We start from the raw sequence: 144,179 nt of genomic DNA, 5'->3' as shown, positions 1-144,179 counted from the left end.
GGATGTCTTTCAGAAAGATGCATGGGCAGGCTTTTTGTTGTGGGGGCGACGTTCAGGCAAAATTACCAAATCCAGTGACAGAATGTCTGCTTAGCTCATAAATCTCTAGAGAATTTTCAGGTTTAGCCTGGAGTGATGTTTATATGTATGTCAATGAACTTAAAATCAAAGCCCCTTGCCTGGCCTCCGGGAAAGGAAATGCATCATGAGAATAGGATACCTTCCAACTCTAAGGATTCCTTATAATTTTCAACTGAACACCTCCAGGTTAATACTGTAGCAACAAGACTCTCACAGTGGAATGTATTGAACAGTCCTTTCTTGATTAATGTTGTACTTCTTCAGGAAGGATATAAAGGTCAAGGTTAGAAGGACTAAAGTGATTTACTAGCAGAAATCTGTTAGGTATTTTGAAGGCTGTTATTCAAATGTCTGCTTTATTTCCAAACAAATGACTGGGCTTGGATTGGGAGATTTCGATTCCAAGGCTGCTGGAAAGGCGAGAGCAGCAGATTTGTTACTATTATTAAATAACTGAATAAATAAACTTGTTAGGGGCCTTTCTAGTCTAGATTGCCAATGTCAGGCCCTTATGACTTCCACAGTTGATAAATGCCTTAATGACACATACTATCTACCACTGCCTCTGAGAAGTGTGCCTCTGAGTGCCTCCATGCTATCAAAACAATCAGCATCTGGCTAAGTTTGTTTCTAGTTATGTCTAAGGAAAATTGATTTCCACTCATTATAAAACAATTTACCCCTTAGCTGGGAGCGGATTTCATCAACTCAAAAGTAATGAAATAGTGATGGCAGATTAACAGATTATTTGTAATCTATTCACTTTTAGTTTTCTAAATAAGCAAGTAGGAGAAATGATAAAATTATTAAGTTCTTTTTTAGATGTTTGAAATGCTTTTTAAGAAAGTATTTGGAATTCTGATCTACCTATATGATTGAACATCATTATGAAAGTCAACTTCCACATATTTTTAGTGTAATAAATAATAATAGTGTAATAATAAATAATATTTTAGTCCAATTTATGAAAAAAATTCTCTAATCTGCCTCTACATTGTACTTTTTCAAAACAACATTACATACTTCTTGTATCTATTTGACTTAAGACTTTGGGTGAAAATTTTAACATGTTTGTCTTTCCTTTTTAACTCTGAAGCAAACTTGAGCTGTATCATGTCTAAAATTATTTCAGTTTAAGCAATGCTCTGAATAAGCAAAGACTCTCTGAGTCTTTGAGAATCTTTGGGCACTGACCTCCACAAGAGCAATGGCCCATATCCCACCCACTGCAACTTTACATGTTAGAGATTCTCCACAAGAAACTAGTTAGATGTACTTGTGTAATGCCTTTTGTTTGGATCCTTGGATAGACCCTTGTGGGTTCACGTGTAACAGGATGAAACAGAAGGCACTGTATAGGCCACATTGAAGCATTCAGAGCTACAAGCTGCATCACAGAGTAACATTATTCCTTCAGAAAATTCTATATTAACATATTTCTAGTGCTGCTTCCCTGCAGATCTCTCCCACAAAAGGCCAGAGATAGCTAAAGAAGAGGCCTTAGCTAACTCAGCTGGCACATCAAAATTAAGTTGCTGCTGATGGACATGGCTCCTGCTGGCTTCCCTCATGTCCCCTCAAATATGCCAGACTTAGAAATGGGCCCCATGGTATTTCTATAGCACATCCAGCAAAATTTCACAAAGTCATTTTAGCAGAAGTGTGTCAGATTGTTTCCCTTTGGGTAGTTCTGCATAAAAGGACAATCTAGAAGTTATTATCCCTCTTTCTAAAATGTAAACTGATATTAAACATCTATTTTGTTCCTACAGTCCAGCTTCACGGACTGAAGAAAAGTTATGAGAAAGATATGAAGTTTTTTCATCCTTCTTGTTTCTGGAAGTTAAACACAGAACAGGTAGAGCAGCTTTACTGATTTTTACTGACTGTTGGCATTGAAATTGGTTATATTTTGGTCCATTATCTCAATATTTTGTGTTTTATCATCCTGAATAAGTAGCTGATAGCAATTTAAAAATAGATGTTTGGTATTTGGAAAAAAAATGTCATTAAATGACTGAACGAGACTATAATGTTTCTTAAAATAATTTTAAAAACTCTAAGTCTGCTGAACTGATATGCCTAGCAGCAATGTCATTTCAGTTCTCTCCCTGCTAACTCTTTTATTCATCATCTCTCCTTTTATGCTTAAGAGAAGCACCTTTAAGATCAGAGAATTTAAGTATAAATGGTCTCCGGTCTCATAATTTTGATATTTTCACAGTCAAACCAACTAGTTCATTAATGCCATGGGGGTTTTTAACTGTACTACCATGTGGATCACTTAAAGTTTAATAAAAAAGTGTATCTCTCTTTTACTTAAATGGGAAATTTTAAAGTGAATTTTTGAAAGTAACTTTGAGGAAAATTCATTACATTTTGTCAATAAAAATTAGGATTCAGTAAGTCAAGTCAGGCAGCAGCAATTTTCAAACAGTTCTACATTAATGACCAAGATCCCTGCCAAGCGCTTCATGATGAATCTTTTAGAATTAAAATGCAAAATAGGATGAGATAAAAAGAAGGTCAAAGAGAACTTGGGTGAGACCTTATCAGGTAAGATTTTTCATTACTCTCCTCTTGTGTAATTTTTACTTTGGGTGCAAATGGATTGTAAAAGTTAATGATTTAAGAACAGCAGAATCCCATGATGAAATCTTGCCCATAGTGTTTAAATACAGCTTGAAAGATTAAGAACAGGTGAGTCATACACTATGTGATGAAAAGTAGATTAATCACTAATTTTCTGATACATTTTATAAGAATCTGTGAATAAAAGTGCAGGACTCTATTGGTTCTATAGAAAAAATGAAGTCATATGTAATTTATACCATTATACTGACTTGATCATTACTAATGAAAAGAAAAAAAAAAGGTGGTGTCTCACTAGCTTGTAAAATTTCTCAAATACACACTTCTTCTGAAATCTAGAGCTTGAGAATTGTTAAATAAGAACCTGACTTGAACCATTAATAAGCACCATCTGTTAAACGGTCAAATAAGATTTTCACATTGAGAAAGATTGTTTCAATGTTAAATTTTATGGATAGACTTTTTTAAACCCAATAATATTCTCCCTTTTTTTAAGTGTTGTGACTGGTTGAAATGTGCACATTTTCATACAGAGAACCAGACAATACCATTTTTTAGCAGTGTTTATTTTTGTAAAAAAAAAAAAGAAACCAATGAATTTGAAAGGAAGTCATATCTGTCTTTTGATTGCACACTTTTTAAACAAAAATAACACAAGATGAAGAATGAAAAATACAGTTTTTATGTTGCTATGTCAAAATAACACCTAAGTTTATGAATGTTCAAAATTAAAATATATATACCTAAACGCTAAAATGTCTATTTTACATTATCTACAAAATGTATGTTCTACTCCAGCCCCAAATCATAGGAAAATACTTTGATACATATGAAAAGCTATAAACATAAGGAAATTTTGGAGGGAAATACACATAAAAGCTCATTAAATAATTACAACAACAAATAAATAGTTTGTTCAGCTTTACTTTTTGATTGCTGCCATGCATATTTTAATTTTTGGTATACTGAGATAAGAGAAAGGTGAGCATGCAAAGCACTTTGTTTTTAGAATTAATCTGAAAGCAGATACATGGTGTTGTAGTTTAAGCTGTTGTCAGAAGATCATAAAACATGATATAAAAGGCAATAGATGTGATAAATGTTCTCAGGAAAACACACAACAAAGCATCATTTTACAAAATTGACTTCAGTGAATACTCTTGGCAAATTTTCTTTGCTTCCATGGCTGGAGAAATTGTTAAAGTTTATAGTGTGGTTTTGGAAGGCTTGTATTATTCCCCATCTTGAGCATTTGGAAAATCACCCAAAAAGTCCATATGCTGAGAATGCCCCTTTTGATTTTGGTCAAAGCAATAAGCAAACTGAGAAACACAGCAATGGCAGACTTGTCTTTAAGCAGTCAGAATGGTAAAGCAAATGGTTACAGGTGAGTTCAATTTTGGCACAAGGAATGGGAGATGAGAGAGCAGAAAATATTTGACTTCTAACTTGTACTATGCTTGCTGGATTTACTGGCTCTTTTCCTTTCTTTGTGGTGCTGGATGGGTTTTGCTTGAGAGGTTCCCTCGAAGTTGTGGCTGGACTCATTGTGCTGCCTGGTGTACCTCTTGCACTTGCAGGCTGTGACCACAGTTATTTTGTAGGTTCTTATACTTCCATCCTGGCACTGGAGCTGGATCCTCTGAGTGCGAGTTTTGTCGTTGACACATCTCCACTCCTGCGAGCTCCGCCTGCTCCAGTACTTGGTTCCGTAACCTCCTCCAATCCAGTTGGGCAGCAGTGGCAAAGGGAGGCATTCACCAGCACACACCAGTTCTTTCAGGGGATTAATGCTGGTGCACTGGCCATCTGAGATGTACTTGGTGGATCTCAGTTCTCGACAACCAACTTGAACGCGATCTGCAGAATGCACAGAACAATAAACACTGAGATTCAGAATGGAGCGATTTCCTTAACCAGTCATTTTCACATTAACCAGGTATGTTCTACAGAAGTTAAAGTAGGCTTTAATCTTTACATGACATCTCTTTACTGTTGTGTCCCCCAACACAAGGGCCTCAAGTGCTGATGGTATCTCTGGATAATACCACAGCATAAAAAATTCCTAATGACATGCACTTCAGCAGTTGTGGTAGAAGAGGCAATTTTATTCCCTATGCTTCTTCTCAGGGACATACCTTTTAGAAGAGAAAAAATGCCCCAAGGGAAGAAATGTTTCCTGCTCATTCTCAGTCTAGGGAATCTGCTCTGTGATGTTTACAACAATTATGTTGGATCATTAGCAAGGGGGAAAACACTGCTTTGGAAACAGTTGAAATGCTTTTAAATTAATTTCAAACAGTGTGTTTCTTCTCATTCCATTGTTACAGTGGACTGAACTCTCCCATGAACTCTGTGGCTCCGGGCAGACACTGCAGAAGTGGTAACAGCTGAAGTTACCACAGAATGGGGTTCTGCCTATGAAGTTTGGATGATTAGCAGCAACAATTTCAGAGGGGTCCTTTTGCCCTCAAGAGAACACCCTCTTTGTAACTGTAGTAGTCTGTATATTGTGTGTAACATAGAGGATCCTGCAAATTCTCTCAGGCAGCTGACAGAGCCAACATGCAGAGCTTCTCATACAGGCATGTTTGTACCCGTCTCTATGTGCGGCTCTGCACCCTGCAATAAACACAACTGTTTATTTCAGTAATTATACTTTGAAATAAACGCCCACAGTGTGCTTAATTTTAATAAGCAATCTTTACTGTCTGTGCTCTCCCTCTTTCCGAAGGACAATTACGGCACAGATTCTACACACAATGCAATTAACTAACGCTTTTAAAATAGAAGTAATTACTAGAAACATTTCAGAATGAATCATAAAAGGCTTTGAAGGTACATCTACATATCACAGCTACAGACTGCTTCTGTTTCTACTTGGATTTTTGGAAGCAAGTTCTGAACTGAGGCACTGCGTTAAGATTGCTTCACTCTGTCCTCTGTGTCTCAGGGTGGGCAGGAAGAGGGGACTGTAAATCTGCAGGCTGATCCCAGGGAATATTGACAGGGCTGCTCTACTGCCTGCTTTGCAGAAAAGATTCAGGCTTGCCTTCCTGCAGCTGCACTCAGGAATGTACCTGGAAGCATCTGGTCACAGATCTGAGTTTGTCTTTCCTTCTGTTTTTCTGTCTTCCCCGGCTCAGCTTTTCACCAGTGACAGCTCAGTGACAATGAATACCTACTGGGCTGTCCCAGTAATCTCATAATGATGAGATGTTTCCTGTGCATTAAAACCCTTTAGCATTCATAAAAGCTGACACACCTGGCTTAGCTGAAAGGTATCGGTGTCACTTGTTGCCTTCACTTTCCAGGGATGACTCTATTTTTATCAAGTTGCTGTGGGTGGGTTGGTGTGTGTGAATGTTTCCTCTATCTGGATTTCTTTCATTTTAAGGAGGTGTGCAGGGGATGGAACAGATAAAGTCAGTAGGTTTCCAGATCCCCACGTATCTGACTTATGTGTATAAAACTCAGAAGGAAAGGACTGGATATAAAAAAGGCAAGTTAGAGCAGAGATCATAGGTAAATTACGACCTGATTTGTTTACTTTTGCTGGAGGTGTTAAGCGGGTAAGTGCTACGGCAGGAAGTAAAACTAAACAGCGGGAACAAAATTCAGAGTTTTTTATTGCACTTGAAAAGTAGCCCAGACACCTCCCCTGCCCGCAGTGGGAGGTGAGTCAAAAAAGCGAGCGCTCTGGAAATGCCTCTCTGTCCTTTTTCTTTATCTGGCTTCCCTGCCGGATAGATGCCATAGAACCCGGCATTCCTGGATGAACCTCCCTCAGGAAGTAACCTGCCCGAGAGAGCCGGTCCTACAGGACTTCCCAGCACGGGGGTGGGAGGGCGGCTGGCTCGGAGGCCGCCCGGCGAGGCAGATCCCGGCCCGGAACCAGCAGCATCTCCCCGTGTCCCGGCTTCCCCCAGGCGCGCGTTCCCCGGAGCGCCGCGCTCGGGCTGGGGGGCCGGGGCGCTGCCCCGGGATGCGCGGCTCCGGCCGGGGCTCCGCTCCCGCTCCCGGCGCCGGGCCAGGCGGGGCTGCCGCCCACGGCCGCGGTGGAAGTGCCGCCGGTGGGATACTCACTGTTACGGTCGGATCCAGTGCTGGTGTAGTGCCTGCCTCCGTTTCTAGCTTGATTCAACGTGCTGTTGCTACTTGGGCTCGCCGCAGCGGGTTTAACAACGTGAGAATAAAGTATCTCTGTGGCATCGTTCTTGAAAGCCAAGTAGCTTCTCGTGAAGATGCAAGCCAGCAGAAAGCCGTAGAAGTGAATGGCAGGGAGAAGCATGGCTGGTTCAGGCTGTCTGACAAAGCTGGATGAAATCTTTTCCTTCTGCTTCTTCTGTGTAACTGAAATTGCTCTTGCAGGTTTCCTTTATATATTCAGAGAGGTTTGGCATTCATTCAGGTGTAAAGTTGTGGATAGCTTCAGAATGAAAACCCACAAAAGGGGTGGGGTCCCTCCATGAGCTGCGAAGACCTTTCACCAATAGGAGAGAAGACTGCAGTAAAGGAGGAGTTAGATGCACTAATTGCAGGATTCCTATTTGGGGCTTTTGAGGGTATCAGAAAACTCTTAGGAACCAGCACACAGCAGCATTCAGGCTGAGACCTAGAGACTGCCGGCTCTGCCCTGCCATTCCCTATGGTCCTGCATGCCTGGCACTGTGGCTGATGTGATTAACACGGTGACAGAATGAGCCTGTCCTGCCCAACTTATGCAAAGTTGCATACCCTCTTCTCAAACTGAAATGAGCTCTATAAGGATGAAAAATTTATAGAACTTACAGAAGACTGCTGGTTACACAAATACTATCTGCAATATACCAAAATTATTTTTAAAAAAATATTGTGAATAATTTAAAGCTGCCTCTAGATGCTTTAAATTATGCAGCTTTGATCAACAGGGAGTACTGCAAGGGAAATTACTTGGTTTAGGGGAATATTCTCTCCCTGGTGTGCAGAGTTATAAGTCTGTATTTCTGTATCACCACACATAAAAAGTGTCTCCTCTAGGCTCCTTAGTACAAACGTATCCATATTCATAGCCTCTCACCATGCTCATTCACCAAACTAGTCTTTTTTAGTTTTGTACATTGCCTAGAGCATTTTCATATTTTAATGTATTATTTCAAGTGATAAAGGAAACAAAGAGAAAACATGCAAATCGTTGGGGTTTTTTTAATTTTGGAAGAATTATCCTTACTTTGGCATACTTTTTTTTTGTTGTGGCATGCACTTACTTGATTTTACATAAAATTGCACAGGCCAGATACAAATGCCAGTGTAAACTGAGATATTGCCAGTAGGCCAATGCTTGTCTACATCATGGTGAATCTTCTATAGATTTTCAAAATAAAACAACAGTGTACAACCATGAAAACTCTAGTGTTCTAACTAGAAAGGAAACCCTTTTCTTGGGAAAAAGTACAGCCTTGCAGAAGGCCATATTATGTAAAGATTAGACTGTAATCTCACTAACACTCTCTGTAATTGAGTTGGTATCTAAAGTCACACTGGACTTTATTGCTGCAATAAAATCATAAGTGGAACACAGGTTAGTTACATCTATTGCCAGGATCAAAATCTGTCATTCAGAGAAGACAACTTTGTTTCACCCTAGTCACAAGCAGACACTTGTCTATATCAGCAACACTTTCCTCTTGCATCACTAAGAAAGTTATCCTGGATTTCAGCAGGAGTAAGGACACATCCACTGTGAGTGCCAAACTGATAGCTTTTGCTTAAAGGACACAGGAAAAACAGGAGTGTTGCAAGGTGAAGTGAGTTTTACTGGCAGAGCTGTGTGTGGGGAAGTTGAGTTGATTGCCTGCATCTATTATGACTAGCCCAACCCAGTTCTGGAATAACAAGAATGTTGCAAGGCAGAGTGAGATCTTTCAGCAGGGTAATGTATGGAGGAGTGGGATCACTGCTAACCCCTTAAAAAATGCCACGTTCCACTCTCATGGAGAATCTAATCTAACCCCAAAAGCAAAGATGTACATTTTACCTTCCCTTAAAAAAACAAACAAACAAACAAACAAACAAAAAAAACCAAAAAAAAAAAAAAAAAAAAAAAAAACAAAAAAAAAACCAAAAAACCCCAAAAACAAAAACAAATCAGTCTTAAGCAAATAATCAAAAAAGATATGTACATTGCAGATTATTAATATTTGAGCTTGGTTTTTTTTTCAGCAGCAGTGAACCTTGTAGATGTTGAAGTCCTACTTAATTTTTTTTTTTTTTTTTAATATTCACAGATCATACAGATCTTTACACATCTCACCTACCCTGCAGGATAGTCTCTGTGCTGAACTGAGCCACTGTAATTAAAGCATGGAAACGCTTTTCCAGTTATCCACAGTACCTGTGTATACCAGTCAGGAGACCTCTTCCTAGTAGAGAGATTTTCCCACATTAGACAAGGTTACCTTGAGGTAACCTTGAGAGGTTACCTTGAGAGCTGTTTTCTCTGAAATAAGGCATATAATCTTCTCACAGGCAAAATGAATGGGACTTTGGAGTCGTTATAGGGCTGGGTCTACAAGGAGCCTGCTAGGCCTCAACCTTTCGATGAAAACTAATGATCATCCTCTCAAATTTAGTCTAGATTAAATCGTTAGGTTTGTCACGTACATCTCTTGGTCTTGTCACTCAGAGAAGGAAGACCTCACGAAAAGCTTCTTACAGCCTTTGTAAAGTAAAAGTTTGGCCCTGAATTTGCCACAGGAAAGATAATATAGATTACCTCATTTGTTTGTGCACTAGACAGAGTAGACTTTGTTCTAATTTTATTTGTGTTTTCCACTTGTTACAAATATTATACAAAAATATTGTGATTTCAGCTTCTTGGTTAGTAGTGTCAGCCTCCCTGATTTGAAAGGTAAGCAGGCTTCTGAGGAGTTTGTCAGTTAGTTTAGTTCATATTTTCTTTATCAAACCTAGAGCTTGCAATACTTTTTCTGAGTCTCCCTGAGAGAGATTAGAAGTTGCTTGAAGGAATACTGATCAGATAAATTTGGTTATTCTTCCTCAGTGAACTTCAGAATAAAAAGGTGTTTCTTGTTGCTTAATTCAGAATGAGTTTCCAGACTTAAAATATATTTTGCTATCATTAGTTAAATGTTGTGATAAGTTCTCAAAGGTGGAGGCTCTAAGTTATCCTCATAGCCTCCAAAATGAGTGTGTTCTCATTCTAGTCAGATTTGATGGCTTGTGTTGAACATTGCTCTGCTTAATCTGTATTGGCCATAAGGAATATATTACACAAGGTCTTTGAAGTCTGTACTGGCTTCCTTTTTGCCCCTGGGCATAACTCAGGATGTTCTTATTGATCTATAAAACTCTATGAGCTTTGAGTCCTAGGCAGTAAATTCTCTCTCCTTTATCTTCCATTATGATGCTTAAGATTAGCTGGGGCATACTGACTATACCTGAGTGTCTGGAGAGGTTGAGTGCTCAGTGTGAAGGTTCCAGGAGTCTTGATTTTACTGCTCCCAGGGATACAAGAAAGCTTCATTCTGCTGCTTGGCATCATGCAAAGGCCCTTGTTTATTCAGATACTTGAAAAGTGACTGTGGGGAAGACACAGGGCAGAAACCCATTAGCCAGATTAATTTAAATGTTTGTACATACTTGTGTCGAACATTGCTCTGCTTAATCTGTAATATTGGCCATAAGGAATATATTACACAAGGTCTTTGAAGTCTGTACTGGCTTCCTTTTTGCCCCTGGGCATAACTCAGGATGTTCTTATTGATCTATAAAACTCTATGAGCTTTGAGTCCTAGGCAGTAAATTCTCTCTCCTTTATCTTCCATTATGATGCTTAAGATTAGCTGGGGCATACTGACTATACCTGAGTGTCTGGAGAGGTTGAGTGCTTAGTGTGAAGGTTCCAGGAGTCTTGATTTCACTGCTCCCAGAGATACAAGAAAGCTTCATTCTGCTGCTTGGCATCATGCAAAGGCCCTTGTTTATTCAGATACTTGAAAAGTGACTGTGGGGAAGACACAGGGCAGAAACCCATTAGCCAGATTAATTTAAATGTTTGTACATATACCCAGGAATAAAGTGCTACATTTAACTATATGCTTTTTTCAACTTAACTGCTCCTCATATATTAACAGCCTTGCTTCTGAGTGAACCTAAAAAGAGTGGTAAAGCCATCCATCACTCTTCAGAGAGAATGGTATCCAGAGTTATCTGCAGCTTAAATCTTGCTTTTTGCATTTTCTGTGGTGGAAAAACCATGCTCTCTCAATGGATGTGGAATAATATAAGGCATACGTTCCATAAAGATCCCAAAAGAGAATTCCCTTCTTCATGGTCATTTATAAGTCTGTCAGGATCCCATTCTCCATGTTTCTTAGACACTCTAATGATGTCCAAAGGGCAAAGTTTTGTGCAGAGTGCACACACCTGTCTAGCAGCACAAAACAGCCACAGGGAATAGAAGAGTATGCACTGACAAGTACAAATGACCGCCAGAGAGCCTTGCAAACCACATGATCACTGAACGTGCACAAAAAAAAAAAAGAAAAAAAAGCAATCCTCAATTTTTCATAAAAATTAGGCCTGCCCAGTTTTAATAATGACAGAAAAGGGCCAGAATTAGAATGATGGCGTCATGGAAAGAAAGGTTCAAATTTTGTGTTTATATTTTTATTGTTACTTCCAAGAAGAAGACCACTGCACTTTTGACTTGTTTCGAAGCCAGATACTTTGAGAGTAAGCACAGGCTTAGATAAATGATTGCAAAAAATAAGCTGACATTTATTACTTTGCACCTTAAAACAGAAAGGATTGTCAGGATATTTTCTGTTAAGCAATAAGTATATTAGTAATGTACTTCAAAGCTGCCTAAAATGTGATTTGGAGCTTGATAAGAGAAGTTGTCTGAAAGTGAGGTAAAATTGTAATAAACGCAACTGTTGAGAACTTGTATGCTGTTGTGCAACAAGTTAGCATAGTTTTAAAGCTCGTACAGAAAATACGTTAGAGAACCAAGATACCCTCCCATGCTGCAAATTCTAAAACCAAAGACTTTTTGAATACTCAGTTTTTTCTATACTGACACTTTTTAATTTTCTCAGTAAATTACATTTGAGAGATTCAATGGAAAACATAACATATATTCTCATTAATAAGAATTACTAATTAGTTCTGATTTATGTCTTCTTCATCTCCCTAAATGCCATATTACAATTTTATTTTTTTTCTGCTTATTCTTATACATAATGTAGACAAAATAATTTAGGTCAGGCTGCAGCTTCAAAGGAGGTAAATTATACTTTTATCAAAAAAGACATTAAATAGACTGAAAAGGGGGGATTTTTTATTTTTTTTTTTTTAATTCTAGGAACTGAACAAGTAGAGTGAAGAACCCTTCTTGAATATTTGCAGAAAGATTTTAAGACAAGCTTGAAGACAATGTGGCTTATCATCCAAAACATATTTTATGATTTCTGCATGTGTCGAAGAAGAAAAAGTATCAAAACATTTCACAAATGAAAAAAAAGAATGAGAATAACAATCTGTCCACTGGTGATAAAATTTTCGGAAACTCTTAGATGACACTGAAATGTAACACTTTTCTTTTAAAGAAATTTAGAACAGGAAAGGTGGATTTTTTTTTTATTATTTTTTTACTACACATAGACACTGAAGTGAACTGGACTGTGGTATCTACATATTTTGTAAAGTGTTGCCCTAAGGAGTGAAAGTCCTATTGATTTTCAGTGAGCCAGTCACTTAAATGCTTTTGAAAATTTTACCCTCAGGTTAAAATTCTGAAACTCCTACTCAATGTTAGACAGACAAAGTCCCATCAGCATGCCCCAGTTGCAAATAAAACAGAAACTGAGTAAAGGTTTTGAAGTCTGACTTGTTTCTTTATGTGTAATTAACTGAACTCTTAATATATCACTATGTTTCAGTAAACTGCTTTGTGTTTCTAATTATGTGGTCTGAAATGATTACAGTGTATTTAAAAAATGCACACTCTACTACAAACCAGCAAGAAAAATCTGGCACAGTGTCAGGATTTCCAAGGCAAGCACTTGCCAAACCTGTTGTTAGATCCAAAGTCATAATTTAAAAACAAGCCTACAAGGTATCTGGAAGAAGATCCCTCTTTCCTTCCTTCTGCTCCATCTCCCACTCCCTTTACAAGGAAATCACTTTACCTTATCAAAACAGAACACTTACTGACATTTGTCTCCTGATAGGAAACTTGTCCCTGCTAAGTTCAGATTTTAGTTTGGACTAGTGCACATTCTTGTTAAAGAAAAAAGTTACCTTCACCAAGAATGATAGTGTCCAAATTCTTCAATCAGATAAACATGCACAACTCCCTGCTGAAATTAAGGAAGTTCCCGAGGGCAAAACCTGGCCCCAAATTAGAATTTTAATAATTGTAATACTGTATAATCCTTTCCCTGCCAAGAGACAAAAATGGCCCATCCTGCACAAAAAATTCACAGGTTTACCACACACTCAGTATCACGGTTTCACTCATGAACCTCAATATACTTGATCAAAGTCTAGAGAGCTTATTTTATTAAAATTAATCCATCTGATCTGATGGTGCATTTGTGCAGTACTGAGAATTTCTTATTTGCAGATGTGGGATCTGCTATAACCCAGAAAATGTTTTCACATTATCACCCTGGACACAGTTTTAAATACTGGGAAGGAACCTTAATTAAAATGGAAATCTGTCTCTTTCTTAAAGGATCTGTCTTGATGTGTTGGTTTTTAATCTTGGCTACTTGGAAATACAGAGAGTATTTCCTTCCTATCAGAAATTTCTTTTACCTAATTTGTTTTTAGTTTCACCTATTTTTTTTTAGTCCCAAAGCATTTCATGCAATAAATGAATGAATCAGTCTGAATGAAATTAAGACGCAGGACTAAGTATCATCTGACTATACAGACACTACTGCTCATTCTAGACTTATTTACCAGCAATTTTCATTACCTTGAATTCACATGTAAAAAGGAAACATAACAGGAAGAGCTGATTGAGATCTCAGTGGAATGGTCTAGAATCTCTTTTAAAATTACATTTTACTGAACTAAAGCTTAATAAACCTTATTTTGACTACAAAACCTTAACTAATAGAGTGTCAAAATGCACAGTGAGAGTTAAGTTTCCAAAATTCTAGGCCTAAATGCCTAATAGTTTTTAGAGGTTTTTACAGTGAAAGCATTTCGTTGTTGCAGTTGAGTCATGCCACTCACAAATATAACACATAGAAACACATGCGCAGTCTGTTTGGTGAAGAGTGTGAAAAATGTTATTGACATGAAGTTGAGAGGTGGGAATGAATATTCAGTACATTCCACCCATTCTCCAGGTTCTATGTAAAATTTAATATCAAAACACTTCAGAGAAGAACAAGAATGACAATTCTTTGCAGCCATAAATGTCAAGATTTCAAAATCTTTTCTTCAATCCAAGTCAGAAAAAAAATCTTCACATTCTGAGTCTCCTTACAGAAGAAAACTCAGAGAAAGAAGAAAATCTATCCAGATGTTACCATTTTTATTTTTTCTTTGATTAATCTTGACTTTTAATAGTGGCAGTTCACCAGCAATAGGATAATCCTTGCCTTGGGTTTTAAAGGGTTATTTATTGCATCTTATCTAAGCTTAGAAGTCACTTAGTATACCTTCATGGTAAAAAATAATTATTAGCAGTACTTGCTTCACAGAGTTTTAAGCAAAACAATCCCCTAGCCTGAAGTGCAGTGGGATTTCAGTTTTCATCTAATGCTCTATATATCTATATCATCACAACAGATCAGCACTTTGAATTAAAATGTAGTTAAACTTATATGGTTACAAAACAACTTAACAATGAAACTGCTGTCAGCAGAGATACAGCAATTATTATTTTAAAATTACTAGTTCTTCAAAGATTCAACTTTGTCCATACTGCTCAAAACTGGCCATAACAGTAGCTGCTATCACTGTTGCACCTCACATCACTGTCCAGGAACTAAACAGGCTCAACATACAAACACATCTTACACAATATTCAAAACCTTGACTCTATTTATGCCTGTAACCTTCAGGCAACGAAGATGTTCTTTTTCCAATGCAAAGCATCATTGTTGTGACCAACATTTATTTTGGGACTTCAGTACTTAGTCTTTGGAATGGCAAACTGGTTTAGATGACTTATAAACAGTATTCAAGAAAGGAAATGTCAGAACATTCTGTTTGTTCACTTTGCCTTTCTGCAAATCTTCGGAGCTTTTCAAAGGGTTGCTTTTCTAAAATGTATCCTAGCATGGAAATGTTAGACAAATAAAGCTTTCATAACTGTCAACATCTGAGTTTGTTTTTCAGGAGGAATATCTCCAATAAATTTTCCCTCTGAAGAAAACCAGAGTAGTGTTCTTCCTTCTTGGAATTTTCATCTAAAATGCTCTCATCTCATATTCATGCCTGCTTGATTAGAACAACAAAACACTTTTTACTGTAAATGAAAAATCCTGCAGGTGAAAATTCCTGGTCTGATTCTTCCCTGATGGTAACCAGACTGGCCTCCTGTAAGTCTTGGAGATGCCTATTTACTTTGTAGGGCTGGATGTATCAAGCCACCTTGGTGTAAACAGTCAATAAGAACTTTGTTTAATTTCTGGTTTTTCTCATTACCTATTTCTTAGGAGGGTAGGATCATGAAATCTTGTCTTCCAGCCTCCCTGGAGTTTTGCCTCACAGATGCTCATTTCCATCCACCTCTTGCGCGGCTGAATGGAATTAGCGCCCCATGCCGACTCCCTCCTTTTATTTTTCCATTGCAAACTCTGGCAAGCTGTTGGAGCATGAGAGGTGTGATAACAACTGCCTGGCATTCCTGTGTCTGTCCACCTGGTTCCTCTGAGCAGGAAGCATATTGAGCAACCAAAAGAGGAGACAGATATGCTCTGGGAGCGTTTCTCTCCAGAGATTTTTTTGCTCAATTGAATTTTCACAGAAGGAAAAGCATTTGAAGTACCTATAAAAGCTCCACACTTGCACAATGTCAGAAAGAGCCAGTAGATCAGGTGGGTCCAGGAGGTAATCTGGGGACATATTTTATAAATTTGGTATTCTGAGAAGATTTTACAAGTTGCTATTATTCTATGAAAGCAACTTGCTGTAGAGCTCCTTACATATTTATGACGGCTTTCTTACTTTATGAAAATCACATAAAGGAAAACTAGTTAAAAATTACCTCTATATGTGAAACAAGTTATAGCATTGGTTTTGTATTTTGTAGATGTAGAGGATGCCAGTAAATGTTATAGCTCAAATGTCTACCTGAACTTTGAAGTTTTGCCTTCCTAGCTGATATAAAGTTTCACAATTGCTTCTTACTTGAATTTTACTACATTTACATATGTAGCCTCTTATAAACTGTGCATAGAATAGATGTCTTTTGCTCTTTCTAACAAATAATATAGAGTACCAAAAAGAGGATCTCTTACACAGAATAAACTCTTTTGTTGTGGTCAACCCAATCCGTAATTCTTGTAGACATAGATCAGTATAAGGTCTGTTAAGAAAAGAACTAAAACTGAAGTGCTGGAGTGAATTTATCTATTAATGACTTTCTCTCTTATAAAGTGAGGAAAGTTGTTATTTTATTACAATTAATTCAATCAACAAGTATAAACAAAACTAAAATTATATGATGGTTACTAAGGACAGAGGAATGTATGGCCATAAAATGCATTTTATTGTACATTCTAGAAAACACTTTCAAAAAAACTGTTTAAGTTAGATAATTTGTTTTCTAAACTGTCACAATGAAGAGCCATCCATGCTTTTTCCTTCAGCATTAAGGATCCTTGCTGAAGTGAATGGAAATCCTTCAATAATATCACAGGTAATTTTGTTTAGTGCCTCCATGCAGTAAAACACTCACCAAGGGAGAAGCTGGCCAAGTTCTGAGGTTCTGGGTGTGCATTTTAAAATAACCCAAACCATCTTTCCAATAGATGGCACATGAGATTTCATAGTCTAAAATGTAAATGCAGCAATGATATGTCACTACCAGCCCAGAAAGCTCTTAGGTAACAAGTTTGGACTTAAAGGTTAATATGAACTTTAACTGTCTATATGCAGCCATCAGAATGGTCTTTTTACTAGCTTTGGCTCAATTAGCATTAGATTCACATTTTGCTGTTAAAAAGAAAGATTCATCATATTTATGAATAGCATGGTTATAAAAATTTTGATTTATTCAGCTTGTTTAAATTGTTTACATCTTTTCATTGTTTCCATTACTTTATGTTTATTACTAGTGTCAGCACACTTGTGCTAATTATGTGATGGCAGTCCTTCCCAAGAACTCATTCCAAACATCTGAAGCAGGACTTTATCCATTCTTCCTGTTAGAAGTGTAGTCTTTTTTCAGGCCATCAGTGAATGTATCGTATCCTTCCCCCCCAATATGCATTGCTTCCTATGGATATTCAACGCTGAGGCTCCAATTTCAACCTCATGCCACATGCAATAATGCCACTATAAAAAAAAAAAAATCTGGGACTGTCCTTGAAAGAGAAGTTTGGGAATCCTCCCATTCCCATTTGGTCCTTTTTGTATCACTAACATTTCATTATTTTGATACAATATGTAATATAGCAGTGACTTAACACCACGTCACCACATAAGACTTATCACACTTTGTGAAGCTACAATACCTGAAAGAACTTGAAAATATCTTAATTATCCCACACAGAAAGATTAAAGGAAGGAAGAAAGTCGCAGGAATACAGAGGGTGCTCAATGTAATCATACTTCAGGATTACTCTTGGCTAGGGGTGTTGCAGAGGATTGAAGTCAGTCATTGTTTGCCTTATTACCCTATTACCATGTGAGGAGCAGAAACACTGAGTGTGCTTCCCAAATCTAGCCTTCAGCTTTGTGGCACACATAATCTTTGCATGGTAAAAGTTCAGACTGTATCCTGAACCTTAATTGGTTTGGGCTCCAGCATCAAAAGATGGCGGTGTACTTGAAAATATCTCATTAATCTAATCTCACGATTTTGGGACCATTACAATGCATTTTATGTCTAGGATTTGCCTCTCTACTGTCAGGCATGTGTGGATCTCAGAATATTCTCAGGACATAACTCTCCCATAATTCACACCACAAACCCTTAAAGTAATACCGAGGCGTTATTTAGATGAGTGCCAGGAGGTGGAAAAACTCTCACTACTCTCAGAAACGTTGATTATACTCAGTGGCTTTGTGTGGGCCAAGCTTTTGTTCAGGCAGCCTGCCTGGCCTGCACCCAGGCAAAATCAATCATAGTAATGGTTCATCAGCTAGTACTGGGAGGTTGGTTTTCTTTGTAACACTGTAAATTATTTAAAACCAAGCTGTGAGTGGGCTACGTATGAAAGTAGAGATGGAAAAATTGTGGGACATGTGGCTTAGGGTGCCCATATGTGCAGTCAAACCCACTTTTCAGTTTGTAGTCTAGACATGGCCTTATGGCTTGGATTTGGCAATACTGAACATCACAGAGATGAAAGTAGGGTTTAATACCCTAAGGCAGATAGATTGGAATGTGGAGAAAACCTAATAATGCAGGTTACTTTAATGTCTACAGTATGACTGTGGTCAATCCCTCCCTTTTAAATGGGGAGGGGGAATTTCATGTCATCAAAATTTGGCAGGTACAATTCAAGACAAATAGTTTGAATCTCTAGTGAGTGTGGTTTGGAAACAAAATTAAAGTTTCTAATAAATTTCTGTAAATTTTCTTTCTGAATGTTCAGCTAAACACAGCTTCTCTCTTGGAGGCAGCTGTAATAATAAAATATTTTACATTTATAAAGTGCTTTTCATCCTGAAAAGTCCCAACAAACTTTGAAAACTGTGTTCAATCGAAATCGCCTAAATATGACTAAACTGCATGGGGAGCAACAACCAGACATGGAGACACAACACATACCTTGGGCTACTGAAGTTTGGCCATGAACACTAGACTAAAACTCTACCAATACTAGAGTTTTTATTTACATGAAATGGCCAGGACCCTGGATTTTTCAAAATACTCAGCTGATTGTAAATTTTACTGGCCCACTAAGTACCTGGAAAGGCAGAAGCAGTGAAATTATTTGGTTGGGATTGGAACAGTAGTAGTCTGTGTATCTTAAAGCTAATGCTTAGAGTGTTAGGCTTTGCTTGACAGATATATCTGGATACTAGTTCCTGTGCTTTGCATGCTGCTGAGACAGTTGTCAGGTACAAATCCTTAGTGAGGCTGCAGACAAGCAAAAGTCCTTTCCTACAGGAGAGTGGACTGAATGTTACCAACATTCATTTTGCCTGATTGGTATGCTTTGCTAAAAATAAAAAATACTAAACATAGCAGTAACTTTGAAAGAAAATAAGTACTTCATACAAGCAGCTAATGCAAGTAATAATATTGGGTGAAAGTATATATTAAAATCACAGGCTTTTTCATGAAAGTGGAATTAAAATGGAGGATGTAGTGAGTGCTCTTTCTGTTTGCTTGCAGAACTGTCATGTAGCATTGTATTTTGGCATCAAGTATGTTGGAAGATCCAAAAATGCTCGACACAAGTCGAGACTGAAATGTGTGCTTCTTTAGAAGCAGGAACTCTCACACATTTCAACTGCAATTGTGCATAAGTAAGGCAGGATCTAGCTTGCTGAAGAGTAGCTTGAAAAGCTGAAATGCTATTAGTTGAGACTGGAAAAGTAAAGGATTTACTACATGGCATTAGAAATACTAAATCAACTTGAAATTGCACTTTTGTGTATTGAGGCAAAAATCCCAAGAAACTAAGAATGTATTTCACCCAAAAAACCAGATTTTTGGTTTATGTACTCCATGCTAGTTTACTCCTGCCAAAGGACCCATCCTCATCCAAGCATTTTGTGTAAATTTCCAGTAGAACACTTAGGGACAAAACACAACTCATATGGTACAGATAATAAACATGTATATAAAACATTTTAAAATATACATTTTCTTCTTCTCTTTCAAAAAGTAAACTATAATCTACATGCTATCTTTTTTCTTTTTTTTTAAATGAGTTTTTGGAAGAATTCTCTTAAAATTGGACCAACTTCATTTTAAAAGAAAGTAATGATTGCAATTGATGTTGTTTTTTGGGACCTATTATTCATGAAAACATTTTTTAGCTTTCCACACATGGTCTACTGGCCAAGTTGTGTATGTTCTGTATGTTTTGTGTCACAAACTGTAAATTCTTTAACAGTATAGCATTGTTTCAGGGATAACTGTTAAGAAAAACAGAAGAGAAGTACTCTTTTTGTAAGTATATGAAATGCAAATTTTAATTGTTTCTGATTTTGTGTTTGTAGGAGAAACACAAAAAATGGAAAATTGATTTTGGATGAAGTCTTTAAAAAAGATTAAGAAAATCAGCTATCCACTTTAGTTGGTTCACAAGGATGGTTTATTTTCTATCACCAGGACATTTATCTGAAAAAGACAGTCATTAAAGCAAAGCGCTGTTTTTCATTATAGCCCAAGAATCTGAGACTATGAAAGCCACAAAAATATATGTAAATTATTTATTCTAAAGGCTACAGATATGGCAAAATACTTGATGAATACACAGGAAAAATATTCAAATATTATTTCTTAAATGGAAGAGTAAACAGAACATAGATCAAATTTTATTTCATTTCTCAAGGTTTAAGATTGAAGGGCGAGGGGATATTGCCAGTTGATACAACCAGTATATACAGTACATCCAGGTTCTTTTGTACTGAAATTCATTACCTGTATTGACTAACGCATGTGTTTCAGAAAGACACTGAAATGTGAAGGAAAATTTCTTCAGAGATGTGGAATCTATCCCTTCTGCTAATCTGGACCTTCTCCCTTGTTATTAAGAATATATATCTAATCTGCAGTCTGAAAGTTTGGGATTTCATTTTTTGACCACAAAAACATTTCAGCTATAATACTACCTAGAACTTTCCCCTATAAAGGCACAGGCACACCAGGTCTCAGAGATCTCTAAGTCTTCTTTTATTTCTCTCATTTATCACTGTTCAGTCTCTCAGACAATGCCAAGCTACTCAGCTGAACACAAAGGAGTTATTTTTGTCTCTAAGAATATGGTATGAGGCATGCTATACACAGAGTACAAAACATCAAGGCATTAATGACAAAAACCTAATATAAGAACAATGCTGTCAAATTCTGAGCAGTGTAAGAGTGAAGAATACCTTAATAAAAATAGTTATATCGGTCTCCACCTTTTACAAGCTTTGCTTCATCATGCAGATAGGTACTTCTAGAAAATGAATTTGTTGAGGTGGACCCTTCCTTGCCTCTGTTTTTGGGGTTTTTATAAAAGATCATATAACAAAAGCTGGGCCTGTTTCAGGCTGGTTGCTAATTTTTCACTATATGCTGGTAAATTGTACTTCTGCACAGACGAATTTTGCTTTCTCTCTAGAATCACCTTGCAGTATAAATTCCAGATTCATTAGACTGATCTCACTGAACTGTACTGGTTTATGAATAAGTTACACAGACTTTGTCTTAGATTCTAAAGCTCTACACAAATTGGAAAGTTGGTGCTTTCATGGACATGAAACAAATGCCTCCCTAGAACTTGTGGGATGAAGGTTGGTGTCATTTGATGTGAACTGGGAGCAAAGTTACATGTTCAGGCGAGCACTGTGGTTTCAGACCAAAATTTCCATCCCCTAGGGTATATTTCTATATTTCTTCTGTATTTCATCAGGCAAACACATGAATCTGCAGAAGGCCTTAGCAATTATACTGATGCCTCACATACCAGCAGAGTATGACAGTCCAGGAGCATACCAAGGAATAAAGGCAGGGAATGGTGAATTTTAAACCACATAAGGGTACATGTAATTGCTCCTCATGCTTCATAAGTGCTATAGAAAACACTGGGAAGTTAAAACCTCAGAAATTCTACTAAGAAACAAGGATTTAACACAAAGATTGGAAACTAATTAGAAAATCTGAGACAGAATATAGTGAATAAAAGGATGGAGCATACTGTTAAATAGGGTGCCAAGTAACTCTACCTCAACCATTTGATAGAAATCTTATTACCTAAGCCAAAAGAAGCCTGAGTTCTTGGGATTTTCCTTTTTTTCTTCCCCCTTGTGTTTTTGGGTTTTTTTGGGTTTTTTCGTTCTTGGGATTTTCCTTTTTTCTTCCCCCTTGTGTTTTTGGGGTTTTTTGGGTTTTTTCATTTTTTGGTTGTTTTTTTTCCTTTTTGTGTACTGTTATTTACTAGTCCTCCTGGGCCAGTTCTCTACTTTTTTGGTTTTTTTTTTCCTTTTTGTGTACTGTTATTTACTAGTCCTCCTGGGCCAGTTCTCTACATAGGAGGTCACTCCCCATGAATCATGTTGCTTGAGAAGTGGCTAAAAGATGGATGAGGACAAGGCATAGAGCTGTGCTGGGGGAATGTCCCTTGGGAGGACTGCACAGAGCAGGGCCAGAGGGAGGCCATGAAATGGTGAATCCACCTCCTGAACCATGACAGCTCCAGAACCTACCTCCTCACCCAAAGCAGATGCTGGAGCGTACACCAGGAAAAGAAATGTTGACGTTGGTCAAAGTTAATTAAATCAATCACAACTGTGAGTGTGGGATCTACATGGTATGGAGTCAACGTTTTTTTACCCATGACTTATGCATCTACTTGTCCAACAAAGAAATTGCCATTGGCAACAGTTTAGTTTAGCTGACATATACATAATGAAGGACACACTACAGGAACCATAGATTCTGTTTTTATTTTCTACTTGGTTTTCCCTGACTTACTGATTTGCTAGAAGAAAATTTTAAATGGTACAGTATTCTTTCATAAACACAACCAGATCCCACTCAAATACATACCTACAGCTCCATTCAGTAAAAAACCTTCAATTCTCATCTTGTGGTTTTCTGTGAAATTTTTTCAGTCTGTCACATTTCCTTTCTCTATTGTTACTACAGACTCCATGGGGTACCATAAGTGAAGATTCAAGAGAATGCTGTATTGTAAGATCTTCCTTTTGTGCTGGCTTTTGTCCTGGCAGGAGATAAACCATCTTCACTCTGTCTGGGACACAGATGGGTATGGGCAACATTCTTCCACTACTGAGTCATTATTTAAAAGGATTTATTTTTCCACTTTTTAGTGGCCTCCCTTTTTTAAAATGTTGTCACTGAGTAGACTGTTGAGTATTTTATATTTATATAAGCTTGGTCTTTTCCTAAACCAGCCTGAATTGATTAATTTGGTGTCAATATTCTCTAAACCATGCAGAATTTCTTTGGTTGTAATAAAATATGGACACTTTAGATCTTCCAGACTCCATTGCTTGTTGGCTGATGAAAATGAGCAAAATATAATGCAGCAATAAAGAGCACTGTTTATCATGTTTTGGTTTTGGGTTTTTTGGGGGTTTTTTGGGTTTTTTTTGGTTTTTTTTTTGTTGTTGTTGGGGTTTTTTTGTTTGGTTTTTTTTTGTTTTTTTTTTTTTTTTTGTTGTTGTTTTTTGTTTTTTGTTTTTTTTTCCAGATATGGCAGTTTAATAAACTGTAAAATTTGTCCTTGAACATTCAAGTGTCAAAAAATGTTTGTAAATTTCAAGAATCTGTTGTTGGTATTTGTGAAATATGCACACAACTGTTTTTTCCTTCAGGTGGGTCCCAAGGCCTATGTTGTGGGCCATCCATAAGGCAGATAAATGCACTTAAAACAAATGTTTATATTTTCAAATACATATTTTTGTACTATAAAATTTGATTTTGCTCAGATATCCTACAGTTTCGTAGACATATTCAGTCTCATGCTAATGGTAAGAAGCAGTATTCTGATGAAAATCTTCACAAGCATGGCCCCTAAGTAACTCAGACTATCAGACCTTTGTGTTTAAACACTGATTGTAGCAAAGTTCAAATACTGATGATACCACGGGAGCATTTAATCACTGAAATTTTAGCTTGTGCTTCTGCAGTATTTATCATGCTTTTATTCACATCACAAAGCAATCTCAAAGCATAGAAACCAGGTAGCTTCTAGATAAGATTTAGAAGATATGCTCCAAAAGAACACCTAGTGTTCTCCAGCCACCGATCCAGGCTATGTATGCATGTACGTATGTACGTATGTATGTATGTATGTATGTATGTATCTATCTATCTATCTATCTATCTATCTATCTATCCCAGAAATCCTGAAATGTGTTATGTCGCTGTTAAGCTCTCAGCACTAACTCATGCCAAAAGTGCTTTCCCATTAGCCTGCACTGCTCACTAAAGCAGACATCATTCATGTGTCTCACCTCAACCTACCTGCAGAACAGAGATTATCAAAATGGGCTTTGCCAGTCTGATGGAAATTTCAGCCCATCCAGCCAAGTGAACTACAAAATGGAAACACAACTGGGCCAGGCTCTTCCATGCTCGAGGATTCACTGCATGTACCTAAGGAATGTAATGTATTAGCTAGGTAAAAAGCCCTGGATCAAAACTTTTCTCTTTAGTCAGAGTCCAGAACAATTAATTTCTAGAATATGCTTTTTTTTCCCCCTTGGTGTCATAGGACAAATGTTTTGAGAGATGTCCTTAGAAACAGAGTATTCTACTGAATTTTCTATCAGCAAAAAAAGAATTTTGAAGAATTTTGAAGACAGCATTATTGACAATGTGTGTTATGCATTTGCCTGAAAAATGCATTTTGTCTGCTATGTTTATATTTCTCATGAAGCATGCAAAGAGAGAGATAGAGTGTCCTTTAATACCAAAAAAAAAAAATTGAGACAGAATTGCATCTGTGTATAATTATAGCTGATGTGCTGAAAATTTGCAGATCTATTGTGAGCTCATCCTCAGCAAAACCTCACACAATCACCCCTTTTTGTGCCAACAAATGAGTTAAATAGCCTGAATTTTTCCACATTGCAGTAGTGCTGGGAAATATTATCAACACCACTGTATTCCTAAGGAGGTATCATACTCTTTTTGTATGCTGGTTTCTAAGTTAAATTTGGTTGTAAATTTGTAAGCACATGCAACCATGTAGTGCTTTCCCATTATATGATACATTAAAGAATCTTAAAATACACAGGTTGCATATGTAAAAGAAAGTAACCACAAATTCTTACTATTCAGAAAGCAGCAGTATTCCTGTAAAGGGAGGACATAATTTGCTGAAATTACTTTTATTAGGCAAGCCCAATTTTGACTTTTATGAGGCCAAGATAAGTAACATGGATTTCTTAGGTTATTTTAACAACAGGCTGAACTATTCAAGCTTTATATTCACTTCTAGGATAAATAATGCTTAACAGATTGATCCTTGCATTTACCTAAAGCTCTACATTCAATTTTAACAATGTAAGAAAGGTTTTTCTGGGTCAGACCAATGGTCTATCCAGCCAAGTTTTCTGTCTTCAGCAGTGGCAATAGGAAAAATTATTCAGAGATTAACAAACCCATCTGTTCTCAGAGGTCCATTCCTCTTTCTCCTTCCATGACGCACCACTGTTACATCAGGGCTGTCAGAGGTACACCCTCACCCTATTGTAATATTGTCCATCCATTTGTTTAATTCCTTTTGGACCCTCTTGATGTCCTGAAATCCCATGTGATAGCAAGTGCCAGAAGTCCACTACTTTGTGTTTAATTAAATGATTTTAAAATTTGCTTTAGGCTGATATTCTATTATTTCCAAGTTTTCATATTATAATATAGAATGAACAGCAATTTTACTTCTACCTTATCCAGAATTTACATGACATTGTCTCTTCTCTTCCCCACCTTTTCCTTTCGGTATTGAAGACTCCCAATCTTTTTAGTTTCTTCACATAAATAGCTGCTGAATTCCATATTATTTTAAGTTCCCCTTAGAGCTACATGTTTTATACAGAATGCCAAGACATACTGTAATTTTTGAGAGCTTCTCATCAACTCTGTGATTCAACTGCTATACTGGCAAAAAGAAAACTGGAGCTTTTCATATTATTATCAATCTGATAGTTGCTTTTCTAGCAAGACAGGTAACTTTTCCCTATTGTTTATGCACAGAGGTCCAAAAATTACTTCTGGAGAATACAGTTTGACTTTTCTCCTTCCTAATTTCCAACAACTATTTTATGTGTAATGCTATCCATTAACTTAAAATTTAATATTTAAACAGTACCTCATTTTTGCTATAGCAGGCTTTTATTTAGCTGTGCTTCAGTAATACTTACACTTTGCTCCGGTGTGCTATTTGCTTATTCCTTTAGTGCATTTATCTATATCTACTGCACTTTTAATTATGTTAGGCTCTCCTGGAATGTCTTTAAAGTGTTGCTCAAAGACTCTGAATCATGTATATTCGTTGCCTTCTCTGACACTCAGTATTTCTTCTGCTCTAGCAACTTTGACGGAATACTTTTCACCTTCATTTGAGGGATGTTTTTTCCACCTCATCTGCTACAGAGTTAATTTTGCATTAGTAACAGGTATTATGTACAAGCACAGAAGCTTATGGCCACAGGTAGCTATCTTTTTCTTCCTCCCAGGAGAAAAATACAAGCATTGTGCTGACTGTTAGAGATTTATAGAACACAAAGGCCTCATTCATTCTCGTTTCAGGGTCATCGCTGTGTGATCTTCTTTGAACAACTTGCAGATAAGCATCAAGAAGTCCTCATGAATAACAATGACTAAACTGTCATGGCAGTAATAGTATGATTGAAGAGAGCATCTTTTAAATGCAACACATAGTAAGGAATGTGGAGAAAACTTCCATGCCTTGCAGTTGTGATAAAATACCAAGCGCCATTTTAATATAACGGGGAACTGGAATATTGATTGGAAACAAGTCTTGAACAAATGGCTTATTTGACCAAGAGGTGGGGGCTTGTGCTTTTAATAAAGCAGAGTGATGTGCGGAAAGCTTGGAGAATACAGTATCTTTCTCTGGCTCCTTTATTCCTCTGTGGGAGGCCACTTTATGGCATTCAAGGAAATGCCCTGATGGTGCTGCTGAGTTTCATATGAGCACATTGACAGGATGCACAGTTTGGCACAATTGCTTATTTCTAATCTGAATTACAAATAGCAGTGGTGGCAAAGATCCAAACTGATCTATATTGGTGGAATAATTCAAGTAATTATTCAGGAAACTGTAATGCAAACACATTTAGTTGTTTATTTTCCTGTGGGGTTCAAAATGCTGGAAGAATTTCATGGTATGCTACACAATTGTGAGTTCCATGCTGCATACTTAGATTAATAATATGGTGAGGTATCTCATGAGACTGAGACAAGAAGATACACACAACAAGGTTCTAAGGAGTGATAAACTGGGTTTCTTTAATTCCTGGATAAGTTTCATAGAAGTGGGACACATGTGAAAATTGGATGGTAAAGATTCCCATGCCCAGATCAACTAGGAATGTCATGTATACTAATTAAGCAAACAGAAACAAGAAAATAACTTCTATGTATTTTTGTGGTGCATACAATTCACAATAAGACAGGTTTCCAGTCTCAGTGCCAGATAAGCCTAGTCAAAAAAGATAATTGATTGGTTTTATGCACCATTGCACAGTGTCTAAAGGCTTTCATAATCTATGGTTGATTGCATTTTGAATATTGCCAAAATGAATACAATCCCCTCACTGTTGGACAAGATCACAATATTTATATTGACAATTAAGAACTTTGAATAATACATGGTCACATCATCTTCTCTATAAAATTAAGACTCTTTTATGTCTGAAATCAAAACCAGTCCAAATAGTTAGGATTTTGACAGCATTTTTTAATTACAATTGCTTATTTGTATAAGTTATGCCTTGGTCATACAAATATGAAAATACATTCTCACAGTATGGACTTGGATTCAATTAAATTTCCAGTTTTTCTTAAATTATCTTATAGTAAGCTGTCTGCCCTTACAAAATGAGATATAAAGGAAGTTCTTAGTTTGCGAAACTGAGAGAAAAAAACAATGTTCCCATTTAAAAATTCTGTCTCAAAAGCTAGTGGTAAATACAGAGATATCCTTCAAGAAGAGTGATCACATTCACTTTGCCATAGCACAGGCTGAGGGAAGAGTATGTTCTCTCTCTGAAAAATGTCCTGCTTCACAGCCAAAATTTGGGATAAAAAGCTATTTAAACATTTTTGAGGGATCATGGGAACCAACACTATAGCCTGTGAATGTCCTAGTCAAGCAAGAATGCTGAATCATTTATACCATACCAATTGTCAGGCACTTCAAAGAATTAGTCTCAGGCTCAACTTCACTATACGCATTCAAGTATTTTAAAAGCTTTTAAAAACTATTTTATTAAGATATCTTTCAATCCACTTCCTTTTTTCTCCCTTCTAATTGCAGAGAACTCTACTATTTCGGCATCAAGATGAGAGTCAGTAGATATTAATTTTGTTTCCATCATTACTATTTTGTGCTTTGAATTTCTCACTGATTAAAAAAAATATTTATTAAGGTTCAGGATTTATTGACGGAAATACCTATTCAATGAGACTAATTTAGGTTGCTGGCTCCCAAGAAAAGCTCTAAGTTATCTGGAAATACCTATTCACAGAAACCAATGAGACTAATTTAGGTTGCTGGCTCCCAAGAAAAGCTCTAAGTTATCTAGATATCCTAGAACAAATTTGAGACCTGAAACCAAACCAAAGCCTTAAGTGGAATAGGTTCACCATTGCAGTATATCCAGTGAACAAGCAGCTACATTTTGCTCGTGGAAGCCTTGAACTGAAATTCCTGCCACAAATCTGACAGAGGAGCAATGTGGGATCCTCTATACTCACTGGACTTGGGGCATAAATTATCTTCTCAGAGGAAAGTACACACAGAAGAACTGATGGAACTGACATGGGCTGATGCTGGAGAGCCTCTGAGACACGGGGAAACCCATTGGGAACTGGTGCCACTGCCCAAAAATTGCCTATGAATGTTCTCATTCTGTACAGGCAGAGGAAGAGGGTGCTGGGGTTCTTTGGGCACCTAGCAGATGTCAGAACTGCAAATTGCATTTTCTGTTGGTTAGCTCAGTGTACAATCTGCACTGCATACTGATTTCAATTAACTCCCTTCTGGACAGCTAATTTTTCCAGCATGGCAAGTTCACTCAAAATTATGAATTTCTGTAAGTGAGAGGGTTTCCATGAATCAGGCAATACTAAGTTTTATAACTCTTGTACTTCCCTTCTATAAGAGTCTTCTGCTTGTTGGTATTGAACAAAATTTTCACACAATTACATTTCATAATGGGATTATTAAGCCAGGGACACTTATTATGGCAGGGTTGATCTTACCTTTTATCTCTAGTACTTTTTTTTTCTTTCTTTTTGTCTACTATTTCTCCAATATCCTTGTAGTACAAAATGGCATGGGCTATACAACATAAATGATAATGGATTGCTGATGAAAATGCATTGCCGAGAGTCAGGGCATAATGAGAACCTGCACAATTAAGAACTTTAAAGCCCAACAGTGAAGTTCTGAAGGCCATCAGAGCATTGAAGATAGAGATGTCACACCATGGTGTTAACGGGAAGGCTGCAAAGGCACTTGTCCATGCTGGCTGTTCTGTGAGGGCCATGAGGTCAGACTGCCTTGATGAGGATGATGAGGATGCTCTGAGGTTACGGAACACCCATTTATTTTATCATGGGAAGTCTCAAGTGCCACTTCCAAATATTAATTTGAATCACTTCTGAAATTCTGTGAGAATTCTGCAGAACTGCTTTCTACCTTTGTTGACACTGTTTCAAAACATTAATGGGGACTCCTTTGGTTCCTTTAGGCAGTATGGGAAAACATCACAGAAAATTGTTCAGGACGTACTGTTTAATTTTAGCACACACATTGTATGCCAGAGTTGTTTATATATGTGGTTAGCACAGCAACAGAGGGGAAAAAAACCAAAAACCCCAACAAAAACCCCAAACCAGAAATTCATTTACAATGAACAGCAGTTCAGCTTGTTCTTATTCGTGGTGGATTTTTTTGCTGGCAATTATTTTAGAAAAAATCCAGTCTTTAACTACAATCCCATCTATTCTGGAGTTAAATATTCAGCACTGCTTACTAGTGACCTAACATTAGCACTAAAAAGCATAAGCATTACTGGCAGTTAATAATGTTCTAATAGTATATGGTTTAGCCTGTTCTGAGAGTTAAGATGATATTCTGTAAAAAGCTTGCAGATATATATCCAACTCAAGCAAAATCCCAGAAACACACTGGCAGACACAGGAAATCTTGTAGAAAACTATCAGAGTACAGACTAGGCAGTATTTTGTTCCTGCCCTTGTAGAACAAAGTATTTTAAACATGTGAAATGCATTTTTTTCAAAGAAGTGTTTTTGAAGGAGTGTTTTCATTCTGAAGTAACATGTTTCCTGGATCTCTAGAACTTTCTAAAAATGTTCCGTTTTCACAAACCAATATATTTGGGTATCATTTTTTAGGTAAAAATCATATCACCTTGAATGAGCTAAAATAACAAAAGCCAATGCTCTCTGTGTGTGTGTGTGTGTGTGTGACACTAGAATTCTTTTTATTGCATGAGACATATACTTTTTAATGGAAAAATATTTATAATCCTCAATCCACACAAAACAAGGAGCTCCCTTGTAGCCTTTAACTAACATCAAATCTTCTGTTCCCTCAAGGCAAACAATCAGGTAGCTCTGACACCTGCAGCTACTGTTTCACCTAAGAAAGGAATCAAACCAGCGGGAGCCTGGGGAAATATAAATACAGTAAATGCATTAAAAATACTTTAGCTGGTGCTTGGAGATTGTGCCATCATGAAGTGCTACTTTTTTCCAACAAAACAAACCCCTATAACTCAGGGGTTTAAAAGTTAGCCTACTGTGGGGTTGAAGCAATTATCAGATACACTTCGGAGAGGAGGTGTACTATGGATTAAAGCCATGTTCATACACCAAACTATTTGAAGGTAGAACAAATGTCTAGGATGACAATTCCTTTTAAGATCTGCTGGCATACTTACAGAACACATCTAGCACATTTTTAAAAAAAAACATAGATTTTTTTTTAGAAGTGAAAATGGGATCTATTGATATGTGATTTTGTAATTTGTGCTGGTCTTTTTAAAAAGAAATCATAAATTCATGCTGACAGAAAAAAAAGTAAAATTCTCAAAGGTACCAGTGTACTTAGAATTCCAATTGTCTAAATGTTCTTTATAATTGATGTTTTTTAAGCAATTTCTCTGCGTTTTACAGATTTCCAAAGGGTTCATATTGAATTCAAACTGTGTTCTGCTACACAGACTATTACTTCTTCAAGTAACAGAATTACTCTCAATATTTTTCTCCCCAGTATAGTTTTGTGAACTTGAACATGTATCTTTGTTAGTCATGGGCCTAAATAATGCCAATACATACAAATATACATACCATACCCCTAAATATCATTGCACAAAATCACTGTGAAACATTAGAATATGGGCAAAAGAACATTTTAATCTGAATTTATTAATCTGTTCCTCTGTGACAGGGAAATCATCATTCCTACCACCTGGAGAAAAACCTCCGAAATCAGTAACAATTATGTAGTTTGTGAAAATCTTGAAGTTCATGAAGCTGCTCATCAAGTATCTCCTCCAGCTTTTCACCATTCAATGTTACCTGCTCCCTTCTTCTCTAGCATGAATGCAAGAAAGAAGAAACAAAATCAGAAACAGTTGTGAAACATAGTTATGGCATTTTCATTCTGCTGCTAACTGACAAAAATATGACAAATTTATGAATGTTATTACATGAACCTAAGAGGAAAACAGTGGACTTGATCCTGAAGATCTGTTCCAAGTCTGGATCCTATTTTCTGTGCAGAACAGTGCTGCAATGGTGGCTTTTTCCATGTACAAAAATTTAAGAGACAACTGAGTATTAATCCAGTACTTGCCTTTGATGTACTGCAATGATGTCCAGAAATCATTTGACCCTAACTCTTTTACTAAGTTTAGCTACTTATTCGAAGCTTTAGCCTAGTTACAGTACTGAGTATATGGCAAGAATTGTAGAATAAGAACAGTAGTAGTAACATAGTGTGTAAGTAATTGATTCACACAGTTCAGGTCACTAGAGCTTTGATAGACTAAACAGTTACAGCATAACAAAATCTCAAGTCAGTGAGACAGACAAGGCAGAATTTCTTCCAAGGCAGAACACATGAAGAACCAATTTCAGTGCCAGGTAGCCAAGAGACACAATGTATCCCACATTGGGATTAGGATGTATGATCAGTATTATATAAATAAAGACTTTTTTATAATTCAGATTATAGTTTTAAGAGTCCTAGTATTAAGATTGCACTCCTTTTCCCTTGAATGAATGTACATGCAAGTTCTTACATGTATAAATTCAAACTCTTCTTCAGACTTTAGTTTTATTTTGTATTGCATATAATAATTTGTATCGATTTAATTTTACAGTATGAATTCAGCACAGGACATGTATTATCTTTATGGCATTAACTAACCAATTAAGCTATTACACTTTTTATTGGGAATGTTTATACTCTCCGAGCATTTTCTCTAAACTCACCTGGCTCCACAGAGAGTGTTTAGGGGTCAACAATTCATACAGACCCTACAACACCCAAGGAAACTGATTCAGAACTGCTTTTTTGCATCTCTGTGTGTTTCAGTCATGCACCATATAAGCACAGTCTCATTGTCAACATATAAAAAAGACAGAATACTGGAAGTTTACATCTGATAATTACATTGGCAAATATACTATTAAATATTATTTGAAAATGAAAAGTTAAGAGGTTTTTTCAGTATCTGGAAGTTACAAAACAGCTCACTGATAGAGAATTCTCTGAATTAACAGAGACACTGGATCAGTCATTAGTAAGAACAGTATTGACTTCAACTTGTAGAGAGCTCTGCAGACATTCGTCTAGAAAACAGTTATTATTTAGAGGTTAAGGTAGTCAACTTTGTTAGGAACCAATATTAAAATTTTTAAACATGCACAATATGTTTTTTATGAAAAATACCATCAATATTAGTATATATATTTATATGTTATATTAGTATATATATTTACATATATAAATATATAAATATATTTTCTATATATTAAAATAGCTATAAACCATAACCATTATGGAAGTGCCCATTCAACATTTTGAAAGATTAGCATGCAAATTTATGAGACTAGAGTAATAGGATCATTTGCCATAAGAATGTTGTTTGCAGAATGTTTACATACCCATAAAAGAGCTGCACCAGACAATGATTTCTTTTCTCAGTTTTGATCAGACTTGGAAGCCAAACTGCGGGACCACTCCAGCATGCAGAATGGCCAGGGAACAAAGTTAAGAGTTGGATATATTGAAATGAAAGATATGTCCAAATTGTGCTGATAGAAAAATAAGAGTATTTATAAAGCTGTTGGGCCTCCTCTCCAGAAGGCTTGTCACATTAGTGGTGGTGGTCTTTATTCTCCAGGGTAGTATTCAGTTGTCAAGTCAGAGTGAAGCTGGATACAAACAAGGTGGTTCATCCATATGATGCAGTCTACTGCGATAATTTTGCCATAGGTTGCATCTGGACTGTGTTATCTTCTTTCTGTATACCCACCATCCTGTATCATATATTAATTTATATCACACATAATACAAGAAAAAATAAATAATGTTTGCCAGGCAGCAGCCTAACCACTGCAGTTAATCATTACCTTCAAACTGAAAATAGTCTGAACTGTTTAGATATAGGACCCCCCAATTTGTATTATTTATTGGGGGAAAAAAAACCACCTCCCAAAATTCTGCTCCTGAACATGCTAAAGGGTCACTGGGATGTTATCAGTGCCATCAGCAAGATTAATAGCATGAGTGAGAGAAGTGATTCAAATTCCTGAATGCTTTAGACAGTGCTGAGTATTTGAAACATCTGCACAGGGCTTGCAGCTACTGGACCTACCTGAGAACTGTACTCTTCTGGAGCAATAGCTGGAATGCAGGTGGGATATCCTACTGATCTTTCCTCAGGCTTCTGGCTTTCACCTGATAAACACTGATAACATATTTCCGGTTACAAGAAGAAAAAAAGGAAAACAGCATTTATCTGCAATATTTTGCATTTCACTTTCCAGGTGAAATGTATTTAATAACCTCAAAAACAAGTTAATTGTACTAATTTTTATCAGTATAACATAGGCAATTTTAAATTCATCCCAGATAGTGCTTTTATTCTTTGATGGATGTTCTGGTATAAGTACCAGAAATGCACAACCATGTGAGATGGAAAGTAATTCTTTAGTTGAATCTACTTTCTTTGGGAGGTTGGACTAGATGACCTCCAGAAATCCCTTCTAGTGTAAATTAAGTGAGCCTATAAAATGTAGATGCAGTTTTTAAAAATACCCATGTGGAAGAGCCATACAGCACAGTACCTTTTCTAATATCACAAAGAATAACTGAATTCTGAGAATTATAAACTTTGGTAATTAAAAATATCACATATTAGGCGTTGGTTTTAGTATATTTCATCTTTCACAGACATTGAACAACAGGTTAACTTACAAAGAGCTGTTGTGCTATTGGTTTTTCAATAAAGTACTATCAAAATCATTAGGAAGTTAAAAAATGGCGGAATGATTTAGCATATCAAATCATTATTGCCCAAGTGTCAGTTGCTAGACTGACAGAAGAGCTCCACAGAAGAGTTTTCCCCAGAGATGGTGAAGCATGTGGGCGGAACAAGACAGCATCCAACGTTACATTTTAAATCAGGTTTAATCTCAATTTTATTATTCCTAGCAAATCCATGTTTCTATAACGTGTTTTTTAAAGCAATACAATGACAATCTCCTATATCCGTGGTGTTTGGTCAAAGCATGGACATACCAGGAGGTCTCCGAAGTAGCAAACAAAAAGTGTCACTTCCCAAGGCACCTGTAGCCTGATGATTTACAAAATCAGTAACCTCCTGTTCTGCCCTATCACCTTTGTCAGTAAAAGCAAATCTGTCTGTGCTTTCCCCTATTTCTGTGTTCCCTATTTCTATGTTATCACATACTATAAAGTCATGTTGTCTTGTTGCAACTGCTTATCCATGCATAAGCACATTAAATATTTTTACTACATAAGTATGAGAAGTTTTTTTGAAAAATATGTATAACAAATCAGTCATTATTCTGAGTAATCCAAAGGAAAAATGGTTGTTCACTTATGGACATCAATTTAATTCAGGAATAGTAATAAATAGGCTACATATTTTGGAAAAAAAACCAAAAACAAACCAATACCAAGCCACTATAAAATATGGTCACAGTTCAGTCTGAATAAAAAAAAAAATAATTTTCTGCCCAAATTCCTTTAAACTCATTGGGAATTTTAATATTCAATTTGCAAATGCAGAAAGAAATAGATATTAACTTTACTGAATTTGAGACAGTCGCTATTTAATCATCCAGATTAAGTCTGTAACCACCATTTGCTAATAGAGACAAGCACCTCAAAACCCCAAAGCATATCAAATGCTCACCTCATATACCTCACACCTCTGTGGACGAATATAATAAAATACCTTACAGAGGCTCCCTCTCTCTCTCTTTTCCCATATTTAATTACTGAAATTTCTTGTCCTATCATGTTAATTGGACTAATTGATAAGTCAATTTCATTATTAAACATGACTTTAATAGCTACCTTGCCTTTCACAGTTCTAAACTGGTAGCTCTATCTTGTTGATTGAAAACACTGAACTTGAATGTAGAATGAAAAAAATACAGAACTCTTGTACCAGTTTCTTCTTCTCCATTACAGTCCCTCTTTTCATGATTTTAAATACCCTAGAGATATTTTCACAAGCTAAAATAAGGGATTAAAGCAATTCCTCTTGTCAGTTTTATACCTTTAGCATGTCTAGTTTTCTTATTTGAGGTTTCTATTTGTTTAAAGCTACCTATCTGAAATGGAAGCCACCCACAGAATTTTTTCCACGAAAATTAGATATTTGCAATATAATACTTGTACTGTAGTTCCATTCCTCCATCATACACACTACATCTAGCTTCATTGGTCTGAACAAGCAGAGGCATGCACATAATTAATTCCATGAGGGACAGCTTATTCATATATTTGCACACACAACTCTTGCTCTTTGTATATCAGTTACACATAATTTACAATGACTATTTCTGCTAACTTGAGTACTCGGCGTAAATTAAATTCTAAATAAAGCTCCAAGTTTTCAGACATATTTTTGTTGTAGCTTGATCAAACATTTTCTTTTGTCCTACTTGCACATGAGTGCGTGCACACACACACACTGGAAATGGCTTTTTCTATTCTTCAGCTTGTGCTATGCAGTAAAATGGTTATAAAAATAGCAACATGGCAGCAGTTGCTTGCACATGTGGATGTCATAAACATTTTGTGTTCCTTTACAGCCAAACTCAATCCAAAGCACTGTCGCAGCAGTGGGCCCACTCCAGGAGCCAGCATGGGAGAAGGGCTCTCAGGCACCAAGGTGATTTGCAAGTTGCAAGGGAGTAATACATACGGTGTGAATTAGCTGTAAATTAAACACACAAGTGTTTTCTTTATAAGTGACATGTATTCCGGAGGAATTTCTTCACAGAAAGGGTGATTAGACATTGGAATGGTCTGCTGAGGGAGATGGTGGGGTCTCACTCCCTGAAGGTTTTCAAGGAAAGACAAGATGTGGCACTTAGTGCCATGGTCTAGTGGGCATGGTGGGTTTTGGTCATAGTTGGACACAGTGATCTCAGAGATCTCCTCCAACCTAATTATTTCTGTGATTCTGATATACATACATAGACATAGGATCTGTGCCTAAAAATAAAGAATCCACAGGAATATAGTTAAAAAAAAAAAAAAAAAGGATATACATACATAGACATAGGATCTGTGCCTAAAAATAAAGAAACCACAGGAATATAGTTAGAAAAAAAATAAAAGCAAGGCAATATGGGTTATGAGCAAATACGATCCAGGAGACAGCCCAGAGGTATCAGAGGTCTCTCCCAGCTCCCCCTACCCACTGCCCACCAGGGTCTCTCGCTGGCCCCCCAGGACCCCTCCCCGAGTCCTGGCTCGCGGTGTGGGTACCCTCACTCGCCATCGAGCTCCTTCCCCAGCACAAAGTCCTGTTGTTATAAATAAAAAAATTCCGTTGGTTTCTTTCTCGAGACAAAGCCTCGTCCGGGAGTAGAATGATCCATTTCCCTGGCTCCCGGAATCTGGCATTCAGATCCGAGGCGTTGATGGTTCTATGCACCGATAGGCATCTTGTCTGGGCCATCAGCACCAGGCGTCTTCTGTCGTTGGTGCTGATGGCTGCTCCTCTCTTCGGATGCAAATGCAGTGATGTCCATCTGCCGCTGTTTCGAGGCCTCGTGATTTTGTCATCCTGTTGGATTTCTCAACCTGAAGGAAACAAAGGGATTTCTCCCCCCCACCTTCTCTCCCCGTTTTACTCTGTTCACATATATATTTATACGCTGTTTATCTTCACGAATTACTACCTATATTTCTAGCAGCTGTCTTGATTCACGCCCAGGCTGGGGCTCCCATTTCAGTGTTGCACCATTTCTACTGCGTCCAGCCCTGGGACCGTCAGCTCAGGGAGGACATTGAGGTGATGGAGCATGTCCAGAGAAGGGCAGGTGAGATGGGCAGGAGCCTGGAGCACAAGTCTTATGAGAAGTGACTGAGGGAGCTGGGGTTGTTTAGCCTGGAGGAAAGGAGGCTCAGGGGAGACTTTATTGCTCTGTACAATTCCCTGAAAGGAGGCTGTAGCCAGGTGGGAGTTGGTCTCTTCTCCCAGGCAACCAGCGATGGGACCAGAGGCCAGTGTCGAGCTGTGCCAGAGGAAGAAATAATTTCTTCACAAAAAGGGCGATTACAGACATTGGAATGAGCTGCACGGGGAGGTGGTGGAGTCACCGTCCCTTGAGATGTTTAAGGAAAGACTACATGTGGCATTCAGTGACACTGTCTAGTTGAGGCGGTGGTGATCAGCCATAGGTTGGACTTGATGATCTCACAGGTACTTTCTTAAACCAATCCCGCGAATCTAGGTGCGTGCTGGGGGTCCTGGCTCCGAAAGCCCACTGCAGCCTGGCCTGCCCGCCCGGCCCAGCGCAGCTCAGCCGCGGCTCGCGATCCGCCCTGCAGCGGCCCACAGCAGGCTCCAAGATGGCGGCGGCCGCCGCGGCCGGCGGGCAGGTGAGCGGGCGCGGCCCCTCTCTCCCCTCGGCCAGCCCCGCCCGCACCGCGGCTGCCCCGGCCCGGCCCGGCCCGGCCCCAGCGGCCTGGGCCTCGGCCGCTCGCTCTGCTCGGCACCGAGCGAGGCCAGGCGCGCTCCCTCCGCCCCCGCCCGGCCCCGGGGCGGCAGCGAGCGGCCCGGATCCTCCGGGAGAGCCGGGGCAGCCCTTCCCGTCCTTCCTAGGCAGCGAGTGAGCGTGCCTGAGCCGGGGCTGACAGGAACGGGGCTCCAGGGTGGGGAGAGGATGAGATGTCGCATAACGGAATATGCGAAATATGAATCTTTGAGCACAGCCTTCCTGGCTGTGGAACGCAAGCCCCGGGTTGGTGCTCCCTGCCGTAGGTGTGCCTGCCCCATTGTCACTTCGGCACTCCCGTCGGTGTGTCCCGTACTGCCGGGGCTGACTTGGGGTGTGCCACAGCCGCTGTGGGGAACGAGCGGCCTGCGGGTGCCCGGCTGCCTCTGGCCAGAGAGTGCCACACGTCCCGCACCTTAGCAATTTACTTTGTGAAGGTTTAGCACACCCAGAACACGCTGGAGTTGTTCTGCAGCTAATACAGGCCACTCTCGACATGCCTGTCAGTGCTTCCAAGCCATTTTATGCTTGTGAAGTTGTATCAATTTTGTGTTTTAACAATAATGGTCATAATGACGTTGGGCACAATAGCTCATGCATTACACCAATTTTTTCTGATATGCAGTTTAGTTTTTATCAACCACTATTAAGAGAGATCCATAATTCTCATGTTAATGGGTTTTATTGCTTTTGCAAGTCATAACGCATCAGGAATATATTCTGAAAATAAAAATTATGTCTGCATTTTTCAATGTTAAATGTACAAGCAGAGTTTTCTAGATGCATAGTTTTAAAAGGTCATATGCATAGTTTTAAAGTAAAGCTGCATAAAATAAAGTTGCAACTGTAATGCAAAGTAAGCAGTTTCCTTGTTCATCACAAGTACTGGGTTAGCTGACCTGAGTGAGAAGCCCATTCTCTAGTTAACATACGTTAATTTCTCACTTCATGTCTACCAACTATGATTCTCCACAGGAAAAAAAGTTAGTGTAAGTGTAGCCTGATCACCAGACTATTGTTATCAATTTAAAATAGAGACTGGGAATTTAATATCTCCTCATCTCTCTTAGACTATGTTACAGTTTACTGTAATAAGGTGCTGTGATACATGTATTAATTTTGGTTACTTTAAACGCTGAGTTCACATATGTTACAATGTAATGAATTCATAGTGGTGCAGCACATTATACTGACAAATGTACTGTATACTGTCAGGCAATAGAAAAGCAGCTGAAGATTTGTGGCTATAAGAGCAGTGTGGATGTCGTAGCACTGTATCTGGCTAGACAGTAAGTAACATGTTTCTTGTTTTGACTTTTACTAAAAGTAGAGCACACAGTAAATGCAAATCTTTCACAGTGCTTTCTGTATCAGGAACTCTCTGAACACCATTTATATGTGAAATACCAGTAAATCATATTCTTACATTGTCCAAATGGAGACATGGTAGAGGTACATGGACACAGCAGCACTGCACTCACAGCTAACAACCTCATCCCCAGATACGAAATCATGTTCTTACATAGTCCATACGTGTTGTGAATGGAGACGTGGTAGAGGTACACGGACACAGCAGCACTGCACTCACAGCTAACAGCCTCATCCCCAGATACACAATCTGTCTGCAGCAAGCCAGAGTTGCTTGAGGGTCTGTGAGCTCACAGAGTTGTACATGAATTTCTGCCATGGGGAGCAGAGGAGTGAGAGTCGATGGGCTGATCTCTGCCTGTCCTAACAGGCGCGTAAGGCTGGGTGGAAGGAGTAGCAAGAAGGCGAATGAAAGAACGTGGGACCTGCCCAGTCTAGGAACTGCCAAATTTCTGACCTCCCTGAAGAAGTGTGTTACTGCAATGGCAAAACTCAGTGGTACCACCCTTGAAATTACCTGCATCTGTGCTGCTAAGAACTGAAGGGAGGGCAGGGCAAGATAAAGTGAATACAAGCACAAGAATACTTCTTTTGGGCAGGCAGTACTGATGGGAGAGCTGATCTCCTCTGAGAGCTAAATGAAACAGCTTGAGATGTAGGGCAGATGAGGAGAAGAAGACGTGCTAAGTGAAGGAAGGCAGACTTCCATGAACCTGTGGGTGATCTAGGTTGATAGAGGTGTATGTTGTAGTATGAACACGCTGAGAGGCTGCCATAGAGGGATGGATACATGACAGGACATACTTCAAAGTTTTGGGAGAGCGTGCTTGGAATTTCTGGCCAGGGCACAATTCCAAGTGTTGCATACCTGTCTGCAGCCTCACAACTTCATCCACTGCTCACATGGTTGATAACATATAGGAAAAACAACTTAGTTTAATAATTCAGGGAAAAGGTTTTCAAGGTCTCTTGGTCCAATGAGTGAAAAAAAGTCCTAAGGAATTAAGGGATTTCAGTGTTGTCTAGTCTGTTTTTAGTGGAAATTAGATGGTCTTGAAAATCTATGTGCTCACTAATATGTTTAAATTCCTTATCACATCTCCTGATTTACATCAAGAAAGTATTTGATGCTTTGTGAGGTAAAACATACAGTTACTGTCAATTTTCTTAAAATTTGCATTTTAGAAAGAAGAAAAAAGATAAAATTTAAGGGAGAAGTTTCAATAATGAGAAAATTACAAGGGGCATATATGCATGCTTTCTAAACAATACAATTATTATACCACACATGTAAAGAATTAAGACTGTATATACAGTCTTAATTGGTGTACTTTCTGGTTTTAAATGCTTAAATGTGTGCCCTCTCTGGCTTTCAAGTATTTTTTTTGGTATAGAATAAAAAGAACTGCTCACATGGCAGATACATAGGTGATCTGTCTTCCCATTAAACCATTCTGGTAAAGATGATGCAGGATTAGATAGAAGTGAACTCCTTTTATTCTCTATCATTTTATATAAACTTGAATCCCAGCCAAGCTCAGTATCAGATCATGCCTCCTTTAGTGTTGGTTTGACATATTTTTTTGCTAGCTGAAAGAAGAAAATGGGAAAAAAAATTAAAGTAAATCAAATAAGAGGGAATGAGTTTATATTTTTAAACACTGCTATTAAAGAGACATGAAACAATGTATTTTGGACACTAAAAGCTGTCATCCCAGGAAAACTGATTAACTTAGCAGTAGGTAGAAAAAGAGTGCTGCAGGCCAAAAAGGATCAGTTTATAAAAGACATACAAAGTCTGGAAGGCATGTAGAAAAGGACAGGCTCTTTTAAAATGTTAGAGGAATTAAGCTCTACCTGGGGCAAATTAAATGCCTTAATATGAAAAAAAAAAAAGCAAAGCAGCAAACAAAACCAAAAAACCAACAGATTGAGGCTTGGAGATAGTAAAGATGAGGCAGTCACTAGACAGGGAATAAAACAAATTAAATGTAAAGCTGTAATCTAGTTGTAGAGTGGCAGCGACCAAGAATATAAGAAATTTTGGCTTTGCTACCTGAAATGTAGTTCAGGGATGCAGAGGATAATTAGATACGAGCTCTGTAGGAGCTCTGTATGTCCTGTCAACAGCCATCTGCTTGCCCCTGCTACTTGCAGTAATGTCTTTTTCTGTTACTTGTGACAGTAGACACATGAGGGAGGCAATTGCTGGGTTAGTTTTTATGGTTTATCTGAGGAAGCCAAAGAAACAGTTAAAAGTAACAACATGAGAGGATAATCTGATTTTCAGTTAATACAAGGCACTAAAAGTATAGTCAGCCTCAGCTTTGTAGGGTTTGCTCTTGACAGACTTTTCATTTCCAAATCAAGATGAGAAAAGGCACCCAGCCTCCCTGTGTCTGTACCTGGAGGGTGTGTTGGAGAAAAAAACAACCCAGCAAATAAAAAGACAACATGGAAAGATAGAGACCAGACTTCACAGCTGGAAAACAAACATGCCTTCAGCCTGATGATGTGAGGTTAATTTTTATCAGTCCTGTTACCTTCTGAAACATTGGCCTTCATCTTGCAACACATTAAAATCCACAAGAAAATTTTTATTATGGCAATTAAAAATTGTCAGATAAAAGTAATCTATAATTTTTCTAGAGGAAATTAAGAACATTTATTTATAGCAATGAAAATAAAGAAGAACACTTTGTTAAAATCACTTGGCAGCTTACTAATATTTTCTGGTCATAGGTAATTTTTTATTTATAGTACACTAGCAAGCTCAAAGTGCTAGATACACAATTAAACATAAAACCATACTAGCACATGGGAGATCATTTCAGCCTCAGTGGATGTACTAAGTTTCTATAAGAGTAGGACAGTAATGGAAAAAAGGCAAAATTTCACAATGTACACTAATATGAAAAAGAATAAAAAATGCTCATTGACATGCTTGGTGTCTGTCTTCTGTTGGCTTCTCTGGCACTGTGGCTGGACAATCCCGCTGCACCCTCAAAGCAGTTTTGCTTTTAGCTTATGTCCCCAGGGTGCCAAACTTCTCCTCCTGTGTTCTGAGCAGGATTTCTACAAAGTGCAAAGTACATGTGACTCAGACTCATAACTCATGCTGTTATGGAAAAGCAATTAATGTATCACTTATTTTGTTCCTGTTTCTTTACCACCTGCTGCCTTGTTACATTTGCAGGTGTGCCGAGTGCTTACACTGTCTCGGCCACCTTCTCTTTGTGTTTTTCTCTATTATAAATTCTAAGGAAGTGTGCCTTTCTGGTTCTTGTCTAATATTATTTACGGAAAATAAAATATTTATCAAATTAGTAAGCACTATTAATGTTAATAAATTTGTTACTCTTTTTTTTCTTCCATCAGAGGACTAAGAAGTATCCCAAGTCTATCACAGTTTCACAGATTAAGGTATTTGTGGATTAACAACAATAAGGTAATTAGTTATTCCTCTAAAGTGCAGAACAATGCATCTATACTCCCTGATTATTATTTTGTGGTCTTTTCTAGCATAAAGTAGTATGTATGTAGTCAAATGAATAATCTTTTTTTAATTTCCAGGCTGATCTAACTGTCAAATATAACAGATTTGAAGAAAACTTTTTTTTTTAACAATACAGAGTATTGTATAAGTTAATGTATATATATGTAATGTGTATATATAATATATATATAATATATAATGTAGTATAAGCTAATGTATTTTCCTTTAGATTCACATCAGATTTATACATCTTGTTTATTTAAGGAGCTGAAGTTTTGTGCTAGTTCCTGAGCTCCCAGTGTAATTAGAGTAGGTAGTTCTTGGAGCAGACTGAGGGGTGATGTGGCTATAGGACAGGAGTGGATTGCAGGAAATGCATGGCTCTTCTTTTATATAATGGCAGACACGCATAGTTTATTTCCTGGCAGGCTGGTGGTTGAGGTGAGGCTCCTTTTTGATGTCATGCACACAAGAGTGACATAAAACTGTGGAGTGAGCTTCTCCCTGTGCACAGGAAGCAGCACTGCAGGTCTAGGGATGACAGGGTATAACTTTTACTGTACAGTAGTTTACATGACTTCCACAGTGAGCCCAAATTCTTCCATCTCCAGAATTGCTTGCTCTGGTAAATAAGTAGATCTGCGAGCAGCAGAAAAAATAAATTTGCATTCCATGTCACTTCAGAGCACATGTATATCTTCTGCCCCAGGCTAGCATCAGTTATATGGCACCTTATGTCCAATTCATCAAAAGATCTCTACTATTTTTGAAAAGAGCAAATGTGTAGATATTATTAAAATGTTACTCTAAAATCACAGGTATAATAGGGCTTTTACTTGTATAGTGAAAGGACATTAAAGGAAACAAAGAAATGGCCTGATGACTAAGCAGAACTGATCTTGCTGATGCAAGAACATAAATAAATTGGAGTTTTGCACAACTCTCACCTTTCCTACCTGAGCAGTAACAAAGAACATTCTTTGTTGTTCTATATAACTTATCTGGAGAAGTCACACAGTGGCTTTTCATAGGAAAAGTATTACTGAAATGCCTCAATAGGAGCAGCATATTTTTCTGTACTCAATAATTTTATCAGAAAAAAAGCAAACTTAAGATGATTCTGAAAACAAAACTTCCCCAAAATAGGGAAAACCATTGTACAAGAGAGTGGAAAAACTTCTGTATTATGCTCTTTCTTCCAGCTTTTAGGTACTGATAATACACAGAGCAAAGCACGTTTATTTCTGAGTCAGTGGCAAAATTCAAAGATTGAAATAATTCCTAACAAATTACTTTTCATCACAGAATTCACAGAGTCAGGAATAAAATTCTGTTTGTTGTTAGGATAAAAACTTCAGCACCATTAGTAGTCTCAGTTCTCAGAGATTATAAAGGTCAGCTTGCTGTCCCACTGCAGATATTTCACCCTGCACTGGAGTCAAAAGTGTTTTGGAATTGAGCTCCAGACACGGAGGTCTGATTCCATAGGGACTGAAGATAACTCTTTATTGGGAATACACCCATATTCATACTGATTTTTTTTTTTCTATAACTCTAATTGAGTCTCTAAACATGATTAGATGAAATTGCTAGTAAATAAGAGCAACTTTGTGCTCTTTGAACCTGCTGGTGAAAAAACATTTTAAAAACAAGATGCTGGGTTTATTCAAATGATATATTTCTGGAATATTCTTAAACCAATATAGAATTATCATGCTCTAAAAGGGTCTTCTAACAATAAAAATTATTTCAAATATGAATAGAAGGAAGAGAAAATGTGGAGATCAGTCATTTAAAGAAATTTGTTTCCAAATACAAACGTTAAATGTGTAGTTCAAAAAATTAGGTAAGGCTCTACTGCTTGTTTTCATTTGTAATTAGTACTTCTAATGAAGGTTCAGTTGTCAAAAGAATCCTTAAACCAAGAGTCTTAAACAGAAATTTAAGAAACTACCTGTGGTTAAACCGTTTTCAAGAGGCCATGTTTATAATTCTCCAACACCACATTCAGAGTGACACATAACAGTTTGCCTAACTCTAATTTCAGATCCAGGATTTAACCTTCTTGATCAAAAACTATTACTTGACTGAACTCTATCTCAACAATAACGAGCTGACAGATATATCAGGTACCAATCTTCCCTTTATAAGTTGTTGAGCAGAGGCCTGTACTTTCTTTTTTCTGTATTGGCATTCAAAGTTATAAAACTAGATTACAGCAAGTAACTTATTGGCTGAAAGCTCCTATGTATGTATAATTAACACATGTTATTTATTATATATTTAATTTTTCCATTTTCCATTTTCAACATACTTGAGTGACAATAAGTTGATGTTATTATTATATATTTAATTTTTCCAACATACTTGAGTGACAATAAGTTGATGTGTTTATTCTGGTTCAAAGGATGAAATGTCATTCACTTTATGTCAGGCAATTGTGAAATACTTTTGATTTTACATGACCATATTTAATACTGAGAATTTATAACCAGAAGTATTTTGCAAAGTTATTGCCAAACTTGGTTTATTTTAAAAATCTGTCTTATACTTCTATTTTAGTTTTGGTTGTCCTTGTAGATTAAAATGGCTTTATCAGACTTGTAAATTTGTGAATGAACAGGCCAGAACATAATATATTTCTAAACATTTTAGACATTTTAAATGTTAATATTTTTTCTGTCCCTGTAACATGCTGGATGAGACATGATGTTGATTCATTTCTGTGAGATTTCAAGCAAACTTTATCTTTGAAAAACATAAACATGGATACAAGAGACAATACAGATGATAACAAAATATGGATAAACAGAAAGGTATCATTAGTAGACAAATAAAATACTGTATATAATTTCAAAAATGAGATATGTAATCGTGATGTGTGAGGATGTGAACACAGTCTGGGTCAAAACAATATTTTGTAATAGCTTTTCAATACACCAATAATTACTTGAAACAGAACTATTTTCTAAGGAATGCACTATTTACTACTTGTGAGACAAAGGTAGTATTAGGGATATACTATTGTTTCTGAGGCAAAGGTAATATCAGGTCAAGCTAAAAGGAAGTGAATTAACCAAAGATTATAGGGATATAGGAGGAATGAAGGGAGGTAGAAGAGAGGTCGCAGTTGAGGCTGATTTGTTGATGCAAAGGTGATGTGGACAAATGTTAAAAATTGGAATGAAAAAAGGCATGTGCTTAAAGGATATGACTAGAGAGGTGAAAAGGATATTGAAATATCTTTAGTTATTGCTTAATTAACATCTCATGCAATGTGTTACGAAAAAACAGGCATACATAGATAACTAAAATACCAAGTTCAGTGTACAGCATAGCAAAATGTTGTTCTAATAAAGGCAGCCATGGTGAGAATGATTAATTATTTTTCATTTTATTTCAGGTGCTCTGAAACACCTATGTTCATTACAGATTCTGTTTCTTCACAACAACGAGCTAAAGAAACTTGGCAAAACAGTGAAGGAATTGAAAGGAATGATAAGCTTGCAGACTCTAAGTAATACCTTATTTTTATTTTGCAGAACAACAAGTAGTAGCTTTTTAGTTTCCTATCAGGATGCTTCTTGACTATTTTTTGCATCATTTGCCAATAGCTATTGAAGCTAATTAGCAATTTCAGCCAAATTTGACAGAAGAAAGAGATCTCTAAGACATGAAAATTCCACAAAGAGTACCTCAGCTGAGGAAAAACTGCTAAGTGAGTTCAGAAGTTAACTTTTTGGCTGCTGGCTGCCAGTAGCTTGGATGAATAGCTTGGAGGGTGTCTAGGCAGTTTACAGCCGCCTCTGTAATGAAACACAGGAGCAGGGTGAGATTATCATAGAGGTGAAAGGAGTTGAAAAATGGGTGTTACTGCTGTTGAGACTGTGAGTGATAGGTTATAGAGCCCAAATTCCTGCCTCATTAATTCTCTTGCTTATAGAACTTCCCTTCTACATCTTTTTGGCAGACTGGATTTCTACAGTCTAAGAATAAATGTACTTTAGGTATTATTCATAACAATGTCTGTTAAGGAGCATACTTTCTGATACACTGGCTGAAAATGAAAATTGCACCATCTCTGCAATTTCAAATTAAATTATACAAGACAGTGTTGGTGCCACGAAGTTACAATGTAAGAAGGTAGGATTATATGCTATTAAGATATTGAAAATGAAAATATAAGCAGTCTTTTTCCATGATTCCTAAAGAAATGTCAACATAGGTCATGCCAAATGCTTAGTACTTGGAGAAGACAGTAAACAAGTTTTGTGCCTTGGTGGCATGGTTAAGGAGGTGAATGTCAGAATGTCACCAGGCCATAACACCTCCTTAAGCATTCAGAAAACTGAATGTCTGATTGTGGGAAAGGAAAATATGAACAAAAATTTAAGCTTTTAATTCAACTTGACCCTGAACCAAAACTAAGAAAAACAAATCAAGTGTTCAGGAAGACAACGTGCCAGCCAAACTACTGAAGGTCTTTTCACTACATGCAAGATAGAAAAATTAACCCATTTAAGAATGCAGTTGTTTGAAGTGATTAGGCAGTGTCTGGAGAGACATCCTATGTATGAATAGTGCAGTCACTTGAATTTAATGTTTGCTCTACAAATTAATAAGGAGCTTCAACAAACACAGGAAGTTTGTTGTACTTGTTGCAACCATCTGTGGGAAATACATAGCAGATAGTTAAAGTGCTGCTGAGTTATTATAAATGGCAGTTACAAAGGGACAGTGAAAATTGTATGCAAATTGGACCAGCCACCACCATAGAAAAGGAAGTGTTTGAAAGAACAACCAAACAATATATATAATATACTGATCTACGCTAATTTAAAAAAAAGTTGTTTAGTTCAAATATTTTTACAAGAATAAACAGTAATCAGTGGAAGAAGCTTAACAACCTTAATAACCAAAACTTTAAAGTCATTGCTTCATGACCTTTGCAGTAATGAAAAAAATTGTCAATGTGTTTGCTTCAAGGGGATTTTGTAATAATGAATTCTTAAATTAACAGGTCTCTATTGGTTTAATAAAATGCCCTGTCATATTTGAAGTAAATTAAATCAGTAAATGAACAAAATAAATTTTAAAAGTCATATCCTATATATTGTATTACTATATAATTTATCTGCCTTCTTGCAATATTAATAAATATTAAATGGGTGCAGAATTTGCACTGTATAGCTTTGCAAAGGGCTGTGCCCATAACTCACTTTTATAAAACAAAACCAGTGAGACTTCTCACTGTTATGAGGTAGATCTTTTTTATTGCTAATCTGATTTAAAAAACAAAAGAAGTCACTTGCCAGCCTTCAACAGAGCTCCTGGATGCTTAACAACATTTTATTATTTTGTAGCTCTTGGGGACAATAGAACTATTAAAACACAGTATTATTGTTTGCTTCAGGAGTAGCATCCAGCTGCCAAAATGTTGCATTTCTCTCATGATTTTAGCCACTGCCCTGCACTGGATATGTAGCACAACAACCATCCTTCATCAGGTGTCTAGGGAAGACACTCAGCTTCAAAAGATTTACTGCACATGCTGCCTACAACTGCAGCCTTTTGGGAGATTCAGAGTGCTTCTTTATGGGCTCACCCTGTGCTCACATCTCCCTTTTGGAATCCAAGATTTTTGTTACATACTCTGTAAATTGCCTTAACTGATTTATTGTCCACAGCTGATAACATCCTGCTGCTAGACCTCAGAAAACTCTCTTGTTCACTATGTTTCTGCCCCATGTGGCAGAGGCACACTGTTTTCCTACACTCCAAATTGAGAAAACAGACAAAAACTGTGGAGGAAGAAAGCATTATCCTAATTTGTACAACTAAAATTGCATGACCTTGACAAGAAAGTAGATAGCTCAGCCAGGAATTAATCCCAGATGTTTTGTAAAACAAAACCACATTGATCTGTACAATGGTTGAATTTATTGTAAAAATGAGTAGTAGAAAAGTGCACATTCTCTAAAACAAACCTACAAATCAGTGTTATTGAGCAGGGACATAGTCCAAGCAGCATCCAGATTCACAAGTTTAATATCAGACCTGTTTTATGCCTTGGAAAAATCTCTCTTGAATCTTTATTCTATTCCACTACCAAACATACCTGCTTTTAGAGATCTTTCTGAAACATTTTTCTCTTTGGAGTGCTGTAGTATATTTTCTTGACTCAAGAACAGACTTATCAGATACATATATAATATTCTTTCTGATTACCACTTCCTAGGAACAAAAAAAATCATTCAGTTAAAATAGAACTTTCTTTTGCTGCCACCTTGTGGGTGTCTTACTAATTTTAAGTACAGCAATTTAAAAAAATTGTTAAAGAATTTAAATAAAAAATTCTCCTCTGAATACATGAACAGGTGTTTTCTATGAAAGAGAGGCCAAATGCTCATTCCAGCCTTGTTGCATCTTCAAAATACCTGCTAAATCCCATCAAGCATTGAGCCCTCTGAGCGGTCCTGAAGAACATGAAATTGCATCTTGTAGTTTATAAATTTGTATCTGCATGAAATTGCATCTTGTAGTTTATAAAAGTCCTGAAGAACATGAAATTGCATCTTGTGTCTTTGTATCTTGTATCTGCATGAAATTGCATCTTGTAGTTTATAAATCTGTGTGGAATTTTTTCCGACTTTTTTCTTCTACTACCTCTTACTTGCTTCTGTAATACCATCTTCCTCTCCCTAACTGCTAAAATGACATAAGTTTTTTACCCTAGAGCAAGTATTAGCCACAGTCTCTCCTCAGAAAAAATGACTGTAGACTGAACCAGTAGTTGTAAAAATGATATTTCCCCTGCTCTCATGTCAAGGTGACAGCCTCCTGATTATTTTTACTGTCTTAGAACAACAGCATTTGTATAAGGAGATAAAAAGCATTATTATGTTTTTTATTTAGAAAACAGGCCCCACCCCACAGCACTCGCTTTGTTTATTAGCTCATCTGTGAATGAGCCAGTTTCTATTTTAATCAGCTCAGATATCACTGTCACTAAACCAACTGATACGTGAGCTAGGCTAATGTTCCACACCTGGCAAAGCAGCAGCACAGGGTTGATACCTGTCTCTGTGTTGCAAAGGTTTGGTTAGACAGGTGATGTGAACCTGAACATAAACATTTTAGCCAAGTTGCTAATGAGATTTCAGAGCTTGGTATCTCCAGTCTTGAGGAAAGCAACTGGAACCCAGGTTCTTAGGAATTTAAGCCCTCTGAAACATTATTCTCTTACGTTTCTTGAGTATTCAAACTAATCATCTGTCAAAAGATCAGAAGGCTGTGTATTTGCATTTTATATTGTGTCTGTGGGATACAGCTTCTTACCAGCTCTGATAAAGTCTTAGGTGTCCTAAAGCTGATCTGATATTAATGACTCCATCCTCTACAAATTTTGTCTTACATTTAAGCTGTCACACCTAAAAGACCATTGCTATTTAAAATAGGGATTACCTAGCACTACATAAGAAACTCAAAGGCAAACACTTCAGTGTTTTTTGCTGTAAAGGTTTGGAGTGCATGATGACACCTTTACTCAGATCTTGCCTGTGGTATTTTGCATATTCTGCAGTAAGCCAGTTCCTGCAGTCCATGTTTAGATGAGTAATTTCACGTGTAAAGTGTTTATGCAGCCTAAGAACAATTTGAATTTGATATTTTGTACAAAATCTTTGGCTCCTAGTGACCTTTAATTTTCCTGTTTTGCAAAGTTGTTGTTTTGCTGGGTTTGCTTTTTTGTGACACTGGGGCTTTTTTTTCTGTGTATGTTTTGCAGACCTATTCCAAAACCCTCTGGCATATGATCCAGACTACCGGCTTTATGTGATATACTCCCTTCCTTCAGTTCAGCTCCTTGACAGGAAGTGTAAGGATTGCTTTCCTCTCTCACAAAGCATTGACAGTTGCTTTTGTTTCTAACCAGTTTGGAAACATAGATGAAATTATCCTATGTGTTCTTTTATACGCATTTCTGATAGAGAAAGAGGATTAATGAACAAAATACCTGGTTTTTCTAAGATTTATCAAGCAAAAAGAGTTTGCATGGCATAAACACTTTGTCAAATGTTTTTGATTTATTTTTCTTTTTAAATTGTGTTGGTTTTTCTTGTATCTTTGTCTGTTTGGGTGAAGATAAAAACTTGTGCTTCGAAACATGTACCTACCTCTGTGCATTCAGACCAGTATATCACATGGGTGAGTGTGCTTACTTAGGTTTGTACATGTTTCTGTACAGTTTAAGTACATATATGCACATTTCTTGGTAAGGTAAATGCAGACCAAGCTTTCAAATGTAATAAATATTCAGAAGTTATCAAGAGATCTTTCACAGCTTGTCTGCTGTAAATTCTACAGAAAAAAAGATTGTCTTAAAAATAGTCAGTGAATCCATAGACATGCCACAATGTACCCAGAAAATCACCTTTGGTGATTTTTATCTCTGGTGTTTGGAGAACTGTGTGACTGACAGGACTGAAAATTACTGGAGAGCACTGAGAAAGTAGCTTATTCCTACCTCAGCTCTGTAAGAAAGTAGTAAGGAAAACCCAGCACCTTCTTGGAAGGGGACTGAGCAGGGCAGATGCAGGACATCTGCAGGTGCTGGAAGCTGCGCAGCTGTCGTGTAGGAAAGCTGGTGGATGGGCCCCAGCAGGTGCCAGGGGCTGATGAGGAGTTGCTGGACCTGACCAGGTGCCCATTTGCTCACACAGTCATTTTGCACAGGTACCTTCACTCCTGAGCACTTGCTCTTGTGTTACACTTGTGCTTAACACATCTGTCAGGCTGTTACTAAAACATCACTTTTTGACTGGGGAGTGATGACTGATGCTTAATGCGCTGAAAAATACGTGTTGCATTTACATGTCTAGAAACACTTCCATAAAACTTCCTGGACTTCATCTCCTAAATACAGTTCTACTGTAATCAGTCCTGGATTAAGACTTGAGGCAGTAATTTGTATCAAGCTGTATCCTGGACTTTCTATTTAGTGAAATACTTCTCTAATACATTACAAAGCTTCTTAACCATCTGTAGAACATTACCAGCATAGTCCTGGCTGTCTCCTGCACACAAGACATGTGCTCATGTTTCGCTACCTTCAGGCATGACTACTGCAGTTCCTTCCTAATTGGTCCCCTAGACACCATGACTCCAAAACTTCCCTGAACTGAAAATGCTTCTGCCAGTTACTTGTTCTAAAAGTGTAGCTGACTTCTGTTCCATAGCTGAAGTACTAGATTAGTATAAGGTTCATAAAATTGAAGCCACCACCCCCAATTTAACAGCCTCAAACTATTTGTTTAAAAATTGAAGTTATTTCTCTTGATGTGCAAAGCAGGAAAAATTTAAACTTTTCTTCTGATTGCACTCCTATGGTTTTCTCTGTAATTGACCAATGGGAATTGAACTGGCCTTAAACCAAGACTTGTTTTTGCTATTCATAAAGACACTTCCAAGTCTTTACTTACTTCTGCAGGAGATCTCATTTAAGCAGCACAAAAAAATCTTGCTTTCTAGCATTTTCATTTAAAACTTCTGACCCTACTGCACTCAGAAGAAAATACTTTACCGTATAGGGCTTCACCCTAAGTCTTAGAAAATATCACTCCATGTTCCCATTTTGAATTGCCATGAAATTGTGTAATTAACATTATTATTGTTAAAAAAACTGCACAGAAAATATATTAAATCACCTTTTATATGCTGCCTTTTCAACTGATAGAAATAAAATTACATTTTTTTATATTCCTTTTAACAGTAGTTACACAAAAAGAAAGGGAGTCATCATTTCATCTCTATAACCCCAAAAGGGCTTGGGTCACACAGTCAATAGCGTTTGGGAAGAGAGCTGACACATCCCTGGGGACTGCAGTGGGATCTGGCAGATGCACTCAACCAGCCAGAAGACCAATAATGCCCTCAGGTATTTATAACACTCAAAGGAAGGCATACGTTTTTAAGTAATTTGAATTAGAAATGGGGTTTTTTTCATTAATCTGATAAAACATTATTGGTTTTAGTAATAAAATATAAATGCATCAAGAACTCAGCAGGTTTGCTTCATAAAGTAAGTAGTCATAGTAGCAGCAGGCAACAAGTGAACCCTTCTACTGAGAGTATTGTGGCAGACAAATTCTAGTCATACCCTACAATTACAGAACTGAAAATTTTTTTGTCAGTAGGAGTCTTGTGTTTGGTTTTACTTATATTTAGTAATTACAGAACTGTCCTTAAAGATAACTGAAATTTTTTTGTCAGTAGGAGTCTTGTGTTTGGTTTTACTTATATTTAAAACATCTCAACAGAATTCTGACTCTCAGTGCTCAGCATCATAGAGTTTTGATGCCCTCTAGTGCTTTTACAAGATAATCTCCTGAAGAAAATATTTTCTTCTAGTGTTCTAAATGTTATGTATCTGGTTCTGTAAGCAGATTCCTCTTTATGCTTTCCAAGCTGGGAATGTTTTAATGATGTCTTATAACAGCACATAAAGCAATTTATAGAGTTCTTAAAACATTCAGATTTGGAAGGCAGCATGATCCTGGCACAAGAAAGCAGGCGAATACCACCTGGAACCAGGAGACTTGTATCACAGTCCAGAACCAACTCTGAAATCCCACACAACCTTGTCAGCTTTTTTGATGTTTTGAAGATAAATAACCACCATTGTGCATAGACAACTAAAACCATAGCACTTTATATAGTGTAGATGAAAGTTTAGAGAGTCCTGCAAGTTTTTTTAAATGCATATATCACAACAGTAAAACTGAAAGCACTGTATTTGACAATGATTTTGAAGAGGCTGGGAAAAGGATAATAATATTTATTTAATAATTAATAATTTTAATTATTAATAATTTAATAATGTAGTTTGTTTTGCTGATGATTATCAAAGTGGGCAGACAGCTGTCTTTATCTCTACCCTGCAATCATACACATCTACACTGGCATCATTTTCTGTGAAAGAAAAAAAAGCCTGGATGTGTATGTCTACAGGAAATAAAAAATACAAAAAACTTAAAACTACCTACACTTAAAACCCAGAAAATACTTGCTTGCATAGTAATTTGATAAAACATTATCTTAAACGTTTCAAATCATGTGCTAGTTTTCAATTAATTTGAACAAGCAATTTAGGATCAGGATAGCAATCAATTCTCAGCTACTCAAATTGCTGTACAGCCATTAACGCCATAATTTGAACTTTCTCTTATAGGTCATGAATTTGGAAATAACACTAATAAGTAAGTAATGTTTTCAGTGTCTTCTTCCTTTTGCAACTCTGAAGCATTAAGTTCCTCTTTCTATGCATAAAAAATACCCTAACTAGAGAAAATGTCCAGTAAAAATGAGCTTTTGAAAGTTTCAGGTCTTTGTTTTCAATACAGCTGCAACTCTACACTAGGTTTGTTATCTAAAATTTACTATTGAAATGTATTCCACATTTGGAAATGGGTACATAAAAATGCCATTTATTTGTAAGATCAAACACTGATCACTAGAAAAAGCATGCTCAAAGTATTAGAGCATCAGAAGAGCTGTTCTGTATTAAATCCCAGAAAATGTTCTCCTGAGTGGCTGTTCAAAAAACACTCTCTGGAAAATATTATGACTTGTAGAATGAAATTGTTTTATTCTGTACGTGATGTTGTTTTTATTCTGTTCCATTTCAAAATCATAGAAATAAATGTAAAACTTTTATCTCTGTATCTGGATTGAGACAGGAGAAAGGTTGCATTTTCATGTGATGACATTTTAGATGTAAATTTTTTAAGAGATTTACAAATTTTAGGTATCAGGCTTGGCTTTACTTTCTAGCTTTACACATGAGAAGATTTGAAAAAGGCATTGAAGGAAATAATAAGAGCCTACATATAATATCCTTTAACAGTACTCTGAGCACAGCTCTTTAAAAATCAAGTTATTTCTTTTGAAAAATTAAGTCTTACCTGCCCTTCAGTGCAGTTAGCTGTCCTCATTGCTAGAATGGATGTACAGCTGCCTGGAGTCTTACTTATGGAAATGCTGAGGCTTTCCAAGGTGTCTTTTCATGACAATGTGCATGATACTCAGTGGAGACAGTCCTGTGGCTTATATGAGGTGTGTTACTACAGGGACATCTTTAAGAAATAAGTCCTTATAAAATAAAGTTTTAATATTGTATGTGAGTTGGAAGGTTTTGGTTCCTTGTCAGTGCTGCTTTGCTGGTGTGAATCTGCTGCTTTTCTCTCCCAGACTGCAGCTGTGGCAGGATACATGAACACAAGCTCACAGTGATCTGGATTCAGAGCTTGGAGAATGGATATTTGCCTGTGGGCTAGGAAGAAATCCACAGTGAAATAAATGTGCATTTCCATTAATGGGTACCAAGTCACTTGAATCATGTCCAATCAGAGCATTAAAAGTATACAATTACAACTTTTGTGGGGGAAAAATAGTACCAAGTCACTTGAATCATGTCCATTGAATCAGAGCATTAAAAGTATACAATTACAACTTTTGTGGGGGAAAAATATTGAAAACAAAGAAACATTTTTAAGTCTACTATAAATGTTTTTAAATAATTTATAGCATGATTTTTTCAAACAGAATCCCATGACTCACCTTTTTTTCATTTTGTTCTGCTTTCTTAAATTTGGTAGAAGAAAACCTTCTGAAAATTTAAAATTTTTAAATCCTCCCTCTTTAGTGTCATCATGACTTTAGTGTCATCATTTTCCAGAGAGTGTGTGTTGTAAATTAGTTCTGAAGTGGTTTGGAAATGCTCAGGTAATGGACTTGCTTTGTTCTTTTTGCAGAGTGCCATTTGAGGACCCCGAAGATGCAGTTTTAGTACGGGCAATGACAAGATCTCTAATGGAATTTTCCTCTGTGGACTGGAACAAAGTAGCCACCTGTCAAGAAAGACGGCTTCAAAACAAAGCAGGAGAGCCCCCTGAGAAGCTGACAGTCCAGTTTAGATGAAAAAACTCCTGTTTCTCTCTCTAATGTTAACCCCATAAGTAGGTTAACAGCTCAATAAAACAAGTCCATAACAACACTCATCTAATTAAGTGAATTTCCAGAAAAAACATGTTAGTGTAACATTTCTTTCACCCTATGTTGTATAGAGAGTGAAGGAATTAAGATAACAAATTATAAATAGTGGCAATGTTATAATAAAAGTTGTTTGAAATGGAATCCTTACCATAATTCTGTTATCCGAAAGTACTAAACTGCACACTAATTTTTAGGAAACTCAGGATAAATACTTTTATTTCTTATAATACACTTCCTCACATATTTCTCCTTCCACTCTGTCAAGGCTTAAAGTCAATGCTGCTTTCTAAATATTTCAAAGCTCTTCTTTCAGGCTGTAGCTTGTCTGCTGAGTTCCTTCTCTCCTAAGTTAGCACAGAGCCACAGGTGGTCTGTGTTGGCAGGGATCTCTGGAGCTTATCTAGTCCAACCTTCCTTTTGGAAGCAGGGTGGAGATGAGGTTGTCTGGTGGCCTGTCGAGGAATCAAAGATTTCCAATGAGCAAGGCACCACCACTGGGAGAATGACAGCAGGATTGGTGCTGGGTATTTTAGCACACTTCCACAACCCTGACTCTCTTGCCCTGAAGGGATGGCATTTTCAGAGAATCCCTGAAGAGCAACACACCCCTGTGAGCCCCAAATGCTGTGAGTGGAACAGGGAGGCAGCAGCACTTCTGCATTCCCAGACCTCAGAGTGGAGGGTGACTACAGCATGACTGCAGATCTGAGTTCCAGGCAGGCATTTCTTGCCTGCCAATTGTCATGAAGATAAATTTGTACACTCAAGCTACAGGAGTCCCCTGCATGTCACATGAGAACGTCACAATGTTACAGACGCAGGAAACACAATTGCCACATAGCCCCTTTTAAAAAAATTCCCTTTATTCTTCACAATCTACTAATCCTTGAAATTAAAACACAGGTACATTCCCTGCACAGGTGGATTTATGTATCCTCACTCTTGCAGTTTTGAGAATATTAAACAAAAACTTTCAACATATTAAATTATAAAAAAATTAATAGCGTTTTCTCTGTTTCGAGGATGGTCCTTACTCCTCTGATTAGAAGAATACTGCCTTTTAAAACACCACTGATTCAGCTGACAATAAGACAGTCTCCAATTTTGCCATCCTTATGCAGCAAGTGATATTTTCAGTTGTGGCATTCCCATTGATTCCATGAGACACAGAAATAAATCTGAGTGGAAAACAAAGTTGAGGGAAGCTCTTTTCTGGATCTGGTATTCAGCTGAAAGCCAAAGTGAAATCACAGTTATATCAATGCACACATGAACTTTCTTATCTAATTGACTGTGACCACTTCAGCATGAAAAATACTAAGCATTTTTTGTTTATGAAATATTTCATAAGAAACATCCCACTGTGCTCTAACGCATCTTTACCTGAAAAATTCAGAATGCATTACTCTTGTCAGTCAAAATGTTTTGAGTCATTCTGGTCTTCCCTTCATTAGATTTTTGAATATTTCTGACCAAACCAATAGTGAAATACACATTTCACCATCAGCTTGAGACACCTGAAACAGCAGTTTAATTTACTACAATTGCCACAAAATAGACATTATTTTTGTGCTCTCACTAGTCAAAAATATTTACAGTAATGTCATGAAAAACTGAGAGTTCAGACGAGTATCTTCAGAAACTTAATTGCTACTGAATTCCTTCAGATAAAACTTCATAAAGTGCTGGAAAAAAAAAGCAATTTAAGAGTTGGCCTTTCAGTGCTTTTAACTACAGGTTAACTATGTACTTGCAGGAAAAAAAAATTAAATTACAATTAAAGTAAGTTTTAAGTTTGGAAAACATGAATAATCCAAATCAAATGCTGTTCATTTTTCACTATGTGGTTCATTAACCACAGAAACTCAGTGTTTCACTAGGCTTATTGGTATACATACAGATGGATCTATGCCACTAATTTTTAGCAGATAATAAATACCTATCTTGACAATTTACAACAAAACCTGGAGTATTTATAGACAAAATAGCCAGTATTCTATCTCTTGATGGACAGAGACATTCTGTCTTTTAAAAGAAGTCTTGCATAAGCCATGCTCCAAGAACTCAGACATGGTCAGCATAAAAAATTCTTCAGTACCCTTGAGAACTCTCAGTCCCTTCCTACCCTCTTCTTACTCCTCAGAATCTTGAATTTTTTGAAGATCAATGTCATCTAAGGCAGTTTCACTCTCTAGTGGACTTTCAGGTTGCAGTGCTAGTGCCTCCATCTCTTTGGTAAATTCAGGTTCTTCTGTTCCATCAGTAGGATGATTTGGATCCACATTTTTTGTAGGATCTGGACCAGGATCTGACTGTTGTTCACTTGTAGAACTACCCTCTGCTAGCTGCATTTCATCTAAACAAAAGAGAAATCACACAATTAATAAGCACTGAACTCCTCTGCAAGGAAACATTTTTACTGTTGAAAAACAATAACACTAGGATACTTTGTATCTATTACAAAAGTGATTTATTTAGAAAATCTTCATTGAAAAAATTCAAAACACTAAGGCTTTGCTTAAGTTGGTATAAGGTTACACTGAAACTAACCCTAGCTCTCATTAATTTATCTTCTATTTTTGCCAGACTACTTTTTTTTTAATTATAGAGAGAAGCAGAGTAGGATACTACAGTTATTTTAACTTTCAATTCAAACATGCTTTATTGACATATTCTTATCACCAGCTTTTCAAAGAATGGCTGCAAGCCAGTTAAACACTGAGTACAGGTGGGGTTTGTTTTAAATCAAAAGGACATGGACACCACTACATAGGAAGCATTTCTGCATAAAATAGACTGAAGAAATTAAGTACTTAAAAACAATGAACTTTGGTTGAAATGAGTCATCCTAAAATTCCCAACTTGACTGCATAGAACAGAATAAGCTATTGCACCTTTACTCTTCAAGCAATGTTTTCTGAGAAAAAAGTAGTTGTTCAATAACTTTTTTCACCTGATTCTACTAAGTAGGGCTTGCATGCTAGGACTTCTGAAAAGGAGGGGAAAGCCTAATTGGGAGAAGTAGTTATATCTTGGTTTATTGTTCTCTGTTGTGATTGATAGCCAGCCAAAATCAGTCCCAGCTAGCAAGCCTCAACCCTGCCAAAGTCTTATGTGGCAGTGAGCTAAGAGCCTTCAGCACAGGCTGAAACGTGGACTCTCTTGACACTCACCCTGTGTAGCAGAAACATTTAAATTATTGAGTTTGCTTGTAGTTGCAGCTGTTGCATTTGTTTTTTTAATTATTACTTTCCTGATGTACAGGATTTGTAGGGGGCATTACCAACTTTCTGAAATAAAACTACTGTTGATTTGAAATGCTCTGATGCAACACTACTCACAAGGTGACCTGGAGCTCAGATGACTTCAGTGTCTTACTAACAGTGCATGATTGGATAAGGTCTGTAATGTGTTGGCCGTCTACTTGAATCAGTTAATGAAGATTGACATGTAGATAATGGAGGAGAAACATAACAAAAAATGTTAGCTTCCCTTTTTAGGCAGGAAGGGAGAAGAGCCATCCACTGAGATCCTGCCTCTCCCTCTGAAAAGGACAGCACATGAGGCATCACCACTCATGGCTCATTATGTTTTGTTGCACTGGTATGCAATATATCCAAAAATTTCTAATAACCTTGCCTCCAACTTCCACAGTCATCCTGATCCCATGCAACAGCAACTCTTGTAACAGGATCAACAGAGGAAACTGTCGAAAACTTTAATTATTACTGATACATTACTGATTTATATCCTGCTATTCTGAGTACAGCTGAAGTGAACAACATTACCATTGTAAGGCAACCATGATTTCTGCAGTGCACTTCTACAATCCTTAAAACAAAGGAAGGGAAATCTAGTAAGCTGTAAAACAGAAAAAGTGATTTCATCCCCTACTTTCCTATTATTTCATTTGGAGAAACATGAGAAGGGGCAATATAGCGTTTATTAGGTTATTATGTTTTAATTACTTGTTTCTTGAAGGAAGAAAACCACCACGAGCAGTTTAAAGACTACTGCTTGCTTTCCTCACATTCAAAGCACACAACACAATTAACTTGATACTGTGATTATGAAGAGAAGTATTATGGGAGATGTATTTAACATCTACCTTAACCTTTGCAACTGGAAGGAGCAGGCTGCTTGCTTATTATCCAACTTGTCTTAGCACCTCCAACAAAACATAGAGCAGCATTCAAGTTCTGCACTAGCTTGATTAAAGATCTGGATTTTGAAACAGTGCAGTGTTAATCAGAATGCTTCCATTGTAGAAATTTGTGTAACTGCATCATTAAAAACCACATTTGGAAAGTATACAGCATTTGTAAATTTAAAGGCCAGAATCCCAACAAACTCAGTTTTGCTGTTATGTTTCATCAAAGATTTTTATCCCAATCTCAGCTGTTACAGTTTTAAGACCTGTTAAATTGCTCTTTGTGATGCAGTTAACACAGCATTAGTTTCAGCAAGGGAACAACGGATCCTAACCTTTCTTCTGCTTCTTTTCTTGTTTCCTTTTCTCTTTGGCAGCTTCTAGTTCTTGTTTCTCATGAATTTCCTTCAGGATCTTGCAGACTTTTTTGTGGGTAAACCAGTGTATTTTCTGGCAGTTCTGGTCACAGTACATCACCTAAAAGTTATCACAGTTATCAATTCATTTTCATGTACTAAAATAATTTCCTTGCATTTCTTAGTGCAGCAAGTTAAATGCCTATGTATAGCACTTAATGTTATTTTAAAGCAATTTTAAAGGTATATGGAGTGACTCTAACCTATATAAGAATCTATAAAGAGCAGTTTTTTATTAACTCTAAACATACAGGATTGTTGCTCTTTCTTCATTCTTAAGCGTACAGACTTGGAAATCCGAGTGCTCTTTCCTACTTGTGAATTTCAGGCATCTTTCTCAGAAGTACATGTTTGAATGTCTTCAGTGCAGGCGTGAATGCACAGTAAATAGGAAAGCATTCAAAATCCTCAGCACCTCAGTGCAACTATTTTTTTTTATTCTTACCATTTTACATACTGAGCATCTTTTGTCTGCTCCCTTTCCCCCACAAGTTGTACAGAATTCAGCATCCACAAAACCCACTTGGCCAGTAATCGCTTGTGTAAGCACAGAAAAAGCTGTGGGGTCAGAGCCCTGAAAGACAAGAGGTGGCAATGAGATTAAAAGCCAGCACTGCTGCAGAGAGGGACGCGCAAGGGAAGACCAGAAACGATGAACAAAGTGTCGGTCTCACTAAAAACATAAAACCAAATCACAGAACTTCACCTAACATGCACAACTTAAGATTTATCTTTAGATAAACTTTTGTATATGAAGTTAACTTAAGCCCTGAGCTTCTGCAGTATTTCCTCTATAAGTTATTAATAAACTTCACGTTCTTTACATCTGTAGATCCTATGCAACAGATTTTTGTAGCTCAATCTCTGGGCTGGCACACAAAAAAAAAATGATTCATTTGTCACTGTTGTGCTCAGTGCACACAGGTGCTACAGACCAAATGGTCAGAACTTGAAATTTTCAATTATTTGCATATTACTATTTAGATGCTATTTGCAGCATCCTTCCCATGCAATGCAAGCAGTAAGGTTTAGGTAACCATACATTAAAACTACTCTTTTGGGTAATGATGTAAATATTTGAAGAAAAAATGCCAAGTTGTTCTGGCTCTAAGTAATTCCTTAAACTGCCAGACTACCATGGAACATGCACAATCATAACTACTACAATACTGAGATGCCCAGACTGAATCCAAGTAACTGGGCAATGACAAAAGTCAAAGGCTTCCACATAAATAAAAATTATAATATCTCCTCCTTTCCAGCTCTGCATAATGGACAGAAATCCAATGGAATAAACCATCATTGCTTTAAAGGCATGAAAGACTGCAGGCTCTCCTAAGAAAAAACAAACAGGAAAGAAAATGTTTACTCTAAAGCAAGTTGTAATGCATCACAATGGCTTATGTTTTCACACTGTGTTTATCTTCCAGGCTTAGGCAAACAGTAGAGATTGCACTAAGCCTCAGGACATTTTAGCAGACCTGGAGCCACTTAAGATGGAGGCTATTTTTAATTGGCTCTGAATAATCCAAACACGTCACAAGATTGTTCCAATTCCCCAGTGTTTGTGCGTACAACATCTCGTTCTCAGAGACCAGAGAGAACATGCTTAAAAAAGAACAGCAACTCTTGTGTAAAATTTATTATGAAGCAATAAATAGTCTTAAAATGATGAGTGTGCTAGCAAGGACCTAAGAGAACGACTGGGGTTAGATTTTTAACTTGTAATTTTGATTTCCTAATTTAGGTATAAATTTTGCTGCACATTGCATCATCTTGCCTCTCCCTCTCTGTGATAAAAGAAACCTCACTGAATGTTTCTCCTTTTTCTACCATCATATATAACTTCTTGTGTACAACAGAACAAATGAATGCATTAAATCTAGGAAATTATTCAATCTTAAACAGATTTTAGACATTGTGAAAACAGAGTGCAAATTAAGGTTCATTTTTATCTGAACCTACCATTTCAATAAGTGAACTGGCATTGGAAAACTGAACAGACATACCAGAGGAGGAAAAGAAAGCTCAGAGAGAAGAACAAATTGCATCAGTTTTCTTTAAAAGTTGAGGTGTTTCAGCATTTGTTATAGGCACATGAAAAGAATACTAGTTGAAGTACTTTAGAGCATTTTCCTGCAATATGTAAAATACAGGTCCAAAGAGCTTAGGGACACCAAACCCTTTGCTTAATATAATAAGCTACAGAGAAAGATGTCTCAATCTGGATTTACTATGCAAGTTACTGAGAAAGAATTTTCTTGACAGGAAAAACTTACTATTTCAACAGGAGCAATACTTCTCACAAGCTGCTGGAGCAACGTGGCCTCACAGTAAGGAAACTTCCGGATACTTTCTCGAATTAGTTTCTCTTGATACACAGGGAAACCATCTTTATCTCTCCCTTTCAAGAGGCTAATTTTTTTAAATGCATGTAAAATAAGAAATCACATAGTAAATATTCAAGAACAAACACATACAGCATGCTATACTTTGTTCCCTTTCAGATTATAGAGAGGAATTCATAATAATTTGGCAACTTCATATGTTAAGTTCATATGTCAAAATGCAAATGAAAATGTTTTTATTCTAATGCACAATCATTATGAAATACACAATATATAAACATATGCTCTGAAACCAGGACTTACTAATTCAGCCACAGAGAAAAATAATCTAAAGGTATACTATCTACTAGCTACACCTGACTAAAATATCAAAATGCTTTGTGCTATTTATAACTGATCATTGTAATAATAAAAACTGATAAATGAACAATACCTTAAAACACAAATTCCACTTTATTATAATAACACGTTATAGCCCTTACACCTCTTAGGCTACTATTTTTTTAAATGGATCACTGACGAACTATTCAATTTCATTATGTGAAAGCTGACTCCATAATTTATTTTCAGTCTCACAGAGGATTTCAAGTGAAAATCCACAGTGGTGTACAGGGAATGTGATCCTTCTAAAAGTCAGGTCACTCACTTTGATATGTAAGCTCAGGCAGATCAGGTTTGTAACTCAGTAGATTTGGAGATCTAAGTTATTTAAGAGGATAAGTCTCATCCAGAGTCTGTGGGATTTGCAGTTCTCACTTGCTTAAGTGTTTTGGAAAAAAATCTCAACCTGTGTAACTGCTGGAGAGCAAAACGGCACAAGAATGTTCCCCGATGAACCATACTGGACACTGAGAAGTCCTTTTTTCAAGCCCACCACTCCCCTTTTTTTTCAATCACACATTGCTGTCTGCTGCTTCATGGTGCATATGTAAATGCCAAGTTCTAACCAGTTCCAGCAGAGCTGAAATTCTAGGTATGTTTCCTTTGTACCCAGGAAACGACAGTGTCACTTCAGACACAGAAAAAAGGGAGACAGTGCCACCCTGAAGTAAATGCAGCTGGGATTATGTAACAAGTTATTTGCCATAGCCTTTATCCAAACCAATTCAATCTGTTCCTTCAGTTGTCTTTTTCCTGGTGTCTGTAACAGCAAGGCATACATGTGCTTTCAGACCTCTCTGTAGAAATACTCACCTTTTGATAAACCCATCTAGTTTATCCTCTCGCTCTTTTAAAAATGTAATACATTTCTGGAAGATGCAACTGATGTAGTGCATTTTCATAGCAAGAACTTCATTCATGTCTTTCTGTTTCATGCATTTCTCACAAATGAGATCCAGAACCCTGTAACATTTCTGCAGTGCTTCTACTTCGGCCAACAGAGGGTTCTCTTTCACCAGCAACACAATCTAGAAGATTGAAGAAAATGTAATCCAGTTAAGATTTGTGCATTGGCATTAAAGCTTATATAGCTCATTGTAGCTGAATTTCAGTGGAGTTTCTGATATTCTTCTACTTCCTTCTTATGCAGTCTTCCCTCTCTTTTTCCAGTCATTATTTACCATTCCTATTCAATATACTGTAATTCACAGTTCCCATATAAGAAAACATCTACAACTAAGACTGGTATTAAAAATGGCAAGTTTGTTTTGTTTTGGTTTTTTTTTTTAGAATAAGAATCTGAAGAATCAAAACTACTTCTAAAGAAAGTTATAGAAACTACCTACACTATACACTAAAATCTCTTTCCTTTTGAACACTAGTCTTGTATGGTTTAAGGACTTGTATGCTTTAAGCAGTTTCACAGAACACATCAACCTCACATAATTGTGGAGTACTTCCTGTAGTCCAGTAAATCACTGAATAAAAGGAAACTGTATGCTCCACTCACTCAATTAGCTGCCACTGATGCACTACTGTCTCTGTGCACTGTAGAGAGCTGGCTGGAAACTGTTAACCAATTCTGGACTTTGATTGGCAAGCCCAAGGAATTTGTATTTGAATTCAGGTGTATTCATTTTTCTCAACTACACTGGGGCAGCAAATCATAAAAGACATTATTGTCAGCAATATCCTGGGCAGTAAAATAAACATTCTCTTGCACATAGTTTCAGAAACAGCAGCAGTGGTAGATGTTACTGTGGCAAACCAGTGATGAAGGTAGGAAGATACATGCTGAGAAAAGCATTGAGAACAATGAGATTTTGTTAAGATAGGAAACTGTTGCACGTTTCCACTTCCAGTGGGGCTGAGAAATAAAGCCAAAAAAGACAGCTATTTATGGTTACTGATGTAGGAAGTAAGAATCTCTCTACTTAAGGGTGTTAGTTCAAGATTCTGGTGCATACAAACACTGAAATAATTTCTTATTCACATCTAAATGCTGAGCCTTCTTCCTCATTTTCAGAAGTAGCTGAATTAGCAGATAATGCTTTTGATCTCAGTTGAACTTGCAGAAGAGCAGAATGCTTTCTGACACAAAGAAACTGCTCCCACGCCAACAAACACATACAATTTATGTATTACTCCACCTTAACAGGATGCATGTTGGTAGTAGTAATAATTTTATGCAGAGGCCCAGCTAATTTGACTGGCAGTTTTGGTTCTTTGTCTAAGCCTTGTGGTTTAGTATAGTAGTCCAGCCTTTCACGTGGAAAGAAGTTGTTGATGACAGTCACACAGTCATGTTGACCTAAAGGCACACAAGAAAAAAAATCACCAGTGAAATAATTTAAAAAAAAACCCTAAACCCAAATCTAAGTAATACAAGTGAGAATTACCCACATGCAAAGGAGCTTTGCATGATATATTTTGCACTACGAAGAGGCAACTCTTGTCATTCTCTTACATGTGGCTTTAATCTTCAGTAAGTGCTATTAACTTGTGACTCCCAGCAGGGAATGCCCTCATGAAAATTCATTTTGAATAACCTGTCCCCTTCCTGCATTCTCTTTCCCTGATAGGCCAGGGAAGAGAATGCAGGAAGAGAACTAAGAGAACAGTTATTTCTCCCCCCAGATTATACTATACTAGTAGTCTCATACTGGTGCTATAATTTTTCAAGGTAAGATTTTTCCACTTTGTACTTTCGAAATTAATGACATTTGCATTGACACTTGTAAGTTTTCAGACGTGAAGTAGCTATTACTGTATTAACCTGCAGTGGGAGAAGTTATAAGAATGAAACACGCTTAAAGTTTACCAAAAATAAAAGGACTGTAATGAAAGTAACAAGATGAGAGAAATTACATCATCTTCTTGTTTTCTACATCTGACAATACAATGTATTACTTGACTAAAGGGAAAGTAAAACTTATCTTTTCTAGTCCAGGACCACATTCTTTAAATTGATTGATTTGTCTTGGCACTAATCCTATAATCAGTAGAAGACACAGCCAACCAAATTCCAGCATTTAAAATCTTCCACTGTTTTAGAAGAGACAGTTCTGAGCTAATAGAGCACAGTGTAAGACAAATGACAGGGGAAGAAGTATCCTCACTCCCCACACACAGGCAGATGAATTAATGTTGATTGGATAAAGAATAAAAAAGGAACAGGAATAGATTCCAATGTGCAGACTTTTAGAGAGCAGTGTATCTCAGTATGCCTGAAAATATTTATGCTACCTTGGAGATGTGATAAGATTTTAAACAAGAATTCTCAAAAATTATGTTGTAGATAATATTCCCCATTCACTCCATACACCATCGCATTGGAAAAGACTCTCCAAATCCAAAGGATAATTAATAGGAATAGACTTCTCTGATACTTAAATGAATAGTTAAGGTTTTGCTGCTCAAACTTCAAGTGAGCAATGTCAGCCTTTTCTTCTTTAAAACAGCACAATAAGATAAACTGAAAACTGAAACAGCACTAAATCACTATTCAAGGAAGTAAATCTAGATGGCAAGGTAGCCTTGAATTCAGAACACCAAAAGGACTTGAAAGGGAATTCTCAGGCATTCAAACACCATGAGAAGGTTGTGTTTGAAAGAAAATACAGGTCCTTGTTTTTGGGAAGCAATAGCTGTGCCTTTGGAAATAACTCCATTTAACCTCACAATATTACATCAACTCTCCTTCCTAGAGAAGAAATGGGACACTAAACCAGGAACCTAGTAGTGTAAAGAAGGGTAAAAAATTTAAAAAGGGCTTATAAAAACAAGACCAAAAAAATGAAACAACAGGAAAAAAGCTTGTTGCATGCTTTGCCAGGGGTAATTCTGCATGCTGGAATGATAAATCTTGACCTTATTCTAGTGAAGCTCAGCTCAGTAAGTAGAGCTCAGAAGAGGTTCCAAGACCTCTCCCCCTCCCAGAAGCCAGGGAGAAGGGCAGGGGGTTTCATGCTGCCAGCACACAGCTGCAAGGCTCAGCAGAGCTCCTGACTCCTGGCACTACGGTTGTCCCTTCCCACAAGGGAAGCTCCAATTAGCACTTGGTGCTGCACTTTGGACCCCTCCAATGCAACCAGCTTCCTCTTACTGTTTCCAAAGCAGTGACATTGCAAAAAGTTACACACTTGTGTAGCACCTGTTCTCACAGGTAAGATATCTGTGTTTTTATGAAATCAAACATGGGAATAGGACACAAATTGACTCTTACATGATGAGATGTGGACAACAAAGCTCAACAATGTGTCAGTTCAGAACAAGTAATTAAATAATGTTTCTCCAAGAAAAAGCATGAGACTCTAACACTTCACTTCTTTAGGAGTTTAGAAAATGGTAATGATTTTCATCTTACCCACAAAAGCAGCCATCTGAGCAGCTGTCCTTCCCACAGAGTTGACAACATCAGTTTCTGCTCCAGCCTCTAACATCATCCAGGTGATTTCTTTGTTTCCTGAATTTGCAGGAAAGATATGGGGAGTGAGCAAGGACAAATCAGAACTTGTAATTCTCTATGCTTCAGGAAAAGTTGTACTGAATTTCTTAAAGACCAGGAACAACACTGAGGAAAATGAATGCCCTTAATGTCATTATTTTAAGCATGGATTAAGAGAAAGGCGTGCTTATTTAGAGTTCCAACAGGTGTAACTCTGCTCTCTGTAATGCACATTCAGCGAAGTATTCCCATTATGGGAGGAATACTCATGTAGCTATACTAGAGGTTGGTCCCTCTGGGCAACAGTATAGGAGGAAATTCTACTAATCTAGTTTAACAGCTCAACTACATTTTCTATTCTGAGAAGAAAAACACATTCAGCACTACGATGTAGCAGGAACACCGTGAGCAGAACAGATTGTTCCTTTCTCCACAGTGGGAACTGGGTGTTCAGGCTGGGCTAAATACCAAGTAAAATGAAGCTAAAATTTGATGGGAAGATTAGATTACTTAATTGGTGCCCTTCAGAGACTAAAAAAGGACACTTGTCACCACTCCTGCTGGTTCTGCTTTCAAAGGTATTCTTACTTTATTCATTTTTGTGCAAATGCTAAGTCAGAAAAGTGAATACAAAAAGGGGATGGTGGATGAAAATGAATGTTTAAAAACAGTCACTGCATCAGTAGCGCTCATGTACCTTTTGTGCTCACAGACACTAGACTATAAAGTCAACATTCAGAAGCTTTCACACCCAGGATGACAGGCTAAAAGCTCAGCTGTGAGAAAATGGTAAAAATACAGCATTTTCTATAAAGCTGCAGTCATTTAACAGCTTCTAAGAGTTCGTTCTCATCTATCTGCTGCAGCTGTGATATTGCTCAATACCACAGAACACTGGAATTTCACAAATCTTTTCACCGAAGTTGCAGCTGAAAAACAATCTAATTATCTAGTTAAGGTTCATGTACATATGTAAGCCTTTTTTTAAATACTTATGATAAATGAAGGCAGTTTAAACTCTACTTGTTAAAAACCCTGACTCCCCTGGAATCTCATTTTTGGTAAAACATAAGTAGCCTAGTAAAAAAATACTTAAAATAACCTAATATTCCCAAATCAAATCTTTTCTCCAGAAGGAACAATGTTTTAATGTAGTGTCTTTTTCTCACTCAAGGAAATTACTGTTCCAGCCATCAGGGGAAAAGAATAGCAAGAGGAAAGCTGCAAACCACCACTTGAGGCAGGAGGAAATATATACAGCTATAAGCATTCTCATAAAAAAAAAATGTAAGAGAAGAGTGAAAATTATTTTGGGAAAACATGGTTTTAAAACTTACTAAATACATTTTTAAAAGCCCACACGATTGTTGGAAAAATAATGTAGGAAGAAGACAAAATTTGAAAAATACTGGATTGAGAAGTGTCATATATTACCAAAAGTTATTGGTGCAGCATCATTTTCAGTGTAACACAGTCTAAGTAAACAGAATCTATCCCACTGCACAAGAAAACCGTCCTAGGAAAGTGAATGTTGAGATCTTGAACAAACAGGAAAAAGTAGGTACAGGACAAGTAGACTGCATGCCTCAAAATCTGAAGAAAATCAATTTTTATATGAGCCTGAACAGAGGCTCTCCTGTTGCACTGTCTGCAGGATTTTACTGGTCATGACATAGTTACATGGTTCACATAAATAACAGCAAACCTGAATAATAAAAGCATGTCAACACTTACTTTTAAATTATTAACTTATGGCAAATTTTACTCATTGATGTCATAAAAATCAGTGATCTGAGTCTAGTAAGAAGTTACCTGAAAGTCCAGCAAACATCAAGGCAGTGTATCCATGCTCATGTTCATTGCAGTTTACATCAGCTCCGTGTCTCAACAGCAACCTGCACATGTCCACCTTCCCTTTGTAGGCTGCGTGCATCAGAGGGGTCATGCCATGCTGGAAAAGAAAGAAGAAAGTAGCATATAAAAAAGAATGTTACATCTCTTGATGTAACAATATAACTACCAAAGCCTCATGTAGTATTTTATTTACAAAAAAACCTCACAAAACCTTAATGAAAAAATATGGTGACTAACATGCAGCAGATCTCCATGTCAGTTTTCCTATTATGCTGTGCTATACATTTGAAAACAGAGCATGGTTTAACAAATGAAAACCATTTACAGTCAATTTATCACGGTCCTTTTACGTAAGACATTAGTGTTGAAGACAACTAATGTTTCTGCTAGTTGGAAAAGCTTGGTTTAGAAAACTTGTTAGCTTCCTAGGTTACTGTTTTCTCACCTGCTGTGGCTTGTATGATAAGCAGCAAGAAAACTAGAAATAGGCTGCTGTTGTTTTAAACATTACAAAGATTTTCAATCTCTGAAACCCATCTTGTTCATTTTTAGTTTTGATTACTGGTAATTTTGCCATCTGCCTCTCTCCCACTTCTCCACCCTTTTGGCACTGTGTCCATGATCAGCCAGAGCCCTGAAAGCCCTCAGAAAGACACACAGCTCTTGTCAGACTTTAACAATCCTGGCTGGTTTGATCAACTGCCCCAGTACAAAAAGGATTCGCTTCAGCATGGGAGGACTGAGGTGTGATTATAAAGGTAAAGCTGGGCAAACCCCAGAGGACATTTTTAGAACTAGGGTGAACTGTTAGAGCAGGCTCTATCTCTCTTCAAGGGCAGGGAGAAGCATGCTGCTGGTTGATAAAATTGCATGACATTCCATTTTCAGAATATGGTATGCTTTTTCCAATATGCTGTTTACTTTCACTTAACATCAGGTCAGGATTCACATTATCAGCCAAGACACTTTAACTGTCCAAGAACTCTTCAACATTGCATACCAGGGAGAGTGCTTTAGTTTGTCCCTCAAGAAAATGAAAATGGCATTCTGTTCTTTTCTTTGCCAGTCAAGGCTGTGGGCTTGAGTACATTCATGTACATTACTGCAGCTCTGTAAATGCCTGGTAATGTGATACTCTGAAACAATGTAATTGTCAGTTTGAGCCTTAATGTATTTCTTGTTTCAATTTATGACTGAGTAAAACCCAAGTAAGTTTAATTTTACCAATATAATTTAAAAAAAATTCTCAAGGTGAGAGAAATTGGAAAAGTTACAAGTATAATAATTTTAAGGTATTACAGTTTCATTACTCTCCATCCTAACTGAAAATAATAGAAAGTGCTTACTTGATTAATTATATTTTAGTAACCTACAAATTTTGGTAAACTGCAATATAAACTTCCATTGAAGAAATAAAATACCTAAAGAGATCCCTTCATGACTACGAAACAGACTGCTTTTTCTAGATTTCATTTGGGGTGTCTCAAATGTTGACTAAAGACTTTCTGTCCCACCATATAAAATACATTTTATTATATTACATTTCATAATGTTAGATCAAAAGCAACTTTACAGGCCAATCCCAGTCTGGAGTCACAGTAGGGACTTGTCTCCTTTAACAGCACAGAAAGGTACTAAAGTATGGGAATATAAACACAGCACGGTTTTTGATGGGAGAATTTTTAGAAAACAATGACTTTTAAGTTTGGTTTTATCTTGAAAGTCAGTTGTTCCAATTAAGACCTGAAGATTATATGACAAAGTAAAGAACTGGGTTTGTTTTATCCTCTCCTCCCAGAAAACTTTTCTAAAATCCTTTGATTTAATTTTGGAAGCATCAGGCTCTGGTATGGATCAAAAAAACATATCAGGCAGAAAATATCAGATGGTTGCTATAAAATTGGATTTAAAGGCACATTAATATCAGTTTTTCACATTCACAGCAAACAAAAGAGGGTCAGGCTAGACACAAATTTATCTGGAAATGTTTGGTATCCTGTATTATGTCCCTACACTGAAACCAGATTGACTGCAAATACTTTTCTCAGCCTGAATGTCAAAGACAGGTCCAGCAACAGTCTGTTTTCTCACAGATGACATGTGGATTGTCAATACAATGAACTTAAAAGACAAAACTTGCAGATGGTTTATTAAGCATACAGATGAAACAAATTTTTGTTCTACTATGAAACATCAGATGAATGATCCTTTTTCTAGCTGTTACCATGCAACATTCTTCTGACCAAAAAATCGAGCTTTTTAATCTTATTCCCCAGAACAAGTGAATCCTTCCCAGCTTTTTTTTTTTTTGTAGGTATGTTACATGGTAACTTCTCTTCTGCAGGGCTGCAAGTATTTCCTGTACGTCTCACCATTCAAGAGGAATAGTTTGCTGCAGAGGCAATTTTAGAGGCATTTTAAGTGCCTCTAAAAATTAGCTGGCACTTCTCTTGACTGGGTTCTCCAGCTCGCCAACCAACAAGGCCTCCCTGGCACAACAGGGCTCTTGGCACAGCCACCCAGCCATTACAGACCATCTTCCCTGTTCCTCATGTTGAAAATAGTCCAAAAGCAGACTGAGGAATGGGATTCCAAGAACTGCTTCCATGGTGGGGAAGTCAGCTGGCTAAAAAAACCCCAAACAATGAACTGCAGGGTCAGTGGAGGGGCAGGCAGATGAGTACCAAAACTGGGGAAGGGCTGGACTCCACCTCCAGCACAGAGGAAGAAGAAAGATCAATCTCTCGTCAGCATCTAGCTTAGTGTGCTTGAATAGGATGAATAAAACCAAATTTATGAAGATAATAAAATGGAAGAGCAAACTTCTGCCTCCTAGGACCTACAAAGGAAGTTTCCAACAAAACTCCTGCTCAACCTTCATCAACAGAGGAATGGGGAAACACAGGACAGTTAGGGAAGAAGAAGTGGGACAAACAAACAAAAAACACACAGTATCTCCCACTCCAGTGACACATGCATATTTGGCACAAAACCTCTCAATTTTGTGAACATTTAAACACTCATGCTGACAATTCACCACTGAAGTAGCCACATAAACCTGTGTTACTCAAGTGAAAAGCACAATCCAAGTGCTCCCAACATTCCCATGCTCACTTCACCCTTCTTCTCAACCATGGGACCTTGTCAAGATGTGGCATACAGGCTGGATTACACTGGAGCAGTCCCTCAGCAGGTACTGGGGTACAGTAAGGCACTGCACATGTGAGTACCAGCTATTCAAATAGAGCGGGAAAAGTAAAAAAACCCCAAAAACAGGAAAGTGAAAGGGCTATCAAAACCCTAGCTGAAAAACTGCTGTAGACACTTGTATGCCAGCAATATTAAAGCATCCATCTCTCCCTTCTCCAGGGAGAATTGGAATCATTGCTCCAATGAGGAATGCAGCCCCATATTAACACAGAAAGAGTGTCTTATTTTACCCTGCAGGTTCAGGCAACAGTTCAAGTCAGAAAATTATAAACGAAACACATAACTCTGGATTTGGCTTTTACTTTTATTTGGGATACTGCTAAAAATGATGTAAAAAGAACAGGTGCTACAAGGCAAAAATACTTGTTGATGTATCTCTTCAAAATCAACTCTCTTGTACTGAATGCTGTTAGTCTAGAAATACAACTTGACTCTTCACCGGATGAAAGCTTCTAGAAATTTCACCCTTCAAGCTTTTGAATAAGATTGCTCTTATACAACTTAAATTTCCTAAAAGCGGGATTTGGAAGGAGGTCAACAGCTACATACACAAATAATTTTAGCTGCAGCTAAGTATGGACTAATTAGAATATGAAATACTGTTCAGTAAGTGTCAATCACAGCTATAGTTCTCCTTTATAGTCATCCTGCTCAGCTGTTGGTTTCACATATGTAACACATTAGATTCCTCTGATGATCTTTCAGTTCATCTGCAGTGATGAAATGTTAAAGCCTACTTCAATCAGCAACCTGAATTGAAACCAGATAATTCTTAGTAGCAGTGGAATTTTCTTTGGTTTGTGTATTTTGAAGTAAAAAACATCAAAAGACAAAACCCTTCCTCCTCAACAAAGGCCAAGGATCTTGCATTTTCTGCTGGCATAGCATTTTCACACGAGAACAGCAAGACAGATTACCTGAGGAACCCTCCATTGAACATACTCAGTATGAGTGAAGCTACACACATCTCAGCCATGAATAAGCAGGCTGCTGCTGTAATTCCCAGGAAGTGTTCAGTTCTGTAGCACAGAGAAGTGGACTGCTTCTAAATGTTGTGTTACCAAACTAGAGGAAAAAAGTAATGCTGCTAATGTCAGATGATAGTTCTGTATGTAAGAAGATTATTAATAACCTTACAGTTATTTTAAATAGAGAAAAATTATATACTTTTCAGGTCAAGTCTCTTGGCTTCATCTGCAGAAAACAGGGATATAGTACCACAGTACTCCTTTGCAACCTTAACTACCAACGTGACTGGAGGAAACTTCCACAGCTGGAAAGCCCATGTGCTTGAGCCTGCCTTTCTATAACAATCTGAAATATTTTAGCCACATGCTGCAGATGGAGTTCAAGTCAGCAAATTGCCAACAAAGTCACAATATTTACAAGCTCTGTGCTCTCAGGGTAAATAAAAGTTCTGAACACTTTCTCCCATACTAAGTTTCCAAATTATCAACACTCCATTAAAAATGACTAAGCAGTGGGCATTTAAGTTAAATATATTTGTTTTTATTTTACATCCATTTTTACAGCCCATCTATTTGTCCCAATGTTTGAGAACACCTGAACTTAAACGCCCTTGAAGTTTTAAAGTTGCCAAACTGTTAAAGACCAGTTTTGCAGAAAAGCCATTGCACTTGTTTTCATAGAGACAGTGATTAAGACACAAGAAAACAATTGATTTGGTCAGAAAGGGTTCTGAGAAAAACCAGTATCTGCTGGATATCTCCAACCTTCTGGAAGATGTGTGTCTGGGAAACTCATTTGAGTGAAGGGATCTTACTCTGTGCTGACACTCCCAGCAGAGCTCGGCAGACAGCAGGAGGTGAAGAGGGAGTCTTGGAACAACGGCAGGAAAAGCAAACAGACTAGGGAGGTAATTTTTTATTTTTAAATACATGTACCAACAGCAGAAGCAATGCTGAAATGGCTGTGTCCAGCTCATATGTACATTTTTAAAAAAAGAAGCCAAAACAACTGGAAAAGATTTGAAAAAGAGCCACTATTATAGCTCACTTGCTGCAGAAACATAACTTTAGGCAACATACTTTAAAGGTCACTGCATCTGGAGGATGTTAAAATGTGACTTGGTCCTTGTCTAAAGGTACACAGAGAAAAGATAGTTGATTGTTAGTAGTTTTTAATCTACAAGAAAGTGGATCCAAGCAGTTAGAATATACACTCAAACAAAAAATGAAAGGAACAGATTATGTGTGGGTTCTTTTTAAATTAGGAAGTGCACTATATAACAACCTGCTTCTGATGTTGTGTGTTCTTCAGCCCGAAATTATTAAATTGTGACTGCATGCTTGCTGTACTGCAGCTAGAAGACAGAATTACATTAAACCTGTGCTCATTCTGTGGATTCTCTCATGTAAAAAAGTCTTCAAGGATGGAAATGAATGTCTGATTGAACTGAGCTCCCACTTTAATACCTAAGCATTCCATCTTCAGGGCTTCCTTACTTCTTAACATTAACAAAATAAGTAACAGTAGTAATGTAAATGTGAATGTCAAGATAAGCAACTACGGCAACAGCGAAAAAAAAAGAAAGACCTGATGCACTGAAAGCAGTCTCCAGTTGTGGCAACAATGAGTAACAGATGAAGCTGATGTTTAACTGGGATTTCACACACTTGCTTATGTATAGATATTAGAATAACACATTGGAGCGAAAATGGGTTATATAAGAAAAATTGTAATACTCACATAGCTGATGGATTTAAGAAACCTAAACAAACCTGAACCCTCTCCTGTTTAATATGCATGATTACACACCATTCTTGGAGGTAAAGAAGGAGTCTGCAAGAAGCCCATTGCATAAACTTTTAAAATTTCATGGGTCGTATGGGTACTTAGTCAGATGTGAGCCTTAGGTAAATACTGTTAATACTATTTCTTCTGCAACAATAGCCTGAGGCATAACTCAGATATGGTTTCTTTGAATAAGCCACATCCTCTCAACACTAATCCTGGATGTTGCACTAATATCGCAACAAACCTGCCATCATTCAGCATGACTTCAGCAATTACATTTAAGGAAAACCTTTTGATGTCCATACAATAAAGCACACTTGCAAGCACATTTATATTGTGTCTCAGGTTCCTAAAGTTCACTGTAAAACTTAGTTTGACTGGTTTTACAGAAACTTGTTGAAATTCATACAACAGAAATTCAGGTTTAGTATTTGACTTAGGAACAATCAGAAAATGGATCTGTTGGCAGAAAAAAAAAAGGTTAACAATATCCCATGCAGATACCTGGTAGAAGTGGTGGCAATTTTTCTCTATTCAGCATTCAGGAGACCACATCTACAATATACCCTGTCCCATTTTTGTTGAAATTCATACAATAAATTCAGGTTTAGTATTTGACTTAAGAACAATCAGAAAATGGATCTGTTGGCAGAAAAAAAAAGGTTAACAATATCCCATGAAGATACCTGGTAGAAGTGGTGGCAATTTTTCTCTATTCAGCATTCAGGAGACCACATCTACAATATACCCTGTCCCATTTTGAGCCTTCCAGTGCAATAAAGACATGGATAAACTGCAACAAAATCAATGGAGTACCACCACTACACAGTAGGAACCTGGGCAGTGAAGACAGGCTGCAGGAGCTGGGCTTGCACAGCCTGGAGAAGAAATGGCTTTTGTGGGACCCAACAGCAGCCTGCCAGAGCTGACAGGGAGATCATTGACAAGACAAACTTTTCACTTATGGTAGGAGGGCAAGAGACACTGAGCCTGAGCTGAGGTTCAGACATCGGTGAAACACTTCTTCACCGAAATCACAGTAAGAGAGTAGAACAAGTTGACCAGAAATATTGGACAGTCTCCATCCTTAAGAGATTTACAAGGCCAGAAAGGTCAAAACTCAGAGAAATCTCATCTGGCCCTGGAGCTGAAGCTGCTTTGAGCCAGAGGCTGAATTAGACATATTACCAGAATTTCCCAGTGATTCCTATGAAATTATAAAGCTGTGAAAAAATACAAGTTTAACATTTAAATTGATAAATTACACATGGATTTAACATGCATGATGAGGAATTAGTTTTGCTTGCATGTTACATTTCATATTAATGTTGCGTGCTTTAGAAAAACATTTTAAAAAGAAAAAGAAGAGGAAACATGAACATCACATAAGGTTCTTTTCTCCACAAACTTATTCCCATCTTCAGGTAGCACTTCAGGATTTAACCCTCTACATGTTTACCATACCCACATGTATAAAAGGCTGTGGTTCCATTTCTGTTCGAGCTACTCACCCTCCAAATGTGTTTGTGAGGCCCAAGCATGGGATGGGGACAGGTGCTGTGTCTGCCACACAGGGACTAAGCAGAGGGACTACTGCTTGTGAAGGTGACAAGAAGGCAGGGAGCATCCCCATGTGTTTTGCTGCAGCATTTATCTTACCTGAGAGACAAAGCTGAGGCTGGAACTTGAGACAAAATACAGTGTAGTACTTTTAAGTAACATTAATCTTTAAACTTTCTTTAAGAAACAGTAAGAACTCTTCAAAGGTTCATTATTCAGCTGTAGGCTGGAAATATCTTGAGCATAACTCTGATTTTCAGGGCTACAGCAACTGCTATTAAAGAGATGTTACTTAACATGAAGGCCTTCAGACCTAGCATTTTCCTTATTAAACTCAGCATAATGCTTGCATGGTTTTGCAGTACCTCATCCAGGCAATTGACTCGGACATTCTTGCTCCCCAGGAGCCTTCCAGCCTCCTCGGTGTTTCCTTTAAATAAAAAGACACAGAGAGAACAGGGGGTGAGAAATAGAATAAACTGAGAATCTGGAGGAACACGGTCATTTCAATTTCTCATTAGAATCAAAATCTTTGTATGTTAACTGCATGGGATGTAGATTAACCACCAATAAATTAATTGCACTTAGTGAAGAAGCTTATGAATGAACAGTGTTATGTTCTAGAAGCTAAAAGCCAAGAACTCACAACATCAAAGAGCAGTTGGAAAGCATGAAGTACAAATAAACATCCATTCTTTGTCAAGTAACTGACCAACACACACAAGAATGGGACACTCAAACAGCACATGAACAGTTCCAAAAGAGTATCATGATACTGAGCATTTTAACACATTTTGTGCTTTCATCTCTTTTGTCTAAAGGAGCTGCATACATTCTCAAAAAAAGAAATTACCTCACTTTAAAGACTTATTGGTTTGAATGAAACACGCCTTATCATTTACTCACATCATTTGTCCTGTTTCAATTTGAAATTTGCAACATAACACATTCACAGGAGTGGAATGAATTTGCTTTTGGTAACAGAGAATAGAGATAGAAAGGACAAGGACCCAGGTAGCTTGATCATTGACATTTCTAAAAATTGCCAAACACATAAGTAGACTAAAGTCTGAAAAAAAATGTGCCACGAAAAACAGGCTATACCTGTTTTTCAATTCTACTGTCCTACTATTTTTCAATTCATTACCAAAATCCTTTTGGCTAAGCCACAGGTCTAAGAACCCAATTTAAAGCCCACTGGAGAACTATTCAGATATTGCCAACACAGGTTCTACACACACAAAGAAATAAAAGAACATTCCAAGAGTCTGAGTTCAGAGAACATTATTGCAAATTAACAGAAACTCCTAATTACTGATTCAATCATCAGCAAAGCTCTTTCAGCAGTGATGTGCTTATTAAAAATAAGCACTGCGTAACTTATTTTAATTATTTTCATGTTTATCTTCACTCTTTCAGAAGTCATCCAGCAATTTTTTCAGCAAAACAGCTCTTGCAACTTCAGTTTTGGCTAAAGAAATCCCATTGAAATAATGGAAATAATTTATTTTCATAAGGCTTTTTGGTGTGGTTTAACTACACTACATGGGCTTTTACTATTTCTTTGAATTCATTAATTTCAGGAAAAAAAGACAATCACCTGAGTCATCTCACACACTTAATACAGACTCCTGACTGACAGTCAGGGAAATCATCAGTCCCCCAGATAGATATATAAACATGTTAGAAGCTTCTTAAAAACTGGATCAGTTTTCAGAAGAATGCCCCAGCCAAAGAACAAACATCACTAAGAGAAAGTCTTCAAGGGGTGATCTTCAAGTAAATTTTAATACAAGCAAAGCAAAGTTGCATTTACAAACTCAAGAGTTCTGTATGACAAAACATTGAAGGATTTTCCAACAAGACACTAAACTGATGGAAGTCAGACTTCTAGAACGGGCCAGAGCTAAAATTTCAAATTAGGCTCCCAGTGGCATGGTAGGAAGCCAAGAGACGACAAGCGGAAGCTGAAATGAAAGGAAGCTTCAGACTGGAGACAAGGAAAAACATTTTCACTACGAACCCAGTAAGGCAAAGAGATTGCCCAGAGACACTGTGAGCCTTCCTCCTTGGAAGTTTTCAAGGCCTGATGGGATAAAGCCCTGAGCGATCACATTTGACCTCACAGCTGATGTGTTTTGAGCAGGAGGTTGGCCTGGAGACCTCCTGAGGCCTCTTCCAACCTGAATTATCCCAAGACCCTAATCAGAAGCATCAGGTAAGTCAGACAGACGTTTCTACAAGACCAGGCTCTGAAACTCTTATTAAAGTGAGTCAATCAAACTGGTTCTGGTCCACAATAAATTCACTGCTGTCCTACGCTTGTGTCTCTGACACAGAGGAACATTTTAATACAACTGAGAGCGAAGCACCAAAACTGTAGCAAAACTTTCATGGGTTCAAATTGCCTGGAGACTACATATAGAAGTGCATAGAACACAAGGTGTTTGTAGTTTGCCTCCAACTAATGAATGTTGCTCATGATTTTCAAAATACCAGTTGGAGGGTAACTATTTAGTTGGGGTTACGACATTCACGTTGCTGGATCAGGAAACTCAAATGACAGAAAGTTCCCCTGGCAATAAGCATGTGTGACAGACAGTGCAATGAAACTGTGACACTCACATGAAATGCAAAATCACAGAATGGGTCAGGTTAGAAGGAACCACAGCAGTCTGGTTACCTGGTCCAACCTCCCCTGCTCAGGCAGGCTCATCCTAGAGCACATGGAACTGAACTGCATCCAGACAGTTCCTGAGTATCTCCAGTGAGGGAGAGTCCACAACTTCCCTGGTTAATCTGTTCCAGTGCATAGTCAACTACGCAGTAAAGAAGTCCTTCCTCTTATGCAAGTGGGATTTTCTGTTTCTGCCCATTGTCTCATGTCCTACTGCTTGGCACCACCGGGAAGTGCCTGGCTCTATCATCTTGACACCCTTCCTTCAGATAGACATTGATTCTCTCTCCTCTCTCTAAGAGGACAATATAACACAGTATAAGGAAAAGTAAAATAGAACATTATAAGGGATAAGAGGTGCACAACACCCCAAACAAGCTCAAGTGCTGGCAATGTGAGAATAACATGCCTGCAAAGATGCCCTGGTCTGGCAACAGCACATGGGAAAAAACCTTACAACACGCTAGAAAACTGGATTACCCCCAAGAATTTTTTTTTTTAAATTTTTTTGGCAGCGGACATTAACACCAGTAATTAGGCAAATATAAACAGACATTGCCAATAAGATACAAGCCTTCCTTGGCAGAGTTAGACCCGCCCAGCCGAGCTTCCCCAGCCCCGCTGCACTCCCTGGGTGACGCGGGCCTGCCCGAGAGCAAGGGCGGCTCTCGCCCGGGATCAGCCGCTCTCCCGGCACGGAACGGGCACGGCCCGAAGGCGGGGCGGGAAGGCAGGCGGCCCTCAGCGCCGTGCCCTGGGGAGCGCGGCCGGGGGCGAGGGGAGCCCGCGGCGAGCGGCCGGTAACGGCGGCGCGTCACCCGCCGCCCCAACGGGCGGGGACACCAAATCCCTCCCGGGCACGGCCGGCGGGGCCCGTGGGAGCTGCGGCCCGGGGCCGCGAGCGGCGAGGGCCGGGAGGGCTCACCTGTGGCGATCACTGCCAGCAAGTCCTTCTCCTCCGCGCTCAGGTCGCCTTTCCTGGGGGGAGCCATCGCAGCCCCCGCGCAGGGTAAGGCGGGATCAGGCCGGGACGGCGCCCCAAGCGCCCCCGCCCGCGGCACCGCCCCCGCCCCGCTCCTCTCGGAGCCTTCCGCCCGCAGCCCCGCCCTGCCGGGGCCGACTGCGGGGCGAACCATTCCTGCGCAGGGGTGGGGGTCACTGCGTGCCAGCCTCTCGCCCTCTGCCAGCTTCCCACACGGTGCTGCCGGAGAGAAGGAGCCTGTCCGCTTTTATCTCTTGTTTTCAAGTTTAGAAATGAGTTACTCTTTTCTTTTGTCTCCCTTTGTTGGCTTCTCCGCGGCTCCTTCGTTTCTCCCTCCCGGGGAGGTGCCGGGAGTGGTGCGGGCGGGCGGAGGCGCCCGTGTGTCAATGTGTCCGTCCTTCACTCCTCCATTGTCTCCCGCCGTCGCCGCTGCCGTCGCGCTCGCTCGCCCTCCCCGCCCCGGACCGCGCAACCACCCGACAGGTGCGGCCGGGATGGGGAGAGCGCCGGGCGGGAGCCGTGCCGGAGCCCCGCCGGAGCCCCGCGGCCGCGCTGCCCAGCCGACGGCGGCTGCTGTGGGGCAGCTCCGGCCGGGCGGGCCGGCGGGCGCGGCGGCCATGGCGGGGCAGGGCAGGGCAGGGCGGGCGGCGGCGTCACAGCCCCGGTGTGGGTGCTGGAGCCCGGGTTCGGAAATGCCGCCGTTCGCGGGTTTGCGGGGCACCGGCGGCGCCCGGTCCGCTGCGGGAGGGCGGCGGTGCAGGCTCTTGTGCACGCCGGCCCTTCCTTCCGTGCTCCTGCTTTCCTGCCTTTTTATGGCATCGGCTGGTTGGGTGGTTGGGCTTTCTGTTGTTTTATTTTTTCCAGGCAGGAAGAGCGTTTTGTTCGGCTAAAGCGGCCGAACGGAGCCGTGGTCGTGCCACGGCATCGTGTCTCCAGGAGGAAGCGGGCGCTGATGGATCGGGAGGGGAAGGAACGCGTTCAGGGTGCTCAGAGCAGTGCCTTTTGTTGGCGCCTTTCTAAAATTAAACTGTTGGTGGAAAAATAATCTTTGTTACAGATCCAACTTTCCACTATTCCAGCGGAAGCTCGGTAGGCGCAGGGACGATCCTGCCGATTCCTTCCAAGGGACAGAGACTGAGGTTTAACATCTTTGATTTTTGCCTGTGTTTATACCAGAGAAAAGAGCAAGACCTTGGTTGACTTTTAGCCTCTTTTGCCTTACTCTTAAATGTATATTATTTTTGTATCCTTCTTTTTAAGGAACCCATTTTTTCCCTGTAACTAATTTTTGAAGGCATAGCTTTATCAGCAAGCTGAATTTTTCCATTCCTTAGTACTTACAGATCTCATATTTAAATATTTAAATAGATTTTGGAATTTCTCTTTCTAATACTGATCTTGTTCTCTATTTTGATACCTGTTAATGACTTGTTGACTGACTTGCAGAAATGGTGAAGTCTCTCTCATAGACGAGCATGCTCTCTGAATATAGTGTATCTTTGTAACTATTCGGGTAAAAAAACCCAAAATGTGATACAGTTTTATTTTAAGTAAACAGCCAAATTGTGTACATTGCCATGATTTTAAAAATCATGGAAATACAGGAGTGTACCACCATCTAGTTTTACTTGTAAGTAATGTAAGTTTATTTACTAGTGTAAACAAAAGAGACTGGTTTGGACTTCAGATTATAACAGATTCCCATGACTTTTTTTTGTGGGAAACCAAAAATGTCTTAAAGGAAATGCTGTTGAAGCACAAGTGCTTTTAGTATTCTGATGCAGAAAACGATCCCCATGTAGTGCTAACAGAAGTATGTCACTGGCTCAACCATCAGGGCTGAAATTAGGATTTAAGTGGTCTTTTGTTGGCTCACTGCAGGGTGTGAATTTTACCTGCTGTGAACAAATTTTGTGGTACTACAGTGCCCCAATAATCTCTGTGGCACTATTAAATAACAGCATTCATACTTTCTTTTGCATTAAAAAAAAAAACAAACCTCACAGAAACTGTCATTCAGCACAGAAAAGTGTGCATATGACTTTCCTTTTATTTAGTATGAGAATCTCATTATTGCCATCGTGCCCTTGTTCACGGAGTGAACAGACAGTTTTTCCTTGGCAGCCTCACTGGATCTCACTTGGTGACTAAGGCTACAGGAGTGTTCCATCTGCAAGGGTAATAAAATACTTTCAGTGCTAGTTAAAACATGTTTCTCACTATTACCTGGCTTCTGTGTGACCTTCAATCCTGTAATATGCCAATATTTCATAACCTTCAGATTATCCTTGTGAGAGTGTGAGGAAGTGGCATTGCCTCCATTTTATGAACATAATTTGAAGCATGGAGGCAACAAGTGATTTTTTTAAGGCAGTGTAGGGAGTCATTGTCTCAGCAGAGAACTGGAACATGAAAATGTAGGTTCTGTGCCTTTGTGTCTTTCCCTTTAATGCATTTTCTTTTATCTGCTGTATCTGTTTGTTTCACATATTTAAGATGTATGCATTACTGCTTGGCAATTAATGATTTATATTTTGGTTATTACAGGGGGAGAAGGAAATGTTAACCTCACTGTGATTCAGAATGTTTTCTTGATTTTAAATTATATGTTTACAGATTAAAAATTCCTTATTTCCTCATCAGGTGATACATGTGCTACTTGTGATTTGTGAAGCAGGAACCAATGGTGACATTTTCCCCCAGCAGTTTGCTAGTTTTACTGCATGGAGGTGTGCTCATGGGGATTTGTGATAGCTGCTGTTACCAATGTGTAGGTGATCCTAAGGGCCCGTGTGCAATTGTCAGGGGTAAGATTCATGCAAGAAGATAGCAAGGATTTGTTTAATTAAGTAACATTCATTTTGGGAGAATCACAGAGCAATAACCTTTCTTTTGGGACAGTTTGGGGAGAAGAGACTGCCCTATGACTTGGAGAGTGTGCCATGAAACTCTCAGTCATTGGACATGGAAGAGAGGGAGAGGGAATGCTGAACTGGTTTCTGTTTTCTCTCAAATGACCTACCTTCACTTCTGTCTTGGAGGGTTGCCTGAATTCTGGGTGTGTACTCTGCAGGAGTCAAAGATCCCATAGTGGCTTTCAGTGCCTGGGCTTGGCAGGGTCAGAAACCTGTTTGACCTACTCCATTTTGTCTGAGGGAAAATGGAATAATAGGTCAAACAAGTAGGCATAGTTCTATGACTTATTTCCTAGCTCCCATCTCAGTGCTAGGGATTTCCTCAGCAAGAAGTGGTGTCTTTGTGTTTACATTTGACAGTCTAAAGCAGGCTCGTAGGCTTTTTAAATTTAGATAAATTGTGTGTATGCAGCATCCCATGATTACAACTTTCATGACTGCTTGAAAGAGGACCACTTCTTTCCTGTTTTTGAACCTGCTGCTTCATGGTTTTATTCAATCTCCAGCCCCCAGTTCCTGTTTTGGAAGCTGATGAGGAATTGGTTCCTGTTCAGCCTTGACATGCAATCAGGCCTTGACAGACTTGTGGTGCCCCCTGCCATTGTCTTTTCACTGAGCTGAAGTGTTAGGTGTATGTAAAATCCATTACATATTGTTGCCAAGTGTATTTTTGTAAACTAGCTCTGTCTTCCTGCGTGCCCTGGGCAATAGGAAATCTTCAAGTGGAGTTGAGCCTTGCAGACAGACCCCCACTGGGTTTTGGTCCTGCTGTCTCCAATCCTTATAATTATATCCTGGCCAAAGTTAAGAGGATCTAATAGGATTATTCACTTAGATCAATTCAAGTTCATGCAAGTTCAAGGGGTTTTTATTGCTGGAAACATCCTGTTTTTCCCTCTCAGATCTCACAAATAGTAATCTGTGGATAAGTTACTTCCATGCCCCCCTCAGCCCAGTTGATTGGCATTGTATAACTCTTAGCCTTCTTTAAGTGCTTTTATTATATTGTAAGGGATGTTTTTTCAACTTTCATCTGTTTCTGGATCTCGGGGCAGCACTCGTCTTTGTTATGATCTGTCAACGTTGCTAAGGCCTGTTTTATACCAGAGGGTGGATTATAAAAACATGGAAAAATAACTGAAACTGGCGAGCACTGATACATGTGTTTGAGCACAACTGGTGTATCCACAGTAGCTACACACAAGGTATTCCTGTAGCTAAAATGGTAATCTGAGACCTTCATAGAGATCTCCACCTGCTACCAATTCCTTGTGAGACCTTGTACAAAGTTAGGCTTTCTCTACAATTTGAATTTCAGAAACAAATCCCAGGACTTGACTCTAGCTGTATCCAAAGTCTGGCAAGATGAGCCTTATGCTTCTTTCATCTTCTCTTGGATCCTGACTTGAAGGATTCTTACATATATGGGACAGAAGGACACCAAAGTGTTTTCCAAAACATTATCTGATGTTGACTATAAGATGAGCACAGTTGAGGTGAGCAGTGTTCTCTGGCAGGAAATACAGGTCAGAAGAGTGTGAAAATACCTGTTTGGGGCTTGAACGTCTCTATAATTGTAAGGCACTCCTGTCTGGGCTTAGTAGTCCAATTTAACTTAAGTGTTGGTTTCCTCCAAGACTTGACCTGATTGAGCAGAACCAGCTTTGGTGGTTTTGCACCTAAAATATATCCAGAATAGCAGTTACCTATAGAATTTCCTTCTAAGAAAACTGTTCACACATTTATACATATTGTTTATTGTTCACATATATATACATATTTGTATGTGTTGCAAAGTGCATTTTTAAGCATATGCTTTTATTTTTGTGTGTCTTTAACTGCTAATCATGCCAGGGCAACCAGACTCTTCCCACAGGGAATGATGATTAACAGAGCAAAGAAGAAATTTCAAGGTGCTCAGGTATTGTGATGATGATTACGGGCAATGTAAGTGCCTTAGATGAATGTGCATTTGTACAACCTGGTTACAGCCTTCCTTTGAAAAAGTCAGCATTGCTTTCATAACAAAATCAGATCTCTTTATTCTGTTATCTCTTTACTCTGTATCTTTTTATTTTGTTATATACCTAGCATAGGAAAAAAATAAATTGCTCTTTTTCAGGTTGAGTTCACATTCTCTTAATTGTTTGTTCTAGGTGATTCTAGTATGAGTGGCTTGCTCAGACAATACATGCTTTGTGCTTTTCATGTGTAGCTCTAAGTCACTGTGGTTTTATTGAATTAAATCTAAGCTTTAAACAAATTGTTTCATACTATGAATTCCATGTAGTTAGGCATTTGCATTTTTTTGGAAGAGATGGCATGCAAGCAGCTTTTTGCTGTAAAGACTGAGATGTGTTTCGTGACAATGGGGCAATATGTGTCAGAGTATGCCTGAGCACCTTTGCAAGACTAAATTCTTTCCCTCTTAAGCTTTGCAGGTGGTAGCAATAACCCAGTAATGCATTAGCACAGCTTCTGTAAGAGTTGGTTCGCAATTGCTTTTCAGATGGCTGTTCCTAAAATAAATTCAAAATTTCAGAGATACAAAGCAAATAAAATTACATAAAAGTGCAAGGGAAATATATCTCTGTGTAGGAGGAGATTGAAAAATTACAGCACATAGAGAATTTGTACTGGTTTTAGGGATTCATGAGTGCAGTACTGGGAAAAACAGAGTTAGCAGTATTTAGTCAGTGACGATCAGCCTTTCTTTGGTGAAGAATGATGGAGTCACTTGGGTTAAACATTTAATTAGCTCTAATTAGTGAGTAAGTTTTTAACCTCCAGACAGGATTATTTAAACTCTGCTTACACTCATGTTCAGATATACGTACCTCTTTGTAGGCTTAAGGTTATTGTTTAGGACAGAGGAATTAGATCATGCATTGAATGGATGTGTGCTGTTAAATTCAGGTTGCTTTAAGAGGCATCATCTTTTATTCCTCATTTTCTGTTCTCGTTCCTCCCGTGCAAATTCAAGAAATCCTACATCTGTGTTCCTTATAAGGCAGTAGGCTGTCACCCACATCTGTCTCTCTGCTTGAGCTTACAGGTGAAATAATTCCATTTTTATATTTTATGAGCAGTAAATCACCTGTGGACTGCTATGGTTGCCCATTAAACTTTAGATTTGATTTCTGAAATGGTTTATTTTTCTGAGTGATCCACAGTTGATTAAAAATTACTCTTCTCCTCAACTGCAGCAGTACTTACATATTAAAGTAGTAACTGTCTGCTGAAAGATAAATAAAATACTCAAGGATCACTCGAAGGTAATGCTGGTGTGTGAGAGGAAAATTGACAAATGGAAAAAATCTATTTTTTCTCCCTAGAGAAAAGTCTGTGGAGTGCAATAATCTTCTACCATGCCTGACAACCGTTTTGAACTTACTGTACCATAGTTCTTAAATGTAGCTGCAGATGTTTTGAGAGACTGCACAAGTCAAAATAAAAAGCCAAGCAGAGTCCACGACCCACGTGCAGTGGTGTGGTGGCCATTTTACTGCACTGAAGTGCTCTTTCCCATTCTTGCATGCTGTACAGCTGAGAGCAGAATGAAACACTTGAGTTTTAGGGTTCAACAGCTTTGGTCTTCTGTGAAGTGTGGTTGTATAGTGCAAACACAATACAGGGAGCTCATACTTCTGTAACAATTTGCTGGTAAAACTTCCAAATTGGATCACTCTCTGTGATAGTGATGGTTAAGTCCAAATGTGGCAGCTTATGTAGATCAGATTGTAGGACTGGTCTCACTCCATCTTTAGATACATTTTTGTTGGCTAAGCTGGTTTTAATAAAGAAAAACTTCTTCCTCACATATAAAACACATGTATAAAACAAATAATCACTGTTTTGGTTTTTAAATTACAGCAAGTCAGGAAAATACTTCCAGGAAGTAAGCCAGTAGTAATTCCTACTTTTTGTGTGCAAGCTTTTATTTGCTATGTGTTGAAGAGTTTTTGAAATTAGAAATGAGGTTTTTTCCTACTACGGAAATCATAGAATGAATTTTAAAATTCACTGGGTTCTTCATAGATAAGTATGTTTTGTCATTCTGTATAAGGATTTGCTCTGCAAAATCTGAGCTATTCTTAGGTTGCATGGAGAAGTTTTGTATAGAGATCACTTACAGTTTTTGCAGGCTCATAGTGGCAGACAAAGATTACTGCTTTTATTCAGCCTGTAAGACGATGGATTACCTCTAGTAAGAATTAGGACTGTGGACAGACAGATCAGGAAAAGGAAATGCTAGACACAGTCTGGGACACAGGTTGGCCAGGGACATTGGAAAGGAAGCATCCTCTGTGATGTCTTGAATCTCAGTGAGTTACACCTTTCTACAATTCCTTCAGTTACTGCAGGCAGAACAATTAAATATGACTTTGGGGTTGTACTTGCTTGTAATAACTACTCTTTCATATGTTTTCCTTAGATGTGTTTTCATGCAGAAAAGAAGTCTAAGCAGTTCAGTGGTTTGTAATTTGCAAGCTAAAGTGATCCTTTCATTTTAGGTTTTGTTTCCATAAAAAAAATCCTCTAGTTCCCTAGAAATGTTTTTTAGAGGAAAGATACATTCAGTGCATTCGAGTTATACATTAGTAATTTTCTTCTGATAAGACACGGGTGAAATCTTGGGAAGATATTACTGAGCATTGGCTATAAGGTTTGTAATTTATTTTCACTACCATTTCATGCCTTGAGCAACAGAAAATTACAAAAACAAAGTATGTTGCTTCTTTTAAATGCTTGAGGAGAAGTCAGCCCTTTAGAAGAGGGATTGGTGAGTTTCTTTTCAATTTACAACCTTCTTCGTATGCACCAGTATTGATGTGAGTTTGGTTTGAGTCTGGTTACTGGTTTTTTCTGTCTCTGCACCTTTCTGAAGCCTGTGTTAAGTCTTTTTAGTCTTAGGTCTGCTTTGGCTATTTTCTTAATGTGTGGTTTCTTCTTAATGTGACTGACCTGAGGATCCCAAAACCATCAGCCAGTGCTATGACAATCCAGTGTTGCGCTGTTGAATACCATATTCTGCCAAGATCTTGGCATTTTGTATGAAATGAGGCCCCAGTCAGTGTGCCCCCTGGGCCACATGAATCCTGGGCTGTGCCCTTCAAATTTATCATCCTCCCCATCGGTCTCAGCTGCCTTCCCAGCATGAGGCAACACCTACTTCTATGCTCAAGCACATGCATCAGGTCTTTTGCCAGGTTTTGACTTTGGCTATCTTGTTGTGTGGGGCCTTGTTAAAAGGCTTCTTGAATCAGAAGAAGGAAAGGATGCACATAATTCTCTAGAAGAGCCAAGGGAAGGGCTTTACTTTGTTATTTTATTCCTGTTGAATTGTTTATTGGTGTATGCTGAAAAGTGCATTTTTCCCAGTGTACTCTGCCATCACTATGTCAATTTGCATTGCTGTTGTGCCTGTGAGATTCTTCATGATGACAGTGGACTGGTTGGCTGGTGAGTCACACTGCTAAATTGTCAAGGCATCAGACTCTCAGGTCTCTCCTGTGAGGAACTTCATTCTTGAACTTTCATCTGTGAGCGGTTCTTCCCAGCTCACTGAAGCCAAATGTGCCAAGCCAAAGCATTTCATGGGTAGTCTGTTGGATGCTAGGATTGTTTTAGTATCTTAGTGCCCTCCCTAAGCTGTACTTTCTTGAGGTATAGGAAGGCCTCATTCTTTCCCCATTTTCCTTTGTCCTGTCAATTTAAATAAATTGTTGACCTTTTTAGTAGGTATCATCACTGCAAAACCAGTGTTATGGTATGAGGAGACAACATGAAGTCTTTTGAAGCTGAGGGAGAGCAGGGTCTTGAGGATAGGGACAAGAACTGTATGCCATGTTCCTCATTTATTGTTTTCTACATACTTGTTACTTTTTTTTTTTGTAATCCCAAGATAAGTTACTTAATTTATGTTAAAAACTAGGCTACTAAATTACTGAGTAAAGTACCTTAATTCATGTTCATAACACTTGGTTAGTAAAGGTCCATATCGACATATTTTTATCTGAAGTATCAACTTTATTTTTGAAGCATTGTCAAGAATAGCAAAAAAATACCAGTTATTGCAAAGCATCCAATTGAGAGTGATGTTGAATATATGCTCTCTTCTGTTTTAGAATTTAAAAAAAAATAAATTCTATTGTCACTTCTACCTTTGCATTTTTATCCTCCCTTAGCAAAGAACATACGCTACCTTTCCTAGTTATTCAGCTCTACAGAGTGTATCAAACTGTGCAGAGCAACGTTTGAGGTGGGATACAAATGTGTTGGTTTGCATGGCCTTCAGCAGTCGGTTCACTGGCTTGGAGAGTTTGACTGCATCCAGTGACTGAGCAGCTCTGCATTCTAGGATTTAGCTAGGTTAACTGCCATCTCTTTCTGAGGCCTCAGAGGGACCAGCCAAGCCTTTCATTGTGGTTTCTCAGTCCAGCAAAAAAAAAATCCTCTAGCTGTCTCATTAGTAAACCTTTTAAATTATTCATAGTTTGCATCTTCGTAGGAAGTGAGTTGTAGAAAGCTAATGTAGCTTTTACTGGTGTTTTTGCTGTCTTGTACAAATGTATGTATGCATACACCTACAGATAAACGTTCCATGGAGCCCCTATTAGGTTATCTGCAGAAGTAGGTTGCTGATATTGGTCTGTCTAGTGGTGTTGTAAACAAGAAAATCAATTTCCCTATTAATAGTGTCAAATATCATTGTGCTGAGCTGATGTTGACATAGGCCAAACAACCACAAAGTGGATGCATGCTTTGTCTGAAGGAAGCAAGGCTGTCTAGCATAGTGATGCTTTATGCCCTTTAAAAAAGATACTAAACATATTTTGGTTAGAAATCCATAACTCCTGAAGTAATGCTTGGCTTCAGAAACTGGGTTGGGAGTGGGTGGATGGCTGTGGTCTGATACTGAGGCTATGCTCTCAACTTATTTGTGGTACACTGGATTTTGAAACTTCTCAGCCAACAATGAAAGTTCTGTGAATTTTTTCAGAAATAGGTCTACTGAATTAACTACATAACTGAATAGTATACAAATAGTAATTGCTTTCTTGTTAATTTTGGGTGGGTAACTAAATTCCTAACTCTGTCTGAGATGTTTGGAGGTATCACTGAGCTGTAGACTTTCACACAGATGGCCAATCTGCAGGTGCGAAGTTTGATCTGATTCAGTTATCTAAAAAGTGCCATAAATCTGAAGCTGTGAAGCTGTTCACCCATCTCACTCTGAGATGGGCAAGGAGAATATTTTAGATAAGCTATTTTCTGGCAGTGTTTGTTTCTCCTTATGGTGAAAATAGGCAAGAATTGCGGGGTCAGACCAGGTGTCATAATTCACTTTTAAAGGCAAGTCAAATGCACCCCATATTTGTGTTCTGACAGTTGGCTGTTTACTCAAGAAAAGTCGATTGGGGTTTTGGCTTTATCTGATTGCCTTCTAGAGTGGTCAACAGTGAAACAGGGAGTGGTCCTCACAACCAGTAGCATCAATTAGATTGCTGGGTTTGGCATTCAGCTGAGCTGACTGACAGCTCTCTGTGCTTCCATTACCAGTGTGTGGGCACAAAGCACTGCAGTGGATTTAGCACTGCCTGCTGCCTCTGTGGTGGTGTGGGGCAAAATATTATATACCTGCTCTGATCTACATCTGGGTGAAACAGATGTCTCAGTAACTTCTACTAACTTCTTGTAATGTAATTAAGCTGTTAGGAGATGACGCTAATGCTGGAAAACAGATACAAATTAGTGACACAACAGGCTAGTTGCTCTATTTTTTTCCTAATTCAAGTGATTTGTATTGTTGATTTATTTGCCTTGCTTTTGTGGCAGTGTTTCTTAGTTCTGCTGTTTTGGCCACCTGTATATATAAATGTGTTTTTGAGAACTGAATTTTCATCTGATTGCAATTATGGTCAAAATTGCATATAATTACCACTTTTTGAGAAGCAAAACTTAAGAAGCATTCATAATAGCCATTGCTTGCAGTGTTGTGTTTATAGATAGACTGTGAATTCTTTGGGTTCAGTTTGATGTATTTCAGAGTCTCCTGAATATAGATTACCATCAAAGACACATATTCTTGGTTTTATGTATTATATATTTTTAGATAAATCTTGTGTTTAATGTCGTTTATGTTTAAATACAGGATGGAAGAAGATCAAGAAAAGCAAAGTTAAATTGTCAAAATTGAGAGAAGATGCAATGTTTTGAGAATTTTCAGGACTGTGTCTGTGTATGATATTCCAAAATAAGGGAAACTTTGCCATACGTGATTGCTTGGGTTTGCCATACGTGATTTGAGCTTTGGGTTTCCAAACCAAAACTGATCTTCCATTTCTGGTATGTCAATAGTGTCAGAGTCCAATACTCTATGATCAGCCTCTTTTGCGTATTCCACATGTGGAGGGTATGATGTTTAATTTCCCCACCTGAAGATAGTTGAGATTGTGGGATTTCTGATTTAGTGGAGTAACACAAATTATACTGAGAATGTCATTTACGAATGTAAATTACACATAACAAAGTAAAACAGCTGCAATCACACAATTCAATCACAATACCAGTGTGATTCACATTATCAATCTTGACAACATTCTCTCTGGGCACCCCAGTTTTGGGAAGAAATATGTGGCTTGAATCGCAATATGTGTCAAAGATTTTTGCTCTCTGAAGAAAACTGGTTTGAATGTTTTCCCTCCTCTTACAAAAAGCAAGTCACACAATTCAATCACAATACCAATGTGATTCACATTACCAGTCTTGACAATATTCTCTCTGGGCACCCCAGTTTTTGGGAAGAAATATGTGGCTTGAATCACAATATGTGTCAAAGATTTTTGCTCTCTGAAGAAAACTGGTTTGAATGTTTTCCCTCCTCTTACAAAAAGCAACTAAAGTCGTCCTGCAAAATTAGTAGTACAACAAGCTGACCCAGGATAGTCCTCTTGGGATTTCTGTTTACTTCTCCTCCTAACCTGACCTTACTCAGGTGCCACCCAGCTCTCAGTGCTGTCCTAATACTCTCGGGTGGGGTGTGCTGTCATGAGTGAGTAATGTCTTGTGTGTTTGTGGATTTAAGAGACAGCCTTCTCATACCAAAGCTTGGCTTACTGGGAGAATTTGCCTTGGGTCTGTAGTCTCATCTCTGGAAGTGGCCCGTCGTGTTGGTAGGTGAGAAAAGGAAAAGAGAACAAAACAAAAAAAAAACCCAACTCACAAAACCCAAACCCAATATAGATAGAAGGGAATGCTACATTTCTCTTTCATGTCCTGTCAAACTCACAGCAATTTTCAAGCTTAGAAGGTTGTATCATTGTGTTTAATAGACCTTGATAGACTCTTCTTCCATGAATTAATCTGGGAGCTTTCAGGTTTCTACACAGAGGTGAAGAAATGCCATTCTGAAGTAAGGCTGGGAGTGCCACTGTGGGAGCTGCCAAGCAGTGGGTAGGATAGCAAGTGTCTGCTCCATCTGTAATAGCTGTTTTTCTGACTCACCTAGCATAACAGTTGATTGTATAGGCACCCCATGGGTGGCCTTTATTTCTTTTTTTCCCCCCAACATGTAACTTGGATGTGAATTGGTGTGTATTGCCTTGGGATTATCTTAGCTTGATCTGAGAGGAGTTGTACCCACTATTGCCTAGAAAGTAACTGTTTGCAGGTTGAAACTGTCCAAGCATTGATTGCTTCTATTCCCCACTCCGGGAATTTATTTACCAAAACTAGTGTGTTCTGTCAAAATGTTCACCTGCTCTGAGGAGGAAGAAGCAGCCTCAGGGAATATGGGACTGTCACTGCAGAGTGACACAAGTCATTTACAGATTGCTATTTTCGTCCAAGGGAATACTGCTAACAGCATAATCAGTGTTAGCTGGTATGTTTGAAATACTAGACATGGTGAAAAGTGGTGTATGTTTTCACTGCTGGCCCTTTGTGCCAGAAAGATCAGAATTCGGATATCTGGCAGCTGATTCACTTTCCCTCAGGTAAAAAAAAACCCAAAAAACCCCATGCATTATCTTGGTGAACTCTTGGCACATGCTTTGAAGAAATAATTAGGGAGTTCTGAATTGAAACTTGCTTTAATCCTTGAAGCAGTTGTTCTATTAAAATCAAGGCCTTCACCAATTGCAGGTGTGTAGGAGGTGCTGGCTATTAATACATCCCTCCTCCCATTACTGTATTTAGTTCATGAAATAATGAACTGCTAGCATCTGGGAAGCTTTGCTTGCTGGAGAATGCACAGATTGTATTTATTTGTATTTTTAATCTTAGCCCCTTAGTTTATCAGTTTTCAGGTGTCGTAGTGCTGTGTCCTGGAGGCACTAGTGAGGTAGCAAGAAGAATGGAGGAGGCACATCTTCTGATTTTGTTGTTGATATTGAAATTGTATGAGTGGGGTCAACATTGTAAAAACTTCCAGTGACTGATACATTAAAAAAACAGAAGCAGGATGGACTTGAACAGAAGAGTGATGTTCTATATGAGAAAGGTGATCTTCCTGCCTTCATTGCAGAACTGTTGTAATGTTTTCTTGTGTCTTAACAAGCTTTGTTTCTGGGAATGAAGCCTCTCTGATACTTTTTTAAAACACGTTTTCTTCCAAATACCTGTATTTATTGGTTTATTAGAGGACTGGTTCAAGGGAACCCTATAAAGTAACTCCATTAATGATTTCTTGCAAATGTACTATGAACAGTGGCTACTGTAGTTCTCCCCCAAACAGTAATGAAGAATTGAACTAAATTGCTCTAGTACCTTTACAGTCATGTTTTTGCAGAATTTCAGGTACACCATTTTCCTGTAACAAAATCATCTCTATGGCAATTGCTAAGACAGTTGTATTTTTCAGGGTGATCAGGACATGTAATGTCTCCAAATTTGAGAGCCCTGTTTTAACATTTACACAATCCATTGAAAGTGGTGTCTTGTGTGAGGAAAAAACTTCGTTAGCTTTGGAAGAGTTCTGTCTTTCTTCCACTTGTTTTATCAGTTCACTTGACCCTGATCTCTGCCTGGTGCTGTTTATCCCCTTCTTTTTCTGAGAGGTTTTCCTATTGGCAAGGTATGCAAGCTTGGAGTTGGCATTTTACCTTCAAATGAATGTTAATTGGATATGAATTGATTTGTAGCAATACACCATCTCCATTATCACAGCCTATTCCAGTTAAGAGTATAGCGCCTAAGAGAGCTCTCAACAGTGAGAAAAGCTCCTGCTAATACCTTTTTCTTAAAGAATTACATCTAATTCCTCCTCTTTAGTTGCTGGAAGAAATCTTGTTACTGAACGTCAACATTTTTTGTGTGTCAACCTGAGTGTGTGATTTAATTTTCTTAACTTGTATTTCTGCCTGCCAATTATTAGGAATTTTTTACTCTTTTCTTTTTTTCTTTTCTTTCACTGACTATGCCATGACTCATGCATTTTTATATGATTCCTGATGACACGACAAAGAAGTCCATTGTCTCAGTGCTCAGTTTACAGTTCTCTTGACACTGTGAAGTGCATTTGAAAGTGCTTCAGTGGTGTTACTCATCTGAGCCACATCTGTAGAAATTCCTGGTTAGTGACCTAAGAAATACCTGCTGTCCTGAAATAAGTGCAGTGAGATGGCTCTCTGGTGCAGTTTGTGGTTGTACATTTATTGGTGGCAGTGGGAACTGGGGTTTTTCTGACTGTTTTTCAAGAAACATCTTCCTGTGCATCCCAGTTTAGCTGTTAGGTGTTGTGGTACAGACTTCAGTGAGTCTGTCTTCTCATTTTTTCCTGGGTTTATCATGTTCTTAAGTGCCATCTGCGTGTCTACCAAGTCCATCTACATATGTTTTAAATAATTCCAGTGTCAGTGACTCTACCACTTCCCTGGGCAGCCTATTCCAGTGCTTATGTGGTACAGACTTCAGTGAGTCCGTCTTCTCATTTTTTCTGGATTTATCATGTTCTTAAGTGCCATCTGCGTGTCTACCAAGTCCATCTACATATGTTTTAAATAATTCCAGTGTCAGTGACTCTACCACTTCCCTGGGCAGCCTATTCCAGTGCTTTACAATGCTTTCAGTGAAGAGAATTTTCCTACTACCCAATTTAAACCTCTCCTGATGTAACGGGAGGCCATTTGCTTGTCTTGCTGCTCCTTACTTGGAAGGGACCAGCTCCACCTGGCTCTGGCCTCCATTCTGGAGGCTACAAAGAGCAGTGAGGTCTTCCCTTCCCCCTCCTTCTCCAGGATAACTCTTCACAACCTGCATGCCCTGTTTGTTCCTGGAGAACCTTGCATGAGCACAGATTTTTATTTATTATTTAATGTGTGGTAAGTTTCATTCTCTTCAAGTATTCATTTTGCTGCAGAACTAAATCAATTCCTTCTGTTTAATCTCCTTTTTTTCTCTCTCCCACTAAGCATGCTAATAAGGGGCCAATATATTTAGTGAAGTAGATACGCTTTTTACTGTGGACCAATACTGTTCTGTGATTAAAAAATAAACATTTTTTAAATATTTAAGTGCCCTGAGAGCTTCTGGAATGCTCTTTAGGGGAAGATAGGGCATGTGGTTCAGCAATATTCGTATTTCATGTAAACATTAAAACCCCATGTTGATTGTATTTACCCTGTAGATTCTTATGTTACGGTTTTGTCCCTGCATGTTGCTGCTGAGGCTATAAAATCAGGGAAGGGATTTTAATGTGGCAAGAGCCTGGCTCTGGCTTTATTGTTTCTAATAAACAGCACCTTTGGGTTAAAGGTTTCCTAAACATGGCAGCTGTGCTGGTGCCTCTGTGGCAAGTCTGCAAGATAAATCTGGTTGCTGGTGCTGCACTTCCTGGTGATTTGTGCCATGCTTGAATTTGCAGATCTCCAGCTTATTAGTCACTTCTTTAAAAAAATCCCAGTGTTTTAGGAACAAAAGGCACAGTGTCCTGGTGGAAAGCAAGAAACCTGATAAGGATTTGTTGAGAACCTGTGTCTGGATTGCATCTGCTCTGTCTTCTTGTCCCCTTACTTTGCTCTGTTCCTCTCTACTGGTAATGATTTATAAGTTTTCCACCTACATATTTTGTTAGCTCGTGATATGGCTGTCTGCTGCTTTTCAGAGAGCAGAGACAGCTGCTGGCTGCATGCTGACATGTTTCCTCTCTGGCAAAAGTGCAAGGGCAGCTTTTCCTCTATGCTGCTCAAGTTCAGTAATTGGCATTTAATGTAACTTCTTGGCTTGCTGCTGAAGGTGGTGGAAAACTCTCTTTACCCCAAGCCTGGAATTGTAACTGTGAGGGTTTGAAAACACCCAATAACATTGCTGGATAAAAAAGACCCAGTAAAGCTTTTTAATGTCCTGGATATTCTTTGGTGGGAAAGAAAAGATTGCCTTTGATATGTGGGTTGGGATGTTTCCTTCATAGCAACTCTGCCCTTCTATGCTTCTCTTTTATTTGCCTTTGTGAAGAGTGCCCCTGTCTTACGTGATATCTGAGCAAGGGAAGGAGATGGAAATAACTCCTGCCAAGCATCTGTTCCTGTGAAAGCTGGTGGTGCTGTGTTGGTGGTGTTCTGGCAGCTCTCTCCATCGCCCTGTCAGTCAAACGCTGTCGGTGCCAGTCCCCACAGCAGCAGCAGCAGCATCCTGTGGAGCTGGGCTGCTTGACCCCCCTCCCCAACCCTCCCAATCCAGTGGGCTGCCTGGAGGGTCACTGCCTGCCCTGGGGGCTGTATTTTGTGCCCTGCACACAAAGAGCCATAAAATCCTGGTAGTTTTTATTAAAATGTTGTTCTTTTTCTTATGCTGTCTGGCATTGATTCCCTTCTCTCTGTAACTAGGGCAGTGAAGTTTCACTGGTGTGAAGCAACTGTTCCCAGTTTCATCTGAGCATGCTAATGTTTGAAGAATCTCAAAGGATTCTGGTATTTTGGTCAAAGGAAGTGAAAAATGATGCTTAGAAAAATACTTTTGCTTTGAATAAAGGTTTTCAGTATTTTTTTTTCAATTTGAGCAAAATGTTTCCAAGAACAAATGGTAGAAACTTCAGCCTTACCAAGGCTTTAAATAATTCAGGAGTTAATCATCATAAGAATTTCCCTGTGGTGTGGATAAAAGACTACATTTTTCTAACTTATTAAGCGAGTTCATACTTGCTGAAGTGGTGAAAAACTTTTACTTTGTCTGTTGCAGGTTTTATAAATTAATTTTATTAATTAATGCTGGATTTATGAATTGAAACTGTTACAATTTTTATTACTTGTGTGAGGATTGCTTGATTAGAGTAACTGCTATATAATATGTGTCTGTATATCTACAGCTGTCATGTCCCTCAGTTTTATTTTAACTGTTTAGGGTCTTTAGCTTGAAAATGAGGAGCAACTGTAGGGAAAAGTTAGCTCCTGGACTTCAAGCAGTCTCAGGAGAATATGCCAACTCACCAGTTTATGAATTTTTAAAGTGTGAATCTGCTTTATACAAGCCTGTTAAACGAGAGTGGGAGTGGAATTTGGTAAACTTTAATGCATTTTTAAAATTTTTCTGATGAATTTTGTAGCTGCAAGTTAGTAATTAGCTTAGATTTTTTTTTTGTAGTTTGTATGGAAAATGAACCCATTGTGGAGCGTTGTGCCAGGTTCTGTACTGCTCTGACATCTGGTTGAGTGCTGGCCAGTGAATTGAGAGTAAAGCTTCTATTGTTGGGCCTCTCCCATCTCCTGCTGAAGAGTGGAGTCTGTGAAAGGAGTGAGATGTCATTTCCATATCTCTTGCTTGCTTTCCTGCTGACAATTAATGTGAATCCTGGAGAATGTTGGGCTGCAAGATACAAGTTTGGCTGGTGGTTTGGGTTTTCTTTCGGAGGCTATTCCCTTCTTACCCACATCTATCCTTAAGATCCTTGCTCCACTGAAACCATGATGACTTCTTTAGCTGCTGTTTCAAAATTGGCCAATGGCTTTGAGCCACCCAGGTGCTGTACCTTTCAAAATGGGGAATATATGTAATAGTTCAAGGTTTTCAGTGATTTCAAGGTTTTACAGCTGACACCTGGGAGGCAGGCTGTACTCTCTGATGGACCAAATGTGCTGGGCAAGTTTATGTGCTTCCACCTTGAATTTACAACCTTCAGCCACCACTTCTGTGCTGTTATTGGTTTCTTATTGATTAAAAAAAAAGTTTTTGCATTGCATTCACTTTTATAAATGTTAAACTATTATTCAGGCATCTGTTGTGGTAGCAACAGCACTTTAAAATCTAATTTTTAGGAGCTGATGCTATTCTTGATTGTTGTATAGATCACTGAGTTGGTTTTGCTCAGTCTCAAGATGCTGTTTCTTAATGAAGGATCCTGGGCCATTGCTTGAGGCAGTGCCTTATAAAGCCAGACCCTCACTCGAGCAGATTAAAGCACAGTACATTTAAAGCTAAATATAGAAGAAGGCATATCCTGTGTTCCTAGTAATTAACTATTCAAGAGTCTCTTCTGTTGCACTGAACCTCTAGTCATTAAATCTGCCACAAGTTGTGAGTCCTGCTTTAACTGTTTTTTGGTTTTTTTAAATCTTTTTCCCTGCTGTCTTAAAGGACATATTTTATGTTTGCAGGCAACAGTTTAAATCCATGGTCAAGCTTCAGGTGCATGCAAGTGTTTTTGCAGCTTAAAAATAATCATCCAAGGAAAGAAGTCCGTTGTTAGAAATTTAGTGTATGCATTTCTGTCTTTTATGTAAACTGTGCTAGTATGCTGGGTTGAAGGCTTTTGTGTGTTCCTTAAGGAAGTGGGCACTGTGACCCCAGCCTGACAGTGTGTTTGTGCTCTGGAAGAGCTGTGAGAAGTGGATTCTTACAGTTCTTACCTGCTGTATGGCTCACCTCTTGGGCTCCTCTTGCCATCTCTTGAGATGAACATTTTTAGAATAAGGTGTAAGGGGTCCAGGCAAAGCATGAAAACAAGTCATAAATACCTAGATGAATGTTATAGATCATTCCCTTTAGAAATAAATTAAGAAGATCAGAAAGACAAAACAGATAAGTTTGTCAAATCTAGCCAGTCACTGGCTAGAGGCTGGGCTGTTGCTTATCCCTGTAGACTGTTAGATTATCTGCCTAATTAACTTATAAAGCACCTCCTGTTCCTCTTAACACTGTGCTGTCTCATCAGGGGAAAGAGCCTTTTGAGCTCTGCTGTGAAGGCACTCTTTATAAAGCACCTCCTGTTCCTCTAGCACTGAACTGTCTCATCAGGGGAAAGAGCCTTTTGAGCTCTGCTGTGAAGGCACTCCTGGATCCTACAGCACTTTGAACGATCCCATGTTATCCTGGTTTGCCATGTTTAACTCTTTGCAGATGAGCAGAATGTTTTTCCAGAAGGCTGTTAAGTGTTGCAGTTGCTTTGAAATGTCCCTTGGTCTGTTAAAACTGCAGCTTTAAATCTCAGTGATTAGTGTGAATCTCAGTTGAGCTGCTTGTTTTGTATTCCTGTGATTTACAGGAAGCAAACCTTCTGAACTGGCTATTTCCAGTTCATGTGCCTGCATGCAGAGTTTTTGACTGTGGATAAGTGGTAAACCTAGACTAGAAGGAAGTGATTTGCCAGGTAAAACATTTGAAATGCTGCAAAAGTCACGAGCTAGGGATGCTGCCACTAGAAGTCTGGTGAACAGGAATACATTGTATAGCTAGAGTGTTGTTAAGAGAGTTAAATGAACTTTCAGAGGTAGAGAAAACACTACTTGGATAGTAATGTGTGATTGATGGCTTCTTTCTCAGCCATGGAGCTTGAGTTTCTTTCCATCTGTGGTAGGAAGCATGTTGGCAAATCTGTGTACTTCTAAACTACACCTGCAGAGTCCACAATGCAAAAATACAAATAACACAGGTTTCAGTAAAACTAAAATTATTAGAAGAACGTGCTCAAAGTCTTGCATGAGAAAGCTTAATTTTGGACAAGCAGCTCATATGTAACAGTGAACTAATGGTCTGCAGGGTATGGAGTAGTCCCCTCTAAGTCTCAGGGCTGGCAGGTGCTGTGGGCAGGACAGGGTGATGACCTGTGGTGATTCCTAGTGCTGCAAAGCTTCCCTTTAATTGCTGCTGTTTGCATGTAGCTCTTGGTTTAGCTGCTCTCTGCGTAAGCTGTGTTTTGTGCAATGAAACTGATTATATCCATAGCTTAAAAATAGCTTTGTTTTCTTTAGATAAAATGACATTAATATATTATCACTTCCCAATTTTTTTTGACATTGTGTGTTGAGATTTGCTGCAAAGGTCTGAAGTAATACAAGCTCAGTATTTTTTACTGTTATATGATGTGCCATGTAGGTCCTTAACTCTGTATTTATGCTCAAAGTTGATGGGGCGAGGGATTTGTTTATATTCTATTATTTTTACTACACCCACATGCTTTTCAGAACCAAAAGTTGCTAAGATACAGTGATGCTTGTAAGAAATGTTGGATTAGATTTTGATGGTTAAAGCACTGTCTTTACAGTTAGACCACAAAATATTGTCTTGAGCTGGACAGTGTGTAACCCTGGGCATGCATCTGCCTGGTGACCAGAGGGTGAGAGCTGTGCCATGCTGAGCCTCACCAGGATGGCTCCCAGTCCTCTGCCTTAGTGGCTTCTGTGCCCCCAGCATCCCCATGAGCTGCATGGGCAGTGGTTGTGTACCCCCGCCCCAGGAGTAATGGCAGTGGCTCCATCACCTTCCTGGTCAGTTTTGAATCTTCATGGTTTTTTACAGAGATGCCAACAGCCAGGTTTTAAGAGAAACACATCTCATTGAAGTTATCCTTGGATTGTAGTGCTCTTCATCTTAAAGATAATGTTAATTACTCTTGCAAAATGTGTTAAGAACTTTCTTTACCTGTCATCTGTTGGAATTTTGCTACACTGAGTCTTTATTTTGCATTTAGATTAAACTGTTTATGTAAATGGTAGAGTATAAATATATTTCCCTTTCTTTCTTTCTCCAGAAATTTTATGAATAAGAATCAGAAGCCGGTGCTAACAGGCCAGCGGTTCAAAACTCGGAAGAGGGGTAGGTTGCATTAAATTTTTTGCTTTATTTTCTTCTTTGTTAAAATGACTAGAAACAGAGCAGGTGGAATGATTGAAAGTTCAGCTAAAAGATTTTTCTCTCCTTCTTTTCAGCCATGTTAAGACTGAAGATGTTACTTTTAACTAAGCTCTATGAATTCTATTATTTTCACTATATACCCTAGGACTTTATTTAAAATATGAGTTTATGAGCTATGAAGTCCTGTGGAGGCTTCAGTTAAAGATTAGATGCTAAATGAATTTATAATATATTTGCAGTGAATAAAGAAAACTTGTCAGATGTTTGGTTTGGGTGTTTCTTAAAATGTCCTTTTCAACTAAGAAAGCAAAATATGAGCTTTTATTTAAAGGTTGTATAAAGAAAATGACCTGTGACTTTTTGGTTTGATTTTCATTTTTACTTCTTTGACTCAAATCAATGCCATGTCTGTAAGTGAACCTTTCTTATCTAAAAAGGAATTTTTTCACCTTCCTTCCCCATGAGATGGTCAGATCATCTCACTGGCCCTGCTTTCAGGTCAGAAGGAGGTCAGGAACTTCCTCTTTTCACAAATATTTGTTTCTCCTGTGTTAGGGTAGTCTTTTTTTTAATTGTTTTTTAAATAAAACAATTGTGTGAGTCCCAATTTACTCATTGTGATACTGATTTTCTGTAAACATGACCAACACTTTGTTTCATGAAGTACAGTAGAGCGTCCATTTTTAAAGAAAGCTGAGTGGTGCCGATTGTACCATCCAGGTATTCTGGCACAGCAGGTGTTATCCTAAATGCTCTCTCATACCACACTCAGAATTCGTTTGTTGCAGTTTAGGTAGCTGGGATGAATGCCCAACAGTCTGAGGCAGAGTGACAAAAACCATGCAATTAATTGTTTTATTCCCTTCCTGCTCCCCCACTAAAAAGGCAAAACCAAAAGTCTGGTTTGTGAAAAGAAGGATCGCATTCTTTGGTGATATAATAGTAGATTATTACAGCAGACACAGGTGGGGTTGCTATCTGTCATGAAACAGACTTTTTCCATCTTGATTTTCCTGTTTCTGATCAAAAGCTGACATGTCTTAAAAGCTTATCTAAACGTCTTGTGGCAGAAAATGTAAATATGAGCATTTCCTTAGTGTGGATGAGAGAAACAAGAGCGTTGGTAGCCTTTCTTAGAAAATTTCAAGTTCTATCATAAGTCTGAAGAGCTGAATGAGGAGTGTCTAGAGATCTAGGATGATCATGAAGCTTTGATAGGAATTGCAGTAGTTTGTGTCTGGCCAGTACTTGTGTTTATGGTGCTATATGTATGGAAATAAGAAAATTATCTAATAAAAAGTCAATATTAGCACCTTTATGTTACCTTGTTTGGCCCCTCTTCTTACTTCATGTTATCTTTTTTCTTCTTCAGAATTACAGTTGTGGGCCTTCTGTTGAAGTGATAAAATTAATTAAGGACAGGGCTATGAATGTACTTTGTGATTTTCTTAGAAGCGAAAGATAGGAAATAAGGATCTAGGAACATGCTGAAAATGAAAAGCTGTGTATGGCACTGCTGCAGTGGATATTGTGTGCATCACATCTGCAAGCTACACCTGCCTCTGCTAGCCCATGATTGGAGCTGTGCTCGTTTAGTAATTGTGCACTTGACAGCTCAACAGACTGTCACCCGTTGTTGGTGAGGGCTTCTTACTCACCCTCTTGTAATACATCAGCATATTCCCCTTCAGTATATTAGCTTGGTAGGAAAATGTTTCAATAAAATTATAAATCATTTTTCATGCAATGAATTCACCTCTTGTTCCTATGTAAATTTTTAGATTGTGATAGACAAGAAAATAATAGGATACTACAGATGAGAGGGAGACTTCTGGGGCAGGGGAAGAATCTATTTAAAATAGCTAAGAAATATTAATCATGGTATTTGTGTTTGTATTGAGCACTGTGTACCCATGATGCCAAGCATATAATACTTTCTAGTTTAGATGAGAACATCTTAAATTTTTAGGTAAAATACATTTGAAAAAATAAAACAGGAATATTTTTTTCAACTCTGAAAACAAAGGTCTGTCTTCTTGCTGATGTGTCATCAAGCATTTTAAATTTTATTTTTTACTTTTCAAATAATATTATTTGGCAATCCAAAAGAGAATAATTACATTCAGATGCTTGTTTATGGGTGGAACTGTGTTTCTTGTGCGCAAGTAAAACTGCCTGAAGTACACATACTGAAGTATTTATTTCAGTAAAACACTAGTTTGTTTCTTGGTTGGTTGGCTGCTTTGTTCTTTGTTTTGGGTTGGTTTTTCTTGAAGTTGGAGGAGAGCTGCAGCTGAGTGTTTGGTAACAGGTCTGGTGGCCTGGATGGGATTCCGGTAGTACGCGTCTCTGTGGGCATTTCCCTGGAGCAAAGGCACCTACTTCAATTCCCCTCTCAACCTCCTGGTTTGTCCCTGATGGCTGTGCCCTGCAGATAGGACAGGTGGTTCCTCAAGACACAGACTCCAGGGTTTCACCACAGCCAAAGTCAAGATAACGTGGCTGACAGCCTGAACATCTCCAAGGACTGGTGTGAAGTAAAAGCCTGGGAAGAAGTCATTTGCAGTCCAGAGAAGGGGCATTATTGAGTAGTGTATTGGGTGGGAGCGTGATGGTGGAGAATCTAGGTTGGCCCTGTGTTTGTGTGCATCACTTCAGGGTGAGCTAGAGTTGGGAGCAGATGGGCTTGAGCATGTGTGGGTGTCCGTGGAGTTGTCTCAGTTTTGGTCTGAGGAGGTCAGATTTGGGGGATGGGGAAGCAGTCAATCCGTGTGGAGATTGGTAGTAGATTTAATAAGTCACAAAAAGCTCAGCATATCAGGGGATTTCTGGAAAATAAGGGGACACTACAGTTTTCCAGTACTTAGTGCTTGAGAGACAGTCCTTGAACTGCAGCTGGCTGTGTGCTGCCAGGCTCCTTGAAAGGACAAGTGGACTAATCCCCTGAGCTTCCCAGTGGCCTGGGACACTGAGTGGAAGGGACTGCTTTATGTCTTCCAGGTGCAATTGCTGTGGAAGGAGGGGATGCTTTGGAAGTGGAGGGGAATGTGCAAGTGATGTACTGAAGGTGCTAGAATGAGTGTTGCCCGGGTACATGCAGCAGAGGAGAGAGAACTTTTCTGTATGAGAAATACAAAAGCTATGAAAAGTAGGAATTGTCTGTAAAATAGTTATTCAGTTGAGGTAGAAAGGAAGAGATTAGGGAAGAGAGGCTGTTAAAAAGCAAGGTCTCTTGTTTAAGGCCTGGGATGAAAAGCTGCAGTATGAGTAGAAAGGAACAGGAGCCTGCAGCCAGAGGATGCACAAAGGCCAGAACTCACAAAAGTCTGCAAAAGTTGCAGCTGGCATGTTTCAGACTGCATTAGCACGTTTAGAAGAAATTTAACCAATCCTCAATTATTTTAGTAAGTAAAAATCTCTGAATATTTTCCAGTTTTTCAAGAAATCGTATCAGTGTTTGTGTCAGAAGGTGATAACAACCTCGGGTATGAGTGCACAGAACAGCTTGCAATTTTGTTTCTGAAGTTCAAAGTTATTTTAACAGTAACAGGCATTTCATTTGTTCCCTTTTATAAAGGCAGGGCGAGTTTGCTTAAGAAGGTTCGAGTGGCCAGGGTAAGCTGTTAACTGCGTGGGCAAAGAGGCAGCAGGAGGTATGGGTAAATCTGCATAAGAGTTAGCTGGAGGTTGCAGTTGTGACTAATGACCTTGACACAGGGACATTTTCTGGGAGTCAGGCTGGGCCTTAATTGAATTCAACAAGAGACAGCTGTGGAAAATGCAGTGTGAGTGCTGTGTTCCTAGTGCTGCTTAGGTCTGTGAATATAAAAGATAAATGCTTTGTTACATTGTGTTGCCTTAAATGTTTATACAAAAACTAGTTTTATTAATAACTCAATCTGCTATTTTTCCTGAAGAGTCTTTTTGAAAATATTTTAGTTATGTTACTATAGTTTTTAAAATAAAAATAGCAAGAGATGAAAAATTAAATGTTCATACAGTGAGATTATGGACTCATAGCTTGGCATTCCCTTTATTCTGCTCTCAGAGCAAGAGAAGAGTATGAAGTTTGAAAACAATAGTTGCTTTTCCTCTATTTATATATTCCCATATGTTTATATGTGTTTTGGTGTTGGGAGATGATGAGGAGAGGGGAAGCAAGGGTAAACACTGCAGAATTTCCAGAAATTATACAAGCCAAACAAACTTCTGGTGTGCTGACCAGAATGAGAAGAGTATTTTAGGTGCCATGGTCCTTTCAATTGCTGACTGATACAGGATTTTAACAAGTTTTAAAACTGACACTCTCTCTCCTTCTTCTGTCTCTCTGTTTCAGATGAAAAGGAGAAATTTGAACCCACAGTCTTCAGGGATACAATTGTCCAAGGCCTCAATGAAGCTGGGAATGACCTGGAGGCTATAGCCAAGTTTCTGGATGCAGCAGGCTCACGACTTGATTATCGCCGCTATGCTGACACACTCTTTGATATTTTGGTAGCTGGCAGCATGTTAGGTAACCTGCAGAATATCTGACAGAGAATTTTGATGATCAGCCTTGCTTGCTTCTTTTAAGATGCTGTCTTCCTCTACTGTGGAAATTACAGCCTGTATTACATTTTCACTGCTTGCATCTCATATCATAGCACTGTTTGTTGTTTGTTATACAGTAACACCTCGGTACTTTCTGGATACTGCTCTGAGAAGCCTTCAGTCTGAGCTAAACCAGCATATAATTGGAACAGCAAAGAGAATGAGAGATGCTAACTAGGGGAAACAGAAAGATTTATTAGCATAAAAAGGTGCCCTCCATGTTAAGAGCTGCTGCAAATCTTGCTTTGTAGGTGTTGTAACAAAAGGTAGCACAGAGAAGTGAAGGATAATGAGGTGTGCTTTGTGGGTGTTCCTGGGGCTTTTCTACCAGGTATCACTGGCAGCTTCTGGCAAAAACATACTTTTCACTTTCCTCTTTATTTTGAGTAAGTTATCTCGTTTTACTGGTCACAGTGCTTTGACTCCTGTTTCCTGTTCTTTGGTATGTAAGAAGAAAAGATGTTTTTGTAAGAGTTGAGGTAATGCAGGAAGCAGCAGCTAGTGGAAATTCCTGGGAAAAAAACTCTCAGCAAAATAAGCCAGTGTTTTGAATGTTTACATGAGCTTTACATGAGCTGACCCATTAGAGGGGTTAGCAGGGTGTTCCAAGTACTCAGATTACTAACACAGTGCTAATACTTTTCTCTTTGGGAAGGATTTACATTATTGTGGTGTTTAAAATAAGAATTAAAATAATGTGTAACGGTTGTGCTCCAACCCATAGTTGTTTGATCACTCTCAGCATTCTCAAGACCAACTGAGATTCCTTAGGTGAGCTGAATCACCCAGTCCTGTGAGGACTGTGTGACCTACAGTGCAGCATATCAGCCAGTTATTCCTTCTGTCATGTGCCACCACATCTTAGCAAAGTTTGGTCTGTCTTTGTTTCTCCCTCTCCCCTGCTAACTGTTACCGTGGCCTTTTGCCTCAGTGATATTAATGTAAGACTTACTAGACTTATTATATCTTACATTCTTTAAAGTAAGAAATTATTCCTTGCCTTTTTTTTTTCCTGCTTTCTTACAGCTCCTGGAGGTACACGCATAGATGACAATGACAAGACCAAGATGACCAACCACTGTGTATTTTTTGCAGATGAAGATCATGATGCCATCCGAAATTATGCTCAGGTCAGTAAAGGCATAGCTGATTACTGTTTTCCATTTATGTGTCAAAAGGGATTACAGTGGAACATCTGCAGACTGTCTAGGCTGCACTGTGCTAGCTACAGACCAGTTTAAAATCCCATTAATCGCTAATCTGCCCTAACATACACATTTTAGCTAAGGAAATAGGATATTTAAGATAATCTGATCACAGTTGGCAGTTTTTTCTTTACAAAAAGCAGTCTTGCTTATCACAGTCTACCATTGGTTGAGTGTATTTGTAGTCACCATCCTTACTAATTTTGTTGACCTTTTCTGTGTGCAGACTGAAATATTTAGATGACCATATTTTGAGCAACATGCAACATGAGCGACATGTTCTGATACATGCACTGTATCAGAAATTCAGCTTTTATAAGCAATGGTGTGGCCAGCAGGATCAGAGCAGTGTACATCTCCCGGTACTCAGCACGGGTGAGGCCACACTTCAAATCCTGTGTTCAGTTTTGGGCCCTCACTACAAGAAAGACCTTGAGGTGCTGGAGAGGGTCCAGAGAAGGGCAATGGAGCTGGAGAAGATCTGGACCACAAGCCCTGTGAGCAGCAGCTGAGGGAGCTGGGGTTGTTTAGCCTGGGGGAAAGGAGACTCAGGGGAAACCTTATCACTCTACAATTCCCTGAAAGGAGGCTGTAGCCAGGTGGGGTTCAGTCTCTTCTCCCATGTAACAAGTCAGAGGATGAGAGGAGATGGCCTCAAGTTGTGCCAGGTGAAGTTTAGATGGATATCAGGAAAAATTTATTCACTGAAATAGTTGTCAAACATTGTAGTAGACTGCCTAGGGAAATGGTGGAGTCACCAGTCTCAGAGATATTTAAGAGGTCTGTAGACATGGTAGCCTAGGGCCATGGTTTAGTGGCACTTGGCACTGCTGGGTTAACAGTTGGACTCTGGTCTTAAAGGTTTTTCCCAACCGAAACAATCCTATGAAGTACATGAATGACAAAAAAATATAAAGCTCACGCCTCCAACCTTTAGTTGCATAACTTGTTAGGAGTTGGGCATATATTCCAAGAGCTTTCATTTCTCCTACATATGTGATGTATAATTTCTTCCTGCAAGAATAAGACTTGCATAAGTAGGGCTATGTGAAATGAATACAAAAAAACAGTGAACTCTAAAAGATTCTTGAACAGAAACTAACATTTCATAACTCCTTAATGCAAGGTAGTAATTATATGAGAAAGTACAGTAAGAATTCTATGGAAAGTTCAAAGCCACCATGCAATTCTGGATACCAGTAGGATTGCATAAAAATGCAATACCCTTGCAACTCCCATATGTCAAAACTGTTATTGTTAATTAAGTATGTATTTGTCTTTTTAAATCACTGGGTATTACTGGAATACTGGAGACAGCGACTAAAAGCTTAAAAGCTGCTGTTCCTGCTCAGGTGTTTAGGGTGATAAGTTCCTGGAAAGGTCCATAGTTGATTTTAAAAGTGCTGGGATCAAAATCTGGATTGGTAAAAAATGTTTGCTTAATAGCAGAAAGCTCCTTTAAAAAAACATCTTTAATAATCTAAATTAGTGAAATGTACTTATTTTTGGAAAGGGAGTCAATATTTCTTACACATCAGTTTTATCATCTCTTGAAAATAGTGTATTCTGCTTCAGGGAAGTCTCTGTTATCAGTAAATGCATTGATTCTGTCTTGAATTTTAATATTTTAACAATCTTTTGAACAAAAATTGGCACTGCCAGTCCTCCAAGGAGAAATTTAAAGTAAAAGATTGCATGTTGAAAAATGGAAAGGAGGGCTTCACCTCAGGATTTGAAGGAGTGGAATTTTCAATGGATTCTCTGCACTTCAAACCAAAAGCCACCAAAATAAATTAACATTTTGTGATTATTGTCTGAAGAGTTGTGTCCTTTTATTGACCTTGTGCATAATGCAAACTAGAGCTCTTACTGTATTATGAAAATATGGAGTTAGTCTAAAATAGTATTTAGATCTTTTTTTTATCTAGAAGATACCTAGAAGGTAATTTCTTACTCTGTCTCCCAAGTAGTTTGTGGCTGGGGTTTTTTTGTGGATTTAGTTATGGAAATGATTGAAAGTGAAAAGTCTTCAAGTCAAAAGACTGAAGTTAGTACTGATATTTTAGCAGATTATTTGCATATGAAGTCATGCTTCTGTCATTTACAGAGACTTTAAAAATATGCAGAATTTTGTTTGGAAATATTAACAAGAATCTTGCTTTTTCATCTTTATCTCATTTTGTTAGGATTCTATGTGTCTCTACTTCTCAGTATGGCCACACTTGATTTTCCACTTTTTCTGAGCCAAAATACTACCAGTTAAGATGTTTGGATATGTTTTATATTATGGACAGTGAATTGAAGCTTTCTAAACCTAATTTTCCTTCCTTCCCCATCCAGTGTAGCAATAATGTCATTTGTTCCCCACATAAACCTTTTTACCTGTGATAGTGAGTCATATGCTTTGTGCCTTGGTACAGCAGTGCAAGTGATGATTTGTTTATTTAGTTTCTTATCTCTTCCTTCTTCACCTTGAATGAGCTCTGCACCTGTGCTGCTTCTGGTTTCATAATCTGTGGTTGCATGATGGGAAACAAATGGTCAAAGCTGGAGAACAAGTGGTTCCAATAATATAATTGCTTTAGAAGCTTTGGCAAATGTTCTTCCTGTCTCTGACAGTAGTGTGTTTTGTTGTAAACATTTATGTTAGTTGATTTGCCAAGATATTGCATCTTTTGAAGATGCCCAGCATCCTTACTCCTTCAGCCTGCAGCTGAGAGCTTCCCCAGGGCTGCATTATTGGGGGAAGGGTGCAGTTACCCTCCTTTGCCTCCTCTCCCTTGCTTTTATCTATGGATATGGTGAAAAGCAGAGAAGGAAAAAAATTTTGAAAAATATGAAAAGATTGGGAGAATTTATTGCCGTTTCATTCAAGCATTGCTCTATGAAGCAAGAATCACAAAATTGAGGGAAGGGCATTTCGTGCTCTCCATGTGGCAGACAACACTAGAGAAATATCATTTTGCAAGCTGCTTATTTCCCTTTACTTTTTTTGTAAAGAAGGATGGCTGTAATTGTTAGACTTTTTAAGTTAATCTGTGTTTATCTCTAGGTCTTCAATAAACTTATCAGGAGATACAAATATTTGGAGAAAGCATTTGAAGATGAAATCAAAAAGGTAATGTTAATTCCATCTTTACTGGAATGATAATATTTTACTATGTTTCTCATATAATTGTATATGTACAAATGCGATGCTGCTAGGTGTTTTATTTAGCTCTACTGGAAAAGAGGATGGAACCTACAGGAGGTAGCTTTACTCTGCAAATTCAGCTCTGTGGGAATACTGCAGGAAGCACTTGATGTAGCATATTTCTGAATTAATGAATCCTTTGGTTGCTGTGACCAAACTCACTTTCTTCTTCCAGACTTTTTTGTGCAAAAGTTTGATACACTTTGGGGTATACCTCTTAATGAGAGGTGGTATTACTGTCCTGCAAATAGAACATCTCTCTGTTTTTTCCCAGAGAATAAATACAAATCTGCTATGCAGAATGTCTCTTGATATGAGTATTAAACCACTCCTGCACTGTGGAACGATTCCCAGCCCCAAGTTTTTTGTATATGTGTAAGAGAAAGGCAAATCCTGAGCGCTCTGCCACTGGGGAGCCTGTTAGACTGTAGTGGCTATTTGTGGATACCGTTTTGTTTTGTGATGCTGAATTCTAAGGAGACAGGAAAAGGATAAAAATTTTTGAAAAACAATGTACAGATTTATTTTGTCTATTTTGAGTTCCTAGTAACAGATGTAAATATCTGTTTCTAATGGCCTGAATAAGTAATAAACACTGTACTGTTCTGTAACTTAACAGGCATGCTGGTGGTGGTGAAACCTGTCCCATGACTAAAGTATCATGTTTGTTAAACATAAAAATGTTTCCATATTATTTAAACATTAGAAAGGTTGCTGTAAGGGTCAAATGAGGGCACATTTGGAGCTTGGTACCTCACCAGCACTTCTTGTGCCTGAATTAATTTGGCTTTGATTTATACATTCTTGCTCATACAGGAAATTATTTTTACACTTGTGGCCAGCATGCCTATCAACTGATGCTGATTACTCAGTACATCATTCTAAAGACCTAAATTTACCTCTATCCCCACACAAATCTAATGTTCCTGCTGTTAATTACTGTAATCACTGACATGAGAAGCGCTGACTCACAGCATTCAAGTTTCAGAGAGTGCTCAGCATATTAAGTAAATGCCATGTCAATTCAAGCCGCCTCCGCTCATTTCTGTAACTTGCTTGGCTTTGCATCCTCTTAAGCTTCCAAAAATTCACTTTGCACTCTTAGTGACAAGATGAGACTATGGCACCTTCACTGCCATTGCCCATATAGCCCTTGAGGACTACTTATAGGTGCCTTTTGCTTACCTTCTCCTTCCCCCTGCCTGTGTGAATCCACAAAGTGGCTGTTTTCTCATTTATGAGGCTGCAGGGTTTTTAACCACTTAATCCTTTAATCCCTGCATGCTGTAATTTGTACAGGAGTAGCTGCCCGTGGAGGTCCAGAAGGTGGACACCTGGTTTCCAGAAAGTGTTTCTGTTAAACAGAAAGATGGCTGCAGTTATTCAGTGGTTTGATATGTAAGAGAGTGACTTGCTGATATTTTTTTTGTGGATCATTGTCCCAGCAATGGAAGTGATGTTTCTGGCAGACTCATTAGGCAGATGGAGCACTTGGGGGAAAATTAGCTCTTCTCATAGAAAAAGGCATGCCAAAAAAACCAAGGCAATACCAGCAGTTTCACAATAAAGAAACAGATGCTGTCAGTGGGACTTTTCTTTCAAGAGAGATTATCTTAGCAGTATTTGCGCAAGTATTTGCTTTATGTCTTCTAGATCACAACTTTCTCATTAGGACATTATTTTCTACCACCTTCCCCTTTTTCTCTGCTTCTAGCTTTCAGTTGCTTTATTTCTTAACTCTGTCTCCTCAAAATTGACAGTTACTCATTTTTCTAATGGAATCAGCAAACCATATATCTAAAGTTTTACATCTAAATTATTTTGTGCAACCAGTTTCAACAGACAATGTTTAGATGCATTGCTCACTTGCTGTGTTTTGATGTAGCCACTTTAAGTTCATATGAGCATGGCCCAACGTACTGACATAGTACATTGCCATTTTGCAATAATTTCAGTAAAATTCTAAATTCCAAACTTGTGTTCTTCTTTCTCTACGTATGTATTTCCTTGGATGAAGAATGCAGTTATTTTCTGTTTAGTATGTTTGCATGTTTAGGTAATTTTCTGTATAAACTTTTTAATATCAGAATTGGGATAAAGTACAAATAATTTTTTTTGTCTTAACAGTGGTAAATACTACTGAGTCATAAGAGGATGTCTGAAGTGCTGGGAGATGTTGTGACGTTCATTATTTGTGTTCCTATTTTCCTAATGAAAGAACTGTAAATTAAGCTAGGAATTAGGAAATAAGACGAGAATAACATTCTGAGATTGAAGAGGGAGTGAGCAGAAATGCTTTAAGTCAGCCAAGTGAAAGGCAAGACACAGTAGTAGATACCTGTTGTTTTATTATCTGCCTTCTCCATTGCTGACAATTCAGCTGTCTGCAGATGTGACAGACTGTCAGCAACAGGCCAGTTCAGATAATGAAGACATAAAAAGACACCACGCTCCCTGTGTGGGTAGAGTTCCTCAATTTTCACCATTTAAGATTTCTGGATCACAAGAGGTGATCAGAAGCACTTGTTTTTCTTGTGTGCTTTTTAATGTTGCATGAATGTGTTTATTTGTGTGCATCTTCTATGCCCAGAAATTGTGCTTAAAAGACTTTAATGACAAAAACAACTTGGAACATCACATCAGGCCTGGTCTTGTGCTTTTTATATATTCTGAATTTCTGCTTGTGTAGTTGGGAGTTCTTATAGATATCACAGAAATACAAAATAATGAGCCAGAGCTGCCCTTTTTATGCCTGGAATCAGTTTGTATCTGTATAACGAAAGCAGTAATGTCTGTGCTTGGCTAACAGCAGGGAAGCATTAGCTTGGAGAATGTTCTGTGGGTGGTTGGGAGCTATTCTGAAGTATCTTGGATGTTTTGTGACTTCCCTACTGAGGTTTCTAATTGTGATGCTAAAAGAAGAGTGCTTAAATTAATCAGCAATAAAAATCTGAAGTAACGACGTTGAACTGAAATTTAGGTTCTGTTTCATGGGGTTTAAAATGGATTTATGAAAGATTTGGGTTTTCCTATCACCCAGGCTCCCACTAAACTATGTTTCAGAACTGCTGGAAAGTATGGAATAGCACCCTTAAGCAGCAGAAAAGGCCAAGTCTAGGTTTGAGCTGCTTTTGAAAAATATCAGTTAAACAAAAATTAGGCAAGTAGCACAAACAATACTTCAATTATCAAGGGATGTGTAGAAGATACACATCCCTTTTTGCACAAAAGTTCTGTTTAAAACAGACTTTTATACAAATTTGTATAACTGTTCATGATTTACACATTACTGATGAAAGGATGGAGGTTGGAGCTCAGAAGTATATCAAAACCTGGTCTGTTACGTTAAAGCGGTCAGTGTGACCACTTTCTAATCAAAATCCTCATCTCTTGGTTATTTAGAAGCAGAAGAAAAAATATTTAAGTGGGGTGCACAGAAATCTGAAGCTGTTTCCTCTTTATTTACAGTCTCAGGATTTCCAGGAAATAGGTCTAATTCTGATTTTTTTTTTCTTGTGCAGATCTCATTTTAGTACAGTATTATTGATAAAGCTTGTATAAAGAAAGCTTTAAATCCACAGGCTTCCAGTACACACTAGGATTATATTGATTTTCCCTAAGAATGTTCTGTTTTCCTTTAAATGTGGCCCTGGAGTTCCTTTGCCTACACCATTATACACACCAGCTAGTTGCTGCATTTGGAAATACAGCACACCATTTGTTTCTCAGTTATATATTTAGAAATAGTAACTCCATTCTTCTGCATCCCAAATTGTCATGCATTTTGTGGTTGAGCCACAGTTTGCTGAAATAAAATTACACCTTGAGATTTGGTAGTTTCATAATTGTTATTTTATGCTAAAAGTATGTGTTGCAATCATTTGGCTAAAGCCCACTGAAAAAAATAAAAATTCAGAGTGATGTCTGTGGCTGAGTCATTCAGTCCTGTGTAAGCTGTAATTTAAAGCTGATGTTCTTATGTAAGTCCTACTGTATGAATGAGGTTTTTTTTCGGTTCTATTCACTGATGCAGAGCAGAACTATTCATAAAACACTGCATGAGATTTAATAACTTCATTAGTTACCTGGACTTTTAAAACCTCACTGCATTCAGAAAGTTTTACGTTTGTTGATAAACTGCTTGGATAGCTCAGAGAAGATCTCTCACTGCCCATGGGAACAAACAAGGACAGAGATATGGGTCATAGTCTGTCCCTTTGTATGGGTAGAATCTGATAATTAAGAAATACCCTAATGTGGAAACCTGGTGAAAATTTTCTATCAAAACAAACTGTTTTGCTTGAATTGCATTTGTTGCTCATGTGGAAAGCAAAAAAGAGTGTCCTGACAGCAGAAGGTCAGGACATCCTTTTGGAGAGGTGCCATCTTATGAAGAAAAAAATGAGTATTCTTTTTAACTGCAGAAAATTGTATCTGCAGTACTTTTTTTTCCCTTCTTCTGTGGCGATGGTGAATTTGTAAGCTAGCATCTGATGGAATCAGCAGCTTTTTGCACTGAATGAAGCTGTCCTTTGTCTCACCTCTTTTTTTCTCATCACCCATATTGTGATCACTAACAACACGTTAAGAAAACATTATTGTTAACAGTAATGCCATTGACAAAATCTCATTCTGCATGGCTTTTTTTTCCTGATATAAAAGAAAAAGGGCACTATGTACTTCATCAATATGCTCTCAAGTCAATAATTTTAACATATGAAATAAAAAATTTTAAAATAGACTTAATTGCCAGTTTTAGAATTAAAAGGTGTATATGTAGTTCAGATCTTCCAAGATGATGAAATTTGTAATTTTTTCTCAAGCTATTTGTTTTCTCTTGTAATTAGTACTGGGAATGGCAAGGTATTAAATCAGCCTGTGTTCATGTCTATCCTTTGTCAGCTTTATCAATAGTGTCTGAACTTGAAACATATTCTTTTTTTTTAGCCAGTAAAAAAATCTGTTGTAATTGTGCTGTGTTCCCTTCCCTAAAAGAAAACCAGGAAATTTTCCCATTCTTTTATTGTTTCCATGAGTGATAGTTTTTGAAAGCTAGAAAAGAAATTTTAACTCTCTGTGGCTGAGCTGGAAGTCTGAAGATGTGAATAGACAGGCTCCTGTCTGTCATCCTGTAATTTCTGTGTGTCTTAAGCCTGTGGCCAGTACTTTTTTTTTACACATGCATACATATATTTGAAGAAGACATGTTTTATACCTGACTAAGGCTGTATTCTTCACAGAATCATAGAATGGCTTAGGCTGGACCTTAAAGAATCGTGGAATGGCTTTGGACCTTAAAGACCATCTAGCTCTAAACCCCCTGCTATGGGCAGGGGCATGTTTTGCTAGACCAGGTTGCTCAGAGCTCTGTCCAACCTGGCCTTGGACACTGCCAGAGATGGGGCATCTACAACTTCTCTGGCAACCTATCCCAAAGCCTTGCCACCCTCACAGTAAAGATTTCTTTCTAATATCTAATCTAAACCATCTTTCTTTCAGTTTGAAGCCATCCCCCCTTTTCCTGTCAGTACCTGCTCTTGTAAATAGTCTCTCTACATCTTTTTTGTAGTCTCCCTTCAGGTACTGTCATATGTTCTTGGAGAAAGTGAAATTACAAGGATCAGTGAAATGACATTGTCATGCTTCTGGGTGGATTTTGATGTGATTGCTGTAATTTGTATTGAGACCTCTCAAGAAATAAGAAATAAAATTGATATTAATTACTACCTGTTGTCTCCCTGTGCCTCAAATAAATACTTTTTTTTTTCTTGTCTTGCTCACAGCTCCTGTTGTTTCTTAAAGCCTTTACTGAGACAGAGCAGACAAAACTGGCAATGCTTTCTGGCATCCTGTTAGCCAATGGGACTCTTCCTGCTACAATTTTAACAAGCCTCTTCACTGACAATATAGTCAAAGAAGGTAATGTTCCATATCTTTTCTTATCTTAGCTGTTTTATAGATGTATTGTATTGCAACATATTATATACGTTGCAGTAAAATGGAAGTTGGAAACTTGTGAACGTACAACAGAAGCAGTATTTTAAAGCAGAAGCACATACAGACAGCAGTGCCCAACATACTTTGTGAAATCTTGTAAGAGGCCAATCAGACAGAAAAAAACCCCACAAAAACAAACCCCAAATGATTTATGCATTTTTGGAAGTCACACTTGTGTATGCAAAATTGTAGAATTTATGTATTATTGTGGTACTATAAAGGTGTGGAATATGATATCTGTTCCTGAGATAGATCTGGCATTTCTTCAAGTGTTGCTAATGTCTTGTGAGTGAGAAGTGAGACAGATCCCATGTAGGCCAATGGATATTGCAGAAGAAAAATCAGTCCCTCATTTTGCCTTCATACTAATAGTGATCAGTGACTGATGAACTTCCTCTTGAATTTGTGTTAATTATATGATGAGTAAACAAGTACAACGCCTTTTTGAGATTATTTAAGGTTTTTGTTGTATATTTATAGCCACGTACCTTGGAGTCCTGATTTTACAACTGCTTGCTCAACAATTTCTTTCTCTGACAGTTGTATGCCTTTTTGAGATTTCTTTATTTAAGGATTTTGTTGTATATTTATAGCCATGTACCTTAGAGTCCTGATTTTACAACTGCTTGCTCAACAATTTCTTTCTCTAACAGTTGTAACTACCTGGCACAATTGCAAATGTACTGGTAGTGTTGAACACTTTTCATGACCTCTTTTTGGTTTTGTTAAAGAGTTGTATATTAGCTAAAATGTATTCTAATTTTCATTTTAAAAAAATATTCTAACTTCACATTCTCATTTGCAGCATGCTAACCATTACATTTGTTTTCTAAATGCTGCAGAAAGAAAAGCCACAGCTGCAGCTTTGCTCTGTCATCACTCATGGCTTTTGAAATCAGAATTAAACTAGGAAAAATCTCAAACAAAAGCACTAATCCATGTTTTTAGGATGATTGTCTGCAATGTGTTTAAATGAAAGTCTTCCTAGTTACGGGAAGACAAGAGGCATTGGAAAACCCAAATTTTTAAAAATCATGGAAATTGTTATATTTTAAGTTTAGCATTTTAAGAATACAGTTCTTACTTGCATTATGAATTTACATTTCTAGGAGCCCTAAACTTACATGTACTTTTAGTTCTTGGTTTATATATACTGAAAATGCATCCATGACAGCATTTGAGGAAAGGTTGTTTCGTCAGAATTTTTAAAAATCATGGAAATTTTTATATTTTAAATTTGCCATTTTAAGAATACAGTTCGTATTTGCATTATGAACTTACATTTCTAGGAGCCCTAAACTTTTGTCAGAGCTTACATATACTTTTAGTTCTTGGTTTATATACACTGAAAATGCATCCATGACAGCATTTGAGGAAAGGTTGTTTCGTCAGTATCCTGGAGTAGCTATCTTATGCAAGAATAATTGAAGATCCAAAGATAGTTTAAAAATTAGGATCAAAGCAAGGCAAAACAAGTAGATCATACATGAATAAAGCCTCAGAGGTTTCTTTGATTTACAAAAAAAACAGTGCTGCAGGCAGGTGAGGTTAAAATACATGAGGAAACAGGCAAGCTGAGGGACTTGTTGATCAGCATGGGACTTGTAACATTGGCTAAGAAATGGCTGAAAGTGAGGTAAGGGTAGATTGTGTGGACAGGAGATCTGTCAAGTTTGAGTGGAAATAGCTGATTTATTTTTAGATTAGCTTATTTCAGTGTTGTCACTACTTTTACTGTTATATATAGATGGAAAACTAAATATTCTTTTGTGGATTGCTGATGTACTCATAGTACAGACAGAGAAAGGTCTAGATGGTGGTGGAATCTTGCCAGAGTTAAGTGTACCCTTCTTGTCCCCTGTGCTGGCAAAGTAATGCAAATGCAAAGAGCAGCTAATGGGGCTAGTCAATAAAATAAATGACTGAAATGACTTTCTACAAATAAGGGGGGAAAAGAATGAAACAAACAAAAAGAGAAGAGCTATTTATAGGAAGAAAGTGGCAGCACGTGCACAGAGTACATGAACAGGAACAGGCCAGTGATAAATTTGGGCTGTAAATTTATCACTGAGAAGTAAGTTTGAAAATATGTGCGTAGTGAAGCCCTAGAACAGCCTCCCCCTGTCGTGGTGTAATCCCAGCCAGCAGTCAAGCCCCACACAGCTGCTTGCTCACTCCCACACCAGCAGGATCAAGGAGAGAATGGGAGGGGTAAAATCTGGAAAACTCATGGGTTGAGATAAAGTTTAATCGGGAAAGCAAAAGTTGCACATACACGGAAAGCAAAACAAGGAATTGATTCACTGCCTCCTGTGGACAGGTGTTCAGCCACCTCCAGGAGAGCGGGGCACCGTCACACATAACGGGTACTTAGGAAGACACTTAAAATGCTCCCCCTTTCTTGTTTCTTCTCCCCACTTCATGTACTGAGCATGATGTTATATGGTCTGGAATATCCCTGTGGTCAGTTGGGGTCATCTGTCCCAGCTGTGTCTCCTCCCCCAACTTCCTTGCCAGCGTGGCAGTTGTAAAAGCAGATAAGGTCTTGGCTCTTCGTAAGCCTTACTCAGCAATGTATCTGTATTATCAACCCAATGTTCAGCTTAAATCCAAAATAAAGCCCCATACAGCCACTGAAAAAAATTACCTCATCTGAAAACAGCACACCCTCTAATACTGACACTGGCATAAAACTTATTTTGTTTTGTTTTAAGCTAAAACTAGGAAAAATGGGTAGGATATGATAATCCTTGGTGACAGAGACCATTCCATTCAATTTTGGTATTGAGCACATAACTGCGTGGATATACTGAAATGTGTTTGCAGTGGAAGTTATGCATAAGTCACTTACTGGTTGACCAGGCTTTGTTAGTCTTGGTTAGTCAGCTTGCAGCACTTAGGATTGCTGCATAACGTCCAACATGTAAAACAAGCCCAAGGAAGTATTTGTAGGCTTCTCTTGGCCTGGCATTGTGCACCCCTGGTTCCGTGGAGTACTTCTTTAAGGATCATGTCTTACCACTGAGCTCCTGAAATAAGCTTACTAAAACTGCCATAACAGTCAAGATATGTAAAGACTGTCAGTGAACTCTACAGTGGTCTGGGAATAGTCTCTTCTGTTCTTGTTTGGTGACTCATTTAGTCAAAGTATCCTAGAAATAAAAATAATTAATATCTATCAATAAAGTGGCTAACAGTGATGAAGCTCCATGTCACCAGTAGGTCCCACTTAGCTCTAAGAGCTTCTGGACTGTCTGGAGGTGAGACAGAAAACTACAGTGGCCAGCTGTAGCCTAGGATTGTGCTATTTGTTATGCATTACCATTATCACTGCCTTCAGTAGCCCTGATGTTGGTATGGGTGTAGTGTGGAGAATCATAACTGATGTACAGGCAACCTTCCTCCAGGATGAGCTCCCATCTCTGAGACCTTTCAGCTCCCTGCAGCTCCCTGTGTTTGCAGTGCAGAATCTGGAGCAATCATGGTGGTGGTGCAGCTCTAGGAAATAGGAGATGTGGGCTTAATGGTTTATTAACTCCCCTGGGAAATCCACAGCTAGTGGAGGGAGAGTTAGTTTGATTTAATACACAAAATAGTAAGTTTTGCCTCGAGGAAGGAATTTTTTTCACTTAAAATAGTATTTGTGCCTGGTACAACTGGCTACTAAATACCTCCTAGGAGGACATAGTACAATCGGTCACCTTGAAGTTGCAAAGTTTATATTTAACCCTATTCCAGGATATGCTAAAAAAGTTTTGAGTATATGTTTTTTAAGTTCTTGTTCTTGATTATCCTTTATTGTTTTGTGCCTTTGTTTCCTACGCATTTAATGCATAATTTTTCCTTTTGCATTGTACTCAGTCTGTGAATTGGGAATGTAGGAAAAATAATTGCAAAAAAAATCTTTGAACAACTGAACAGAGATGGGCAATACCAAATGAAAAGATTTTCAGTCTAGTGTAATTCAGAAAACTAATTTTGCGTTACAGAAGAAAATAGGCATTTCAGCTCAATGTGTTTTTTTCTGTTGTCATAAATGTATTTTCATTCCACTGTCTTGTAACTTTTTTGTAACCTTGAACTTCTTATAGTCAACTCTAATTTTTGTTGAAAATTGCTGAAACATGTTTTGTGCTTTTCTCTTATAGGGATTGCAGCCTCTTTCGCTGTAAAGCTTTTTAAAGCATGGATGGCAGAGAAAGATGCCAATTCTGTTACCTCTGCTTTAAGAAAAGCCAACCTCGATAAGAGATTGCTAGTAAGTACAATATATTTTCAATAATCTTTATCTCTCCCAGGGAAAATGAAGGAAATGAAATGCAGATGGTAGTTTTCTGTAAGCATGTTAACTCCCCCTCAGACTCTGTTAGTGTTTCTAAAATGTTTTGAAACACAGCAATATTGTTATGGCTGTAGCACTGATACAGGTTCAGGAATATTAAGTATCACATGTTTTTACATTCTGTCTCTATTTTTCTTGTAGTCAAATGCCTTCTGAGAGACTGTATATATGGGGCTTGGGAATTAAATAAATGTGGGGTTTTTCCTAACCACTGCTAATAAAACATACCAGCAAATGGGCATGAGAAGCTCTATTTCTTTAAATGTGTTTTCCTTTTGCAAATGGTATATAAAGTATAAGGAGTTAGATTTGAATGTAAGTTTCTGAAGCAGCAGTGTTTAAATAGCATAGTAAATGAATAGTAAGCTAATTTTCTGGAGCAGTAGCCATCTAGGTAGCAGACATGGTCCTGCAGTGGTACAGCAGACCTAGTAGGTACAGTGCAGAAGGCTTTCAGCCTTAGGACTCAAAACCTGTGTTCTGGGTTTGTAGCAAGGTATTCAGATAATATATGAATATGTAGTAATTTCATGTGCCTTTTCCTCCCAGTGTTTTTCTGAAGATCATTTGGGGTTTTTTAATCCTTCAGAAAGATTGCTGCTGTGATAATGCAGTCAAATATACATCCTGTGTAGCAGTGCCTGGAGACTCAGCAGTATTTCCTGTTTCTACCTCAAAAATATGTAATTAAGCAAGTATCTTTCAAAAGTAAGGAGCCTCCCACGCCCCTCCGTCTCTTCAATTTGTACTTGATTTTAAGTGTCCAAGTCATAAATAATTTGCCATTAACTGGGAAAGGGGCTAATTACACTGGGTTTTGTGCAGGGAGGGCAGGGAAGAAAACTGCATCTTATTTCTATTTCAAGCTTGACTGACTTAAACTTTCAGCTGTTGACTCTCATTACTCTGCTCTATTAAACAACTGTAAAGTATCAGATGGTGTTGCCTAGCCTAGATGCCTCCATGAAAGTTTCTTAATTTCATTAGTCAGTAAGTAAATAGATGGAAAGTCTCCAGCTTCTTTGTTAAAAAAAAAGTGTTTTCCATCGCACAGATCATTGTTAAGACATCAAGAATAGATGGTAAGGAAATGCCATTGAATGCTTTCCAAGATAGGGCATTTGCTATAGTAACTTTTAAGAATAATTTTAACTTTTCTAAGTAGCTGGACTTTCATAAATTAACAGTGCCTTTTAATTATAAATGCCTGCAGGAGTTAATGTTAACAGTACATAGTGGATCTTGTGATTTATGTTAAATGATGCATTAGTGGTAGGTCAGGGTGCCTGGGCCACTTATGTATTGTTCAATGTATTTTTCTTAAGAGATAAATGTGTGGATGCACTGGGAGGGCATGATAAGTGTGCTTTGCCATCTATTCCTTTGTACTTTCCCTACAAGGCTCTTGGAATCTGGTTATGGTTCCTCTTAGGACTACTTTGAGCAGCATGTTTGGCTCATAGCTAATTATAAGTACATGCACTTCACATGGAGTGGGTGTTAGCTTAATTGTGTAACTGGACATCATTTTTTTCCCTCCACTACAATGAAACACTGCAATATGAATGAAGTGTTGACTTTTCAAGTGTGGATACAAGCAGTGTTTTCAGTAAAGTAAGAGGTTATTCCCACTGTTCATTCTTTGAAAATGTTCTTTCCATTCTGTCAAGCGTCACAGTTGGTTATTTAACAGAGAGCATTCCTGTCTTTTTAGGAACTATTTCCAGCCAACCGGCAAAATGTGGACCATTTTGCCAAGTATTTTACTGAAGCAGGTCTGAAAGAGCTCTCAGATTTCCTCAGAGTTCAGCAGTCACTGGGGACTCGTAAAGAACTTCAAAAAGAACTACAAGAACGTCTCTCTCAGGAATGCCCAATTAAGGAGGTAAAAGTGGATTTTTACAACTTTTTGTTTATATAATAATAATCAAAGACTTTAATTGACATTAGGTAGAGAGGAACAGATTGCCTCTGTTTTTCTTAAAACTATTTTAATTTATTCATCTGTTCACTCTGTGCTTAAGACTAAAGCAACCAAATATCCTCTGTGTTTCCAAGTGTAGTTGTCTGTGGGATGGGGATGGTTTTCCTTAATTTATCCTTGAGAATGTATTTCCTTTAACTGCATTAACTGTTAGGTTGGAGGGGAAGGTCAAAATCTTGTTCTAATTATGTTTCTTAATACTTCTACACCATGATGTTGTAAATGACTACAAGTGTTTGGAAAGCCAGCATCATTTCTGGTTCATTTGAACTGTCCCTTATTTCCTTCTCCAGGTAGTGCTTTATGTAAAAGAGGAAATGAAAAGAAATGAGCTGCCAGAGCCAGCAGTGATTGGTCTCCTTTGGACCTGTGTCATGAATGCTGTGGAATGGAACAAGAAAGAAGAGCTGGTTGCAGAGCAGGCCCTCAAACATCTGAAGGTGTGTGCATGGGTGAAAAGGAGAAGAACGCTGTGAATTTACAGAATACATTTCTTTGGCTGTCAAAGTTTGTGTCAAAACCACAAATATTTACCTGTTGAAATCCAGGAGACAGAGATTTTTGAAGGCTGATGCTGAGCATACCAAGCATTGTGTATAGTCTGACTTCTGTCAAATGGATGCTGAGGACTGAGGTAGTTCAGATCACTGAGTATCCTGAGTCCCACAGTGCCAGGGCAAGCCAAGGCATTCACAGCCTGAGCATCTCTTCCTTGTGCTTTCCCAGGGTGCCAGGTCCCTGAGAGGCTCCTTGCACTGGGGCAGGGCTCAGTGACTGCTGGGACTCAGCCTGCTCAGACCTGACTAGTAAACCTGACTAAGCCTGCAGGAGCTGCCTTTGCAATGTCTTTGCCAGAAGCAAAGACGTTTTGGGAGCATGGTGAGGCAGCACCTGTGCTGGCTGTGCAGAGAACTGGATAGATCCAGGCAGGAATGTCGAGGCCAGAATCTGTGAATTGGTTGTTGCCAGTGTTGGCTGTGGTAGCTGGATACTCAGTGGCTTGTCAAGTGATAAGCCAGGAGCTGGCTTGGGACTCTGTGTGCATACAGTGTGGTTACTCTCTGATCCAGCTACTGTCCTTGAGGATGAGGGAACTGAATATATAGAAAGACAGGCTGCAGTATTGCAATACCACCACTGAATGTTGGTACAAAAACTCTAAAGACCTTGGGCTAGCAAAGAAACACCAAACCAATGCAGAAGCATCAATTGCTGCCATCATTGGTATTCCTCATCTAAGTCTGAAGTAATTGTGCAGTGCAAGAGACTGGATCTGAGAGCAGAAGCTTTTCAGCAGACTTAGTCTTTTAAGCAGGTAATCTATGACCAGGAGAATACTCCCTCATAGGCTTCAAAGGCTTGCCTTTGAACAGAAACAATCTGGGATTTATTCTTTATGGTAAAATAGATCTTTTTTCATATTGGATGTCTCCCCATACTTGGGTGTTCCCATGTTGGTTTCGCTCCTGCTGCTGCTGTCCTTTTGTCAGAATTTGGTTTCCCAGTCAGTAATCCTAGAAATGCAGTCACTTGGGATATTGTGTATCTTTGATGGTAAGACTGAATGCCTTCAAGTTTTCTCAAGTGGCTCAAATAGCAGGAGAAAGACAAGATAATTTCCAGAAGGAGAAGAGACATTGTTTTTGTTGTTCTTTTGAAGTAAAATTTGATTACCTCTCTTTGAGTTGCAACAAAGTATCCATTGAGCTTTATTGTCTAGTACTGCAGGGCAAATTAACCAACACTTTCTGGAATATTTGAACTCTGGGAAAAGAGAAACATAGCTGGCTTTGTACAAATTCCATTGACTGGATGTTTAGTCCTATGCATCACCCTAATGAATTAGGTAAGGCATCTTGCCTGTATAAGATAGGCATCTTTCTGGGTACATCCCTTTCTAAAAACAAAGGAAAATTTGTATGGGGCATTTACTATTTGCACTCAGGGGTAAGATTTTAATAAAAGCAATAGAAAGAGAAATTTAGATTTTGATAGCTGCTTCTTTACAGTTCAGTCTTCAAAAATGAAAAGCATTTTTCACATCCTTCCTCTTAGGATAGGTGGAGATCCTTCTCTCACAGCTCTCAGCTACCTCAATGTATGAGCCAACTCCAGAAAGTGGATTAACAGCGTTAGGATGATGCAGAGCTCAGTTCTATGCCTTTCTGTATGTCAGTGTCCCAAGAAACAGTCAGGGAGTTGCTTTGATCTGGTGCTGTGTTTGGCATGTGTATAAATACATGATGTGTGACATGTCAGATGGTGGGATTTATGCTTGTATGGCCCTATTGTTGTATGACAGGTCACTTTCACAAAGCACATTGCCAGAGCTTTGACATCTGTCTCTAACCAGTCTCTACCTTCCCAGATTCTTTCAGTAAGTTGTACACTAGGCACCCCTGGTGAAAAGATGAGATGGATCAGACCACAGAGTGTTGAACTAGTTCACAGGTCTTAAAAAGCCTTGCTGGGTGGGTGGCTACCTACTAGCAGGGTTGAGGCGGGCAGCCATGAACCAGCATACTTGGGCAGTGCAGTTAGAGTCATGTATGCCATCCATATGGCAGGACCAGCAGGAGCTGACCTCAGGAGGAGACAGGGCAAGCTGTTCAATGCTGGGTCTCAGAATAAGCTCTTCATTGTCCCAGTAACCTCACTGTGACACTGGGGCTAGTGCCTAGGGCTCCTCCAGTGCAGAGGAGAGATGTTCTCCATGGGTGAGGAGAATCTTCCAGACAATTCTCACTGCAGGCATGGTTCTGGTGAACTTTACAGCAGTGTGGGTGCTGACCCCCTACTCCCTAACACGACGTAAATGGAAAATAATGCCACTTGCTCAGCCAGCAATAAGAAGGTTCCTTAGTCATTCAGACATTTGTGAAACTCATAACTGTGAGCCTGTACCAGTTGAGAAGTGAGGGAGGAATGTGAAGGGGATAAAGTCAGATGTGGCAAAATGAAGACAGTTTACTTCCAAACTGAAAACCTAGGATTTTTATTAGAAGTTATTAACATTTATAGACAGCAGCACTTCACAAACATGTGGATGGGAGTGAGTTCTGCTGAGGCTATTAAATAAACCAACTGCACTGTATATTGCCCTGCCTTCCTACAATTTGCCTAAATACCAGCTCAATGCAACAAGGGCTAAAAAGGGAAAAAGAGCTACTCACAGCCTGCACAAGTTTTTCAGCTCTTATCAAAGCACTGATGTTGTTTCTAATGATGTGGCTATACCTGCCAGGAGTGGCAAAACTTGGCCTCTGGTGTTAGATATATCTACCCATTTTAAGGGAGTTTCTTCCAAAGTACTAAATAATGCCAGCCTGCTGAGCTGCTTGTGGCTATTGTGATTTCATGCTCTCTTAAACAGCTGATAATTATTGCAAAATACCTTTGGAACAATCTTTCATATTTCAGTTGATTTTCATGTATTTTACTAATTATTTCCTTGGACCATATTGGATAAAACACTCAGGATTAGCCCTTTGTGGAGAGGTGCTGAAGTGTACTTTTAAACATGCCCATCATTGCTGTGGGTGATGGTTGGTTTGTCACCTAAGACCACCAGTAGCCCTGGTCACTCAGACTACAGCTCTGTGATCTCAGGCCATTGCAGGTCCAGCTGGAGAATACCAAACTGGGGGTTACTGAAAACGTGGAAGGCTGAGCTGATTAGTGCAAGAGCAGCTGAAATAGTAATGTGCAATGTATATTTGGCTAGGGTCTTGAAAGATCAAAGGTAATTAAACTTCATCTCTGAAAAATGCTCTTAATATTATCTTAATTTTAAGATTGTGGTCTTAGCTGAACTCATCAGAGGCTAAGATGACAGGAGAGATATGGGTATAAACACTAGCTTTTAAGGAAAGATATGGTCCTTCAGTGTAATTTTTAGTTTTAAGATCTGAAATAAGAGGGGGAAATTGCATAACAAATAAGTTTTTGCTTTATTTTTATTATATTAATAAATGCCAGGAAAAAAAAAAAATGAATTGTACCACTACTGTCTTGTCAGAGTAACATTAGCAGTTAATACTGTGCTTGGAAAATGTTGCTGTTTACCAAAGGCTGTCATGATATTCTTGATTGTAATAATGAGAAAAAAATAAGGAGAGTTGATCACAATTAACTTGGAATAATTTACTTTATTTCAATTTCCTGGGACTTATAAAAGCCCTGTGAAACTAGAGACTTTTTTTTCATGTATTTCATCCTGGGATGTCTTACGTTATGAACATCTGTAAAGCATCACTCCTGAATGAACAGAATGCTGTATTGTGAAATGTATGACAGAAGTAATGCCAGACTGTGGGCTTTATAAATTAATTTTACAGAATTCAGTAACTGAGTGGTACTGAATTTTAGCTTACAGCATGCAGGACATGCTACAAAAATCATGGATATTTGTGTATATCCCTTGTATGTGTTTTAGAAAATCCAGTGTGCATGTAAGTCACAAGGTTTCAGTGAAACATTTTCAGGGGTGAAATTCATGATGTTTATTCTAAAAAAGTTTATCTATTTTTAAGTTTATTGACATTTTGTTTTTTATCCTCTCTTCCTTTCAGCAATATGCCCCCCTACTTGCCGTGTTCAGCACTCAAGGCCAGTCAGAGTTGATCCTACTCCAGAAGGTGCAGGAGTACTGTTATGACAACATCCACTTCATGAAAGCCTTTCAGAAGATAGTGGTACTCTTTTATAAAGGTAAAAGTGTAGAATCCACTGTTGTATTCTGTGCTTGGATTCTCAGTGTCAACCACTCTCTTCTGATGTTTAACCTAGTAGTGCATATGAGAAGGCTGTGTTGGTGTTGAACTCTGGAATGCTTTGAAAGTTCAAAGGAGTGTGTGACAGCAGGAAAAGCCAAAGCAAGCCCTTGTCTCCCTCCATTGCTCTCATCTCATTCAAGAAATGTGAGCAGGATCAAGCACTGTCCAGTCATTTCAAGTGCAGTTTAGTTCTTGTATAAAATCAGTTCTAGGAAGACATTTCTATAAATTTCTGGCAGATTTCAACAGTAGATCAGAGCTTGGTTTTAAGAAACCTTGAGAGTGCAAACCCTCCTAGCAGGAAGATATTTCAGGGGTTTGGAGTTGGAGGTTTTTTTAACTTGCTCCCTACCAGAAAGAGCTTTTCTTATTTTTATTTTCCTGCCAGTTTTTTGCAGGTGCTGTAGTTTTGATGGATTTCATTTTTATTGTGAAATTGACTTCTTCACAAGTTTATTCTGATCAGGTTGTCATAGAGACTAATGGTCTTGCACTGCGTGTGATGGGTGGGTGCCAAACAGTTTGTTCTGACGTTCTTGCTATAAATAGTTGGAGGAGAAAAATCAGCAGGAGTAGAAACCTAATGTTGATCTTTGTTCACCCTGTTGAGTCCAGGTACATGTTCAAGGCAAATGAGTTCCAACTGTTAGAATAATTTCACGGTTTCAGAAGGCAGAAGGAAGTGAGTCATGTGGATTTATTTCTATCCTTCTTTCAATATAGCGTGGCCTCCACGATACATGAAAAGGCAATGCACCTTGTCCTTCTGCCCTCAAATTCTACAATTTGTAAATGCTATTAATGACCGTAGAACAACTTGAACCTGCAAGCTGTAGCAATCACTTGACTCAATTTTCTTTGGAAAAGAACATTTGCTTTGGACATGGTGAATGAGGGGCATAATTGCTGTGCACTCAGAGCATAACTGATGGTGAAGCCAGAAATAGTCTTGTGTAGGATTGCTTTCAGAATTTTTGTAGATTCATTACTGTGTTAGCCTGCAAGAGCAGTCCTGAAATTCCAAAGCATTCTAAGATCAAAAAGAAAATAAATCATTGACTTGTAAAAACTTAATATGCTTGAAGAGCCTAGTTCCCATCTACTCTGCTCACCCCACGTGCTCTTGTTCTGATGCAGGAGATTACTTGGGCAGGCTTGTTTGGAGGGCTGACAAGACTTCAGCCTCAGCACTACAGGTGCCTCAATACTGTTTAGTATTCACTTGATGTCTAGAGGAGTGTTTGGAGCTACAGTATGGTCTGCCCAATATGTGCTGTGCCTGTGTTCTTGTGTGGAATATCTGGGGCAGGCGTGCTGCAGCACCTGCCTCTGCCATCTGATGCAGTCATGTGGCAGCACAGCTGCCAGCCCCTCCTGGCCCTGTTTAGGCTGAAGCTGGATCTGCCCTGTTTGACAGACCTGCTGCCTGCTGGCAGCTTACAGCCCGACCTTTCAGCCACTGCCATAGGGCCCTTCTAGGCGTTGGATGCAGGGAGCATCAGCTCCCTCTGGTTTTGGCAGCTTTGGACTTAAACAGTAGCCATTAGGTGAGGACGTGCTACTTTGTCAACCAGGGAAGATTCTGGGAGCACTAGGCCTTCAATTCCTCTTTCTTCTACATGACTCTGTTGAGCTTCAGTGGCTTGTGGTGTGGTTTGTGCAGTGCCATGCTGCCTGCCTCTTCTTTGTTTCAGTGCTGGTAGATTTCACCCTCTCCTTCTCCCCAGTTCATATCTATCTCTAGAAACAAGCCATCAAGGTTTAGAGACATACACTTAATTTAGATACATTGTCATTGGGAAGCTATCTTCTGTTTCCTAGTAGCTGAGGAAAAAACCTTCTAAAGCTGTTACTGGCTGTGTCAGTGGTGAGGGGACACCCCTGTTCCCCTGCTTCCCAATGACAATTATCTTTATTGTCATTGGGAAGCTATCTAAATGTTTCCTAGTCGCTGAGGAAAAAAGCCTTCTAAAGCTGTTACTGGCTGTGTCAGTGGTGAGGGGACACCCCTGTTCCCCTTTCTGTTGTTCTTAAATGTAAAGTGCACAAGATCTGGAGAGGTTTCAGGGTCCCTAATGAACTTCATCTAGTGACAAATAAAGGTATCTGAATATCTGTGAATGGGCAGATAAAATGCAGCTTTGTACCAGCATGAATGTGGACAGTTTGTTGCTTATTACTCATTATGAGGGAGTGCTTCCTGGGCATAAAAATAGTCAGCAGGGATGATAGGCACCTAATGCCAGTCACGCTTTGACTAATTTGGTTCTATGACTACTATCATCAGGATGCCCAACATCTTGCATCTCAATGCTTTCCATATTTCCATCATGAAATAGCCCTTGGATTACTTTCCTGTGAATTACCTGGAAATACCTAAACATGTTGACAGCTGGGACTCATTAGCACCTAGAAGATCTGTGGTGTTGATTTTCTTAATTTATTATTCTGTCTCTAAACAAGAAGGAGCATCCATTTTTTCCCATGTAAACCCAAGCCCTATTTTCCTTTAAGTAGCAGCAGCTTCTTACTGGCTTGTAGGTATAATTTGCAAAAACAGTTCTGTAGTTGGTTAAAGTTTGTTAACATCATCATTATTATTACTCTACCCTTGTGTTCCTGAGACAGTATAGAGAAAAATAAGCTGTCCAGTTCTATAGTGGTCCCCAGCTATGATGTTGCTTCTCTGGTGTTCACTTTGAGCCAGTACAATTGTTTATCAGACAGCTGCATTTTGACCAAGATCTAAAATCCAGTTGCAGAATAAGAATTGCTGAATTCTGAGTGGCACTCAGTAAATTTGCTGGCTTCCTTGCTTGCATTGTAAGATGTATGTTGTGTGTTAGTTCTTTCTATGTTGCAGTGTGTCCCTTCACTATTGGTAAAATAAGCACTGTTGTTATTGGAATACGTGCTATATGTCATGCTCACCTGTTGATCCCTTTCTTTTAGTTTGTGTATATCCTTGAAATTTCAAATGTGAAATCTTGATAGTGTTGAAATTAAGGATCGTTCCTTTCATGAGGATCAGAATTTCACCCTTTGAATGGCAAACACAAAGCCTCTGTGTACTTTTTCATTAGAATTCAAGACAACATTTACAAAATAGAAGAAATAACTGATTGCAAGTGCATGTGAAGTAGGACTCTGGTTTGAGGCATAATTAGACCTCAGAGATACTCTTTTGCAGTACAGAGATACAGCAACCAAATGATGCAGACTGACAGATTCTCAAGCTCTGCAGGGAACGCTTAGAAGAAAGGAATCTTCAAGTTTCACTTCATACAAGGGTTTTGTTTTTTGATGGATTACAATTATTTTTAAATATCTTCATTATTCAAGTACTTTTTGTGGTACTTGATGCAAAATTTTCCTGGGAAAAACCCAAAACAAACCAGAAAGGCCTTAACTGTACTGTGGGTGACATTCCTTGCATTGAAAGAAGCCTTGTCTGAAGGCTTTGTTCTCCCAGCTGAGTTAGCTGCAATAGAGTTGAATTTTGCGGATTGATTGACTGTGTTGGCAGCTGCCAGGGTGTGCTTTTCCCTTTACTGCCCCTGGCTATGTGGTTTGAGTTAAAAGAAGAAATTCATTTGAACCGGGTGATTGAGTGCAAAGCTGAGACCTGAACTTCAAGTAACTTTCCAGTTAACCCTGAAGAAAAGAGACTGGGCTGTTCAGTCTCTCTGCTCTGCAGCTTCTCCCTTTCGTGAGGGACATCCCTGGAGGCTCTGGTCGTGGGTGGTTTGAGTGGCAGTTGGCTGCACCTGCAGGAAAAGCAGCTCTCTGAGGCTGACATCACCTGGGATTGCAGTGAAATGATGTGCACACGCCCACAAACCGCACTGCTCAGCTTCAGCCATTAAAATATATCTATAATCAACTTTAATGAGGAATAACTATATATATACAAAATGAGTCACTCCCTTCCTCCTCCTTCCATTTTCCCTTCCTCCTCCTTCCATTTTCCCTTCCCACTGCTTCAAAGCAACTTAGAGATATGATTAACTGCACCCTGTCCTGCATGATTGTTGAATTGAGCATCTTTGTGCAGGCAGGAGAATGCCATCCCTTATGAGCACTGGAGGCATGAATGTATTACACAGAGTATGTCTCAGAAATTAAAGGAGCGTTGCAGTTGTCCTTGTAGTTCAGGGCATTTTGTTCTTCTCTGTTAGGGTAGGAGATATATTGCCATAGAGTTAAATACAGGCAAATTTTTCATCTTCCAGACTTGTAAATGTTTTAATCTTTGAGGCACACAGTGAGATTACATGCTGCTTTTATCAGATTGAGGTTTTGGAAAGAGAGAGAGAAATTGTACTTTCCCCTTTGGCAACAAAATCATTGAGCTTATAGGCTTTTCAAATAAAAAAAAAAACAAACCAGACTTGACTCCTATTACTTTTGAACTGAGCTATGTGCCTACCTGAAAGTGCTTCCTTGTACAGTATCATAATGTCACCTGTCATAAACCAACGTGCTTCAGCCCTTCTATGCAGCAGCTTCACACTTGTGAATGTCCACAGTGCTCTAGAGCTTGAGCTTGGGACAGGGTTGCTCTGCTTGGGTTTTTTTTGGTTGTTGTTTTTTTTTACTGTTGTTGTTGGTTTTTTTCTGAAATCTCTCCTGATTTTCTTTGCCTGTCCTATGCATCATACCCTGAGTAAATTTGCAGATGTAGGTGTGTGAACTTAAGGACTCTGAGGTAAATGTAATCTTTTCACATGCACTTTTACATTAAACTGCAAGTTCATGAGTCCGTGTGAAATATTTTCAGGTTTGCTAAATTAAAATGCAGATTCATTAAATACTGTGATGCCTTTGAGCTGCTACTAAGGACTACCAGCAAGTAGTTAATGCAACATGTTCAAAATCTCTCTCTTGTCTCCAGCGTTTCTGTAACATTAGAGAAAAGTTCATAGTGGCAGGTTGTGATGTCAGGAAGGTGGTGGAATCCTGTAGATTCACTAAGCACAAGTTATATGCATGGAAAGAAGCCTAGAGCCAACTCAGTCCCTTTTTCCCTGCATTTTCTCAGCACTACAGTCAGCTGCAGTAAACTGCAGAAGAGGTTTTATTTTGGAAAAATGCCTGAGAGACAAGGTAATTTCCAGTCACACACTCATACTAAATTCCTAATTTTCGAGGAGATTTCACATTCAGTTACTGTTGAATGTCTTGGAATAGTTTTGATTAAGTTCAAATGTATCCCTGGTTGCTTCCATCTGTTTATTATTCAACAGCGTATGTAAAATGCGTCTCCTCTGTCTCATTTGATCAGATGCTTTGGGGTTTTAGTGTCATTTATTTCAGTTTGTCTTCTTCTCTTCCCTGCCACATCTGCTCTAACTTTAGGCTGAAGCAGAAGGTGATGGTCAGGGTTGGTGCCTTGGCAAGCAAATAACCAGGGGGTGGGACAGCACCAAGAAGCTTAGGGAAACAGTGAAGTACACACATGTGTTGATTTTGAGCAGGGAGGGTAGTTTGTTCAAAGACAAAAAGAATGGAAATTTTAATGAGGTGTAGAAAGCTGTCTTTAGTCTTTTTATAGAACAAATACAGTTTGATTTTTTTGTTGTTGATGATGTTGTTTGTTCTTGCCTCTTGTATTACATAACTGCCAAAATGCCATTGTGGATCCCAGATTTTGCCTCTACAGCCATCAATTACTGAGATACTTGACTTGGCTGGATCACAGGAGCTTTGTCCTGGGGCTAGAGGTCTGTTGCTAGACCTAAATTTACATATGTTGGTAACAATAAGTGTCCTTGCTATTTATTAGTATTTCTTTATTCTGAATTGTACTCAGCCTCACATGTCCTCACTAACAGCTATTTTGTTCCTGATTCTTGACATAAAAATGTCAGCTCTGCTGTCCCTCCAAGCCAGTCCCTTAAAATGGGTGGTCTGAATAGTGACCTTAAAACTTTTTAGCTAAAAACAATATAAGACCTTTAGGGGAAAATGATTGCAAAAAATCCCTACTGGCTGTCTCTTAAGTGTTCAATCAGGAGGTATCTGTCACTTCAGACTTCTAGAACCATGTACAATTCTGTGATACAACAGCAAGAAAAAGCACGGTAATTCTTATTGTGGTAACTTCCAAGATGTGCAGGCTGATTATTATGTTTCTTTTATTCAGCAATCTTATGTGGTATATTTAAAACAGATGAATAAAGAACTTTAGTTGACAGAAGCACAATATTTGATACTTTGTTTTAAGCCTATTACATTACACGTTTTATTGCATCTGGAACCCATTATCTGCATCAAATATTCTGTATTTGTAGCCTAATATAGATCATGCAAAGCTTGTTCCACTGCAATCATATTAGTTGTATGCTGCCTTTAAAAAAAATCTTTCTCTTCTCATGTTCAAAATCTGCTAATCTCTAAAAAATACATTTTTTTTTTTTACAAACACTGATCTGTGTTTCAGCTGATGTTCTGAGTGAAGAAGCTATCCTCAAGTGGTACAAAGAAGCACATGTTGCTAAAGGCAAAAGTGTTTTTCTTGACCAGATGAAGAAATTTGTGGAGTGGCTGCAAAATGCTGAAGAAGGTATGGGTTCATTTGAGGAACTATGGTAGTCTCTTTGCAAAACTTTTTTTTTTTTAAATTTTAGTTGTACCAGGATGTGAAGTATTCAGGACTCAAAATACAAAACAGCAGGCATGACCATCTGAATTGTTTCCAGACATAACCATCTCAATTGTTTCCAGGCATGCCTAAGCCTAACAACACTTGCTGCTTTTTTATTATGATTATGGTGTCCCTGTATAGTCCTTTATTCATTGGGTACCACTTGTCTATAGATAAACTCTTTTAGCTTCTGCGGGGAGGAGCAGAAGCTTCTGCACTGATGACAGCATCGAGTACCTTGCTAACACCTGCAGCCAAACAGTTTTCTGTCTCAGTGCCTTTTTTGCTGTTGTCATGTTTAATGGCACAGAGCATGAGCTTGCCTGCACCCTGGCTCTTGAAACTGGCTTTAGCTGAATGGTCAGGTTAACATTATGTGGTCTGTATTTGCTGCTTTAAAATGGTTATTTAGAAGGGGAGCTAGTTTCCTTAGTCCCTAACTTGGTTTTCCTCATGTTCCTGATAGGAAAATACTTCTACTGAATAAGTTATCTTTTTTACATGGAAAAAGAATTCCTCATCAGTTGGGAAGATAAATCCATGTGTAATAGATATGGATAGAATTATTAGGGTTCATTTGCATGCATTTAATGTAATTAATTTTATAAACTTGGAATGTGTACTAGGAACAGATCAGGTAGCAGTATAAAAATGGCAGCTGCTTTCACACTTAGATTTTGGATGGGCAAGCTTGGTCTAATTCTAAAAAAAGCTTGGTCTTTTCTAAAAAATTTTCTGCTTGTATGCCTTGGCTGCTCTTTATTTTTATCCTTTCCTGCGTGTCCCCTCTGCCAGATGTCCTTAATTACAAAGTCCAGTACAAACGGAGACAAAATGTTTCTGTAAAAACACGCAGCCCATGTTTGCCCTCAGAAATCTGATCTATGGTGTAATATTTGCTGGCAGTGAGCCCTTTCCTGTCAGGTGAGCACAGAAATGCAATATGATGCAAAGTAGCTTTAGGTTACAAAACCAGCATGTGTATTCCTGCTTCTAGGTTACTTCTACTTCTGCTTCTATTACTAAATGAACTTTATCTTATGCTATAAAAAGCATTAAAAAATTTGGTTTGTACATGTTTCATACCTCCTGCAGGGTAACACCACTTAGCCTTTATAGATAGGCTGGACGATGATGCTGATTGATATTTGCAAAGCAAATAGTTTTAAGGGTGCTTCCTGGATGAGAGCAGTACAGTCTACTCATAGAGATTAGAAGAGTGAGCAAATAATGCTGATCCTTTATTAAACTCAGCTCCAGTACACATTGTGGCTCTGTAGATGAGGACCAGAATCATTCATAGCAACATGGTGAAAAATTTCGTGACAGATCTGTAAATGAAGAGCTCCACCATGGAGGGCAGCAGAGTAAAACTTCATCTCCTGAAGCTGTGTGTTTCTTTCTTGTTTTCTCTGTTTCATCTGCCAACCTTTCCTAGGAAGTACTAGGTGTGGTGAAAATTTTCATTTTCGTTTTGGAAGGATATCTTGTTACTTTTTTATAATTACTCACATCAGTGTCCTTGTGCAACCTACATGAAGTGTTTCTTCTCTTCCAGAGTCGGAGTCTGAAGGGGAGGAGAACTGAGGTGGTTCCACAAAGCACAGTCTCAATCTAGGTTAATGCCAAATGCGCTTGGGAATGCCGTACTGTTCAAGCAAAGAGGCTTTACTTCAGTGTCATACAGAAAACTATAGACTAGACTTTCCTTTTGTTTAGAAGAATAAAGGTTTTTAATGGAGCCCTGAGGCATTAGATGCTTTACTTGGGACTCTACCTCTGGCTCAGTGTACACTAACTTAGGCAAAGACATTCAGCAAGGAGCCATATAGAAAAAGTGAAATGAATACTTATGGACTCCTTTTTATTAACGGTCTTTTTCAGGTACTATGGTATATGAACACTCCAATTTCTGTTTATAGAACTGTTTGGTCTGTGTTTGTAGCTCAATATTGGCTTGTGTATGTGATTTGACACCACCACATTTTTTTGAATAAATGGCTTTTATATCTTAGTTTTGTTGTATTAGTGTGTATGTAAAGTTCTGACTTGGCAAAGTTTTTATGATTCTTCAAGTAAAAATTACACAAGAATGCCAACAGACCATTTTCATACTTCTTCCTCAAAAAATCATCAGCTGTAGTTAACTGTATAGGGATCACTGCCAAATCTTCATTCCTATCCTTTTATACAACTTTGGACAGATTAACCATATTCCACAGCAAATATTGATTGATTCTGTTCCTTAATTCAAAGAAAATATACAGGAACAAATCTGTGGAGTCCCAATTTTGCAGGTACAGTTTATGCAAATGATATATAGAATAATATGTTCTGCTCAGTTCAAGCTACACTCAGTTATTGGTGATTGCTGAATTTAGAAAGAGAAGTTGTCTCATTTTAGAAGAATAATTAACTTCAAAACATGCATGACTAGAAGTCATTACATGTGAAATCTGAAATTTATTTACATCAGTTTTAGAAAAGCCAGGCTTGTATTATTATGGGGGGAAAAGCATGACAGGGCATAATCAGTTAATGAAGTGTTGTATTTTGTCATTAGAAATCAGTAAGGTAACAGATAGTACAGATTTTTTCAGTGGGAAAGTCAACACTTCATATAAACCACAAATAATTCTCAGTATGTATCTGGCTTTACTGTAAACAGCAGTTAGCAAGTGGAAATCAAGTGCTGTTGAGTGCCAGCTTTCCATCCAGTACAGCATTTATTTTCCTAACAGGTATCAATCTTTGGAAGGGGAAATACTGGAAATATCACCATGACATAAGTTTGAGAAGACCAGAGCCAGTCATGTTAAAAATCAGAACTTATGCATTAGCTGCATTCTTTCCATTTAGGTTCTTGTTATTTCAAAAAATAAATTTGCTGGGCATGAAAACACATTCACAAAACTGCAGCTGTGACGTGGTAGTACTGAGTCATTGATGTGCAGCCACTATTGCTAAAAACATCTTAAATTCAAAATTGCTGTTTCCTGAGGTACTAACGAATATTTAGTTTGGTGTAGGTAAAACCACTTTTCTGTATAACCTTAAACTTCGGCTGATTTTGAAAGTGCCAGTCTCGAGTAGTGTGCAGAGATCACAATCCCATTTCCTTGCACTGAGCCTGCCAGGGAGAGCCAGGCACGGCTGGCTGTGGGCTGGCTGGGCCATCTGCTGGAGACAGAAATCATCGGCTGCAAGAGGCACTGCAAGGCCAAAGGCAGCAGAGCTGGGCTCCTGCTGCAAGTGCAAGCAGAGCTGGGTGGATCCACTGCACTGAAGTTCAGGTGCCTCCAAGCCAGGCACCCGAGTTGCACCCGATGGTGGTTTCAGGTCCCTGCCAAGGTGAGATATTCTGTGATTGCTGAGACAGTTGTCCTAGCTCCATTTATAGACATTGTGTTGGAGAGAAATGGGTGTTTTTAGCCCAGGGCTGCTGGCCAAGTTGAGACTTGTGATTTAGAGCATGGTGAGGAGTTGCACTCTGGGCTGACAGGAGTTGTTCACTTTTCAGTCACACAGTGCCCAAAACCCTACCTCTTCCCTGTTCATATGCATAATGTGTAACTCCTGGGAGCCCCTCTCAGCTTGCCCTCCCCCAGGAAAATTATTAGGCACTAACAGTTTCTCAGTCTAGTTTTCAGGAATTTTTCCTGCTTAATCTCTGAGATCAGATGGGAACTTACATGTGTATTTTTTCATCCAGTATTTCATATATATGCTGGTAGCTGAACTAGGTAGGGGCACAAGTGTAAATAGATCTGGTTTGCATCAGACTGAGTATCAATACAGAAGTGTGTAATGATAAGGTTTTTGAGGAAACCTGTAGGTTAGAATCTGGGCAGAGCTTTTGATATGACTCCCTTCAGGCAAAATGCCCATCCCTTGAAGCCTTCAGTCTACTTTACAGTTAAAAATGTTCCCAACCCAAGGCATTTCTTCAACACAGCTGTTGAATTACTGTTTCTCTGCTAGAGGAATCAAAGCTAGAGTCAGCACCAAATACATGTTTTAAATATGGAATCAGTTGCCTTGTAAAAATAATAAAGAATCTTCATAGGAAATGTGCTTCACATAACATACTACATTCAATTTTGAAACTGCAATCCTTATGTCAGAACTGAACATCTTTTACTTCACAATAAATTGCAATAGGGTGCACTTCAAAATGGGGATTGCTGAATTTGAAGGTGATTCTTCTATTCTGGCCTTTCCCTGAGGTTTTAACTAAGAAAGCCAATTACATTTAAAACATTCCTCTGGTGTACAAATGCTCTCTAGGAGAGAAACCACGTCATCCTTGGGATGATGCAACAGTGAGGTTGGTTAAAGTGCTGGTTATGAATCTGACAAAGTTCCTATTCCTGTGCTGCTCCAACTACCTTACTGCATTGCAGGCTTGTCTAACTATGTCAAGCCCTGTGCAAAGGGAGTTTCCAGCCCACTGCAGTCAGTAATCCCACAGATCACAAACCATCATTGAGCTGACACTCCCTGCATTGTTTTCAACAGCTTCACCCTTACTCTGCTTTGGCTGATAGAGATTTACCCCCAAGAAAGTGATGACCTGCTGTGCCAGCATCCCTTTTTTTTGCTTGGCCAGCACATCCCAAACCCAGCAGCCAGACCTGTGCCAAAAGGAGTGATGGAAAACTCCCAAACCTCATCCCTGTGGCTGCTGCAGGCTGGCTGAGCAAGGAAGGCAGTTGACACCCAGGGAAACCAGCACCTGCCACGTGAGAACCCCTATGAGATCCCAGGGTCCAGTCCATGACACTTGGGAGAGGGATATGTAGGTGGTCTTGTGTGTGTGTACAGTTAAGATTTTTTCACAAGGGTGGCTCTTAAAGCAATATAGAGCCATTTTCTCAAGTCCTAGTTTAAAAACCTTCTCCCTTCCCAGTCGATTTAGTGACAAGGTAGCATTAAACAATGCCTCATAAATGGGTGGGTGTGGGAATTGTGTTTTCCTTCAGTGCTGCCATAATCCACAGTTTAAGAGGCAGAGCTCTGACCAGAACAAGCACCCATGCACCGAGCAAGCAGCACTGAGGGGCTGATGGACCAGGGAGTGTTGGAGGCCCTTCCTCCCCACTCCAGGGAACACTTGGGCTGAGGGTGGCTGCTGCAGCTCTTTGTGGGGCTCCTGCTGCCAGCACAGCTCCCCGGGGTTGGTTCCTGGGTCAGGGCACTGACAAGCAGCTTTGGTATTTCATCAGCAGCAAGAAACAATCTGCTTTGTGTCTGTATTTGAGCAGCGCAGCTTTATTTCAAGGCACCTTGTGTCCTTCAGCAGTGACAGGCCAGCACTTCAAGGCAAGCAAGGGGCAAGAAAAGGTGACCCAATCCTTTATGTTCACTAATGCAAGGGTGTAGGATTGCTGAACTCTGATTTCTGAACCCCTTCCTCAAAATGTGACCTACCAGAACCAGTGGGCTCAGCCTAGAGTGGCTGCAGGTGGGGGGCATGTGGTGAATCAGTCATGCCAGGTTTGTCTGAACAGCATTTGGAGAATAAAACCTGTTGTTCCCAAGCATGCCCTTAACCGAGGCACTGGTGAACTGCCACAGGCTTTTAAACTTCTGTCATGTTCATGGACAAGAATAACTACCTTTAAAATCACATTTGCACTTAAAAATGGTGATTATCTAAAATAAGTCTTGTGGGCTGGGACAAAGCAGTCCTTTCTCAAAAAGAGCCACATATAACATTACATGGGTTAATTGCAGCAACCATTCAGCTCTCATTGAGCTATGCTGGTTATTAAGAACCAAAATTAGGGCAAATTACATAAGTATGTGTTTTCCAAAAAAAGCCACATCTTTTGATTTTGAAGGGGGAAAAAACCCCAAGAGTTTACTTCTTCCACTTTTCCACCAGGCTTTTGGTTTTGTTTTTGCTATGATTTCTTAAGTAAAATTTAGTTCTTGCTCCTTACCAGCCATATGGGCTTTTACAGCTTCATGTAAATGAAAACAAATCCCAGGAGGGGCAGTTATGCCAACACCTGCAGAAGACACGACTCAGGCAGGCGAGCACTCCTGGGCTGTGCATGTAATCTATATTTGGTACCTGTCACAGAGCCACTGCATTGGTGTCCTGGATGACTAAAATAGCTCACTTGCTATTTTTTTCCTGGCTGGAATCTGATTAACAGCACGGTGACAGCCTCAGTTTCCTCCCACAGAGGCCTGGTAGCTCACATCACACCACACACTAGCAGGGGGTTCAAGTGCTCCTTTCCAGTTTACCAACGTTATTCCCTGATGAGAAAAAAGTCCTGAGCTTACAAAACCTCAGGAACTTCAGCAGGAGCTATGCAGGTTGGAGTCTCACCTCAGCACTGCTCCCTGCTGCCCTGGGGCCCCAGAGGCCATGCTGGGACAGCAGTGTCCTTAGTGCTCATCGGAGGAGATCCGGATTAGGGGAGCGAAGGGGACGTGCTTGTTTTCCCTCTGCCTGTCCCACTCGGCTGCAGGAGGGAATTGCACTTGTCGGTCTCAGCCATCAGCAAGCAGCCCCCACTCATGGCTCCGTTTTGCAGACACAGAGGATGTGTCCCCCACCCATGTACAGGCTTTGCTGGACATTATGGAGGGAAGAGGCCAGTGCTGGAGCTGCTACAGCCATCAGCAAGCAGCCCCCACACATGGCTCCGTTTTGCAGACACAGATGATGTGTCCCCCACCCATGTACAGGCTTTGCTGGACATTATGGAGGGAAGAGGCCAGTGCTGGAGCTGCTAATATGACACAGCTGCAGACTGACAGGTAACTTTTTGGTACCTGGATCTGTCCCTCCCACGGCTGCCAGAAACTCAACAGCCTCAGCCCAAGTGTCTCAGATAAGAGTTCAATGTTAACAACTGCTTGCTGTGTCCTACACTCACCACAGCTCTTCTGCTGATGGTGTTACAAGATTTGAGTGTTATTCAGCACCCTTCATCCCACAGGACTGCAGGGAATCTGCAGACTGCTCTGGAGTATCACCCTGCAACACACCCTGAACTGCAAATTTTGCTGATTTAGGAACACACAAGATTAAAAAAAATTTATTCAATCCACAGTGAACAAAAGACTGTATCATGGCAGCTTCGTAACAAGAAGATACATTTGTTTTGCAGTCTCTCAAAGTGCATCAATTGCCTGAGATTTTTCTGTTTATTTTTTCCTGATGAAATGGGCTAACCTAGCACTCTCCATATCATTACTACTTATTGCTGGGATATTTACATAGCACTGACAGCCATAAATCATGCCAGAAGAAATAACAAAACAGTATTGTTGATGTATCCCAGGATATGATCAAAATAAGGGCTTTAGCCAGACCTACATTAATAAATCCACTAGTCTAGCTGGGAAAAATCAATAAGCTTTCAACGATACTTCCTTGCCCAGGTCCGAAATTGAAGCAGCAGCCTTGAAAAAATAAAATCAACTGTGAAAAACCGATCTAAAATTTAGTTAGATTTGTATCAGTAAGACCACCCAAGAGAAAATAGATGGTATCTGTGACATTGAAGGAGATTGTAAAGGGAAATGAGAAGGCAGATAATTTACAATTTGCTTAATAAGCAGGACAGTAAGTGAAAGAAAAGGTAAAAAATTGTCAGAATCTCTGTCTTTTACTGATGACATAGACAGAGAAGGTGAATTTATCATGAGGCTTGTTGCCTATCCCTACATCAACTCTGTTCCTTTCAGTTCCTACGATCCAGGCCCTTGGGATAACAACAATGCAAAGATAGCTTCTGAAAGGGCCTGGAGATGACATTCTGCTCCACAACCAGAAATTCTTCTGGTGTCAAGAAATGGAAGCAGTGAAAGATCTGGAAGATTATACTTCTCCCACCTTTTCAAAATAAACCCCAATTTTCTGTGATCTAATCAAGACAATGGTATTCTGGGATTAATAGACTCAACCTTTTTATTTTTTTTCCTTCTTGCTATCACAGATTTTGTATCTTCTGCATTTTGCTTTAAGAAATTAATGAATCCAGAAAACTGAACCTGTAAAGCTTTTCCATAAGAACCCATTAATACTGATTTCTAATCAAAGAGTATCTCATCCCGTTTCCAGCTGAAAACATCAGGTTTCTCTCTCCCATCACAAACCCCACATAATTCAGTAAATCCAACATGGAAATGTCTTCTGCTCCCAGACAGATCACCTCTCACTGTGGTTTCTTACCTTCCCTCAACCTCACAGGTTGGCCCAGATTTCCAAGAAGACTGGGAAAGCATTTTGTCACACTCAGCTAAACTTCTGGACCTGCAATCAGAGCTGTCTGCTCTCCCACGCTGCTGAAGAGCCTGAGACACATCCTGCAGCCCCTCGCTTGGAGGAAGGAAAGGGGATTCCCCCCTTTCCCAGGGGCTGAGGCAGGCACCAAAGCCATTGCTTCAGCCACCTCTTGGAGTCCCTGCAGCTGGCACACAGCCTCCCTGCAGGGCCCAGGGGAAGCAAAGCACATGAACCACATCTGGCACAGTTCCGCTGCTCCATGGGGGAAATGTGCAACAAGTACTAAAATAATCACAGCAGCCAGATTTGCAGGGATGCAGTCCCTAGAGATCCCAAATAGGCCAGTGGCTTGGCAGGGGAAATGCCAGCAAACACTCCAAAGACAGAGACAGAGAGAGAGAGGTAGCAATCCCAACAGAAGTATAGGAGGCAAAAAGCAGGACAGAAAGATAATTCAGAATACCTGCATCATTCAAGGTCACGTGTTGTCCCTTCTTGCACTAAACAGCACTTATGTAACACTCCCCTGTGTTGCACCTCTTACAGTCACACCAGATCCCTGTTAGTGATGAACAGAGACTGCTTTATTTCTACTTTTTTTTTCTATTTCAGCTTTTAACAGCATTTTATGCATAATCACATCCACAGTTCTCTTTACATCTTTTGTTTGTTTGTTTTGTGGGGGTGAGTTTTGGTATTTTTATAACTGGCTATAATTTAGTGATTTAACATTTGTGTCATATTTATGCTATAATTTAGTCGCTGTAACAGCAACTAATTTCTTTTTTAAGAAACCTTCTTGAAACAGCAGCTGATGGTAATCCTTTAAACTGAAGGATTCTTCAGGCAAAATGCAGCTCAGATGATACAGGCACACATCTGGATGATTTATTTAAACTGAATAAAACTATCCTCCCTTCAAGTACTAAAACACCAAATGTTTGTTTATGGTCTGCCTGTGTGCAACTTCACCTTTATGCATTACTAATCTTTACTAGGATGGATGAAATGCTAGAATCAGATGTAGGCAAGAAGAATCAGCCCGGATAAATCAAAGACATGGATATATTTACTAAAGAAGTCCTAAAGCAACTGGTTCTCATGACCCCAAACTCCAAATGGCTTCAACAGGGTGTGGGAAGAGGTCTGAAAGCTGTATGGGCAACTGACTGAAGAGAAACACATGGTGGTGCTGATGCTGCAAAGCAACCCTGGTGTTTTAACATGAAAAAAGCACAGAGGAAAAGTGTGGTCTTCTGGGGAACACTAGTCCTCAGAGAGGAAGCAAAATGACAGCATCTTCCCATATCAAAGGAAGAATCCACTAGGGACAATTTTAATAGCATAGATAGGAACCTAAATGTAAACTAGAGGAAAAGCACAAAAGCATGGCCTTCTACAAACATAACAGACAGCAGAGCAACAACCTGCCAGTCCTGCAACAGTGGGAGGTCTGAATCATGCTG

At 38.7% G+C, this 144,179-nt stretch overlaps 4 protein-coding genes across 5 annotated transcripts; 2 read left to right on the top strand and 2 right to left on the bottom strand.

The window, feature by feature from the left end:
* Positions 1 to 3,223: 3,223 nt before the first annotated feature.
* On the bottom strand, positions 3,224 to 7,218 carry SOSTDC1 (sclerostin domain containing 1). The gene is made up of 2 exons (XM_039709590.1): positions 6,760 to 7,218; positions 3,224 to 4,533 (listed from the first exon to the last, which is right to left on the bottom strand). Exons 1-2 carry the CDS (start codon positions 6,962 to 6,964, stop codon positions 4,118 to 4,120), a joined length of 621 nt encoding a protein of 206 aa, XP_039565524.1. The 5' UTR covers positions 6,965 to 7,218; the 3' UTR covers positions 3,224 to 4,117.
* A 30,649-nt stretch (positions 7,219 to 37,867) lies between these two features.
* On the top strand, positions 37,868 to 56,105 carry LRRC72 (leucine rich repeat containing 72). The gene is made up of 9 exons (XM_039703493.1): positions 37,868 to 37,937; positions 39,269 to 39,342; positions 42,800 to 42,869; positions 44,965 to 45,046; positions 46,321 to 46,434; positions 50,704 to 50,793; positions 52,687 to 52,851; positions 54,145 to 54,172; positions 55,727 to 56,105. The coding sequence occupies exons 1-9, from the start codon at positions 37,908 to 37,910 to the stop codon at positions 55,890 to 55,892; spliced, it is 819 nt and encodes a 272-aa protein (XP_039559427.1). The 5' UTR covers positions 37,868 to 37,907; the 3' UTR covers positions 55,893 to 56,105.
* A 126-nt stretch (positions 56,106 to 56,231) lies between these two features.
* ANKMY2 (ankyrin repeat and MYND domain containing 2) lies at positions 56,232 to 80,985 on the bottom strand. 2 transcript variants are annotated; one of them, XM_039703471.1, is made up of 11 exons: positions 80,693 to 80,985; positions 77,456 to 77,520; positions 69,522 to 69,660; positions 67,629 to 67,727; positions 65,413 to 65,573; positions 64,076 to 64,290; positions 62,813 to 62,948; positions 60,979 to 61,107; positions 60,453 to 60,594; positions 58,093 to 58,323; positions 56,232 to 56,419 (listed from the first exon to the last, which is right to left on the bottom strand). In XM_039703471.1, the coding sequence occupies exons 1-10, from the start codon at positions 80,901 to 80,903 to the stop codon at positions 58,100 to 58,102; spliced, it is 1,521 nt and encodes a 506-aa protein (XP_039559405.1). In that variant the 5' UTR covers positions 80,904 to 80,985; the 3' UTR covers positions 56,232 to 56,419; positions 58,093 to 58,099. The 2 variants fall into 2 exon arrangements, with proteins under 2 accessions (XP_039559405.1, XP_039559395.1); XM_039703461.1 differs by lacking the exon at positions 56,232 to 56,419 and having other exon boundaries at positions 56,810 to 58,323; positions 80,693 to 80,981.
* Positions 80,986 to 81,047: 62 nt separating this feature from the next.
* Positions 81,048 to 136,476, top strand: BZW2 (basic leucine zipper and W2 domains 2). Its single transcript, XM_039703482.1, has 12 exons — positions 81,048 to 81,232; positions 101,627 to 101,691; positions 106,067 to 106,243; positions 107,347 to 107,450; positions 110,578 to 110,643; positions 116,502 to 116,637; positions 120,864 to 120,973; positions 122,772 to 122,942; positions 123,335 to 123,481; positions 127,613 to 127,751; positions 134,259 to 134,381; positions 136,021 to 136,476. Exons 2-12 carry the CDS (start codon positions 101,634 to 101,636, stop codon positions 136,047 to 136,049), a joined length of 1,260 nt encoding a protein of 419 aa, XP_039559416.1. The 5' UTR covers positions 81,048 to 81,232; positions 101,627 to 101,633; the 3' UTR covers positions 136,050 to 136,476.
* Positions 136,477 to 144,179: the final 7,703 nt, after the last annotated feature.

Source organism: Passer montanus, unplaced genomic scaffold, assembly GCF_014805655.1.
Source record: "Passer montanus isolate IOZ18808 unplaced genomic scaffold, ASM1480565v1 scaffold10, whole genome shotgun sequence".
NCBI classification, from domain to species: domain Eukaryota; kingdom Metazoa; phylum Chordata; class Aves; order Passeriformes; family Passeridae; genus Passer; species Passer montanus.
The sequence above is the reverse complement of the archived record's forward strand: the minus strand, read 5'-3'. Positions and strand labels throughout refer to the sequence as shown.

Excerpts from the sequence above, each read along its gene's own strand:
- SOSTDC1 (XM_039709590.1), bottom strand. The coding sequence starts at position 6,964 with ATGCTTCTCCCTGCCATTCACTTCTACGGCTTTCTGCTGGCTTGCATC. Across the intron at positions 4,534-6,759 it reads CACTGGATCCGACCGTAACA|ATCGCGTTCAAGTTGGTTGT; the intron begins GTGAGTATCCCA and ends TGCATTCTGCAG.
- LRRC72 (XM_039703493.1), top strand. The coding sequence starts at position 37,908 with ATGGCGGCGGCCGCCGCGGCCGGCGGGCAG. Across the intron at positions 37,938-39,268 it reads CCGCCGCGGCCGGCGGGCAG|GCAATAGAAAAGCAGCTGAA; the intron begins GTGAGCGGGCGC and ends GTATACTGTCAG. Across the intron at positions 52,852-54,144 it reads AAGACCAATAATGCCCTCAG|GTCATGAATTTGGAAATAAC; the intron begins GTATTTATAACA and ends TTTCTCTTATAG.
- ANKMY2 (XM_039703471.1), bottom strand. The coding sequence starts at position 80,903 with ATGGTTCGCCCCGCAGTCGGCCCCGGCAGGGCGGGGCTGCGGGCGGAA. Across the intron at positions 62,949-64,075 it reads CTAGATGGGTTTATCAAAAG|CCTCTTGAAAGGGAGAGATA; the intron begins GTGAGTATTTCT and ends TAAAAAAATTAG. Across the intron at positions 58,324-60,452 it reads AGAAAAGAAGCAGAAGAAAG|ATGAAATGCAGCTAGCAGAG; the intron begins GTTAGGATCCGT and ends TCTTTTGTTTAG.
- BZW2 (XM_039703482.1), top strand. The coding sequence starts at position 101,634 with ATGAATAAGAATCAGAAGCCGGTGCTAACAGGCCAGCGGTTCAAAACT. Across the intron at positions 120,974-122,771 it reads ACCTCGATAAGAGATTGCTA|GAACTATTTCCAGCCAACCG; the intron begins GTAAGTACAATA and ends CTGTCTTTTTAG. Across the intron at positions 127,752-134,258 it reads AGTGGTACTCTTTTATAAAG|CTGATGTTCTGAGTGAAGAA; the intron begins GTAAAAGTGTAG and ends TCTGTGTTTCAG.